Consider the following 106,052-nt stretch of genomic DNA (forward strand, 5'->3'; position numbering starts at 1 on the left):
AAGCATTTGGGACAACGTACAACTTCTTCTTATTATTATTTCATTTGTCATATTTTATTGTATCTTCTTTGAAAGATTATATTTTATGACTTCTATCTTAAAAGTTTTAAGTCTGTTTTTGTATTGCTTATTGTTTTTAGACGTTCATGCTGTTATTAAAACTGCCTTTTCTTTGCCTCGTGCTGACTTGTGTTTGTAGTTTTGTGCGGTTTATTTTCAAAGCTTTCAGTCTTAATTACAATTTGCATGTTGACATAACCGGTAATTACAGGAAGTCATGTGACATGAACGTTGCATAAAGTCGTGTCTCAGGGACACGCAGATGTTTTGCGTCGTAGTTAATCGCTGGAGCGACCAGGTCAAATGTAGCTTCATGTGTTTATTTGAACAGTGGGCAGATACACGTGTGCAGAAACTGCTCTTGGTGTTAAAGGGCTGCTGCAAAGTAACAGTGTACTTCAAGTAAAAAATAAGACATTTACTCATCCGGAGGGGCCAACAGGACACAGTTCACTTGCTCATGAACCATTTAGCAGATCTTAGTTGTTCTTTTCAGCAAAATGAGCCACGATGCTCGGTGGTAACTCGACATCAAGTGCCTCAACGTTTGGTTGTGTCTCATTCCCTTCAGAGGAGGAAGAGGCTGTAAAGACTCCAATAAATAGTTGCATATGATTTCTATTTGTGATACAGCATTAGTAAACCTTTTCAAACGGAAAAAAGAATGTCATCCATATCCGACGCTGAAATGGAGACTTTTACAGGCAGACAAATGACAGGAGCTAGAAAATGCTTATCTAACACAATCTAAAGCATACGATCAAACCTATTAAAGGTTCTATAAAAAAACACTGAAGCCAACACACAGAAAACCCCACATTGAAAAAATATTAATTTATAATATTTTCTTCCTGTTCCTCTTCCTGTTTATCTGTAAAAGGTCTGAAACACCAGAGGGCAACACAACACTGACCGCTGCGCTCTCAGTTATGAGTCTTTTTAAATAGTTTCCATTCAGAGCTCGTTGTTTTCATGTCACAGCACATAGCTCTGCCTTTCGCGACACGTCGCGGGTGTGAACCCGACCGATCGGAAGATAAGGTGCGTTATTTACAGGTGTGTTGCAACACATTCCTTTTGTGAGAATCACCTCACAGCGTTCGCCCTCCAGGTGAGACTAACTAATGAGGAGGAAGTGACATCACTCACCCCATCCTTCAGGAAGTAGAGGAGCGTGCCGGCTGTGATCTGAGCGATGAGGATCAGCACGAGGCAGGTGAAGTACTGAGGAGAGAGGAGACAGATGTTAGGCTGGTCAGACCTGCAAACATCTGCGGTGAATCATGAGGAACACCAGTAAGTTAAGGGTAAAGACCTCAACAAACCGACAATGAGTGCATCTCCTAACATATGTACACGTACAGTACGCTTTTTCAGAGGTAAAAATAATTTCCACAGTAAATCCTCCTCTTGTACCACAGCTGCATTATTCATCATCATGTTTAAATGAGCAGGTCGAACGTCACCGACGTGTGTTCAGACAAACAGACGGTCACTCACCAGCCCGAGCAGACAGCGGATCTCATAAATGGCCCCCAAGCAGCCGAGGAAGCCCATGAGCATGGAGAACGCCCCGACTCCAATCAGGACGTAGCATGCCACCTTCACAGTCGTGGAGTTACCTGCATGGAGAGCACGGGTCACAAACCACACGCCATCACAGCTGGTGAGCGATACAAACGAGATCTCTTAGTTTTTGCTAACTTGAGTCTTGACAAACACCATCACAATATATTTATGTTTCAGCGCTACTGAACCTTTGTCACGAGCGCTTTACGGCCACTCTTACATTGATCTTGAACAGATAACGCTTCGCCCGCTGAGCGCGCACACAAGGGTGGGACACTTATTCTGCTGTAGTTGCGCAATAATCTACAGCGAAATGTGTCCAAATACAAGAAAAAGCTCATCGCGACAGTTGACGGTAGTTTCATGTTGTGTTGATTTTGGCGGCCCCTGTGGACGAAGGTGGTCGTCTTTCCAAGCACCAGAGTCCCTTTAGGAAACATCTCAGGGTCTGACATAAGAGCGCAGCCACAACTCAAGGCCCCGGCTGGGATTCAGGGAGTTCACTTGGTGGACGGATCGTGACTCAGCAAGAACTGAGAGACCGCTTCATTTGGACCGAGACAGAAACACAGAACCTGATACAGCTGTGGTGAACGTTCAGAGTCACACAAAAAGATTGTGAACAAGCAGCGGGTTCGTGTCGCCCCCCCCCCCCCCCCCATCTCGCTGAGTCCTCATGGCCTCAAGGAATCATGGGATACCCCGGGGATCAGTGAACCAGGGCACGCAGCCAAACCAAGAGAAAGACAAACGAGGGGAGTTTATGATGGAAAATTAGGCTACGGAGGAGTGTGTGTGTGTGTGTGTGTGCGTGTGTGTGCGTGTGCGTGTGTGTGTACGTTTTAGAGCCAACCTGCAGAGTTACTTTCAGAATCAGATTTCTTAAACAAATTCAACATTTAATTGGAGTTTGAAGATTTCATTTCATGAGTGTTTATTCATTCTGCAGGTGCGATGAAATGAACATGATGAACAAATGTGGAGTTCAATGGAACGACTGATATACTGCTGGGCAGGTTAAGCAATAAAAATACACCATGATTTATTACTCGACTTGTATTTTGTATCAATAATGTAAATCTCTAAAGTAATTTTAATCTTCAAAACCAATACTGTGGTGTAAAAAAGTCAATATATCCCTCCGAGTAGCAAAACATGGAAACACTCAAGTAGAGTACAAGTACCCCAAAACTGCACTGAAGTAAATGTGCGTATGGTTATGGGATTATGGGATGGCTCCAGTCAGCTACGTGTTTTTGTCGACGTGAAGGTTTTGTTTCCAACCCGTCTGATCGTCTGAGTTGTAATAAACCAGATGGAAACTGTGATGTTGGATGAAATGAGACGGAGCAACGAGGTCTGGCTCCGAGCCAGCGGTGTCTTCTGTACAATCAGGTTACAGCAGCACCAGGCAGCTCATTGAGTCGCCCTCCAAACCCTCTGTGATCATCGGTGACGGGCTCCGTCCACAGAATGTTCCATTGAGCATCAATACGTCTCATTTATGCGCAGACACAAAGCTAAACTGTCCACTGTACTTTAACCCTCTGGTTCCAGTCGCATGACCGCATTCCCGTCCTCCATGAAGTCCCCGGACTCACGCTATCCGTCCGCCGCTGCTCGGACAGACTGGTGATGTAGTGTGTGTGTGGGTGTGTGTGTGATTGAGTGAGTGTGTGTAGTGATGAGTAAGGCGGTGAGCGCACTGGGCTGATGTGATGCATGTTGATGCTGGACGGAGCAGAAAGAGCCCAGTGTCTGAGGGGAGGACACCTGCAGAGCGGCCACGGACGAGGGACAAATGTCCTCAGTGACGCTGGCTGGTCTGAGAGAGCGCACACACGCACACGCACACACACACACACACACACACACACACACACACACACACACACACACACACACACACACACACACACACACACACACACACACACACACACACACACACACACACACACACACACACACACCTCTCTCTCGCTCTCTCTTACACCAGCTCAATGTCTGTCTCTATATTTCTGCATCAACACTTCTTCAGTCGTCTTGAAGACTTTCTGTCTCTTTCTTCTTCTCTCTCTCGCTGATAAACTTACTGTTACTTTATTTAACAGGAATAGTTTAAAAAAAATGAGAGAAGTTGTCGTTCAGAACAGAGCTGGAGTCTGTGTGTGTGTTTAGCCTAGCTTAGCATAAAGACTGGAAGAGGTGGGAAACAGCTGGCTTGGACTTCAAATAAATCTATACCAACAATGGTGGACTGCAACCACGTACATTTACTTGGACGGAACCTTTAACTGGTCCTGAACCAGTCTCAGTGTAGTCCTGGTCCTCTATCAGACCTCCATCAGTACAGAGACCGTCAGAGAGAAGATGGTCTGTTTCTATAGAGTTGTTCGTAAAGCTCGTCATCGGAGCCACCGGGTCAGAGTCCAGAGAGACCGGTCCACCGTGGACAGACCCAGATCCTCCAGCAGAGACCGGTCCACCGTGGACAGACCCAGGTCCTCCAGCAGAGACCGGTCCACCGTGGAAAGACCCAGATCCTCCAGCAGAGACCGGTCCACCGTGGACAGACCCAGATCCTCCAGCAGAGACCGGTTCACCGTGGACAGACCCAGATCCTCCAGCAGAGACCGGCCCACCATGGACAGACCCAGATCCTCCAACAGAGACCGGTCCACCGTGGACAGACCCAGATCCTCCAGCAGAGACCGGTCCACCGTGGACAGACCCAGATCCTCCAACAGAGACCGGTCCACCGTGGACAGAGCCAGATCCTCCAACAGAGACCGGCCCACCATGGACAGACCCAGATCCTCCAGCAGAGACCGGTTCACCGTGGACAGACCCAGATCCTCCAGCAGAGACCGGCCCACCATGGACAGACCCAGATCCTCCAACAGAGACCGGTCCACCGTGGACAGACCCAGATCCTCCAGCAGAGACCGGTCCACCGTGGACAGACCCAGATCCTCCAACAGAGACCGGTCCACCGTGGACAGAGCCAGATCCTCCAACAGAGACCGGCCCACCATGGACAGACCCAGATCCTCCAACAGAGACCGGTCCACCGTGGACAGAGCCAGATCCTCCAACAGAGACCGGCCCACCATGGACTTCCACCACTGCCTTCCAACACCTTTCTCAGCGATTCAGCAATTAAGCGTATTTCCTATTTGTCAATTGATCTCTTTAATCTTACACTGTTTAACACCGTCAGCAGCAGGAGAGCAAACGGAGCCATGATGAGAATGACATATGGAGGATGAAAGGGAGGGAGAGAGGGAGGGAGAGAGGGAGGGGGGGAGAGGGAGGGGGAGACAGAGAGAGAGATTTGTGGACTGAAGGAATTTCTTTTTTTAAAACTCAGCCGAGAAAAGCAGACAGTGAAACACAAGTGTCCAGCAGATTTCTGAGCAGTCTCAACAGACCAGTGAAAACACGAGGACCTCAACTCATTCAAGGTAACACCATCACATGCTGGCCTTCACCGGGGTCACAAACAAGACGAAGGAATGTCTGTTATCAGAGGAGTGATGCAGCTCAAAGCTGGAGAAACCAAATGCACCAGTTAATGCAGATTAAATAATGACATTAAGAAAAACACCGTTACTGCAGCTGCAGACATTCACACCGACGGGAGCGGAGATGTTTGGGTTCATCACAGCCTCCGACAGATGAAGGAAGGTCGTCTGTCTGATCGGGATGTTAATCAGCCGCCGAGCTCGAGTCTGAAGCTGTATATTAATCTGTCACAACCGGTTTCTGTCCTGTGAAAAGTGTGAAAGAGCCACTGAAACCCAGCAGGAATCACTTAGTCGCCATCGATTTGAATCATCCATGATCTCTCATACCGTAAGTCAGAAGACGTGCAGAATTAAATATACATTTAAATATTCAGACCAGGAAACGTAGCATCAAGGTAGCAAGAGATATGCGGAGTGGCAGCACATGCATGATCGTCCCCGTGTCACCACAGCACTCCGTCTTTATCTCATGTGATCGAAACAGAGATTTTAGATAAGGAAAACTGGTTTCATAGAGCAGACTTTTACTTCCGCACCAACAGTCTCATCTGTCAAACACAAACTGAAACGTTCTGCAGATTAAGACTTCATTTTAAAGCTATTTGATGGAAAGCAAGCGCCGCATTAGAAAAGCTGTTTGGAAATGGCAAAGATTGTATACAACTTCCATAATTGTGTAAAAAAAAAAAGCTTTTACGCTCGCAAAACAGGCAATATTGAGGTCAATAATTATCATGTTCAAATATTAAACGATAAGTAAATTATATAATTATTGCTACCTTGTAGTGGATATTTACCACTATATATATATATATATATATATATATATATATATATATATATATATATATATATATATATATATATATATATATATATATATATATATATATATATATATATATATCTATATATATATTTTCTCTTTAGACATCTTGGAACATGGCCAATACTAGCTGACATGAGAGAACTATTAAAACATATTCCTGAAGATGGAAACATGACTGTGTTTCCAAAAAACACGACGCTTAGAAAGTGGAATCCTTTTTATACATCAGTCATCAGCCTACAACCCGGATATATTTAAAGTTGATCATATTTGAACAGCTCAGACAAACATAATTAAATCTTTGCGTTGAATGTCTGCTGTCTGTTTTCTCCCTTTGTCTCACACTCAAACACACACAAATGCATTTAAAGACACAAATGACTGTTTGGCCAGTGGGATTCATATTTAAGCATGTAAACTGATCAACGATCACCAGGAGCCAGTCGGTTTTGTTCAGTCCTCAGATTCACTGAAAGGAAAATTACGTAAAATCTGACTCAGGAACTCACTCAGCACGACGATGAAGCTCTGATTGTCCAGCAGGAGCCACAGTCCGAAGCCCATGATGACAACCCCGCACAGCTGGAGGACAGAAACAGAAACACACACACACACACACACGCACACACAGGTCAGCCATAAAAAATGCTTCAGACATGCTGTGAATGAGCACATTTCAACCATAGTCTGTATATAAGACACCCATTGGTTCGTAGACTGATGTTTTGAAGCCTATAATTTGGCAGTTTGGTTGTCGCAATGCTGGAATTTTGCAGTCATCGAACGGAAGTGACCATATTTGGACTGTGGAGTGACATCAGAGACGGCATACGGCAGAGACCTGTCAATCACCGTGTAGCCCCGCCCTAAAGCATCCCCTGCTTTATGGTCTGTTTGACTCTAAATGGACCATAATGTACTAAATGAACATCATGCTGTATTGAAGAAGACTTGAAACTAGAGATTGAGACATGAACTCATGTTTACAATGTTTACTGAGGGAATAAATCAAGAGAGAAGTAGGAAGTTGGTGGTAAATTAGTAAATCCCGCCTCTTGCTCGATTTGATTGGCTGCTTGGACTAAGTGTGACATTGACGAGCAGTGAAACGCTAAAACGTAAGGACTGTTCCAACTTTAATACGCGTCTAAAAATGCAATTAAAACGCGGCCTAGGTGGATAAAGGCGTTCAACAGAACAGCTAGAGCGGTCTGGAAAGTTACATCACTTTACTGTAATGCAGCCTGTAAAACCAGGAAAAGACGACACTTATGCCATATGAGGATATTATCATATCAGTTGGATATGACGATATTCACTACAAAACATCTTCAGCGAAATTTGAGTTGCCGACCAACTCTGATGGGAAGCAAAACTAAAATGTATCTTGACCACAAATCGCTCTGTAAAGCACAGCGGAGGGTAACACACACTCTGTGTTCATCTGTTGCTCAGGAGCGCTTAACCTCAGATCTCATTTCCACAGAAGAAGAGCGGAAACGAGAAAGTGAGTATCACCGTGGTAACTGGGCCACAGACTGTATTCAACACTCAGAGAGAGAAGATCAATGAACGGCTGACATTTTGTCTCCTCAAGCTGTGTGACTTTCGACACTCCTAAGATGTTTCTCCAATGTGTGTATGCTTGAGGGCGGGGCTACACAGTGATTGACAGCTCGCTGCCGCTACCAGAGACGTATACGGCGTCTCTACGTCGCGCCTCCACAGTCCAAATATGGTCATTTCCTGTTCACTGGCTGCCAAAAACATGACTTGCATTGAGAACCGCTCCAGTTTTTAAAAAAAGCAACATTTCTCCTTTAAGTCACATTGTTATTATTAGTGGAGGCGAGATACTCACAAAGAAGATGAGGTTGAAGAGGAACAGGAAGTACTTGGTCGCTGTCAGGCAGCCTTTCCCCATGATGCTGGATCTGTAAACATGCAACAGCCACAATATTATACAAATATACACATAAATATATCGACAATATAATAATATTATTCAAAAGAGCGTGATGTGAACAGGTGGTGACAGATGCTTATGGAAGCACAGACCTCCGAGGTTAAGCTGCCCGGGCTGATCATGATCAGGGACTGTGGGGGGGGGGGGGGGGGGGGCGCTCAAATCCTCCAGGATTACACTCGCAAAAACCAGTACAATCACAACATCAATCTGTGAGCACAGGAGGAGGAGAGGCCTGCAGTCCTCTTTGAGCCAGAGAGTCTTAGCTCTAGATCCATACACATTTACAGCAACACATCAACACATCAACACCAGGGCAGATGAGAGTATTTACATCCACCCAGCTGCAGATTAATGCTTCTTGAAGATTCAACACGTCAATTTGACATCAAAGTATTTTTCTTTTTATAAATCTGCAGATTAGACGCGACGTAAATACTCTCCTCACATTCTCTTCAGCAGAATAAAAGCTAAATAAGAACATGATGGTCGTTCGCTCATTGTGAGAGAAGCAGACCTACTTACAAATAAAATACATTATTATTATTATTATTACTTTAGGAAGCGTTTCACTGGACGAGCCAATATTTCTGACAGTACTTCTGTTTCTTACATTATGAGGGGAACACAGTGCCTTTAAGAATCATATCGGCTGAGATCTTGTGGAGTTATTTGATGCATTATGTACACCTTGTTAGACTGTGCCTTGATGTTGACTTCTTGTTTCCACCTTTTGATTTCTTTATTTGTAGAAATATAAAACCAGAAGAACAAAACAGTTAAAATACTCATTTTCTTTGTGATAAATATTTACTCTAAATAATTAATTTGACGGACAGAATTTAGTAATAAAACATAAATATATAACAATATAATTGCATCCCTGTTGGCAAATGTGTTTTGAAAGGCTTGAACACCAAACAACATGGATTAAAGCAGAACATTTCGTCAGATAAGAACATCTGTATCACAAATGTTGACTTTACAACGATCCGGAGTTATTTGGGTCACACAAGTCGGAAACGAGCCACCGCTGGAATGTAATTCTACAAACAGTATTATTTTAATAATATTAGTGTAGCATGATCTTCATCTGCAACTGTGCGGAAATAACGTGTTTAAACAGAATGAAACAGACTTGGTTTAGAATTTGAGCGTAAACATTATCAATGAAGCTTGGAAGTTTCCAACTATTGGGTAGAGTCCTAAAATCAAGAAACAACATGGAAAGATCGCCCGGCCGCTCCCATTTATACATGTTGGTTGTTTATATATGTTCGACGTCTCTTTCTATCTGGTTAGTACATTGAGAACCTCATAGAACCAGATGTGTTCATATACGTGGCCAAGTAAAGCAGATTGTGATTTATACGTCACTCTCACAGCCATGCTTCACCTCGTCTCCACAGGAAGTAACGTGGGAAACAGATTAATGGAAATGAATTTTTAAAGTTAAACTCCTGTCAGTCTTTGTTTGCAGAAGATTTTGAATTGTGTGTCTGATTGTTTTAGTTCCACCAATAACTGATACATTGGATTATTATTATCATCATCATCATCACTGAGTTTATGCGCTTCTATATTTGTTCACAGAAATAATGCAAAGTGGAAGTTAAATATTGCATCCAGCTGGTGTTCACCACCAGCTGGTCCGTTGACCTTTCCCCGTCTGTGTGGTGGCCGATATTTACAGAAAAATCCCGCCCGACATGAATGCAGCATCACTCTCTCTGGTTTTTCCACCTTGTCTTCACATTCACTGCCCCCCCCCCCCCCCAGTACATTAATGGCCTCTTACTGTCCAATAAATCTTTGAACATCTGGGTGAAATATGGCAGCCCGACTCAACGTTTCCTCCTGGCAGTGAAGCCCTGTAGCGTGAGCACAGAGCCCGTGTATCCGACCCATATTCCCATCACTGTAAATGGGTTACTGTTACATGGCTGCCTCTGCGCCAGTTTGGGGGGGGGGGGGGGTGTGAAGAGAATATGCAATGGGAAAGACATTTTGCCAAATAGTCGCAGCGAAGCCAGATGGAAGGCATTACAGACTATAAACGGAGCAGAGCTGGAACAAAGACCAGGTCAGCATCTGAGAACACCCAAAACAACTGTTAGGTCTGTTTTTATACCCAAAACTTGGGGGGAAATTCCTGAGCAAAGATGTTACAACAGAAAAAGGATTAAAAACCCAAAAGACACATTTATCAAATTCTCCAGTTGGAAAACCATTCCACCGACGCAGAAGACGACGTGAAGCGCGCCAGTCGAAGCTTCAACCTTTAATCTGTTTCCACTTCACCAACCCATGAACTGTTCCCACCTCAGCCAAGTGTAGAAACTATTTTCACAATGATTTTCTTAAAGTTTAGTATTTAATTACGAATATAATTCGAGCCCAGCGAGTACAGTCACCATTTTAAATGAGTGTTAGCGTGTTCTGGGCTAGCTAGTGTGTTAGCCGTTAGCTCGCCTGCTACAGTAGTTCACTAGTCATTTTATTGGATTTCTTGACTTCACCTTGAAATCACTGGATCTTTAAGGTTTCCCCAGAGGTCTGAATTCTGGAGGTTGTGAACATGATGATGAACGTTTTTATGCACTTCTGGTAACTTCCTCAAACAAATGCTTTGTTAGATTCAGAAGTGCCACGGAGCCACAGCTGCTGACTGACTAGAAACATGGCTGCTTCAGGAATGCACACATGTTTCAATTCATTTATCAGCTTAAAAGTTGTTGAATACGGCAAGTTTTAAAATAAAACCAGAGGGAGGGTTCTATACATGTTCTATAAAACATGCTGTCTTAATTAATCCCTGCAGAGAGCTTTCGACGCGGTCTGGAGCACATCACGAAGGCATGAACAGAGACAGAGTCGTAAGAATGATCCTCGGACACAAACAGAAGCACCTCAGGTCAAACGTGTGCCGTCCGAGGCTTTGACCCAGTTCTCTCACACACTCACACACACACACACACACACACACACACACACACACACACACACACACACACACACACACACACACACACACACACACACACACACACACACACACACACACACACACACACACACACACACACACACACACACGGTCGTCCGTCCACTCGGACTTTCCCCGGTGGTGCCAGTTACAACACAGAGGTCACCACTGACCGCTGTGCGTTGGAAGTGATGCAGACAAACACACAAACAGCTGGCTCACAATGACCAGAAAATAGTTCAACAGAAGAGCGAGACTGAGCTCTTCTTTCCTGAGAGAGTCTCTTCTTTCTGAATTGGAATCACTCAAAGCCAAAGACCACATTCACACTGACGCACTTCATGCGTGTCAATCTGGTCAAATTGCACTGAACCTTCTTGGTGGTGAAACACTTTAAAAACATCTGGTGGAATATGACACAAGAACTTCGACGTACTAGACCAGGGGTGTCCAAACTACGGCCAAAAGGGGTGTCCAAAAAAATGGACCGCGGGCCGTACTTGGCCCGCGGTCCATTTTTAATTGGCCCGCAGCAACTTCTAAAAATATAATGTAATATGGCCCACACTTCAAACTTGCGCTTGACTGTATTGTACTTCTTAGTTTCACCACTAGGTGGAGATACTGTGTTGAACAAGGCAGCTTCTCCACAAAATAAGAGCAATCAAAGAAACGTTTAGCCCCGGATGATGACACGTCCTACACTGGTGCCGAGCGAGAACAGAAAGTTAAATGGCAGTTAGCTCAATAAGAGTGTTTTTTTCCGTGGAAACAAAACACAAGAAAAAGTCACAATAGCAGCCACGAGGTAGCTCAACTCATTGCCCGCCACGGGAAGCCTTTCTCAGATGGTGACTTCATAAAACAGTGCCTCACTAAAGTCGCAAGTGCCCGGAATAAATGCAGGAATTCAACAACGTTAGCGTGTCCAGAAACACAGTTGTGCAGCGAATCGAAGACTTGTCAGCTAACCTAAACCATCAAGTGTCAGATAAAGCTCGTGCTTTTGCGTTTTACTCCATTGCATATGATGAGAGCACAGATGCCACAGACACCGCACAGCTGTTAATTTGTTTGCGGGGAGTTGACGATCATTTCTGCATTAGGAGCTGCTTGATTTTAGGAGTCTAAAGAGCACAACAACAGGTAAGGACATGTTTGAAGCTGTGTCAGATGCAATCCGACAGGTCTCTACACAAGTCTCTACAGGCGGGCGCGAGCTCCAGCGCGAGCACTACTCCTCCAAGACCCGTTTGAGAGGAGAACTTTGAGGAGAAACTGCAGAGCTGATATCAGATCAGCCTGACCTCACAATCAGACAGCAGACTAGCAGGAAAGGGAAGCAGTACATGCGAAGCTACCAGCTGTAAATAAGATGTCCTGACGTGTTTGTCAATGTGTTATTTTCTGCCTTTTTTCATGTTGGAATAAATGTTAAATATTTATCTGCAAAGTAGCAATACGTGTTTGATACCTTAATTTATTTAGCATTAAATCATACTGGGATGTTTGCTGAAATTGATTGGATGTGGCACAGCCCAACCTAGAACATGTTCCACCAGCTGCCATGGCTTTCAATATGTTTCTTTCATTGAGAGAGACATCGAGCTGTTCTCAACTGCCTTCTATTTGAATAATGAGTCTGTTCGGCTCAACATACGTGAGCAAACATCTCTGTTAAATCTGAACAAAAGCACATTGAGAACCAAATTTGATTGATTTTGCTCACTTTAACACACTAGGGGTGAGGCGATCGGACCTGAGTGGCCCAGCCCTTGGTATATTTTTCTGTATGTGGCCCTCAGTGAAAAAAGTTTGGACACCCCTGTACTAGACACTTCCCTTAACTCTGAACTCACTTACTTCATTAAAAAGTAGCAATACAAGTAAAAGTATGAAAGTATTAACATTATAATATAATTAAATAACCAAGAGTAAAAGTGCTCATGAACAACGGCCCATTTCAGAATATATATGATTGAATTATTGTGATTGATGCATTCATGTTCATCACTTAGCAGCTGGTAACGGTGGAGCTAATTTTAATTACTTTATAACTACTTCATAGCTCTCTGAGACGTAGTGTAGTAGAACTATAAAGTAACCTAAAGTGAAAATACTTGAGTAAAGTACAAGTATAAAGACGTTGCGATACTATTTGTCCTTCTTGATACCGATACCTGAACTTGTATGTCGGTCAATACCGAGTAAAGATCCGATACCAGTGCGTTATAACGTTATAAATGAACCCCCCAAAGATCTTTTTCACTGAATGGAGTTTGAACGCGTCATAGCGGTCCCGAGTGCAACCTCCGTTAGCGTTAGCCGTTAGCTTCGATCAGCTAACGGCTAACGAGCGCTCCTGCAGATTTAAACACAGATTTGTTTTCTACAATGTAGCATTATCAGGAAACAGGTGTGCAGTACTGTAGTAGTTTGCACATGTGCAGTAGCCATCGAGGATGTTCAGATCGGGGAGCGAGTGACACGTGTTGTTGTTCCTGTGTCGCATAACGAGCTGTTAGATAATATGATAATGTGATATCAGATCCGTGCATAGACTCCACCGATACACAATCCAGTATTTTAGGGTGTATCAAAGGTATTTCTGATACCAGTATCTAACCAAGGCCAAGTCCCACATAATTGCTTTTAAGTGCAGTACTTAAGTAAATGAACTTCCACTGCTGCGTTTCTCTTCTATTTAATAGCTGGTGTTTCGGTTCATGGCCAGAAATATGTGATATTTTCCATCCTCGTCTCCATTTAGTATTTCTGTAAGGAACTGTTTTATGATCGTTAGTTTCATGATGTGTCATAAGTCTGAGTTGTATGTTTGTATCTTTATGCAGGTTTCTGTTGGAGAGAAAATGCAGTCGAGTCGTGACGAGGTCTGCCGAAAACATCTTTGTGCAGCTGCAGATATGAAACTATCAGACATTCCGCCAGAAATAAACATGAAGAAACTTTCAGCTTCATTTGTTCTGAGCTGTGTTTTCATATCAGCTGCTTCTGCTTCATGTTACGCATCGACTCAGCCTCCCAGTGTTGGAGATAATCCCTCGTAAACTCTTTTCTTGGCAAACATCTTCACATCTTTTTGTTCACAGTGACTTCATAATCCACGGCAGCAATTCAAACCACAACAACTTTAGTTTGCCAACAAAGAAAACGTGTGAATACAACAAAACTACATATATGGATGCATTGCAAAATAATCTAAAAAATGTTAAAACTTTAAATGACAACAAATGCTCCACTAGAACATTTAACGTGAAAATAATCAAACTGTTAATATCTATTGTCTGGTTTAGTATATCATATAAATGATTTTTAATTTGTCCAGGTTGGCAAATTTAAAAGAAATAAAAAATTCTGACCAACAGTCCAAAATCCAAAAGTATTGTCATATCAGACAAATAAAACCACCAAATATTCACATTTGAGAAACTGGAAACAATGCATTTTCAGTATTTTTGCTTTAAAAAAAAGGGGACAAATGATACATTTATAATCAAAAAAAGATCAGAATAAAGTCTCTTAAAGTCTATGAAGAGAACTGATTCATCGATAAAGAATATAATCGTTTGTTGCAGCGCTACTGTAATGTGTGAGGGGTCTGAACGTGTGCATGGTGCTGATATTGAAACATTTTTAGCTCGTTCTGCTGATAATTTGACAGTTTGGACTGAAAACAAGGCAGTTTCCCGGCATTAATGACGTGATTTTCATCTGAAAGAGACAACACTGAAGGCGTCAGTTGGACATCTCGTCCACGTTGCTTACACTCTCTGACACATGCAGAAATGTGCAACAACAACAACAACAATAAACTCTTTTGTCGTCTTCCCATCGCTGTTCTTTTCAGCAGAATCTATTTGTAGCCTGAAATTTAAATGTCATATTAGGAGACCAGAGATGAACAAAGGAGGCGTTTATCCGACTCTGGTGTCCATCATTTAAAGCTTAATGTTGACCAACTTCTTCCTCACACAGACGTTTTCTCCGTTAAACAAAGAGTCACATTGGAATTAGCTTATCTTAGCATGACGACTGGAAGTAAGGGGAACAGCTAGCCAACGTTAAACAAATACACAAAGCAACATCTCTGGAGCTCAGTGATTATCACGATAAATCTTGTTTAATATTCAGACAAACAAAAACATTAAAAACAACGAGTCATGGTTTTTGGGAGAGAATGCACAGAAAGCGTGTTTTGGGGAAACAGCGACCGTTTCATGTCATCATCGTACCAGTTCCATCCAGACCAGTGTTGAGTCTCAGTCTGACTAGACTCCTCAACAATGGCAGCTTTCACACACAATTTTCTCGCCGGCAACAAAAGGAGAAACTCGACACACGGCTCGGCTGCTCCGGCTTTACATTTCATCTGCACAATAAAGAAGAAAAGAAACAGCAGACGCCCATTTTTCTCTCGGCGTGAGACTTTGTTCAGAGACACCGGACACCGACGTAAAGACGTTCTACACCTCAAGCCGACAACAACATGTGAAGACAAAAATACAACCGACACGGCCGACTGCTAAATAAATCCACCAATGTTACAACTTTAAATGACGACAAAATGCTCAATTTAAAAAGCTAAGACTTTAGGCTAAGACTAAGGCTTAACAAAGAGGAGAGAGGAGAGGAAGATGCACATCGTAAGAATTCAGGCCAGACTCTGACCCAGAAACCTCGACTTCAGCAGCTCTTACACACCAGACGGTACACTTTCATTCCTCTCTACTCTGAAGGTTAACACAGAGCGGTGTGTAAAGATATCACTCGTAGCCTGATTTAAACATGCTTAAAACATGGAAGTATTTATTTTATATTGCTATATTTTCTGATTCAAAGAGATATCCAAACGTTCCCTCCTGTAAAAACCTTTGACTCCAATAAGTCAACAAAATGAAACAATCATTTTGAATTTCTGTTCTGGAAATGTATGCAAATGAGCACATATTTAATAAGATAATGCCTAATTTGCACGTTTAAACAGACATTTCTCCAAAGATTTGCAACACAAAAAATAACTGTCCTAATAAAAGTAATCAACTTGGGACAACTTTTAGTTGTTGTTTTTTTACCTGCAGTTTCCCCTTTAATCTGACAGCCGCAGTGACCGCAGCTCCCCGCCACCAGAATTAATTCATCACATGACCACTCAGCGGTGGAGAACCAGTTTGCCCCCCCGACGTCATCTTTATTCCCAGTCAACTGAAAGGAGCAAGCAGGTTTCCATGGCGACACTGCAGTGTGTGCGTGTCTGCTTCGTTTCTACAACATTTACTGAGCCGGAACAAGTCTCAGTCTTTCCTCTTGCACTCAAACTCATCACGAGGATCAGTAACGCACTCGTCTCCTGACTAAGCTGCGTCTGTTTCACTTCTTTCAGCGTCGACCGTTCTGTGGATTCGTTTCTAGAATAATCAAGTAATCATCGATCCAGAAAATGTCAGAAAATAGTGGAGAAAATAAGAAGCACATTAAATATTTCCACAGAGTCCAAGTTGGCACATTCAAATGACACAAAATCTTCTGTTTACTGTCACAAAAGAAAAACAGAAACTAAAAGTGTGAAATTGAACATTTCCTTTGAATGAACCAAAAAACTAAATCCTGTATATTGTTGATCTTATCATTAATAAAGCGAGTACGAGTGACAGTCTGTCTCTGGCTCCTAAACTCAAAGCCCATTGGTTCCTACTGAAGAAAAATATATTGATTCATGTTTATTTATTATTTTTAAAGGCTCAGAAATGTCCTAAAACAGCGGGTCATTGTAGTATCTATTCGACAAAAAGGTGGGGAATTTGTTGGGGACTATTTTCAGCGGCGGATTAATCCACATTTGGTGGATGAGTAGTGAGTATTTGTGGCAGTAGGGCGGTGTGTGTTGGATTTAGTCAAAACAAACTACGAGTAAGAAAATAGATATTTTGGGGTAGTGCATCTACTCTCAAAAACAATGTCTTGTTTTTTACTCCGTTTTGAAGCCTCAAGTTCAGCATTTTGACCGTCGCCATCTTGTTTTCAGCCGTCGCTATCTTGTTTCACTGCAACCAGAAGTGACGCGAGAGGGTGAAGTCAAGTACAAATAAGGGAGCCCCGCCCGACAGCACACCCTGCGTTATGGTCTATTCGGTCTAAATGGACCATCATGTACGAAGTCAACATCACGCTGTGTTGACCACCATGTTGCATTTGTTTTGTGTGTGGAGGAGAAATGGGAGCAGCTCGAGTGACTCGACTAATCACCCTTCAGGGTATTCCAGTAAGCAGGGTGAACAGGTTATGAGCTCACTGTGGGTGATGTCTCGACTTCAGAAGACATGCGGCGCTCACTTTAGTGAGACTCATTGGACATAAAGAGCTGCGTTTCCCTACATTTAACATGAAAAAACTAAACGGGCGCGGCGTCTGGTGAAAGTCATCGAGTCAAAGATTTCAGAATGAAGACAATGGGCTTCTCCAATGGGAGGATTTATTATTCGTCCCCATTAGCCTCTACAAAGCGGTCACTGGTTTTGCTGGCGGCCGTGCCGTATCTCGCAGTGTTAACAAAAGGTAAAACAGAATGTGTGTGTGTGTGTTAATGGCTTCTTCCGTTGCCCATGCTACACAGTTCCAGACAGAAGACCTTCTCTGTGGAATCATTCACGCGGTATGAGTAGAAAAAGGTAAAACAAGCCAACGCGAAGGTTAGAAGATAAATGAAATGACTCCACATACGACACAACAACCAGGGCTACACCTCCTCACGTCTGTCCAAAATGTCACCTCATCATTCTACCATTTTGCATATTCATGTGAAATTGTCATAATTCTCGAGTTGTGGCCAAACACAGTGACCTTTGACCACCGAATCTAAATCAGTTCAACCTCGAGTGCAAGATGACGTTTGTGACAAATTTTAAGAAATTCGCTCACTGCGTTCCCTGAGATACGACGATCACGAGAACGAGACGGACGGAGAACCCAAAATCCTCTTTAGCCACGGCACGGACAACACGTGTTCTTCCGTTTCATTCGATTGTTCAAACATGTTTCTAGCTTTTTAACTCCAGTTCTGAGTTTTTTAATGAAGTTTAGAGGGTTTCACTGACATCAATCAGTCGTTCCCACAACAGGAACCATGTCTGCTCCTCAACATTGTGTTCTTCTTTCCAGACTTCACTCGGTCTGTTCTCGTGAAATGTGGGATTGTTTTACCTCTTTGTAAACTCTAAAATTGAAATAAAGGAAAATAATATACTGTGGTTGAACTGGTAACAACCATGAGACACAAGCAGATCCTGGAATATGTTGTAAGCACACAAAACAAAGGTTGGTTCCCTAAAACTACATGAGATCAATAAATCCTTTGAACCTTTGGTCAGATAATGTCTTCAGATATTGGATTACTGTCTGTATCAGCTAGAAAGAACTGACACTATCAAACTGTTCTGTTTTAAAAGGTACAAAATCCAGTTGGGGTCAAAGTCTGGCAGAGTTAATCAACTTTAGATTCAGTTTCTGTTTGCACCAAACTACAGGCTACAAACAGGCGTGTTCAGTAGCGTTTGACTTACAACACTTTAAGTCAGAACATTTCTGACCAATAACATTTGTGTTTTTTCCTACAACAACTTGAACAGATCGACTGATACTAAAAAGCAGCATACTTTAACACACAGTTGGGTTCAGTCCAATTTAAACTTTAAACTCGTGTTTCCGTCTCAAAAGTAACAAGTGGTCCGATCGAGAAAAGCGCCTCATTCCGTCAAATCCATAACTCATGCTCACAGGCGGCACATCGTCAGCAAACAGCTCCACACAGCTCCACACTGTGCCGGTTTATCCCACAAAACCACCGACGAATCAACCCGAGGATCGATCCGAAAGACCGTCACACGAGCAGCCACGCACGCCTCGTGTTCTCTCGCTCACACACACACACACGCGCGTATGAATTAAGAGAAGCAGCTTCCGTTCACAACAAAAAGAACAAGTCGCGGATGTTGGTTTACTTACGTTGTTTGTTTTTGTTGCGTTAAACTGCGGAGAGAAGTGGAGAGCAGTGCGGGTCTTGTGCGGGTCCTGTGCGCGCTGTGAGCGGACTGAGTGACCTCCGGCTCGACACAAAGCTGCAGCAGTGAAGTCTGAAGTGAAGCAGGAGCCGGACGGGCAGCCGGAGAGCCTCCTCTGGTCCCCACCACGTGGCAGCTATGGGAACAACAATGCCCTCCTTCAACCCCCAACGCAGCTACTGCTCAGGTACTTGTACTTCCTACTTCTCTTTAACTCAGAAGGGAAGAAGTGTATTTTTACTCCACATTTATCGGACAGCTTTAGTTACTTTACTGTATTAACATTTTTGCAAACAAAACACGTTTATAAAATAAGTTGTTACAAATTAAACAGTTTATATGAGTAAAGCTGAAATGAGTGGATTGACAGAAAATAAATGGCTGAAGAGTTTATTTCTTGTAAATCCATTTTTATGTAGAAACACGTGATGGTTAGACTCGATGCTTTACTTCAGCATTTATTTATGTACACTTTTCTGATTATACTGAAGTATTTTCAATTCTGGACTTTCATTCTTAGTGAGGCTGTAGACTACCGTAGTCTAATAAATTAGTTTTCAAAGTCCACTTTGCGAGGAATAAGGTACAGTTGGGAAATATCAGTTTTTCATTAAAGTTATTGGTCTAAAAGTAGTTACATTTAATGAATTTAAACTAAAGACAATAAACTGATTTCTTTTTAAACTATAAAAACCCTTAACATTTGAAGAAATATATATTTAATTTTAAAGTGTGCCAATATCTTCTGTTCAGCAGATTACAGGCCTGTGCTGCAGCTCCTTCAGTGTGTGAGGAGGATGAAGTCAGGGTGACGAAAACAATGCTCCTCCACACACACACACCGAGTCAGTGCTGCTCAGCGTGAGGAACACGAGCCGATAAATGGCGTTATTCTGCACGGACGTACAGTTGTGACGGCAGAGAGCAGACACAGCTTCAGTCTGTGTGGCGGAGAGGACAGAAGAGTTTCTCTCGTTGGGACCTTGAGATGAGTGCCGGTCAGGATTAATGACGCCGTGATCTCAGACTCTTCTCTCACACTGAGGGTTACGGCGCGTCACAGTGGCCTCCATTTATGTCTCCTCAGCCACTAAAACAGACGTCACAGTCAGCACTCGGATCATTGAGTGCTACGGGGGGGGGGGGGGGGGGGGGGGTGGGAATGACTCCACAGCCAATGGAGGAAGAAGTATTCAGATACACATTGAAAATACTTCCAAGTATTATCAGCAAAATTAGTATCTCAAGGTTTAGACGTTATGGTAACATGCACCAAGGCTCAATATGTCAGAGTTCTGGCTGCTGCATTAATACGCTGAATATTGAATTTAGCACCGTTTATTAAAGTCCAGCATCATGTTTAAAATACATCTCATCCAGAAAGTCATTTTAAACAACTAGTTTAAATCTAGTTCATTTCTTATCACCGAGACCCGAGAAGCAGTAAAGAAGGAGTAAAATCTGGAACAAAGCATTAACATCAATGAATAAAATCAGTTTGAATCTCTGAACAAACTACAAATCATGGATGAAAAATTTAAAACATTTTATTTAAAAACTTTTCTAGAATCTCCACAGATTGTAATCAATCTAAAAATAAAGTGCAAGTGAAATGTCCACTGACAGAGGGGGGGGGGGGGGGGGGGGGGGCGTTCGGCTCAAGCGGTGATCACAGCGGCCGCCATCGTCGTGACGATGGCCGACTTCAGCTGAGGGACGAGGCTGATCTTCATCAGCTTGCTGCTCGAGTACTTGTTCTTCACGGCCTGCAGGACAACAAAGCAACACATTTTATTTGTGTTGACACAGGATCACAGCGTAAAGCACTTTTAAATAGCTGAGTTTTTAAAGTGGCGAGTGCGGGGGCAGCAGTAGAGAAGTTTATTTAACATAAATCAAACGCTCGTGTGCTTTGTCGGCAACTCACCTGGAATTTGGTTTTCCCCTCATTCACCATCACAACGTTGTGGGCGATGTGCTGCATGATCGGCTTCAGGTGGGCCTCGTCATAAGTGGAGTAGTGCTGCTGTGTGGAAGACTGACAAGATGGACAAAGTCAAAAATAAGACACTGAAAGGTTGTTGAAGCGCAGACGTTTCTTCAAGCAAACTCACCCACGGCAGCCCCTCGAGCAGCAGCTGGGCGAGACCCAGCGCCGCAGCCGCAATCTCAGAGGGCCGGTAGTGAACCATGTCGTAGTCGAGCAGCGTCAACTCCATCAGATACTTGGCCAGCATGTGTCTCTCTACATCAGACTGAGACACAAGACATCAGCCCACTTTACAGACCCATACCCCGTTTATGAGTGCACGTTCACATTAATCTGTCCAGCAAATTAAGGATTAAAGTCTCTGAATTTATTGATAATTTAGTAAAAGATAATTACCTCTTGATTATTCTTATTTGGTCATAAAAATGTTTTTTCTGCCACTTAAACTAGCTGCTCTTGCTCTGTTGGTATTCAAACTACTGAGTAAAGTCACAACGAAATGAGCGCTCAGCCTGCGTTTTGTTCACACGACAGGTTGGTGGCCTACTCTCGTCGGATCCCCGGAAGAAATAAAATCCTGCTTTTTATTTAAAGCAATGAACACGCGTACGCAGCCAGAGGAGAGTGAACTGAAAACACTGGACCCAATGTTACCGTACAGGAAAATCAGCTGAACTCTCAACACTCGTTCAACGACATTGTTTTTGTAAAGTTAGATAATTTAACTCACACTGGCCACCTTGGAGGCCCGTCTGAGGAAGTGCAACGGAAGAGGACGTCCAAGTTCAAAGTTGAGAGTCCTGAGAACCAGCTGCTCCATCTCCAGGATCTGAGCCGCGGTAAAGGCGTTGTCCGTGATGTAGGCGAAGTCCCCGACCTCCGGAGCGTACATCTCCTCGTACTTACAGGCCACCAGCATGGCCGTCACGCCAACAAGCTGCAGCTTTCTGCGAGACACCGGCTGGACCTGCAGCACAGCAACGCTTTCGTTACACGGTTCATTAAACACGAAGAGAAACGACTTGAGCCGGTTCTTACCTGGAGAAACCGATCCAGGACGGCGACCGTGAGGTACAGAGTCTCCTGCAGCAGCTGGAACCTGGCGTGAACCTGGACCAGCCAGTCCACCAGAAGAGCCCTCATGCGTCCAGAGATTCCATAACCCTGCATGTAGTTGGCGCGTACAGCTTGCTCCACCTGTGGAGACGGACAGTGATGAAACAATACAGAAAGGTGAGAGCAGAGAGCTCGGCTGATTGTTGAGGGAACGACAAACACCTCCAGGACGTGTAGATAATTGTAGATGTCTTTGACGTATTCCGAGCAGAGCTGCGGCAGTTCTGAATCCTCCTCGTCGACGTCCTGCACGGTGAGCAGCGCCTCAGAGAAAGCCTGGCAGAGCTCGTCCTCCTCCTTCATGGACACGTCTGCCGACTCCTCTGAGACCGAGGGCAGAGGATCTGCAGGTGCCGAGCCCCAGACCACTGGATGCACCACCTGGACCACCGGTTTCTCCTTCTGGGCTGGTTTGCCCGATGCTTTGGCTGGTCCGGTCCTCTGGGGAAACAAGTGAAACGCAGCTTTATTTAGAAACAGAGTAGATGTTTGTGTGGAAGGCTTGTTTCAGAGACATTTAAATGGATCGCATTTTTAAAAATACTTAAGTTGGGAGTTACTTAAGGAGGTGAGGTTGTAACTACATGGTGGCAAGTTGCCTTGGTTGAAAGTGTCAACTAAATAAACTGCATATTTTCCTTAAAAGAGAGATAGATATCCTCCACCATTTTGGAAAGCTTGCCACGTGATTTTGTGACCGGTGTGTCCATACTTTAAGACAATTATTGTAGCTCGTGCCCAGGTGTGTTTTGGAGTAATTATTTGATTAAATTACAAAAACCCGGAATACAGAAGAGACAAAACGAAGCCCGGTTATTGAGCTAAACGGTGCTACTCCTCCAGGATAACGTTACCTTTGTGTTTACTGCTGCAGCCGTAGTGAAGTTGGTGATCTCTCCGAGAGCAGCTCTCCTCACACCGGCCGTGGCTTTGCTCATCTTCACCGGGTTCTCTGCGGCTGGGAGCGGCTAAAAACAGGGGGAAAAAGGACAAAAAACAACTCGTATACCACAAGCTTAAGAAATGCTGCATGGTGTAAAGTGTCAGGGAGCAAAAACGCCAAAGATAACGCGAAGCGAACAGCAGCTAGCATCTAAAACAAACTGTTTAAACATCGACATAACTTCCGGTTACTCACCCCAGCACGAAGTTCAACAGAAGACATGTTTATCGTCGGTAGACAACAGGATGCACTTCAAGTTAAAGCAGCGACACGGTGGTTTCTTTAGCTGTTTAGAAGCGAGCAGCACGAATTACCGACAAGATCCGTGAACAGCGAACTCTGCAGGTAAACAACACTAGCACGAGCCTCTTTCAAATAGAGCTCCGTCAAATCTGATTGGACGCTGCTTCAGTAGAGCGCGCTCCTGATTGGCTGACAGACAAACGAGATTAGAAGGTACAATTCTGGTGATATTTAAAAATTTGAGAAATAATAGATTTAAAGATGCTGTTGTTAAGTGGTTGAATAAATACAACTCAGATCCTTTACTGAGGTAAAAGTAGAAATATCACATTGTAAAAAAATAATCCTGAATTCAAAATGTCACAAGTATAAGTTTAAAAGCAGCACAATGTACTGAAAGTACCAAAACTATATAAGATTAATATGTATTAAATTACTGAATGACTGATTATTGATGCATTGTTGATTCAGAATGACTTTGGCATCTTTGCTCCACATTTTAATCCACTATTTCCAAGTGTTGAAGAACTAAGTACATTTACTAAAATACTATTGTGTGGTACTTGTACTTTAACTATTTCCATTTTATGCTAATTAATACTTTTACTTCACTACATTTTGGAAGCTACTTGTTGAGTTACTCAGTTACTTTGCAGATTTTAATACAATAAATCAACTAATACATTATGTACTATTATACATTAAGCTACCCAGCAGTATATAAAGTAAATTTAAATCTATTTACCACCTGCAATATTAAAGTGATGAACACTGTGATGTAATAATACACATCAATTTTAAATGAGGCATTCTGTACAATGGGTACTTTTGCTACTTTTAGAATACTTTGATCAGATTTATAAAATATTAAATGTTCCACCTTCATCACCAGCGAGTCTCTCACTGTGTCGGTCTGCTGTTTGGTGTTTATTCATCAGAGCTCTGTTTGGTGAGTGAATGTGCAGCTCATTCGATCCAAAAATATTGATTTGAGCAGCTTTAATAAGTCTGCTGTGTTCAAATCAAAGACATGTCACTCACACGCTTGCTTACCGTGAGAGCTGTTGCAAAGAGAAGTTTTATATAAAACATATATTTAAAGCATAATTTGCAACTTTAAAATGGTCATGTCTGATTTACTGACTGTTTCTGAACTGAAGTTATTGGTGAGGCTCAACTTTTCCCCACAAACTGTCTGATGGTATTTTATAGTTTTCTTGTTGTCAAAAAATCTCATGAAAAGAAAAACCAACAGTGAAGGTATTGACAAACATATGTTATGTATCAAAGCCACAGAGCTCTATTGTTGTTAAAAACTATTAAAAAACATGAGGAGCCACACTGTCACTGGCTGACATGCTCCTTCATCTTCATCACACACGCACGCAATTGTATATATTTATAATTACATATATATTTATATATACATGTATTCATAATTATGTATATGTACATATATATTTATAATTACATATATATATTTAAATTATACATCTTCAGTAGGAACCAATGGTCTTGGCGCTGAGCGCCACAAACAGGAAGTCTAACCCTTATGGTTGGTTTTGCTCTTTTCATCGGGTTCGTTGACAATAATAAAAACATGGATTGTAACTAATATCTGCGACAGGAAACAATATGAACAGAAAATACAGAAACATTTGAACATCATCCAGTGGACCCCAGAAGAGGCTCGAGAAACAAGAGTCACAAAGAAACTTTATATAGTTTTCAAGTATTCAAAACTGTTAAATAAGTACAAGATGTGTTCACATGATTTACATATCGGACAATATATGCACTGTCCATTCTTAATTCTCTTTACGTTTCCCACTACCGACGTAAACACGCTAAAATGTCCGCAAACTATTCACATTTGTTTTGCTTTTTTTGAAGTTAAAAAAACAACAACTTTTTGGATCAATTGTAAATGTTGACAGCCGTCTATCGGACAAAGAGCACACAGACGAACACCTGGAACAGTTTACAGTGTAGGATGAAGACGTCCGACGAGGGGAAGGACAGACTGAGCCAGGATCAGAACGGTGATGAGCTGCTGGTGATATGAACAGTACACATTAACACAAGGAGAAGTGGGTTAACATTCAATCTCAGTTGATCCCTTGATCTGTTGGACAGTTCATTTATAATAAAATAATATACAGAAGGACTGACGGCAGACTTGTGTTGAAGTGTTTCAACAGTTCAAAGGGGAAGCAGATGGCTGAGCATTGTCACTCATTGATTAGTTACAAATTTGGTCTAAATGTGTCAAAAAGCTCTTCGTTAAGGCACCTAATGCTGTTGGATAGACGGGTTTCTACATGCTTTTGCAAACTAAAAAAAAATGAAGAAATAAAAGCAGCTGTAAATAAAAACAAACAACTTAAAGAGGCTACAAACACAACTGATAAAGATGTGTATTTCTAGAGAATTTGACATTAATGCAGCCACCATCTACCAGTGAAGAGTCACACAGGACAGAAACAGTGAGGAAATAAAAGTAGCACCATAGAGGAAAATAATACATGACTCTACGCTAGTTAAGAACAGTTCATATGTGATTTTTCCTCCTTAAACTCTAGTGTCAGTTGGACATCTTAACTTCCCAAAAGAATGTCATTAGGTAAATAAAAAGTGAGGAAACAGATGATCAGTTAAGGGACGTGAGCCGGTCTTTCTGTACATTACTTTTCTTGATTAGAGGTTTAAAAAGCAATTAGGTAGCCTTTATGTTTGGATTTGGTTTGATTCACCTTTTGAACTACTAACGCGTGCCATGTCTCCATTACACAGTAATACACCGTGTGTGCTTTTATTTCTAGGAACTCTGCAGCTTAATTAACATAATCTATTCACAGCGTTCTGGGGAAAGTTGTGCGACTCCGTTACATCATTCATGTCATGAAGGTGTAACGACTGCAGGCAGAAAGCAAGCGCTGCATCGCTCCACATGCGTATTAATGCAAACGCTTCAGGGTGTCGACATTGTGTCAGTGGTCTACAGGACATTAATGTTTGGTGCATGATAAACACATAACATATACACAAATATATATAAAACTGTCTTTCTAAGGTGAATAAGATGATTTGCTTCAAGGATTACGTTGCCTGACGGGACTCAACAGGGTGATTAAACTTACACAGTAAATAATGTTGATAGTTAATGAATTCGTGAAATTCAAAGTGGTTCTTTTAGCAGGAGAACTACTGAGATAATGACGACATGGCAGCTGGATCCAAATGAACCGACTGATGTTGGAATGCCTCTGGACCAACCACACCGCACCGTACGCTCTGCGTGGTTCGCCACGCAAGAAAAACAAAAAAGGTACAAACTAGAGACAGAAATCAAAAGTTCATTAAAAACCTGCCTATGAGACAGAGGGGATAGTCACCATACTGTACACTTTCTACAATATCCATGTCCATTATGAATATAACAAGTGCATTCACTTAAAGGAAGCGCTGAACTAAAAACAAATACTCGTCCTTCACTTACGGTCACATTATTCAGAAACTATAAAGAGGGCAACTTTCTGCAGTTTAAATTTTGAATAGTGTGCAGATTAAATGGGTAAAAGTAAGCTTTTGTTTTTGTAAGACCTCCATGATTAACATAAGTGAAGAACAGAGATTTGTTTTAGGTCAACAGCACCTTCAGTCAGAATTTTTCAGCATTTTTTTTGTTTTTAAATTACTGTACTTCTTTTACATCAACACAACAGTTGATTAGCGAGTCATCATTATTTACAGGTGGGGGGGGGGAGTGATGAGCTCCACAGCTTATGCATTGAGCCTCAGAGACTGATCCTCTCTCCTCCTGGAGGAGATATCGATGTCTATGGAGTCTTTACCCACGATGAGTCGGAGGCGCTTTGCTGGAGGAAGTGGAATGAAATCGTCTTCGAACTCATTGTCGAAGTAGTCATCGTCGTCGTCCTCGTCATCGTCGTCTTCGTCCTCTTCCTCGTCCGACGACGGCTCTGCCAGGACCTTTTGGGTCCGATGTCCACCATTCCTGGCCTCCAGACTCTGGCCCATGTCCCCATTATAGGACATCTGGTCCTTAGACTGCGATATCCTGTGTGCGTCGTCGTCCCTCTTCAGCTGGATCTTCAGCTTGGTGGAGTTACTGTGGACCACGGGGGAAAAGCCGTTATTCAGTTTGGCGATGTACGAGCCGCCTTTGTCCTTGTCGTGGTCCTTGCTGAACTTGATGCTGATTTTGCTGGAAGAGGCCGAGCTGACCGTGGAGGCAGAAAGGTTGGAGGAGCCAATGGGGTCGTTGGCGTCGTTGGTCTTGCTACTGCTGCTGTCCCTCCGCCGGCGGAGCGTCAGTTTGGGGATGCCCGTGTTGTTCTCCAGGATCAGCTGGGCGTCGTATCGCGTGATCTGACGCTTCTTCTTCCCCTTGTCCTGTGACCGGCAGCTACTCTTACCCTTGTCCCTGCGGAGGGATTTGCTGCCGTTGGAAACCCCGTTGTAGTCCCTGTGCCGGTCGGCAAAGCTCAGCAGCATGTTACCGCAGTCTGAGAAGTTAGCGGCGTGGCCAGCCGCCACCGGCATGAACGGCTCGCCGTACGAGTCCTCGCATTTAATCGTCCGCTCGGTCCGGAGCCGCGACGGCCGTTTCCGCCTCGAGCACGAGCCTCTTCTGGCGTAGCTGGCGTCCAACGCCGGCTGCTCTAGACCGACTCCGTGGTGGAGGTACTCCTCCATGTCAGCCGGCTCTGTTTTAATGACCACTCCGCCAGGGACTGGGCTCAAGCCGTCCATGGCGCTAGGCTCCAGCTTAACGCCTGCTGCCGTTTCCTGGGCCTTTATGAGGGTCCGTGTGGACCTGCGAGTCCTGTACGTCGAACACTGGCTGCCCTCACTGCCCTGCACGTGCGGTAGATTGCTGTTTTCCTTGGCAGCGTGACGGGTGAGGCAGCCCCGCTGGCCTAACGTCTGCTGCATCAGCTCCTGTCCATCCTTCTCCTTCTTCACGGTGACACCTTTACACAGCGACGACACCTTTGAGTCCCTGAGACCCAGCTGGCAAGTCTCTCCTTTGGCCAAGGCCTTGGGCTCTGCACCCCTCCTGCGACTCCGCAACTGGACTTTACTTAGTGAAGGCTTGGATTGGGATTTTAGTCTCTTTGGTACCCTGTTATTGTTTACACGACCTTGTTTTGAACATGAGGTAGTAAGGGCTCGTGACAAAGTCTGTCTGGATTGAGTCCTGTTTTTATACTTCAGGCCAGAAGATGTTCTTTTTCTGGCAGCTGGTGGGAAAAGATAAAATGCTGCATGTTACGTATTGATAACATTGTCAGAAACCCGCCTACACATGTTGGCTGGGTGATATTTACACATGTAATGCAAGTAAACTGATAGACAGACTAGTCTCGTATGATTGGAGACTCATCTGTAGCAACAGAGCCTTTTATATCTTACATTGATGTGTTTTTGGCATTTCCTGAGAGTCGACGTCGGTATGGGAGCCTACAGAGTGACTATCCGAGCTCCTGTTTCCTTCCCCCAGCTTCTTCAGCCTGTTGAGACGCTTGTCCGTCTCCCGCAACCCGTACTTGCTGTTGATCACCGGCACTTCCACTGGCAGCCCAGCTTTGGATTTGAACGCACCAGTGCCCCGTCTGCACAACAATAACTCGATGAGTGAAAAGATTCAACTGAAGAAATTGCAAAAATGTAGCTTTACTTGTGAGTGAATAATAATGTGTAACGTTCATATTTTTATGCGTTGGCTCAACACACCATATTTTGATGACATTTTTACCAATTAAAGAAAACAGTCATCTTAATTAACGGCACATATATAAAGTCATACTGTACATTAACACATTAAAGACATGCTGTACAGTGTTACACTTACCGTTCACATGTATAGCATTCACAAAATTCATTGTTTTCCCCAAAAAACCCGTCTCCGTAATAACATGAGATTTCTTCTCCTGGTTCAATGTCCCTCAAAACCTTCACACAGGCCGTGTCCCGTCCCGTCGACACAAACTACACAAAACAATGAAAACTGTTAATCTACAAAGCCTCCACACGGATCGTCAGAGGATTGTCTTCGGTTTTTCTTCAGGGGATATTGTGAGGTGGGGTTGTGTGAGGTACTTATTCATAGAGTATTTATTTCAGAGTAAACGGAGAACCAACACGGGATCAATGTTCTGCTGTGGACGTATTTGAGATACCTAAAAGAATCAATATCAGTTTAAGTTCACGCGACATTTAGAATATTACAGTTTGCCTTGCTGTCAGACAGCCCCGAGGACCTGAAGTCATTTATGCTCTCTTCAAAGACTCCATTGAAAACAAACGGTAATTTAAACCTCGCTGAACACGAGAGTTTCAGTTCTACCGCTGCCTTGGTTGGTTAGTATGTTTGTGTGACTTTGTTGAATCCAAACAAACCCTTTAAAACACACAATAACACAAACAAACTTACCAATCGGGCAGCGGTAGGCTAACCAAACCTGTGTTCTGCGAGGGAACATTACCGTTTTTGTAAAGCCGTGAAAACGTTATAAATATAACGTACATTTAAACTGATCCGTTTTGCTGCTGCCCCCCGTCCACAGCAGTACATTGCTTTGCCCTCATGCTGGTACTCGTGTCTGTTCTCCAAATTGCCGGCTGCCATCTACCGACTATGGATCAGTACCTCATAGAACCACACCTCAAAGCACCCGTACTATCCCTTTAAGAGACCTTTCAAAGAACCTACCTTGCAGTTTGGTCGACAATCTGAAAAAAAGAAGAAACAACAAAATTAGTATCGTTATGGCTATGAAGAATGTTTGAGATTCATGATTCTCACAAGATTCAGGCATCTCATCATGTTGTTACAGTACCAATAACTCCCGGTCATTCGCGGGGCTTGACTGGGACAAAGACAATAATCTGGCGTGGCATTTTTGGCACAGACAGACAGCCCAATACAATTATTCTTTTCTTTTTAATAAAAGGGCCTTTAACCTGATTAACCCTCTGAATCCCAGAACCCGCAGGAGGGATTTAAAAGAATGTTTTCTTCAAACAATTGGCGAAACTACACCGTTTATCACAGCTAGAAGCTGAAGCTGTAAAAAGAAATAAATTCTGAGCTCCTCAGTGCAACTATGAAGCCATGACTGACTCGGCTGAGACCAACAGTCACGTTAGAAAACTTCAGTGACACTTCGACTGAACTGCAGGCTGCTGAACACAGAGCATCGGGGAGAGGAAGAGGTTGTAAAAATGTAACAATGTCTGTTATTGTTTGCACATTTAGCTGCATCCGTCTGTAGAGTTGGTTTCTCCCATTGCACTTTCAGCGATACATTTTGACGTCCTTATCCATCCATTAAAAATGCCCAGACTACAACGACTAATACCGTGATTGATGAACGCAGCTGGTCCCAGCCAGAGCTGCGCACAGTTCTTGCGGGTCGAGTACATGACGCTGAAGTCATTCTCCCCGTGCCGCAGCAGCATATTTTCTTCACTCTCTGAAAGCTCAGCAATGCATCCCACCAGGTACTCGATCTTGTCATTTCTTTTCCTGTAAAACAGCACACGGTAGAAAGGCTTGTTACACACTGCAGAGCAGGCTGCAGTTCCTTGTGTCAAAGTGCTTTTACGCACAGAGTCATATAGCTGCCGTGTTCCATGAACTTCCTATATATGTGCAGGCTGTTTGTGACGTTTGTGTATTCGTGGCGACCCATCACTTCCCGGTGCACGAAGCTGCATGCAGATTACTTAGTATGTAGATTGATGCATGTTATGCAAAAGCCAAGTGCACAAATCTAAGTCACATCCAGAAACTTTAAGCCGTACACCATGAGCTGAAGTTAGCATAGCACACTGACTCGCGTGACTCAGTCGCACGATGGCGAGTGCAAATTAAACGCAGGAGCTGAAAGACCCGCTTGAGGGTTACAACAGCAACGGAGAGAGTTTATAAAACCAGGATGTCAGTATCGCTCCACCATTGTAGGAGAAAAAAAGAAAACAAGATTTTGTATTAGATAGATTAATAGATGATTTTCAGTTGTATAGCCTATTGTGACCTGTAGTCTTTTAAAAAGAAAAGTGTTTGTTCAGTGTTATACACAAGTGTTTGAAATATGACTCATTTTACAATTTAAAAATTCTTCATCAGTCCCCAGCAGGAGAACGTTAACACCTGAACTACTGTCTGTTCAAAATGAATGAAAACAAACGATCTTTACCCATTTGGGTTGTTTTTCCTTTGTCGTAGCGAACCGTGACTATGTGTACCGTTACATCCTAATGCAGTTAATATTGATGCATCGAACCACTGGTGGACACAAAAGAGTCGTTCAAACAAAGATGAATTAGAACAGTTAAATGCATTTCGAGGGTGGGGGCTAATGGGAGTAGATAGTTCACTAGTGGTGCTGTCATAGTCAGAAATAACAACAGGTGGCAGCATGTCCTCACCATTCCTTTGTTGCCACAATTTTAGCTCCATTTTGCTCTGATGAATAGCGATTACAAGGGAGAATCTCAAACCCGCTGTCTGTGGCAAACATCCGCAGATACACAAATACCTGTGCAGAACATAGAGTTAGTCATCTGGTTGTTTGTGATGCTGGAAGACATGAAGGCAAGATCTCAGAGAACGTTTTTTACATGTTGCTTGAAGAGCTTTTCTTGAGCTTTCGTCTTGTGGAGAAAAAGATTTCGGGACCAGTCTCCGGTCGTCAAAGCTCTGAAAGCTTTCTCCAAGTTGTCGTGTTTCTTGAAGCGCTCGATGATCTCCTTCAGCTCTTCTTGTCGTCCCTTAATCGGTCGAAATCTGTGAGGACGCATTCGTGGCACAATGGGAAATACAAATGTGAAAATCAGAAACAAAATACAACTTTTTGCAAGGAGAAGACATATGTCCACATCAATAGGACCACTTTTATGTGCGACTGCAAAGAGGCTGCACGACCATCAATTCCACTGTGGTGAATCTGCTGACCTGGTGTTCATTTTGTGAGTTTGAAAGCCCAGATATTGATCCAGGATGAGGCCCGTGGTCAGGTCATCATTCTCACACAACTCCTTGGCAGTCATTCCTGAAGTGGGCACATAGCGCTTCTCTGCCTCCAGACTGGCTGCACTAAACCCTGTAAACACCAAACCCAGACTGGTGTTAGTGTATGTGTCTGATGAAGAATCTACACGTTTTTTAACAAACGCGTTTGACTCACTGTGGCTACATCTTCGACTTCTGTTTTTGCAGTGGCGCAGGGATGCCCGCTGTGAGTGCTGAGAGCGAGTCTGGCTCACATGTTGCTCGCTGGTCAACTTGTTTCCGTGTCGTCTGCCATTTAATACCATGTTCTTGGATTCGCCCAGCCACTTCATGCCCGCAAGCCCCCTGATCCAGTTGCATTTAGTCTCCGAGATGAACAAACACTCTTGAGTGGGGAAGACTGGGGTCTAGAGTTTGAAACCTGGAGGCAGAGCAAAAAATAAACACAACAAACATTACTCAATGCCAAGAAATCGAGTTAGTTTACACAGACTGAAGAAATACAAAACGGGATGAAAATGAGTAGGTGGATGTGCTACCAACTCAAATACTGCCAAGAAAGAAAAAAAGTTAATGCATTACTAATTTATTTGTTTTATTCCATTTGTCCCATTTACCCTTACTAAATTGCATATTGGCTGTGCTTTTATGTGGCAGCTGTACACACACATCAATATATATATATATATATATATATATATATATATATATATATGCAACACAATGCAAGGACGACGCTTCGGGATACAATGTCCTGGACTATTATCTGTGTACATTGCACATCTTCTCTATACTTCTGTGAACTTTTACACATTACCTGGGCAATATTGTACACATTCTGCAGAAAACTGTGCCACACGAATATATTGTTTATATGTTTCACGACATTTTCTCATATTATATTTATGTTTCTTGCAGTATTTTCTTTTGTCTTTTCATTTCTCTTACTATGTTTATTGTTATGCACCAAAACACCCTGGCAAATTCCTTCCACGTGTAAACCTGCTTGACAATAAACCTGATTCTGAACTCTGCCAAACAACAAGTCTACCCGAGGTGAGGTCCCCGTCTGTCACAGCTATCACCCAGTAAAACCAGTAAATAATCAGTCAACTCACCCAGTGCTGAGTACTAATGTTTACACGTTGGTGGAATGCAACCAAGTTTACTCAAGTACAATATTTAGGTGATTGTACTTAACTCGAGTTTTTCTGCTACTTTATACTTTTTTTTTTTACTCCAATACATGTCAGGGGGAAATATTGTTACATTAATTTTAAGGCTTAAATTACTTTGCAAATTTAGAATATTGTTTAAAAATATTAAATCGGCGAATAAACTGTGATAAAGCCGTATAAAGTATTTTAAACTAGCTCCACTTCTGATGTTTTGCACAGTGGTATTACTACTTTTGCTTATTAAGTGAAAGCACAGAATACTTCTTTCCACCACTGGTTTGTAGACACACAGGAAGTGTGAAGTTTTAAATAACCCTGCAGCGCCGCTCAGTGGTAACCCCAAGCAATGCACTGGCTTGCTGTCAAGTGCAAAACTAACGTCTTTTGGTGCCACCACACATAAAGTATCGCTTTGTTAATTTAAGGACCAAATATATCCACAGAAATCACGATCATGGTTTAGAGTCACACCAACAACAGTATACAGTATTTTCACACGTAAGAAATGTGGTTTCCAAATGCGCAATTCCGTCGCAAGGAGCATCATCTCATTTATAATCGATGCATTAAAAAAGGCTTCGCAATTTTAGCTCAGAAGCTAACGTTAGCCACAACAAAAACCACAACACGCCACGGGAATGAGGAAAGGCAGTAACACACACACACATATATACATACATACATATACATATATATATATATATATACATACATATACATATATATATATATATACATACATATACATACATATATACATATACATACATATATACATATACATATATATATATATATATATATATACACATACACATATATACATATATACATATATACATATACATATACATATATACATATACATACATATATACACATACATACACACATATATACACACATACATATATATATATATATACACATATATATATATACATATTTATATACACATATATACACATACACATATACATATATATATATATATATATATATATATACACATACATACACATACACATATACACACATACATACATACATACATACATATACATACACACACACACACACACACAGACATGACAGCTGTATCAGAGTTATCAATCAAGCTTTGCATTGTTTGCCAACTGTCGTATCTCCGCCCATACACACTCCGTTAGCATGGAGCTAATCACCAAAACGGCCGTGGTTGTGCGTTAGCTTGCAGCAGCAAACACCGGCAATAGTTAACGTCTCTCACCAACATTAAACACACCACCTGTTCACCTGTACTTCAACACAAAGAGACCGGAACAGAATATCGCACAACGGTGGTGATATTTAACGATATTTAGTTACATCATAATACATTCAACTCCACTCCTCAAACATCGATATCGAAATGGTTCCACGAAGCATGCTAACATTACACTAATACAACCATAAAAAGCCAACTTAAACTTTTCCCACCTGTATTAAGAGTACAAACATTTGGTTAATTATACTAATATTCCGTATATTTACTTCTTAGTTTGCGTTAGCTAGCGTCAAACTTAACTTCAGTAGGCTAACTTAGCTCCCGTCAGCTAGCAGTCAACAACAAGAGAGTCGGTGATAACACAACGCCGTTATCGTTACTCTAATTAATATACTATGCATTAAATATTCGACAGTAATACCCGATGGTTAGCTGCACACGTGTCCCAGTACGTTACCTGCAGCCAACAGCAGGCTAACAGCGACAGCTTGGCTTGTTTGATGTGGAAGCCATTGCCTAGTTAGCTTGTTAAGCTAACAGCTAACAGGCTAACTATGTCGTTTGTGAGCGAATTAAAAGTTAGTTTAATGTGCTGGTAGACTTGTAGACAGTGCACGCGATCCTCGGTAGTCATCACATCAAGCAGTTATGACCCAATGCTCGATACAGGCGTTATTTATCACGATAGATAGTTAAATAGCTGAAAGCTTTTACACGCGTTGGGAGCGTTTAAATGTCTCGAGCAACACGGAAGCAGAGCAAACACAAATACTCACAACGGTGATTTTGTTGAAAAACAATCACGAAATAAAAACTCCTTCAAACTAATCCAAATTTGGCACGACCAACCTAAACCTAAACGAAAAAATATCACAGGAAACACATTTTTTATTTATTTTTTTTAAAGAAACTAACATTAAAATTCAAGATGGCGGAGAGAGCGAGAGAGAAAGGCCGCATCACAGCCACATCCCCGAGAGAAGATAGATCCAGCAAAATAAATAACCCAGCTGTTTTTGTCGACCGTCGGGAAAGAAATGAGAAACAATAATCGGAAGATTTTAGTCTGAAACTATGAAAGTGAACGTTGTTGTCGACTTCTCGTGGCTTTCTGATGTCAAAAAATGGTTATCTTAGTTTGAGCCAGTACTTGTCGGATGTACACAAAAGTAGTGCTGCATAAACAAACCTCTTTGCGCTTCCTAAAGAATCTTACGGTAGTTCGAAGACAACAGTGAGGTTCTGCCTGCTCCGTTCCCCGCAGAACCTCACCAGAACAAGTGAACTTAGAACCACATATAGACCTTATGACTTCTGCGTTTTTGCAACATTAGTACTGAGATGCACCTCTTCACTCTTCTCTTGTTAGTGTGTAAATAGACTGTTCACCAGTTATTTCTCTGCAGAACCAGACGAGGTTCCAGCTGGATGGACATTGTTAATTGTTCCACATCACTGATTTATTCTTTGACATTCACTTAATGAGTTCAATTGTTTACTTACTTTTTCTTTTAAGATAAATACCCACACAATGTTAATTAAAAATAATAACAATATTAAAGTTTTAGTTTATGAACGTCGTTCTTGCTGTTAAACTATTATTGTAATTATTATGATTGTTATGATTATTGCTATTATTATTACTGTTACTTCAATAAAAGTACATAAGTATTAGTCTCAAATTATACTTAAAATACCAAACTTAGTCATTGTGCAGAATGGAAAGACTCTAGTAAAGTACGTCAAACATTTGATTAACACAATACTTAACTAAATGTGAATGACATTCCATCCTATTATTGTGTGACATTTATATATATATATATATATATATATATATATATATATATAGATCACAGTTTAAAATTGAAGCTTTTATCTTTCCTTTTTTCAGTCCTAAGTTCAGAGGCAAATATTGAACGTTGTACGCTGATCAACAACTCTATCATATTGTTATTTAACATGCTGATTTGAGTATTTGAGTGTGTGAAGTTTTCTTTTTTTCTTCTTTTTTCTTTGCAGAAATGTATAGTATGGTATACAAAATATAAAAGTCCAGCACTTCCATTTTCTGTTTTTATGGAAAAGAGAAAAAACTAAACTTAAAAGCAACAAAAACAAACTAGGTTACAGAAAGCCTTTTTAAGTCAAATGATATAGTAATTCAATAAACTGTTGAATGAGTTATTGTTGTTGATGTTGTAGTTTTTCCCATTTTTTTCCCTTTCTGTCACTTGATATGTGATTATATTTCAAACTATTAAGAAACTAGTGCATTTGTGGAGGGCTGTTGAGTTGATAAAATGCAATATTTACTTCTCCTTGACTTTAAACACGTACTTTAAACAATCATATCTTGTACAGTTGGACATTTTGGGGGAATTAGTTTCATATCTGACGGTCGACCCGTCGAGGTGAACACAAGGAAAGCGATTGTTTCCAACAACACAGATAACTGAGCTGAGGAGACTTTAGTGTCCTGGAGCGCTGCCCAGAAGCGTGAACCTGGTGGGCGTAGACTCTCCTTTCTTTGCATATATACTCTGCAGAGCGCTTTACAATGTGTGGGCGGCTGCATGTGTGAGGAAGACAGGCACCATGGAAACCACCTAAATACCTCAGACCTTCTCCTCTCCGTCAGCGATGAAGGTGTGAGTCTGCCCAGTTGGGGTTTTTAATATATTCATCAATACACGGCAAATAATGTGTGACGAGGCCAGTGGGAGTATTATCACTCCAGCTGTAACATCATCTTTAATAACAAATATTTTACGATTTAATTTAACTCTCAGTCTCACTTCTAGCAGGTCAGCTGGTCACTTTAATGAGCGTTTATGTACTTTATATATTTATAGATAATTAACAACAAAATATACATTATAATATGTGGAATATCTTCGGGGTTTTTGCATGTTGGTCCGACAAAACAATAGTTTGAAGATGTTACTTAAGTCAAATTTTGATGGGGTTTTTATTATTTTGTGAGCATGTTTGTGACATTTTATAGACATAATGATTAATCATTAGAGTTAAGATAAATAATCCTTCTTCACACCCCTATAGTCCTGAGTCATTTTCATTGTGATCGCTTCTAATTAAAGGATAAGACTGGCGATATTCTAAAGTCCCATTAAAACACCAAAACCAACAACGTGTTGGTCCATCGCTCAAAACCTCCCCCTTCATTGGTTCCTACTGAAAACAATTGATTAATGGAGAAAACAGCAGTAGAATCCAACTTTTACATGAATGCAAAAGTAATAATAATCTAATGATATAATATATAACAGTATAACAGTCACAGGGGCCATCTCTCTGCTTTAAGTATTTCCTAATTATACTTAGGCCTACATACCTTTTCGACTTTTCCATGTTGTAAGATTATTTTTATAGTTGTAGTACTTTTATTTGATGAAAGGATCTGAATACTTCCTCCACCACTAAATAAAAACGATGTACGAGTTATTTTATTACCATTTTTCAGTGTCTTTTTGTTTGTTTAGTAGCGTTCAATGTTTACGTAATGACGTAACAGCCGAGCCACGCTACGCTGACGTCAGGGGGTCGGAGTTGAAAGCTTGACGGAGGAGGGCTCGTGCTTGGACGGTTCGCGGGAAAACGTCCCAAAACAAATCGGTTTCTGGTGGACACGCGACCAACTTCGGACACCGTTTTGAACTAATCGATGCGTCAAACTAATCGATCTGACTAATCGGAGCGTCGTCTTCAAAGCGCGGTACTATAGCAACCAAATAGCTACTTTAGGTAGCTCCCAGCTAACACAACAGTGCTAATCTGTTAGCACGGCTGTGCACGAGAGGTGACGGTTAAGGACTGGCTGAAATGGCGGAAAGACCCGAAGACCTGAACCTGCCTAACGCGGTGATCACGCGCATCATCAAGGAGGCGGTGAGTGTAACGCCACGAAAAATAACTCACAATCTTTAACTGAAGTAAAAGTATCAATACTACAGTGTAAAAAAATACTACTATTACGAAGTAAAAGTATTATTCATAATGTCTCCTATGACAGAGATAATATATAATAATAAATATAGTGTGTATATATATATATATATATATATATATATATATATATATATATATATATATATATATATATATATATATATATATATATATACTGCTGCAGCAGCAGCTTTGAGTCAACTCCTCCGCTCCGTTTCTTTTCCTAACAGCTCCCAGATGGGGTGAACGTGTCTAAAGAAGCCAGGAGAGCCATATCTCAAGCTGCCAGTGTGTTCGTGTTGTATGCGACGTCCTGGTGAGAACAAAAACCCTCCGACTGAAACCGAGCACTCGACTTTTGATTCACAAAATCCGTTCAGGAGGCGTTAACAATCTCCGGAGTGCTTCAGTCATCAAGTTTGAGACCTGAATATTATTAGTGAAATGTTGTCATTACACCGCTCATTCACTAAACGTTCAATAATGTATTTCTTCTTCTCTGTTGGTCTTATTGCAGTGCCAACAACTTTGCCATGAAAGCCAAACGTAAAACTCTGAACGCAGGAGACGTGTTGGCTGCGATGGAGGAGATGGAGTTCGAGAGATTCCTGGAGCCGCTCAGAGAAGCTCTGGAAGGTCAGTGCTTCAGTTATGAAGAAGTATGATAAACAATAAGTGTTCAACCGTCACAGACTTTCACTAGAATTAAAAAAATAAACAACTCTGTGACTGCATTCATAAATGTTCCAGGTACCATGTACCTTGTTTCTGTCGTTACTTTAATGTAAAAGTAATTAGGAGTTCAGTTTTGACCCCAGAACGCTGCCTACTTGCAGTCTGAACTGAAGAAAAGTGCGCCTGTGCTGCTGCTGTAAAACACATCTGTATCACTAAACACAATACTGATGGTTATACAGATGTTAATGTTCGTTTGTGTTCTTTTTCTGCTGTTGGTGATCTTGTGCACGACTGTTTTGTTTATTTTTATTTTTTCCTACTTAGTTAATTTAATACAATTCTATTCAGTGTATATACTGTGCATTTTTATTACTTTGTTTCTTAAATTTAATAGGTCCTGCTCTGTTATTTTATTGTATTGTATATAGTGTGCATTTTCCATACCCAATATTTTATTTCATTGTGTAACCCTGTTTGCTCTTGCCACAGACAAATTTCCCCTTGGGACTGAATAAAGTACATTTCTATTCTATTCTATTCCAGTGTACAAGAAGGGCCAGAAGGGAAAGAAGGAAGTGTCCGAGCAGAAACGTAAAGACAAAGAGAAGAAGACCGACTCCGAGAACGATAAGAGCAGGGAGGAGGAGGAGGAGGAAGAGGAGGAGGAGCGCATGGAGGAGGAGCCTGAAGCTGAGAACAACGCTGAGGAGGAGGAGGAAGAGGAGGTGGAGAACTGACGAAGAGCGGACGATGAAATGGGACGCGGTGCGTTTGGTGCCGCTCGGTCATCACAGAGCCACCGTGAATCAAAACATCCTGGTTCACAGAGCAGCAGGATGAGCTCAGAGGAGAGATGGGGTTACATTCATAACTTCTTTGTGCAGCTGCTGTCTTCAGCACAATCAAACTACATCATGCACTTCCTGATCTCTGGTCCATGTTATCTTCTCCTTTTGTACATATCTGCGTCACCTTTTGATACCAACACTGTTCCTGACAGTAAACGACGTACAGTAGTCGGCAGAGAGTTAAACAACTGATCACACTTTGGTAAATACGCTTGTCAATCAATTTAAAGGAAGGAGTGAGAACGTAGAGTAGTTGGACCGGTGTCCAGTCAGTTGAAATGTTTTGACAGTAGTGTTGTTCCACCTTTAAAAAGTAAGAAATATGAACGCAAAAGTTCCTAAAACCGGCCCCGTTAACACCGCGCATTAACATGCGTGTTGTGTGATCCGATCACGAGCGGACAGCTTGAGGAACGTCGGTTCACAGCTTCATTGAGATGCGTCTCCAATGATCACACGTCTCCGCTCTGTTCACATATCAACATGAACATCGTTTCCCCTTTTGCAAAGACCAGATGTGTCGTTTTAATCTGGAGGGAGGCAGCGATGCCGCGAATCAAAGCAATACAGACACAGTGGTAAAATATCTCCATGAGACAAAGAGCAGCGGAGGCTTTGAGGATGCATCTTCTGTTACGTCCTCAGCGTGGACTCATCAGCGTTCAGGTGAAATGTGTCCCAGACGTCAGGAAGAGGTTTGAAGGATCAGATCTCAGAGTCTCGCTGTCCACTTGTGATCCAGGACTTCAATAGATACCAGACGTAAACAGGGCTACACCGTCTAATCTAGATGTTAAGTCGGGGGAAACTTCTTTGTCGAAGAAAAATAAATTAAAACGTGACTTGAAATTAGTTTCTAGCTTTTGGTGCAAAATTTAAACACTAGTTCTGAATTAAGCACCGTTTGTTTTTTTGTATTGTACTGTAATAAGGTGTTTTCTCCAGTGTACTTACACGTACTGTTTGACAAAATACTCGACACAAATACCAAGAGTACAAGTACAGCAGCTAAATGTGAGAGTGTTGGAAGATTCACGGCTGAAGTGTTCAGTATAAAAAGTCCTTTTTGTTCCTGATCTGCTGAGTTTCTGAACCATTTATACTTTTGTAGAATTGTAAATGACTGGCTGAGGTTTTCAATAAATATTTTGTATAAAATGTAAAATTGACTCACGACTGACTGTATAAACTGTTCACTCACAACAGTTCTCTGACTGAAAATAGACAATTTAAACAGCATTTTAGAGTTTAAAGGACAAATTACCAATTATTGTTTGATGAGTGTCCCAACAACTAAATAACTTCAATATTAAAATACAAACTTTAGTAAAAACTTGTTCATATTGTACTATGAGAACATGTAGTTAAGGCCATAATGTAATGAAACATGTCTGATTCCTTTCACTGGGCTCAATGTGGTTTAAGGGTTTACCTTTAGGGACATTTTGTTCAGAAGAGGATCAGGGCCAGGTATATAAAATGTGACTTTTACTCAGAACTTAATGCACATTTTTCATGTGACCCTAAACTGAGCATAACCATACGTGGCAAAGATCCTTTGTAAAAGCAGCGAAACCATAAATGTACAATTTAACATCCTGCATTGAAAATGCAAACTGTTCCTCAAAAGTAACTACTCTGCAGAAGCCAGTCAGTATGCTGAAGTTGCATGACTAAGGCTTACTGCAAGCAGTATTTTAACTTAAGAATTAGACATGGAGCCAAGTTCAACAATTTTGCCCGTCCAACAATATATTTTTAAAAAGTGCTCATTCCCCAAATTCAGAGCAGTAATTGAGGGATCGCCTCCACACAGGTCATCATGGCAGCCGAAAGGTAACTGTGGCCCTAAACCCTGAACCCTCAAGGACTCTGTCACCTGGTCAGAGGTTGAGTGAGACTGAGGGCGTGAAATGTGAAGTCGAACGGGACAGCACTTTGCTGCAACACATGTACAATTGTGGGTATTTTATACTTTGTACTCTAAGTTGAACGTCTTCCAGGCTCTTTCCTCATAAAATGGTCATTTCAAATAACTTGTCAAAACAGCTTCAATGACAAACCTGCAATAAGTTCTGGTTCCGCAAGTTTGTGTAAATGTAGTACACAGGCTGAAGGTGCCGTGCTGTTTACATCTCCATGACTCCACTGGTTACAGTGTTTAACACCACGATGCAATGAATTGTGGGAAATTCCCTCACACAAAGTCTGCACCTAACGCTGACTTACATAAAGAGCTCAAAATGTCTGCGCACGTAAACACCGATTTGACAGAACTAAACCCTGGAGGACTTTGCTGAAGCCTCAAAGTCTGAGCAAGATGAGGCTTTGCTTATATTTCAGAATATCAAATCACCGTAAAGTTGTTTTTTGGACAGAAAACAAGATGTTAAAGTAACAGACTTTCAGATCACATCAGAGCAGCACAAATATATTGAAATTGTACTTTGTTGTAATACTTAAACATCATTTTGTTTATTAGAATTTTCGTAATCTCAGTAGCCAAAACTAGTTTATATTGCGAGCAAACTAGGATAAAAAGAAGAAAGTGTAACACGAGGAGTTCAGTTTGCAAACATTTTATTTGCGTTCCTTTACTCGGATGGACACTCGACTTTGCCGCTGTTGATGTCATCGATGACATCATGGGGAGGACGCCCATCGACGGTGCAGCCGACAGACTGAGCGGTACCCAGAATCTCTTTGATGGTTCCTGAGAGCGGCGACGGAAACAACAGTCAGTGATCACGTCCGTCTTGTTTTAAAGGATCACGAGACGCAGATTTTTGTTCTACGTTTCTTATTGCAGATTACCATCTCATTTATATTTGTACACAAAATAAATACATGAACACAAATTGTCGCGTGAAAGGCCGAACACTTAAAAGCAAAACGGACAAAATCCAGGTGAACAGTTTAAACTGATGCGAGATAAATACATTAATAAACTTGTTAAAGGTGATTTGTTCCAGTCTTTTGGCACAAAGTTGTCCATGAGTTTGGGGCAGACCTGTTTCCTAAAGCCGGGTCACTCTGAGCCTCCACTGGATTATACTCAGTCACTGACAGACGGGCATAGTGGCGGGAGGCTGAACAGAAACCTTTACAGACTGATTATAGAGGAACGTTTGGTCTACTGCGATAGCGACCAAAAGACTAAGTCACACCCAGAAGCTTCCGGTGTCGTTCTTACCAGAGAGCTCTCTGGCGATGGAGCGAGCCCTCATGGTGCGAGCAACGGTCACAATCTCGTCAAAGGTCACACTTCCACTGTGCTTGACTGGAAAAATAAATTAAAAAGAATGGCGGGGTTAGAAACGCAGTCAATCCACTTCTTTTGATGAGTGTTTCTGCAGAAGGCCACAGTGAACTTACTGTTCTTGACCTTCTTCCTGTCGCGAGGAGGCTCCTTGAGAGCCTTGATGATCAGAGCAGACGCAGAGGGAACGACGTCCACCTTAGAGGAAGAAGCGCAAAACAGGAAAGTCATTATCACAGCGAGGCGTCCTGCTGCCTCCACAAAGCCGAGGGGGTTAATGAAGGTAATGAGGTCAGGGTCGTACCACTGCCTGTCTGTTCTGGATGGTCAGCCTCACGGTGATCCTCAGGCCCTTCCAGTCACCGGTGGCCTTGGCGATGTCATCACCAACTTTCTTGGGAGACTGAGGAGAAAACAGAGTGGCTCAGCAGATGGAATAAAACCGATTTACTCACAACAGAGTGGAGGTGCAACAGATATTAAATGCGGTCCGTTTCGCCACTACAACAAAACTACATGATGAAAATAAGAGTTTTCATTTCAGACATAATCCGGGATACAAAGGGCGTCTCGCTTCTTGTTCCAGTCTTTTGGCACAAAGTTGTCCATAAGTTTGGGGCAGACCTGTTTCCTAAAGCCGGGTCACTCTGAGCCTCCACTGGATTATACTCAGTCACTGACAGACGGGCATAGTGGCGGGAGGCTGGTGGTTTGTTTGCAAGTTTGAACGACGACATTTTCATTTCACTCACCAAACCCAGAGGTCCGATTTTCGGGGCCAGGGCTGAGGTCGCTCCAACTTCTCCTCCTGTGCATCGCATGTACACTGCAAGACAAAGAAGAGACACGTGAGCACCAACTGGTTGAGGGCTTCAGTTGATGCAGCAATGAGTTTCATTCACAAGAGTGTCACATGGAGCACTGCAGACATTTTAATATATTCTACTCCTGTAGTCTGCAGAGACTCACCATGATTAGGAATTATTCCAGGATCATGACTTTTATTTTAAAACTTAAGGGCTCAGTCATGAACACAAGCAATTTAACTCTCAACACCTCCATCACTGCAACAAAAACTTGATATCAAGTTGAATTAGTCCTGTAAAATGAAATACTTTGACTGGAGCACATCCAGGTTTTACACTGCTCATTAGAAATTAAATGATTGTGTACCAAGACCATCTGCATTCAGATCATTTAGCCGTTTGAAATCAAACATGTTTCTTAGTTAACGAGTTTAAGAAACAAGTCAACATGACACTTAACATGAATCATAATTATGTTGAGGCTTTAAGAGATAAACTATACATTTCTTATGCAGACTCTCACATTTGTACACTATACATAAACACAAAGTACTTTAACAGACATGTCGCGTGTGAAAGGCCGACCACTACAAACAAAATCCATGTGAACAGTTTAAACTGATGCACGATAAATAGATCGATAAACTTAGTTAACGGTGATTTGTTCCAGTCTTTTGGCACAAAGTTGTCCATGAGTTTGGGGCAGACCTGTTTCCTAAAGCCGGGTCACTCTGAGCCTCCACTGGATTATACTCAGTCACTGACAGACGGGCATAGTGGCGGGAGGCTGAACAGAAACCTTTACAGAGATACAAGAACGTCTCAGAAGAATAACCTACCAGATTTATATGAAACACCCTTTAACTAATACTCTCCGATAGTGATATTAAATATTTGAGGGCCTCAGAGGCAGGGTTGATAACCAATGAGTCTATGAAAAGTTATAGAAAGCTGCTTAACATTTACACTGAACAATAAAGATCAATAGCTGAGCAGATCGCAGTTAGATTAACATTCCACCAAAAAACAAACATCTTACGAACATTCATCTGCTTTGTTGGCTCATTTATAATTAGATTTATTATAAAGTATTCATAATTTATTTCAATAACTTTCATGCTGCTTCACAGCATCCACCAACTTTCTTGTTTATATATTAACGGTACCATTTATCATATTATTGAGAGGAATCTATAAAGTGTCAAAAAACACATTTCCCAGTGCTGAATGTGATTTGTTACTTGCAACCGACCATATTTAAAGAGAGAACCTGAAAATATATCAGGCATTTTAATATTTACACATCAGAAATGTTTTAACACAGTCCGAGTATTGATACACTTTAACATATTAATCCACATAACAATCCAAAATGTTTACACATTTACACAACCTAAATTAATATAATTTAACAAAATGATTTAAAGACTCCATCATTAGATATTCATAAGTTCAATGAGGTTAAAAATATTAAATCAAACAGAACCTAAATTGCCACATCTAACGTTACGAGGCTAACGTTAGCCGAACTAGCTAACGTTAGCCTAACGTTACGAGGCTAACGTTAGCCGAACTAGTTAACGTTAGCTAAGCTAGCTAGCTACTCATCCCACGTGGAATCCGAGTCACCACATTCCCCATCAAACCAGTCAAAATCACCCAAAATGTCTCCTGATTAAAACATTTAAACATGCAGAAATTAATTCAGACATTATTTTCCCCATTTTCCTTCGTCGCGTCTCGTGTCCCGTTTCTTTACCGTTTTCTCTACGCCGTTCACAGTCCGGCAGACACGGAACGACTCCATCTTGGATCTGAACAAGCGTCTGCTTTTATAACACAGTAGACACTGAAAACATACCGATCTTAATCTCGTTGGGGTCGAATTTGGGAGGCATGTTGCCGCTGTGGAGGTTGAGCTGAGTTCAGCTTGGTTGGTGAGGGTGTCGGATGAACCCGGGTTCGGGACGACCGATTTACTGTTGCACCTTCACCGCTAACGGGAGAAAAGAAAGACAGAGAGGCGGTCGCGGAGGTATTTATAGCTCCACCAAGTATCGCGAGATGTTGGGATGCCGGTCACATGACGCTAGTCCAATACATGGGTGGTTTAAAATACAAAATGTAGTAGTAGTACAAAATGTGAGGTACATGTACTTTACTTGAGTATTTTCTTTTCATGCGACTTTATACTTCTACTCCACTAACTCTTAGAGGGAAATATTACTCCACTATGTTTATCTGAGAGTTTTAGTTATTTTACAAATCAAGATCTTTTTCACACACAACAAATGACAAGTTTATAGAATATTAGTGTTTTGTTATAAATTAAAGTTCATCTGAATCAATTAGTCGATTAATCATTTAGATTGACAGAAAATAAATTATTGGAAACTACTTCGACTTTTGAGTTATTTCAACGTTTCATGGTTCCAGCTACGCTTTACATTTTTCATACATTTAAAGAATGAGTCAAAAAAATATGTATTGAGAACAAATACAATATATTAATAACAATATAGTGGTAATATAGTATATAGTACACATTATATAGTGTTGTATATTATACAGCGATATAAGTAACATAATGCATACTATTACGAGGGATTTTGCTTGTGTTTTGAGAGTTTTGTCAGTTATTTTCTGAACTGGTTGATGAACTCAGAAGAAACCAAAGTGCTGCATGTGGGAGCTGAGTGGATGGACAGGATAATAGGACTGAAGCTGGTGCAATGTAACTAAGTACATTTCCTCAAGTACTGGACTTTAGTACTTGAGTACCGGTATTTCTATTTTCTGCTTATACTTCAATTTTTGCATACAAAACACATGAAGAGTTGATAAAATATGTTTTTTTCGTAAATTAAACTATACCCAACAGTTTATACAAGTACAGCTGAATTCATGATTCGATTAATCAACTCGACGATCAACTAAAAATGAATTGGAAAACTATTTTGATCGTTTTTCTTGGCAAACATTTCATGGGTCCAGCTTCTGAAATGTGAAGATTTGCTGCTGCTATCGTGAATACTTCCTCCACCACTGATATCACTGCAGGTGTTTGCCATGTTTCACGGCCGCTTTCAGCTGAATCATCTCGCCTGTAGTGCGGTTGCATGTAAAACCAGTGTTTTCCTGCTTGATTCCTGCAGGACTTTCTTCTTTTCTTTTTTTTTTGACTCAGAGCTGCTCTACAGGAATAGCAACAGAACACAAGAGGGAGTAAGTGGGTGAGAAGCAGAGATCATCACTGTTGTGCTGTTTAATATGCATCATGAAAATCTGTCAGAAGATAGTCAGAAATTCACAGCTCACATTATGAAAGGAAACATTTATCTGTATCTTCAGAACATCCTCAACATTTCGTGGAAATGTCACATCTGAATCAGCTTTTGCAGGAAATGTTACTCTCTTTTAAAGCTCTTGTTTTATTTAAACCACCCTTTTTATGTTGGAAATAGACATGACCTGTTTTCATATTTCATCTTAATCTATGTTTACTTCCTTCATCTCGCCGGCTTTATGTTTTTGTTTCTGGGTTCAATAGGAATAATGCCAACGATGGCGAGAATGAGGAAAATGGAAGATAATAAGTTTTGTCTGTCAGCCAAAAGAACGCAATGAATAACAATGATTTATTGTGTGGTAGCTGACTATTTCTATTTCTAACAGTGATCATACATTACATCAGTGGCAGCAGTAATGGATCATGGACGTTACAATCATGAATAATCACTCAAATGCTAATTATTTAGTGTATTTTAATGTGTGAACGGCCTGGTTTCAAACATGTTTTAGTTCAGTTCAGTTCAGTTAATGTAACGTTACACCAACACGAGACAAGGCGGAGTCCAGTTTCATTCTTGCAGCTATAATGCTCTTACATTTCTATTGTCCTGTATTTGTGTGCGTGTGTATGTGTGTGCAGGTGTATTTGTCTGCATGTGAGTGTGTGTTTGTGCAGGCATAACACAATGTGGAGGGTTGCATAAACAAACTGTGAGCCCTGAAGCAAGAACCATGGAAGCCGATCGCGCACACACATTCACACGCACGCTCACATGCACGCGCACACTCACACGCACACAGAGTCCGACAGCTCATTTGTTAAACTCGAGGGAATGATTTGATTTCAGCAGAGTAGCTCTCTCTCCATCGCTTCCTGCTACTTGACCTTTACCTTGTGTTTTCCAATCAGCAGCTCCTCTCATTCTTCTTCTCCGCAGAACAATTTCCTCCATTGATTTCTTTTCATATCAGGGGAGTGAAGGCTAAATACTAAACACGCAGCTTATCTCTCTTAAATGGATTCAAAAGAAGGGGGGGGGGAATTGAGTTTTGGATTCCTGTCCTGTTCATCAAGTATTGATAAATAAGTACGTTGAAAGTTCATCGACAGCAGCGAGTTCAGACTCATGATTGGATTTTAAAGAAGTACGTCGATGAGGCAACTTTAATCTTCTCTTCATTTAGTGCACAATCCAGCGGTGGTGGAAGAAGCAATCTGATCTTTAACAATACGGCACAAAAGGATTAGCAACAAAATATCGCTCAGCCACAGCCCGTTCAGCCTGCTGCCGTCTGGGAAGAGGGAGAGAAGTATCAGCTGCCGAACCACCAGACTTTTGTTATTTGGACTTTTGTTATGTGGCAAAATGAGAGTACAATCTGCATGTTGTACAATAACATATAATAACCTCATAACCTTGTAAAGTCTTACCTTTATCCATCATAATGCATCATATTTATTTGATAATTATATATGAATGTTATTAATCTGAATCTGCAAATGAAGTTATTAAATGAATGTCGTGGAGTAAAGAGAGTGTGCAAAGTGTCTTCCATCTGCAAGACCAGAAAAACATGTCCGTCCTTCAGGGCTTAAGTTCTACCAAGAACCATTTGCTTCTGAAGAACCCTTTGTTGGAGTTCTCAAGAGTTCTTTGTGCTACTGAGGGTTCGATTAAAAACCCCTTTTCATCCAAAGGACCCTTTTTGGTTGAAAGACTTCTTCCAGGATTGTTGAAAGCGTTGATGTTAAAAGGGAACGCACACAATCCAGCCCACAGCCCCCCGCAGACTGTGACTTTGAGCCGTAGTGGTTGGGTGGTAGTGGGTTGCACTGCACCACATCAGCGCCGGCCATTCAGAGTTTTAGATAAAACCCTTGGAATATAAAAGGCCACGCCAGCTGTGCTTTCATTAGAGGCCCCCATACCGGCCAGGGGGCCAGTTAAGGGTAGTGAGAGAGGACACAGCAAGCAGTCAATGGCAGAATGAAAGGTGCTTCGAGACAATCTGAGTCACCATGAAGCCATAACCAACCAATGGATTATGCAGTTTGCTGCACAAGAATGAGAGATTAGCCGTTGACAGACTCAGAAGGATGTCAGTCTGGAAGAGTGAGATCCTTCTCCTCCAAGCTCCCTTAAATATGGGGGGCATATATATACAATCATGTATATATTATATATATATATATATATATATATATATATATGCACACACAAATATTGTATGTATAAAAACTGGGATGGTGGAAAGGTAAACAGTACCTTTCTGATGCTTTAGCTTTCGATGGGAGCTGTATTGTCCTTTAAAACATGGTGTCCTTGTTCTTGTGAACCTTCAATGACTCGGCTCGATTTATCTCTGACAGCTCGGGGGAATTTTAAATCCCTGCTCTCCCAGAAGATGACCTTCATCCCATCATGCATGTCCTCCCCAAAGATAACAGCGTGGCCCAGTGCAGTGGTTCTTAACAGTAAATCCCATCTAATGCTTCGAACATCTTCATGGAATGAATGTAGAATATAATATATACCTGGTGGATGACTTTGTGCAGTCATGTACTCGGAAGAAGAAGTACTCATGTGGTTTACTTAAAGTACCCGTGCACAATGTAAAAAGTAAAAGTCTTCCAGTCATAATCTTATTGATATAATATCTCAATGTGCTATTGAAGAATCCATTAGTTAGTTTAGTCTAGTGGTTCCCAAACGTAGGAGTTCGGTCTCTCCAAAGGGTCACCAGATACATCTGATGGAATTTGAGATGATTAATGAGAGAGAAGAAGAAATTAAGTTCTTGTACAAATATGAGTGTTCATTTTCATCGTAAGAGGTAAAAATGGTGAATTTAATTTTTACAAAAGGTTTTTATTTAACTTTATCTTTACAGCTTCGTAACACCAAATGGCTGAATTATAACATGCCAATTCCTTAAGTTGTTCCGCATGCCATCAATCAGCAGTTTGTTTGCGTTCATTTGAAGCCACGGCAACATTAGACGCTCAGAGCGACTGCTCTGAAAGTCAGGTGATGTCGTATAAAGACAAGAAGGTCCCGGACAGAAGAGGTAGATGGGTCACGCAAACACAACTTTCACCCAGGACACCGCTGTTTGTGTCTCGCGTGAAGCCGAAGCTGCGCCGGCTCTCTTACCGGTGAGCTGCGACCGCACTTTAACTTCACGGCCCCCACTGACTATCAACGATTGCCATTTTCTTTTGACTGTGAAATAACTACGGGAAGACAGTTCAATGTTCTTTTAAAATGGAAATACTCAAGTAAACAGTTACCTCAAATTGTGAGTAACTGTACTTAGTTTGACAAATAAAACCAAAACTACCTGCAGGAAGGGAAAGCACAAGACATAACTGAGAAAATATGTTTGCTTTTTAAGTGTGAACAACATTTAAGGAGCAGCCGCTGTGGCGCTGTTTTCTCGGTTTAGACGCTGTCCATCCAGGATCTGTCAGGCAGCTTGTAAGTTGAGTCGGGCAGCTTGTCGATAACTGTAAAAGGACACTTGGCCTTTATAATCTGATTCGTTCCTGAGGGTTTCCTCCTCATCTATGCGCTCCACAGACTTCCTAACTGTCTTCTTTTCGTTATGAGAAACTGGAGACAGAGGGGAACAGCTCAAACAATGCCTGGATTCTTAATGAAGGTTTGCTAGAGACCTGATTTGAGTTTGGGGGTAATTACCGAGTGTTTTTGCTGAGTTAAAGCAATGACAGTCTTAACTACATTCTTTACTTTGGTTTTTCCCACTGCACGGGTCCCCTGGTGGTTCGGCACAAATTGAGAGAGTAGAGCAATTCCCCAGGAGTTTGGTTTAATTTCTTCTGTGGGAGCACTGAACCATGTTAACCCCACAGCACCATCAGGAAGTTAAGTTGCAAGAAGAGGCTTAAGGTTTCCAATCAAAATGAAATGAAGGACTGCAGCTGTAGTCTTCATCGGCCGGCCGCTCAGAAACTCTGTGACGAAAAGAACGATATTTTAAATGTGAAGCACAAAAACAAGAATAATGTGTTTATATACCGGTATATAGTTATATATATATATATATATATATAACTATATATATATATATATATATATAACTATATATATATATATATATATATATATATATATATATATATATATATATATAGTTATATATATATATATATATATATATAACTATATATATATATATATAGTTATATATATATAGTTATATATATATATATATATATATAACTATATATATATATATATATATATATATATATATATATAGTTATATATATATATATATATATATATATATATATATATATATATATATATATATATATATATATATATATATATATATATATATAGTACAAGTGTCTAACTGTATTTTCTGACATTGTGGTTTCACGCTATAAATATCATTAAATATTTAGTCAGTATTTTTTTTCAATTGTATTCATCAGAATCAGCTTTTAAGGGGGTCTCAAGGGTCAATGTATTTTGCACACTGATTGTGTCAGTGTCTCCTGACTTGAGCAGGCTAACCTGCTAGCCTCGGCAGAAACCTCATGAGCCACCTGGCTCTGCAACTCCCCCTGAGCTCTACGGAGCTTCATCGTCTGAGTCATAGACTGTATGTAGGAAGTGGACGTACTCATAGTGACCTCACGCATTTGTTTAGAATTTGGCAATTTGGCCGTCGCCATCTTGGCTTTTTGCAACCGGTGAACAGAAGTGACCATATTTGGAAGGCTGAGGAGCAACGTCTCTAAATGAATGATCGTGTTGCTCTGTAACTGCTGGATGTGGGAATAACCAAATCCTCTGTTTTGATTTATTCTTTTTTATATGCAGAGAGGGAGGAATCTAGCAGAATTTGAGGGTGTATTTACATATTCAAAGTGAGATCACAACTTGTTTCCACTGCAAAATAAATCAGATACTTGAGGTTTAAATTGCTCAGAAAAAATGGAAATTTAAACATCTACTCCATGAGAACTATGGAAAACTCCATCTACTGATGAAGATCATGTGATCTCATTGAAAGCTCCAGAACAGCCACTAAAGGGCCCTTGAAGGGAGTTTTTTCTCTCTTGAGGTCAATAATGAACTTTGAAGCTTCACATTCACTTTGAAATGCAAACTTTGTGTTAAAAGAAAAGACTCCCCAGCATGCTCCTGCAGCCTCCTGGCATCCCAGCATGCTCTCTGGTTTCCATCGTCTCCCTCCTGCTCGTGGATTATCATGTAATCCCTGATATTCATCAACTCGAGGGGTCAGAGGTCGTGTTATTACAGCATTGCTCTCGTTTTGGTGTAGATTAACTGGATTGTTTGTGGGGTTAAAGAGGAGCACAGATACAATTCAACATGAAGGACTCGGACAATCTTCCTCCTCGAACATCAAACAAACGCATCAGCACTCAAATTAACTTTAGTAAGTGAACGCATCACAGCTCAAATTAACTTCAGTAAGTGAACGCATCACGGCACAAATGCACTGCAGTATGTTTGTCAGTTATTGAATGCATCACAGTTCAAATGCACTTTAGTTTATAATACTTTTATACTTTTACTTTAGTCGGATTTTGAATGCAGGATAAAGAGAATCTATATTTTTAAAGCTTAAAAGAGCCTTTGTGAGGCAGAGACATGAGGTTTTCTTCTCTTGAAACACCAGTAATACATTCTCTGAAGGTTACCTACAGTACTCGTAATCATCTGAATCTGAAGCTCTAGTCTTGAGGCACTCTCGGCGAGGCCCAATCAGTTACCACGGCAACGCCACCACGATTAGTCAAACAATACAGACACAACAGCCAAACACCAAAAAACAAACGTGTAGTTAAAGAAAACGTCCACAGAAGAAGAAACCGACCAAACATTTATTTAACAGAGGTCAAAGTCAGCAGAGCGAGGATGTCACAGCGGCTGCAGCGGAGCGGTTGTTAGACCTGCACCGGAGAAACCACCTGCTTCTTGTAAAGCAGCAATGCAAATCATGCATGACATAATACTGTGTGTGTGTGTGTGTGCGTGCGTGCGTGTGTGTAGGTGTGTGTGAGAGGCTCTGTGTTTTATCTTCTGTCCTTTTTCATTAATCCTCTCTGCGTTTGGACGTCTGCCTGCACAAACTTTGTCAATCAGGCTTTAGCTGCGTTTAAACAAAGGCTTTACAGCAGAGTCCAGTTCATACTGAAGATTCATGATCAAGCACAGACCAGCAGCTCTGCACTGTAAAACAAATACAAAAAAACAACTACACCATCAATTATTTGTTTGTTTGGGTCCATGGTCACTATATGTGACAGGGCGTCTTTTCTTTTTGTACATTTTATTAAATAAATTAAAATGTCAAAGTAACTCATGGCGTAACATTTACTAAACGTGGACTTGCGGTAAGCGAAAGTAGTAATACCACAAAGAAGAAACACTCTGTTACAATTAAAAGTCCTGTGGTTAAGAAAAAAAAGTACATAAAAGTAAGAATACAAAGGTTTTAGCATCAAAATAAACATAAATTGCAATACTTGAGTGAATGTACTTAGTTACTTTCCAACACAATTGAAAGATTATTTATTTCAAGAACATGTTGATTTGTTTGTGAAGTATTTGAAGTCCTTCAAATTGAAACACAGAATATGTTTTCGGTCTATCATTACATGGTATTATGCTGAGCAAATCTTTGCAGTATTTTTACACGTTGGTACTGCTACCTGTGCTTGGACTAAATAAAAGATCAGAGTACTTCTTCATCAGTATTCTGAGTGACTTTTACTACTACTTAATACACAGTGGTACTGGTATTACAAAGATCTAGAAGTACTTAATCTACCAAATTCTAAGGGATTTACACTGGAGTATTATTACACAGTGGTACTATCGTACCATAACTTATCTAAGTAAAGTATCTCATTCTGCGTGACGTGTACTAATTTACACACAATGTTACTGCGAGTAAAATATCGTATAAGTATACTTTATCCGCCATACTGCGAGTCAAATTGCCTTAGCGTCGTTTTTTACAGTGTAGAAGAAGCGAGCTGGCGATGAGAGGGAGGTGGAGGGAGGGGAGGAGGGTGAGAAGAGGAGGAGGAGGAGGAGGAGGAGGAGGAGGAGGAGGAGGAGGAGGAGGAGGAGGAGGATGGTCCTGCTGTCAGACACAGATGAGAATACAGCGGCAGGTTTCAGCAGGGCACCGCAGATTAGATAATCACATTTATTCTCTCCTTGGGGAGCGGCGGGGACCAATGGAAGCGGAGCGATGAGTTGAGGACGAAAGAAAAAATAATAATTGTATTGTAATTTAATCCAACTCCAGAGCTGCCGGACGGACGACGTGTGCAGACCAGCGATGCTGAACGGACACACGGCGAGCCTGCAAACTTCAGAGTGGATTTATGAACTGTGACAATACTCCTGCTGGCTTCTGAGCTTCAGTTGATTCATAACAATAATATTGACTACTATGGCTTAATTAGTGGGGAGCGTCTTCATTATAGCAATAGATTAGAAAATGCACGGGACAAATCACAGAGACATTAAAGAGCTGAGGCAGCACACCTGCGCCCTTTAAGGTGAGTGAATAAACGACCTGCATTTAAATCACACAGCGGCCATTATTTAAATAACAGGGCTTTGTCTTTATCTGATTTCTGATTCCAATTAAGTCAAACCTCAGAGTGTAAAGACTTCACGCTCTACTGCTGATAGGTTTTACATTGACTCTATGAAACAGTTCAGTTTAATGAAGATTATTTCTCTTTTAACAATGTTGTTTATTTGTAACAATGTTTTTGTCACGGGAGTTCACAGATAGGACCCAAACGCAAGACCACAGGAGACAGAAGTGAATGTTAATCAGCTTTTATTTATAGACAGGTGGGTGCAGGTGTGGAGCCCGTGGTCCGACACCCGAGTGGCAGATCGACGGTGTGAGTCCCGTGGCTCGACACCGGAGGCCTGGCAGCTTGACGGCGATTGTAGTCCGTTTAACCCCAGGCGGGTAGAGCGACAGTGTGAGGCCCGTGGCTCGACACTGGAGGGCTGGTGAGTTGACGGCGTGAAGTCCCGTGGCTCGATACTGGAGTCGACAGAGTGTAATCCGTAGACCACAACGAGAGCAGAGCGGCGGAGCGCATCCACAAACACAAGGAGGGCAGAGCCGTGGAGTGTAATCCACAGGGTTTCAGCGGGTTGAAGACGGTACGACCTGACACTCCCAGACTGCAGGACCAGAGTTTATATAGTGGCAGGCTACTCATTAAGGGGCCCTGAGTCTGGTGTGTCAGGCTGCAGGAGGTGATCAGCTTGAGTGTCCTCAGCCGTGCACGATTAAGGGTGCGGCCCTGGGAGGTGTCTGAAGGCAGAGGACAAACAGAGCACATGGCACACCACAACAGACAGGGGAATCCTGGATCCTGACAGTACCCCCCCCTTAAGGCACGGATTCCAGACGTAACACAAGACCCAACACAGGGCGGGTGGAGGGGGTCCGGAGGAGGGATGTCCCCACAGCTATAAGGCCGACTAGGGTGGGCGGCGGGGGTCCGGAGGAGGGGTGACAGGATCTGACCCGCCACGGGGCCGCCGAAGAGCGTCGGCCCCCGGTGCTCCGGCGGCCGGCCGGGAGGGCAGAAGGGCTCCGGACACGGGTGCTCCGGCGGACGGCCGGGAGGGCAGAAGGGCTCCGGCCACGGGTGCTCCGGCGGACGGCCGGGCGGGCGGAAGGGCTCCGGCCCCGGGTGCTCCGGCGGGCGGCCGGGCGGGCGGAAGGGCTCTGGAGAATAGGATGCTGGTGCCGCAGTGGCAGGTACTGGAGGTCTCTGCTGCTCCGCGACGGCAGCGGGCACTGGAGGCCGCTGCTGCTCAGAGACGGCAGCGGGCACTGGAGGTCGCTGCTGCTCAGAGACGGCAGCGGGCACTGGAGGTCGCTGCCGCTCAGAGACGGCAACTGGAGGTCGTTGCGCCTCTGGGACGGCGGCCGGGTGTGGGAGAGGCTGCGGCACGGAGGCGGCGACAGGAACTGGAGCGGACTGCGGCGCTGAGGCGGCAGGAACTGGAGCGGGCTGCGGCGCTGAGGCGGCAGGAACTGAAGCGGGCTCCGGCGTAGAGGTGGCAGCGGCAGGAACTAGAGCTGGCGCTGCGGCGGCAGGAACTGGAGCGGGCTGCGGCGTAGAGGCGGCAGCAACTGGAGCTGGCGCTGCGGCGGCAGGAACTGGCATAGAGGCGGCCGCGGCAGGAACTGGAGCTGGCGCTGCGGCGGGAACTGGGACTGCGGCGGCAGGAACTGGAGCTGCGGCGGCAGGAACTGGCGCTGCGGCGGCAGGAACTGGAGCTGGCCCTGCGGCGGCAGGAACTGGAGCTGCGGCGGCAGGAACTGGAGCTGCGGCGGCAGGAACTGGAGCTGGCCCTGCGGCGGCAGGAACTGGAGCTGCGGCGGCAGGAACTGGAGCTGCGGCGGCAGGAACTGGCGCTGGCCCTGCGGCGGCAGGAACTGGAGCGGCAGGAACTGGAGCTGCGGCGGCAGGAACTGGAGCTGCGGTGGCAGGACCAGCGAGCGGCTCTGGCTCCGCGGCCGCGAGGTCCGGGGATAGCTGCGGCTCCGAGACCACAGCTGGGACTGGAGGTCGCTGCTGCTCCGGGACGGCAGCGGCAGGGCCTGGAGGTCGCTGCTGCTCCGGGATGACAGCGGCGGGAACTGGAGGTCGCTGCTGCTCCGGGATGACAGCGGCGGGAACTGGAGGTCGCTGCTGATCTGGGACGGCAGCGGCGGGAGCTGGAGGTCGCTGCTGCACTGCGACGGCAGCGGCGGGACCGGGAGGTTGCTGCTGCTCCGGGACGGCAGCGGCGGAAACTGGAGGTCGCTGCTGCTCCGGGACGGCAGCGGCGGGACCTGGCGGTTGCTGCTGCTCCGGGACGGTGGCGGCGGGAACTGGAGGTCGCTGCTGCACTGCGACTGCGACGGCCGGGACTGGAGGTCGCTGCTGCTCTGGGATGACAGCGGCGGGAACTGGAGGTTGCTGCTGCTCCGGGATGACAGCGGCGGGAACTGGAGGTCGCTGCTGCTCCGGGACGGCAGCGGCGGGAACTGGCGGTCGCTGCTCTGGGACGGCAGCGGCGGGAACTGGAGGTCGCTGCTGCACTGCGACGGCGGCGGCCGGGACTGGAGGTCGCTGCGGTACGGAGACGGCGGCGGCCGGGACTGGCGCAAGCTGTGCCGCAGAGGCGGTAGGAACCGGAGCTGGCTGTGGTGAAGAGGTGACAGGAACAGGAGCTGGCTGCAATGCAGTCTGACTACGGGGAGCCGGAGTCGACCGGGCCACCGAGTGTTCCGCTACCCTTGCATGGCTCCGTCTCCGGCTGAGAAGGTGCTTGACCCTATACTCAGAGTTCCCCAGAGGGTCAAAAACTCTCATCAGAGCAGTCACAAAGTCCACATACCCCACAGTATTAGGCTGGTCGCTGCTCACTGTGTACATGGCCCAGTCCAAAGCCCTTCCCCGCAGTAAGCAGACCACGTAAGACACCTTGGACCTGTCTGAGGCGAAAGTCAGGGGCTGTCGGTCAAACACCCGTTGGCATAGCACCAGGAAGCCTTGACACTTCCCCAGTGTTCCATCATAGGGACTCGGAGCCGGCACGGGGGATTCCCAGACCGGCGGAGCGAGGACAGGCGGGAATAGTGCGGGTGCTGGAACTGGTGGAGACTTGACTGTCCGGGCTAGTTCCTGCCCGCACCAGCCAACCCGAGAAACCTCAGCAGCGAAACGTCTCATCTTCGCCAGGGAACGTCTCGTCTCCTCCAGCAGCCTGGTAGTGCTGTACAGCGCAGCTGCTCCTGTGGTTGCTGGGTCCCCCTCAAAGACCTCAGCTTCCATGGATTGCAGGGCTTGACGCATCTCCATGAGCCTCTGCTGGTGTGCCTCCAGCTGCGTGCTATATCCGGCCAGCGTAGCTGCTCCTGTGGTTGCTGGGTCCATTATGGTCAGGTCGTTCTGTCACGGGAGTTCACAGATAGGACCCAAACGCAAGACCACAGGAGACAGAAGTGAATGTTAATCAGCTTTTATTTATAGACAGGTGGGTGCAGGTGTGGAGCCCGTGGTCCGACACCCGAGTGGCAGATCGACGGTGTGAGTCCCGTGGCTCGACACCGGAGGCCTGGCAGCTTGACGGCGATTGTAGTCCGTTTAACCCCAGGCGGGTAGAGCGACAGTGTGAGGCCCGTGGCTCGACACTGGAGGGCTGGTGAGTTGACGGCGTGAAGTCCCGTGGCTCGATACTGGAGTCGACAGAGTGTAATCCGTAGACCACAACGAGAGCAGAGCGGCGGAGCGCATCCACAAACACAAGGAGGGCAGAGCCGTGGAGTGTAATCCACAGGGTTTCAGCGGGTTGAAGACGGTACGACCTGACACTCCCAGACTGCAGGACCAGAGTTTATATAGTGGCAGGCTACTCATTAAGGGGCCCTGAGTCTGGTGTGTCAGGCTGCAGGAGGTGATCAGCTTGAGTGTCCTCAGCCGTGCACGATTAAGGGTGAGGCCCTGGGAGGTGTCTGAAGGCAGAGGACAAACAGAGCACATGGCACACCACAACAGACAGGGGAATCCTGGATCCTGACAGTTTTAGGTTTGGACAAAGCCAACAGGTGTCCCTTTGGGCTCTGGCATTTCTCAATCGATTCATGTAGAAAGTATGAAGATGAATCCATAATGAAAATGATCAGAATGAGCTCCTCAACCAGCTACAGCAGTACAATCCTGCCTTTACATTAATAAAGCATGAGTAATAATAATTTAATGATATAGTAATTAATAGTACAACAGACACAGAAGTATATTTGACTGATAACATACTTTTACTAGCAGGACTTGTAACAGAGTATTTTCACAGTGTGGTATTTTTACTTAAAGAATCTGAATACTTCCTCCACCATCTTGATAATATAATTATTCAAAAGTTGGTATTGGGACAGATAGTTGTATCTGTTTAAATCTGGAGTATATGTGGAATCATTTTGAAAGTCTATACATTTGGAAAGAATAATTTTGCTTGTTATTATTTTTACTTAATGTTGGAAGTCCTGCATTCATAGTTTTATTCAAATATAAGTACAGAAGTAATGCAAAATGTACTTAAAAGCATCAAAAGCAGAAGTATTAGGCCTCTTTCAGAGTGTCTTATATTATTATTGTTATTATTAACACCGGTACATTGATGTGTAAGCAGCAGTTTACTAGTGCAGCTCAGGTGAGGCTCATTTTAACTACATATACTGTTGGGTTCTTCTATTTTATTCACTTAAATCTGCCATGTCATTTGTAACTATGGCTGTCAAATACATTTAGGGGAGTAAAAATTACAATATTTACCTCTGAAATCTAGTGGAGTAGCAGCAAAATACTTCACAATGAATCTCAAGTACTTGACTTGAGTAAATGCACTTGGTTCATTTCCACCACTGACCTTCAGCATCTTACCAGGAAGCTTTCAAGGATCCACCTGCTGGAGAAAATATGGCAGAACAATGTTCTTGAGAATGTGAAGATTACATATCATTCCATTTGAATTAAAGAAACATGTGATAATCATTACGTCATTACAGTAGTAATAAAGCAGGACTAATAACCGAAGCACGGTTGATGATGGTAAACACCACATGGTGGCATTGCGGTGAAATGAAAAATACATCAATATTCATATATAACATAAAATACATAATAATAATAATAATAATATAATAATAATATATAATAATATTAATATTAATGTATTAATGTAAAATGAAAAATTGATTCGTCCTCTGTGTGTAAAATGTTCAATATTATCAATATAATTCCAAAGGCTTCTTGAAAATATATAAAATATAAATGTGCAAGCCGCACAATAGAGGACAACGATATGTCCTCAATGCACCTGCAGATCAAGTTAAAACATAAAAGAATTGACAGTATTAATAGGTATCAAAATCATTTACTCTTTGGTGCTCACAGCATTTAAACATTGCATTCAAAAGAATTCAACAGCAACATTCATTTCTGGGCCCAATTTCTGGCCTCCGTGCAGAGGAGCTGGAAACCGTGAAGAGTGTTTATTATCAGTTTTACTGTTTGTAAAGCTGGTTTGATGTCAATTTATCCCCAAATTATAGCTGACATTTTTACAAAATATATATTTTCTATCTTTAAAGGACAATATATGTACAAACACTGGTAATCAGTCAAAAAACATTCATAGAATTAATGTTACACTTTTGACAGTTTTCATGGGAATATTTCTTTGGAGTCCCAATGAAAACTGTTGACACTAAGGTCTATCAGTAGGTCAGTGAGGAAATGTGTTTTTATATAAAGGCATCTGCCCTTGAAGCTCAGGTAGATATCTCTTTCCATTAAACACCTTTTTAAGGATGTTAGCTTGAAACAGAAGTTGTAGTTTCAGGAGCTTTTTCAGTTATGCCGGCTTGTCGTCCCCAGACATCGTAACCTCTCCGGCTCGTTCGCACCCCGATGTCACACCGGAGTCTGTGAGACTGTCACAAGAATCCAGACATGAATTGTGAAGTCCGCTCAGAAGGGTGTCAGGGCTAAAAGTGGGGGGCTACGATATTTTCTTCTTTTTTTGAACAAACTAAATTACATTACTGTTACATTATTGAACATTTACAAAAGCCCATTACATGTAGTGTGCTGATTCTCAGTTCTTAATTAGTCAATAATTCAATGAGTGTTAAGAGCTGGAAACAATGTGGCGAACATAGATTGTACAACATGTGGACGTATTCTCCGTGACGTCACCCATCGGTTTCTTAAGGCTCCAGCCGAACCTTAACAAATGGGTAAAGAGGTGGATTGTCGTTGGAGGTGAGACAGCACCTGTAACTCAAAGCGACCACTCCATCAATTATGCCTCACTTTTAGCCTTAATATAATTTAAACAAGTGCGTTCTATAAAAATGTACTCCCCCTACAGTTGTTATGAACAGGGAAATTAGCCACAGAGACCAAAACCGGGCTTTTTTGCAGACTGTAAACCTGTTTATTTCTGCTCTAAAGTTTGGCGTTTTAACATAGAGGTCTATGATTGACGCGCTTTTGGAGCTGCTGCCAATCTGCCTCCAAAAAAAAGAAAGAAACTTGAGCAGCATACACTCCATCGACACCTATTCTAAAAGAAACTTCTGTAAAACTTCACATCAAACTGCAAAAAGTGTCAATTATTACTCTTTATATTGTGAATTTTAAATGCAATTATGCTTTGTCCTGAATTAGCTTGTGCACATTTTGGATCAAAGATAAATTGAAGAATCAGGATCAGCAGTTGGATAGAAATGGGTGTCATCTGCATAGTAATGAAAGTCAATGAATGTTGATCCATACTGGTACTACACCAAAAAGTAGGGGACCCAGGACAGAGCCTTGTGGTACTATATGAAATGCCGGTTTGCAATGAGGTATTAAACTGAGACAAATTCAAAGGTAGTATTAATAGAAAAATAGTTTCATCAGGACTTGACATACAAAAGATTGACCTATTATTGTAATTTGTCATTACAGCTTCTCCAAGGCTCCTCCTTCTAACTTCCCGTGAACTGGATATATAAGAACCTATTCCATCCCGTCACACACACTGAAGCCAGCATGCCCATCATCAGCAATGCCAACCACGACTTCAGCACCTACTCAATCAGCAGTGACGACAGCAGCCTCGACCAATTCTTCACCGAGATCCCGGAGACTGAGACCATCAAGGGCGTTTACTTCCAGCGTGCCCAGCTCCTTCGAGACCACAAGGCGTCATACGTTGTCGACCACACCCTGCAGGTTCTCATCAATGTCGGGGGCAACCGCTACACCTTCCCCTGGAGCACCTTGGAGCAGTTCCCCCAGAGTCGTCTGGGACGTCTACGTTTCTGCACCACCCCAGAGGAGATCGCACGACTCTGCGACGACTACGACGAGACGTGCCAGGAGTACTTTTTTGACCGAAACCCGACGGCCTTCAGGGTCATCCTCAACTTCTTGGCCGCGGGGAAACTGCGTCTGCTTCGGGAACTGTGTGCCGTGTCACTACACGATGAGCTTGACTACTGGGGCGTGGACCCGAGCCACATGGAGCGCTGTTGCCGCCGTCGCATGAACACCCGTGTGGAGGAGGTGGCCGAGCGAGAGCGTAAGGAACATGAGTGGAGGCAGAAGAGGGTGATGCTGAAGAAAAGCACCACAGAGACCAAAAAGGGCTATCACAAACTGACCTGGATGCTTCGAGAGGTGGTGGAAAACCCTCAGTCGGGGTTGGCTGCGAAGATGTTCGCCTGCCTCTCGGTGGTCATGGTACTGGTCACCGTCATCAGCTTGTGCATCAGCACCATGCCAGACCTCAGAGACGAAGAGACCAGGGTGCGTATGAAGCTGACGAAAGTCTGACATAACATCCTGTTAAACCTGTTTGACACAAATTAATAATTTTCTCTGTTAACAGGAAAATACATATTACAGTGAAAACAGGTATATAGTGACTCTAAATAAGTCAATTAACCAAACCATCATTATATTATGTGCTAATTATATTTTCTAAAGCTGCACTAATCAACATCTATATATAGTATAGTGATGAATTCTGCAGGTTCTCTTTCAGCTCCTTATCTTCATTGTCCGGCATGCACCTTTCCTGTTTTGTTTTTTTCACTCCACACACACTCTTCAGCGTCATTTTAAGCCAAAAACCACTGATGAGCACCAAACGACAGACACCGTTAGCAACAAGCTGGTGATGACAGTGGAGCAGCTAAAGAGTCAGATATTATTCTCAGGTGTTGCTGGAAATTCAAAGCTAAAAGGAGAATGCATGAAAATGCAACTACAAATGAATGCTCTGTGACACATTTAATCATTGTAATTCTTTAACAATACAATTTACCTTACCTGAACAACAATATATATTTTTAGTTTTTACAGCTTTTTCAAGTCAACAGTGAATAATCACAGGCAAGAATGAAATGAAATATGTCCTGTGTGAAATGCAATTAACAAATGAACCCATAATAAAACATTTTAAAGGTCAATTCAATAAAAATAGATAAATATGTCACTGCAGTAAGAAGACAGGTAACGTCTCAAAAATAAAAGCCAAAGTCTGGGTTGTTTGTAAAGCTTAAAGGTTTTTAATAAAGTATAAGTATATTAATAATTCCTCTCAATCAACGCAGGCAGGCATCCAAGAGGAAGCTACAAAAATGGTGGACTACTAAAAAAAACTCAGATAGAAGAAGGCGAAAGGCCAAGTGGACTCATTTAATTCCAACACGAGAGTGAATCTGTGGCTGGCTTTCACTTTCCCTGCAGTATGTGATGCCGAGTGTTACACTGAGCCGTGCTCTAGCAACGTGGTCAGGTGCACTTCTAGTGTCATTGAGCCGGGGGAAGACGGGCCAGTGTTTCATGAGTTTACAAACAGTAAGCGACAATTGCATAGCATGCCTTCAGGGGTGGAGAGAGGATATGAAATGACTTTTGCCAATGCACATGTCAAATCACAGATTGCTGCTGTTGTCTGAGTCAATAGAAGCAGACAGGCTGTAGAAATGATTGTTTAAATAACTGTCAGTGCAAAGAAGCATGGTGATTATGTTTCTAAGCCGGAGACGGTTGATTGATTTCTCCCTGATGTGTGCGCAGTCAATCGCACAAATCAAGACACGAGAAAATCAAAGCGTGAACGTGTTCAGTTCACAAGCTGAAAAGCACAACACTGTTGTTCAAACTGTGTCCAGATTGATGAGTAGTTGAACTGGAGTTGTGTTTCTAAAGGAAAACCAATTTCCATTTTAATTTCTGGAAGCCAGTGTTGTTTTTAGTTTGAAGTCTGGCAGACATCTACAGTTGAATGTTGGCCAGCTGGTTTAACTTTGACAGAAGAATAATGCTGATAAAAAATTAGATGGGAGGTGAACGTTGGCTTGTCAAAGAAAGAAAATGAGCACGAAATTGTGGCAATTTAGGAATCAATGGCTCCTTGACTTCAGACTGAAGTAGATATAATTGTTCCACTTTTTCAGCTGTTGTTAACGGGCATGTGGCTGCTCGCTCATGTGAAAATGGAAAACCTACAAAAGAGTCTGAAATATGCATTTGACAACATTATGTGTTTCATTTTGTTACTCTGCTAATGTTAGCTCCATAGGTTTTTAAGCACAAACGTTATAGAAACGTATATCTCTGACGTTACACCACGGTCACATGAGCGCAAGCATAAACAACGAGCTGTGAAGGCGGACCAGTGATGACTTTTATTCGTCTCATTTAGCCACTTGTTAGCAACTGCCTTTTTAGAGACACTCAAAAAATCGCAAAATTCATATTCATGTCGTAGAACAAAGTGTTAAAATATATTGTTAACCACAGACATTATTTCAGGCGTCTAACTAAAATAGCATAGACTTCAAGACGAGGAACTGGAAATGCAAAAATGTGGACACATGACTATACTGTATATCAGAAGTGGACGTAGTCATTGTGACATCGCTCATTGGTTTGTGGAGTGATGTTTTGAAGCCTTGATTTCGTCTCCATCTTGGATTACGACCGTCGCCATGTTGTTTTTCTTGCAACCGATAAACAGAAGTGACCATATTTGGACTGAGGAGGAGTGAAGTAGAGACGCCGTATACGATTCTGGTAGCAGCAGCGACCTGTCAATCACAGTAAGCCCCGCTTTATGTCCTGCTTTATGGTCTGCGTGACTCTAAATGGACCATAATGTACTAAATGAACATCATGCTGTATTGAAGAAGACTTGAAACTAGAGACTGAGACCATAACCTCATGTTTACAATGTTTACTGAGGTAATAAATCAAGAGAGAAGTAGAGTCATTTTCTATAGACTTCTATACAACCAGAGGAGTCGCCCCCTGGTGGACACTAGAGAGAATGCAGGTTTTAAGACTCGCGCATCGGCTTCATTTAGCAGCGTCGGAGGTTGCTGCCTGGACTTTATCCTGCAGCACTCTATTAAAACTACTTCAGCACCACGGACAGCGCCATGGATTCATCGACACACTGCACAGTTAGGCTACCGACGTTTCATAGCCGTGGTCGGGGCCACAGAGTCTAACTTGTAAAGACCTCAGTCAGATAAAGGATCAATGATGCAGGTAGACGAGATTAAGATATTGAACTTAACAACCCCTCTGTCCCTGTTCTCTCTCTGCTAATGAAGAATGGAGAGGAGGGATGGCAGGATAACAAGGGCCGTGTGTTTTGGTTGTTTTCTTCACGAAGGGTTTAGCTTCTGGACATGTTGTGGGGTGACGTCGCTGTGACTACGTGCACTTCTTACATACAGTCTACAGCTGGACCTAGCGACAGGTACCGACAGGTAATGCTAGGCTATGGTTCATCTCTGTTTGGTGGGTGAGGTTAACACACCGTCAATATTCAAGTGAAAGTGTAATATCCTACAAAATGGAAATAAAAGTGATAGAAAAGCCAAGTGCAACATTACATTGTACGGTTGATTAAATGTACTTATAATGTTCCACCAGCTTTTCTTGAGCTGCGTGGATGTTGAGACGTTAGCTTTATGAGCTAACAGCCAGACAAAGATGTGGAAAGTTCAGATAAAGTTCACCCTCATTTCCTTAATATTACTTCCTATAAACAAATAATTCACTTATTTCTAGGAGTTATGTGCCCTTTGGTAAGACAGCATACATATCTCTGGATTAAAAGTATTGATTGATACACTCAATGAAACCTGCCCCTCAGGCTTCTATTGGCAGTAAATAGATGATGATGTGCTGGAAAAGTGTTGCAGAAGGTCATAATTTCAGCTTTAGTAATTGTTACGAACATTTCTCATCTCTTGTTTTTTGCCGTCATTCAGTCGGCTTCCAAAGTCAAATGGAAATTGATTTTTTTTCCTACTTTGTTGTGACATCCTGTGCCTAAGAAATGTCGTACTAGCTTGGGTAAAAAACAAAAATCAATAAAAGTGCCGTGCAGTTAGAAAGAAGCTTTTTACTTTATGGAGGCACATCAAGTTGAAACGAAAGTGGGCACAATTAGCCATACAATACTATGTGGAGGGCACATTGTTTTTTCAGAGACAAGGTTGTTTATCTGTTGTTTTTCTGCCATTTAAATGCATTTAAAGCTGCAGGGTATTTCTTGTCCAAGGTTCATTGATTTTGCTGTGAAAATATCAGCTGCAACCAAAATCTGTTGTTCTCAAGGGCATAGTTATACGGCATAATGCATTTCAATGAAAATCAAGAACAAGAAAGAGCAACATTTTATCTTTAAATTCAAATGATTTAGTAAAGGGACACATTTAAATGGTTAAATGGAGCAAAACGAAAGTATCTTCTTTAAACTTAAATTGATTGTAGAAAAGTTGTCAAATTAGTTTGACGACAAAAATGTGACAGTAAGACTTAAAGGGACAGTTCACCCCAAAATCAAACATACATATTTATCAACCTAGATTGTTTTGGTATGAGTTGTCTAGTTTTGCAAACATCTGCTATCGGTTATTTGAGGGAACTGTCCCTTTAACTCCACAATCTTCAATTTAGTCACTTTAAAAACAATTATATTGATAGTTTCCTCTTGTATTCATTTTACAATTTTTTTTCTTTGAGGGGAGTTATGTGTATGCATATATATATGTATATATACTGTATGTGTTTACATCTGTACTGTATTTGTGTATATCCTATTACCGGTAGGTTTCATATACATTTTATCATGAAAACTTTACTTTATATAAATCTACTATTCAGTGCTTAATGGAAATTTGACTAAAAAGAACATGGAGAAGAACTGTTGTTCTGAGATATTCTGTCTTTTACTGTTGTCCCTCTGGGTCCTAAATTTCCCACAATGCAGTCTGCTCGAGGACTATAACAACAGATAATTATGCAGAGTTTTTATCATAAATTCGAGGGCTCAAGACCAGGGTCGAGTTATTTTCTCCAGCTAGTCCTCCAGCTCCACAGACGATGTTAAATAATTGCTTTCACAGGCTGAGTAACAAGTAACCTGATCGTGTATGTGTGAAAATGGCGAAGTGACCCTTTAAAGTGTCTTCTCGTCACAGTGCGTCTCTGTGTGTCTGCAGGGCGAGTGCTCCCAGAAGTGTCAGAGCATGTTTGTGGTGGAGTCCATCTGTGTGGCGTGGTTCACTTTGGAGTTTCTGCTGCGATTCGTCAATGCTCAGAGCAAGCTGGCCTTCGCTCGCGGCCCCCTCAACATCATCGACGCCATCGCCATCCTGCCGTACTACGTGTCCCTGGTCGTGGATGTCAGAGATGCGTCGCAGGAGGATGTCTTCATCGTGGGCGCCGGCAGAGGCTATCTGGACAAACTGAGTCTGATCCTGCGCCTGCTGCGGGCCCTGCGGATCCTGTACGTGATGCGGCTCGCCCGCCACTCTCTGGGCCTGCAGACGTTGGGGATGACCATGCAGCGCAGCATGAGGGAGTTTGGCCTGCTGCTGCTGTTCGTCTGCGTGGCCGTGACCCTCTTCTCGCCTCTGGTCCACCTGGCGGAGAGCGAGCTGGCGCCGTTTGCCGCCACGCACCCCCAACACAGCTTCAGCAGCATCCCGGCCTCCTACTGGTGGGCCATCATCTCCATGACCACGGTGGGATACGGCGACATGGTGCCGCGCAGCATCCCCGGACAGATAGTGGCGCTGACCAGCATCCTGAGTGGCATCCTCATCATGGCGTTCCCCGCCACGTCCATCTTCCACACCTTCTCCCGCTCTTACCAGGAGCTGAAGCAGGAGTACGAGCAGCTGTGGAAGGAGGAGAGAGGCGAGGAAATAGCCGCCGATTCGGAGGAGAGTTGGTCCAAAATCAATTTGTCACCAAACAAGTTCACGTCTGTGTCCAACGAAAATAATGACGGGCTGATTTCAAGCAAGAGACATCAATCCACAGTTCCATCGACAGCGTTCTAATGGACCGTGAAGAGAGCAGTGAGACACTTTCATTCTGTTATTATGTGTTAGAAATGGTGACAACATACTCTATCCTATATAAGCACATTTAGACCGTTAAGGACTGTTATATTATGGACAGTGTGTAACACTTAAAAGTTATTGTCTCTTCACGTCCAAACTGTATAATATCAGGTTATATTAAGCTTTTATCAGCAAATAAATTACACACAAACCTTTACTGAAAGTAGTACAGAAATCTGAATTATTTTATTTGTGTAGGAAAATATATAATATAAAATCTTACTGAAACTATGTGCACATTTTTACAAAGAAGTATACATTCACATATATGTTAAATACGATTTAATATTTACCAGCGTTGGTAGAGACACTCGTGCTGTATGAACATCGGACGTTGATACATTAAGGCTTTTTTCATTTGGCGTTAGCCAACATTTCTCTAAGTTTGATGCTTTTATGTTGTTGTTCCGGTCAGAAAGAAGACGCTTGTTAGCCTAGCTTGCTAACAAGCACAAACAAAACAAGTCACTTTATCCATTACTTTGTTTAATGTTTGTATTTCAATCACACGTCTAATGAACATGTTGCTTTCACGCCACCAACTCTCAAATGTTTGATGTTGGGATTGTCCTTAAATGCACCATCATGCTGCATTATCAATGATTTATGCGCAAGCGATGGTGACAAAATCTTCCCTGTGAAAGATTTCACAGAATATGTGTCCCGTCTCTGTTCATTTTCGAGTGGATATCAGTTTGCTGTCTGGAAGGTATGAAAGTAATTTCAACACCTTCGGTTTGCTGTGGAAAATGACGAGCAGCCGTGTTTAAGACGTGTATGTAATGTGTAGATTAATGTCATAATCTTGTTGCTCTTCTTGTCTCGCTGTCTGTCCAACCAGGCACTTTTAAAATTGACAATAAATTGTATTGCTGTTATTTTTAACTGCCTTAGTGTATGAATGGTTTGTTCACTCTGCTTGAAAGTCATGAAAGTAGTTCTCGACAAAGGAACCTCATACTGTAGCTCCTGACCTTAAAGCACGAGCAACTATTTAAAGTTACAACAAGCAACTTTCTCTAGCGGGTCCAGCAATACGTCCTGGGTCTCCAGCACGTGGTGTCGGTGTTGGCTCCCAGAGAGGAGGAGCTCTGCTCCTGGAGGAGGAGGAGGAGAAGGAGAAGGAGCAGGAGGAGGAGAAGGAGGAGGAGAAGGAGAAGGAGGAGGAGGAGGAGGAGAAGGAGAAGGAGGAGGAGGAGGAGGAGGAGGAGGAGGAGACACTGCTGCTGCCGGGCGCTGAGCTCTCCTCCTCCCTCCGGAACATCCTCCTCTCTCCTCCTCCCTCCGGAACATCCTCCTCTCTCCTCCTCCCTCCGGAGCTCCGACTGCAGAGCCTCAGACTAACTTTAAAGAACCCCACAGAACCCCACAGAACCCCACAGAACCCCCCGCTGACTTCAAGATTGAAAGAGACTGTGGGTGAGATCGTGTAATGTCATTTCTTATCTTTACCTAATAAATGAAAGCACAATACTACCTGTTTACTGAGATGAGTTGATTGAGTTGAACATTAATAGCTATAAACTCTGTGCAGCACATCTGTTTCATGCCCTGCATTGGAGCCACTGCATCATTCCTATCGAATAAAATAAATCTAATTTAATGCAAACGAACAGAAATCATCTTTACATTCAGTGTTACTCACCATTGTGTGTATCCTTGAGGTCCAACAAATGTCTTTCATTTGCATTAAACATTTGCAAAGCTGATTTTTTTATTAAAAGTTTCAACACTGAATTGTTTGCAACCATGTTTATAAGCTCTTCTTCTTCACTTCTTCACTGTCTTTGCCGGCACATTGCTGCGTTTCTTGTCACAGTACCACCACCACCGTGGTGGTAATGTGACAAGGTGGTATAGGTGGTGCCACCACCTATAGATCAGCGGGTTAGAGAGAAACCATTTGCAGGAGTGTGTATTATGTCATTCATGTACCCACTTTTAACAATACTGCTCCGTAGCACTACTAAAAGCATTTAATGCATACTGTATATGTGAGGATTAGATGTATTTTGATATATAACTTCAGCTTTAACAATCAAAGAGGAACATTATAATGGCTATAATGATAAAAAATACAACATTGTGAAAATACTACAAAAGTGAAGTAATCAGCAAAATGCATCTGAAGTAAAATACCGATTCAATAAAATGTTAAAATGTAGTGAAGTAGAAAGTACAATATATACCTCTGAGATGTAGTACACTAAAAAATACAATATATACCTCTGATATGTAAGTAAATAGTACAATATCTAGCTCTAAAATGTAGTGGGGTAGAAGTACAAAGTAACATAAAAAGGAAATAGGAACTGCAAAGTACCTTGAAGTTGTAATTAAATACATTACTTGAGTGAATGTACTTAGTTACATTCCACCTGTCATGATGTGACTTATTTGATAGCATAGTATTTCATCATTCTGACATTTGACAATTGACGACAGCATTTATCATTTTTCCCTCGGACAGAATTATTATTTAAATGAATGCTGAAGTGAACATTTACCAGTTTGTGTGCCCGGTTTGTCCTCTGATGCATTTGAAACCAAGCAAACTCTCCTCACGCTGACATCTGCTGTTGGTGTTTGTGGAGACAGATGGAGTGTTTTTGAAGGGCCTCTTTCTGTCGCCGGAGAACTTCTTCAAACACTGTTGCTGGCATGGTTACTTTCACTCAAACCACAAACAATGGAGACATTGTAATTCACCAACAGTCACTTGTTCTTGTCCGCCACCACCTCTTCTTTTTCCCTCCAACCTGCACCCCCGCTGTCCTCACGGAGGAGGACAAAAACCTCAAACGAAGGAAAGGAATTACGGGATTGATTTGCAATGTGTCCTTCATAACCTCATCAATAAATACAGCCATCAGCGAAGGAGAACTGTGAGTAAATCAGCATCAAATCACACATTTTTAACATCATAAAGAGAATTAAGTTGACATCTCTTGTTGAAAACCCCGTCTACTCGTCATCAGATGTCAAATGATACTCAACATCAGAGGTAGAAAGTAACTAAGTACACTTACTGAAGACTTGCTCTTCCCTTGTCGAAGGGAAATATATTGAATTTTGTCTCTGCTCCATTTATGTGAGAACTTACTTTTGCAGATTGAGATTGAAAATACAAAATATAATCAACAAATACATTATGATGTATTATTTTGAATATTCTCCATATTCTTCGTAACTTGAATAGGAATGTGTCTTCAACTTCTATTCTATTTGTATGGGTAGCACGCTAACACGCCAAACTAAGATGGGGACCATAGACATGCTGCACATCAGTAAGCATTGTCACTGTGAGCACGTTAGCAGCGCGCTGACGTTAGCAGCGCGCTGGCGTTAGCAGCGCGCTGACGCTGACGTTAGCAGCACGCTGACGTTAGCAGCGCGCTGACGTTAGCAGCGCGCTGGCGTTAGCAGCGCGCTGACGTTAGCAGCACGCTGACGTTAGCAGCACGCTGACGTTAGCACGCTGACGTTAGCACGCTGACGTTAGCACGCTGACGTTAGCCTTTAGCTCATACCGCTCAGTCTCACAGGGCTGATAAGTGCATATTTAAAGGTGCAATGTGATGGACGCAGAGGTGCACACTGACTCACAGGCAAATGCAGCATGATCTCCTGGGATAATAATAATACATATCATTTATTTGTTGATTATATTTTATATCAATAATCAGAATCAGCAAAGATAGTGAATTAATGTAATGGAGTAAAAAGTAAGATATATTTTATCGATGTAATAGAGTAAAAAGTATCAAGTAGCAACAAAATAGAAATACTCAAGGAAAGTACCTCAATATTGTACATAATAACTTTCCACCAGTTGCAGTGGCCATTTACCTTTAAAATTACATATATATGGTTTTGTATGAACTTTAAACAGCTTTAGTGAGCAGACGGAAGTCACTCCGTGTTTGGCCTCTAAAATAAAGAGAGCAGAACAATCAATAAAAAAATAAAGCTTTTATTCAGAAATGGCCTTCACCTGATGTAGCAACAATACATCTTCCTGTTATCTCTGAAACACAGCTGTCATTCGTACAGGGATGCATATTTGATTCAGGCATGTGCAGCACTTATTATTATTACATGTCATTATGATACACAAAGGAACAGCGTTCTCGCAGTCCTTACATCTTCTTTGAACACTTGGGCTCTGCAGTGGTAGACGCCGGCTTCTTAAATTCTTTCAACAGTTTCTTCGCCCAGTCCCAATCAGGATCGATACAAAACTTCTTCTTGCATACCGTTGTGATTCTGTCAGAAACACACACATGTTGTACATTGTTAGAAACACAGCGGTAAAACAAGTATTCAGGTCATGTACTTGTACAGAAGTGGTGTAATCGATACTTTTACAGCATGGTGAGGTTGTTCTGTTATTCTGCCTCCCCTCATTGATTTAAATGGGGTGGACAAAATAATAGAAACACAATACAGGTCAACATCCTTATAATAATTGTAATCAAAACAAACTGGACATTATAACCTTCGTGAATGAGGATTTGTTGCAGGACTGTATTATTAGACTGCTGTACCTAATACAATTATAACTGAGTGTATAATAAATGATCAGCTTATGATCACAATAGCAACTATTGTTAAACAGCTGTAGCTTGTCAAGGTAGAGCTCTCTTTTGTATACGTAGTTTAATCTGTCATAGAGCTTCATCGTTTGTTTAAGTCACATGTAAAATAGAAATCTCCAAAGCTACCAGAGTAGCTGTAAATGTAATGAAGCAAAAAGTACAATATTATCCTTTGAATTGTAGTTCTGGAAATATAAAGTAGCAGAATTAGAAATAATTGAGTTTAAGTACATAAGGGGAGACACTACAGGTGAACAGGGTAAAATATGAACTAATAGATATCATCATGAAACTTCACCAGTTCATTACTGACATTAAGAGGATTCTTTTTTGTATTACAAGTTTTATGAAATGTTCTGTTTAAATCTGCAAATGAGGCATTATCTGATCAAATATGTGCTAATCTGCATCAATTTCCAGAGCAGAAATGTGAATATTGAATATCTCTTTGTATTATTCCTTAAATCATAAAATACTGTCAAGAGTTATTTAAAATAATCAATGTTCTCCATGTTTTTATTAATACATGTAGTATAAATGAGTCTCTCAATGATGAACAAACCCCTCAGTGTGAACCTTCAGAGCACAGAGAGGAATGAAAGTGTAAAGTTTGGTGAATGTAAGAGCTGCTGAAGTGGAGATTTCTGGATCAGAGTCTGAGAACAAACTCATTGAGAGGAAACGTCCTTTAAAGAGACGTTTAGTTCCATTACATTTTAACATTTTGAATCTTTTCTCATTTGCCAGATCTCCAATGCAAAACACACCAGCAGTGCAACATAACATACGGTCAGATGTGCTGAGCATGAACAGGTGTGTACACTGACATGATGGATTTGGATCTGCAGTCACGCGGGGTCACCCCCACGTGTGCCACCCTTCCTTTGGGAATGGGTTTTCGATCGTGGCCTCGACAGCATCCGTCCTCCTGCACTGACGGTGCGACCGGTGCTGTGAACACAGACGCATACATTTAATACCTAACGCGGTTGAGACTGACGGCTCAAAGAGAAACCAAGCACGAGTTACTGACCGGCAGAAATGTGACCCAGGAAGCAGATCAGAAGAACGAGAGGCACCAGCGTCTTCATGGTTCAGAGTCAGAGGAGCTTCTGTTTGGATGAAAAGCCTTTAATCTTCTGTGTTAGAAACCTGCTCTGTGACCCCTTTATACACACAGCTCATGTCCCCATGGCCTTCCAGTCACCTTCTTAGAAAACAGCTGGTGCTTTCCCTCCTCTGTTTCCTCTTATTCTCTTTCCTCTTATACTAACATGTAGAACAATTCTGCAAAAAGCCATACACAGAATTCAATGTGGGGTTTCTACTGTCGCTTTCTTTGTTGGATCACGCAGGATATAACTGCTGAGATTAAGAAACGACTTTTAGCTGCAAAAAAACATTATAATATAAGTCTATCAGTCAATATGTGTTTGTAGCCAACATGGCTTTACTTAGAATAAAATCACGAATAACAGAACTGTGTAGTGATAATTAAACATGTGCTCATACTTAATTTAACCCTTGTGCATCTCTTTTAAAAAGTAGCTCTGATGGAGGACGAACATGTCTGTGTCAAAAATGCTCATAAAATGTAGAAATATTATTTGACACTTAATCTCTTAAGTAACATCTGTCCTGAACATAACTACCATGTATTCATTCATTGTCAGTATTTTCAGCCTTTAATGTTGTTTTTTATGTAAATAAATAATAACACATCAATTGAATTATTTTCTGTCTACTAAATGCTACGGGGATTTATTCTTCACAGTCTGAGCTACGTCAATTATCAGGAAGAACATCGATGTTGATGTGTTGCAATAAACACTGCAGAGCTCCATTGATATGAGAAATACTCCTGTACAGTATTTACAGGGCAAAGAACACTCAATCTGGTGGAAAATGTTTAAAATTACATTTTGAAGCCAGAGGGCTCCAGATTGAAAGCCTGTTCCAACAGAACACATGAATTTATATTGTTTTTAATGGGAAAATGTTTGTCCTTAAGTGTCTGAGTGTCTGTTTTTTAATATGTATTCTTAGATTTTATTATCTCAGATCATTCTAAATTATTTTGCGCTTTGCATTGTGTACACTCAATCAAGTATTTTCCAGTATGTGTACTTCGTGTACTTGTTTTGATTGTACTTAATTGTGTCACTTTACAAGCGTAAACGTGCCACATAATCAAAAGCTGCTCAGAGTTAGTGTGCTGCACAAAACTGTGACTCAGATTCAGAGTTTTCTGTTTCAGTGATTTAGTTGACTGAAGTAGAAGTTAGAGTAGTAGTAGAAGTTATAGTACAATTATTAGTATGAAGAGGTAGTATAGGTTTATAGACTAACAATAGCAGTATTAAATAACTACTAGGTATAGTAGTAATCGTGGAAGTGTATCTGAAGTAGTAATCCCAGTTGTGGAAAGTAACTAAGTACATATCTTGAAGTATTGTACTTCAGTACAATTTTGAGATACTTGTACATTACTTGAGTATTTCCATTTACTTGTACTTCCATGTATTTTTTATTCTATTTCCATGTACTTTTTCACTACATTCATGAAAGAGATATAGTTACTTTTAAATCAAGATTAATTACAAAATCAAAGTACATGTCAATGTATCACCACTAATGATCCAGGAGCCGTTCTGTATCATGAGTACTTTCACTTTTGATACTTTCAGCGTGATTTGTTGCTAAAACTTCTGTACTTATACTTAACTTAAAATTTGATTGCAGTATTGCTACTTTTACTTATGTAAGTCGATCAGAATACTTCCTCCGCCACTGAGTAGTGCTAGCCATGGCATCACAATAGTACAGTGTACATGATAGTATTTTGGTAGCAGTAGTTGTAACTTATGTTATTATCATGTTTATATTTCCTTTTGATATGAAGTGGCATCGCCGTAAAAAGCAGCACAAAATACTTTAGTAAAGTACAAGAACCTCAAGATTGTACTTAAGTACTTAAGTAATAAATGTACGTTTAGTTTCTCATTCAGGCGACACCATAAATATAACAGCAGACTGTGTTTAAAAACTTTGACTTGTTTAATTAAATGTTTTAGTCAATCATTGATTTTTATGACAATATTTTGTAATGAAGTTCCCACAACAACACAAGTCTTTGATATCATGATGTCCTGTAGCAACAGGAGAGATATAACAATCACATTTAATCATTATATTCATTTAGACTTCTGAGTTTTAACAAACTCACATTAGTCCCATTTCAGTTAAACACCTGCAGACGTAGAACAACTGACCCTGATTCTGTTTCAACACATTCATGACTCATTACCGCCACCTGGTGGATCTCAACATGTATAGACGCCCGACTCTGTGAGTTCCTCAAAATAAAGCCAGTAAGTTGTATTTAGATAGAATCAATACTTAGTGACATGTTATTTAAATCAAACAATACCCGAGACATTTCAAATGTACCCAAATGACCAATTTGAAGATTTCTCCGAAACATGCTTCGAGTACAAACCTTGATCTGCTTCACCTTCTCAGCATCAGTGTGTTCACAGGTCATAAACAGATGTTGTGATGTTTACTAGAAGCTTCTGACTGAAACTACGTCATTCCAGGGGGATGTTCACTCAAAACGTTCACCTATGTGAGGCGGAAATTAAATCTTGTATTTATACTTTGTTACATCTTCATTTACTCTGATCCAGTAACATAAATATATATATATATATATATATATATATATATATATATACTGATGCTTACGCCTCTGCAGAAAATTAATATACCAAGATTATTCTAATAGACTTTGCAGCCACAGAGACACTCTATTCATTTTGGAAATATCATTTTCGAGTCAGAGGAAAATAAGAGATTTCGTTTTTGATTAAATTATGATTCACTGAAGTCTGCAGAATAAAGAAAAAGGACAAAAGGAAATGATTTGAAAATGTTAGTATATTATTTCTAAATATATCTAAAATGAAATATATTTCTAAACTACATATTTATATTACACACAGATGTACAGTGTACATGTATCACCTATTGTTATTTTGGAAAAACAACAACAATATCTGTATTTCATTTCAAGCTTTTTATTGGTTAGGTCATCCTAATTTAAGTTCAAATATTTAAATTAAATGTTCTTTTTAAATATTGTCATCAAAGAGGAAAGCATAACTAAAAGCATTCATTCATCATTTAAAATGTGAAAAAAATAAAATAAAAACACTCAAATCACATCAACAACAAACAATAATAATAATAATAATAATTGAAATGTAACACACTATACACAACTCAATCTATGAATCTTTTAAGAACTGGTGCAACTTGGGCCAGAACAAACACACCGGTGCTCTCGTCTACGTTCATCCAGTCAGGTGAGCAGTCGGTCCGTGTCTCAGGTACCTTCATGTCTCTGAATCTCTCTGGGGTTTCCCTGCGGTTTCTCCAGGGGGCCGAGTGAGGGCTGTGATTAGATGAGGGGAGGGTGGCGCGCCGGTTACGGTCGTGGCGTCTCGTCGTTATCTTTTCTTTTAAAAACCAAAGGTGTTCTCCCCGCTGTAAGCCACGTATAAAAAGCCGTCCTCGTCCTTCTCTTTCTCGTACAGCTGCCCCATCGTGATGCTGGAACAGGAAGCAGACGCAGCGTCGTTATTGATCGGAACAGCTGATCAGCGACTACGTCCACATGCACCAAACATTACCGTCTGTGGTCTTATTCTGAATAAGACAATATTCCTAATAAGCGGTTTACATTTCTAATGAAGATGAATATTCCACTAATATTCACGTTTACATGCAGCCGTCCATTGATGTTAGTATTTAGCTATTGTATTCATAAGTAGTATTGTTTAATTATTCCAGATTTTTGCTTACTTAGTTTCGATTTTTTGATATATTAAGATTGCTTTTTCTTTTGCTCGTCATTCTTTTATTGTTGTTGTTACTTCTTTTTTGGTTTGTTTGTTTATGAATTGGGTAACACTGTGGGTCACCGGCAGTTATCCAGTAATCTGAGGAGACTGGTACAGGACCAGCATGCACCGGGTGGGCCTGTGGTGTTCTTGACCAGAGCAGGAGAGGCAGCGAATAAAATCCTGTATGGCCGATGCATTCTGTTGCCTGCGTAAACCACAAACCCATGATGCAACAGTGGCCCTTTGATTTATGTTTGTTTTTGATTTATCGGATAAATGGCCACTACAATGTCATTTATCACGTCAAAATATGGAAAAGTGGAACAGCAGAAGCCATTTTGCTTCTTCGCATCAAAATATGTTTTTTCATTCCTTCAAACTCCTTCTTTAAAAGGTCGGCGTTGAGATATTTGTGCATATCCAAAAGCCTGTTGCTATCCAAGTCCTTCATAACCCTTAAAGGCAGCTGTGTTTCTCCTTTTTTTGTTTTGGGCATGCATCTCTCCTTCAGCTTTGCAAACTGTCGGATGGCTGGTTTGTGTTCAACTCACAGAGCTGCTCGTAAACAGGAAAGAGGTTGTGTGTCGCAAAGCGCCGCAAAACTAAAACCTGTTGAGACGCATATTCCTAATGCGACGTGTACGTCCAAAGAATGCTCATGAAACCAGAAGAACGTCGGCATATCACACACGTCTTAGTCGGAAAATGCTCCATTCGGAATAAGACCTGATTAGGAATAGCCAAACGGAATATGATGTTTACATGAATCATATCCAACTCTGAATATTGTCTTATTCTGAATAATAGTGGAATATTAGTGTGTAAACGTAGTTACTGTTGTTCCTTCATCACCATGAACAAACACAGTTTATTCTGACTCAATCTCACACACACACTAGAGCACCAAATGTGGATTAATCCGCCGCTGAAAATAGTCCCCAACAAAAGCACTGTTTCCTCCTGTTTGTTTGATTTGAACCTACAGTGACCAGCTGATTTAGGAAATGACTGACTTTTTAAAAATTTAACCGATGTATTGGTGTTGTTAAAGTTGCGTCTCTTCAGTATGAACCAATGGGGTTGGAGCTGAAAGCCACAGAGAGGGTAGGTGGAAAAAAAAAGTCTCGATTGAACGCAACTATCTATTTTCCAAACTATCACAAGATTAACTGCTCATAAGTAGCAACCAAAATAAATCAGAGTAGAAACTGAAGACTACAAGCTCAGATAGTTAAGTGTGAGGCGGCTGTTTCTCCACCAGATCTCTACATTTAGAAACAAGTCTAAAAGGTGAAAAGCTGCTGGCCTCAGAGGCCTTATTCCTCTCTCTGACGGGGCAAAGAATACAGACAGAAAGTGCCGAGTCACGGCTGGTCTGAGAGGGGTGATGGGTGTAACCACTGCTCTCTCCGTCTCAGTGTTGAATCAGCCCGAATATGAACTCCGAACAGCACATGAACTCATGACGTTTCACTTTCATATCTTTCTCCAGGTCTTTACTCCCTCTACTCCACCTGCACCTTCTTACTTTGAATCAATTTATTTCAACAAACATTCTTTTCTTAAATTGGCGTTATAATAAGAGGAGCAGTGACTCGTGTAATAAATGAGATAAAAAGCCACACGGGAAATTTAAAAAAGAGACGCTTCATCCCGACGGTGACAGCGTCTGGAATTAAACAGAGTTCCTGTTGATAAAAGCGATAAAAGTGATTTGACTCAAGTTTTATCTCGACTACCGTTTATGAGCATGAAGGAGTCTCTGTACTGTCGTGATGATCACGGAATCATTTACTTACTTAAAAATGCCAAATATTTGCTGATCGAAGCTTCTCAAATGTGAATTCTTACAGGTTCTCTTTGTCATTTATGATTTCAAATAAAAATATATTTGGGTTTTGGACGAATTATGCACTTTTTGACATTTAAAAATATATAAAAAACGAATAAAAAAAGAGTTGTTAATTGATTTACTGCCGATCGATCGCCGTCTATTCGCTCGTTCACATGCACGTTTCTGTTCTGGCGCGATCTCTTTTTATTTATGCTCTCAACACACATAATTATCATTCAGAATCACATCATCTTCTCTTGCAAACGTTCTGAGGCCCGGTACCGGTAACCGACCCGGGAATTGTGAACCTCTGAAAATAACCCCAAACCCAAACCCAGCGCCCCGGCCCTGCCTGACCTGGACTGAGGCACCGTCTTGTCCACGAACAGGAAGATGGCCTTCTCTGAGGGCAGCTGGATGCGTTTCCTGATGATCCACATGAACTGAGCCACCGTGATGTCGGAGGGGACCAGGTACTTCCTCTTGTCGATGTCCACGATCTGCGACCCAGACACCTTCTCCACGATCACCTGACACAACGCACACAGACGCCTCGATTACAGACGTGAAGCGCAGCACAACACAAAGCAGCGTCTCAGAGGCGTCACTCACCGGGACCCGGTCAGGGTACTTGTTGCGGATTTTGGCTGATTCTACGCATCGATGTTCTGGTGGACAAAAAGCAGCGTTAATGAACTACGTGATGGTTTCACACGAGAGACGAACCGGTGACGGCCAGAGATCAATATTTAACAGCCGAGGTGAGAGATTCAAAAGGCAGCGGCAGAGGATCGAGACGACAAAATCTCATCAATCCAGTCTGTTCATCAATAAAACATCAGCTCATCAACTCTGAGAGTAATCGTTGTAGAGGCGACTCTAGAACTGCAGAACGACATTTTCAAATATTATTAAAGTTTCACTTTATTTCTATTGTATTATCTGAATTATGAAGGAAACGCTGAGTCATTGATTTTGAGGAATAACTTGAGGAATCGTTAACTGGAGAAAACTTAACTTCTTGCAAAATGCAGTTCAGCTTCTTAAAAATCTTTTAAAGACTTAATTACATTCATATGCACACCTTACTCCAACTGGAACAAAAGTTATACTTCTATAATAGTACTTGTGTATGATGTATTTGTTTTTCATCTATCCACTAAAAAATATGATTTTTAATTCCCCTGAATTTACTTTCTGATAATTAGAAAATTATCATAAAATCTTCTAATTTATATCACTTAGATTTATTTATGTTGTATCTCATTCTTTATTTTAACTTGTTATTATGATTATTACACTATCTTGTGTTTAGACTCATGTATTTTATTGTAATTGTTATATTATTTCTGTTTGTGCAGACATACTTGGCAATAAACTGTTTTTTGATTCTGATACATTTTCTTTTTATACACGTTTAATGATGATTGCTAGACTTTAGATCGCATCTCTGTAATTGTTGTGCATGTGATAAATAAATAACTTGATCTGAATGAAGAACACCCTCCTCTTCACATGAAGCAGAGGGGCTTCTGGGTAACGTAGTCTGAACACTGACACCAACAATAACACGTGGTGGAGATGCCAAATGCCAGTTTTTACACCTTTAACATTTAAAGCTGCTGCGTTTTAAAGCCCACATTAGTTCTCAGCAGCAGCATGTAACCTGTGCTCATCAATCAACATGTAAACGAGCATTTAAGCTTCTTTTTATAGTCTGATCAACACTGTCTGCTACCAGCAGCTAGCCTGTCAACAGGAAGCAAATGTAGATTATGAATGTTGAGCAATAACAATACCAGATAGTAACGATTTAGTGTTCAGATCAACAAATGCAAAGAATTGCTTTCTTTCCGAGTCTCAAATGTTTCATCATCATTAATGTTAGCATGTGTTCTACTTTAGACAAACTATGCTGTTTTAAGGAATCCTTTTAGGCATTGTAAAGCTAAGCAGGACATTTGTCTTCACTTCCGTGTGAACAATTAGTCGATTCATTGATTTAAAATAAGAAAAAACTCTGAATTAATTCTATAAAATACTGAAATGTGAGATAAAACCAGCCTGCAGGCCTGCACTTCTCCTGCCAAAACAACGTTTGCTTCCTTCCTGTCAGGCCTCCAGTTTATAAAACATTGGCAGTAAAGTAAAAACTAATATGTATCTGTATAAAACAGACACATCGCATCGTTGTATCCCAGCTGCTGACTGTTACCCAACCATAATGGAGGCTTTAGCAGCTTAACGTGTCAACATCCACCATCAGCCCGAGAACGGGTCGTCGTGTTGGGCTTGAAACACGGACAAAGACGCGATGGTTTTATATCTGCACGGACCCAACGCATCAGATATAAAGTGCAGATAGAATGACTGACTTTTGCATTCGCTGACATTCATATTTAACGGCTATTTAAAGGCTATATTTAAAAAGCAAAGCCTCCTCTCTTAACAAAAGCCTGCAGGAAAGGCCAGTCTGTGTCACCGACGTTATTGTGAATTATTATTATTACTCAACTTTAAACCCGGATATATTCACCCCATGCACCTAAAGTAAGGATTTAACTAAACAAATATTTAACTGCGTGGACATTTATATATTTTTGTTGTCCCATCAAAAGCTGGCACCTCCCTTACCCAAGGAGTGATCCTCTTTGAACATCCATTTCATGTTTCCGGGCTCTATGTCGCTCGATGCAGCTGCAGATTATAAATAAATAATATATTTCTAAATGTACTTCTTTAAAGTTATCCTCTTTTAAATTGTGACTGGACACACAGCACAGCTGGTCGACACTAAAACAACAAACAACAATATCCGACTGCTGCCCAGGCGGTGACGTCACACCCGGACTGTGCCATTCCGCCGCAGACGCGAGGGGGAGGGGGGGGGTGGCAGGAGAGAAAATGGGACACTCACTGTTGTTACACTTAAATCATTCAAATCAAATACGAATATTTATTGTGTTCGGGAGCTTTGATGTTTACTGTTTGATGTTAAAAATACACGTAGTTTAAGTGGCTTTTACACTGCGGCTTTCTAACTTGGTTACCCTGATAGTTATATTTGGTCCTACCCACTGTGGAGAACATAAACACAACCATATCCGACAGTATCATGTAGCCAAAAGCTGCAAATAATTTATAAATACATTCGTTTTATCAGCGATTAATCCGTTGATTATTTTGCTGATCATTCAGTTACATTATTTTTATATAAAATAACAGGAAATGGGAGAAAACGGCCATCACAACATCCCAGAGAGCCCAACCATAAAGATCTTCAGTTTTCAGAGATATAAAAACATAAAACGCTGGATATAGCCGGTGGTCAGTCAAAGTCTGCTCCCCCGTTGAAAGTGTTTTCAACACCAAAGTCCAATATCATCTTGCAGCGAGTCCCTGTGTTAAAATCTAGTTTTTGTTGTAGCTTACATTGTGCTAATGTAACCTCTGTGAAGATGTTTCCTGGCTAAATGAATCTCTCGGGGCTGGTCAGGCTTGTGGTAACAGCAGGTTTATTCCACATCTGCATTTATGACAAAGGACAACATGGAAGAATGGGTCATCTTGCGGACAACTGCGCATGCTCTGTCTTCAGTAAATCCTCCGTTACGTTCAGGATTACCCATAGTTGACATTGATACAGTGATCGTATAGTGGGTTTAATTTCATTTAAATAAAATAGCCGAAATAGAACATAAATTGTCTCTTAAATGTATGAGGAGAATTACAAACGTATATATAACCAAAAATATATTTATACAGATTTCTCACACTGAACTGTTACCTTTTTCATTTTATAATAACAATTGTATAACTGAGTAAACATGTAGACGATAGAACATACTGTAACATACCTGCATTTATGACAAAGGACAACATGGAAGAATGGGTCATCTTGCCGACAACTGCGCATGCTCTGTCTAGAAAGACGGCATCAAGTTAGTATTAGCTAACGTTAGCTGTATTGGCGACATTTTTACTGGCAATAAAACACATAAAAAACGTATAGTAGAAATAGAATAGAAGTTCCAGTTATTTAAATTGTTTTTATTTCAGTTTTTATTTCCCATATATTGGTATAAACATGAGAACAGAGAAGTTCTAGTTCCTGCAGTCTGGTCTGGCACTTCCTTCATCAGCAGGCTGAGCTTTGATCTGGTTGTCAGGCGGCAGCGGTTTCCCCAGATGGTGTCCTGTAGTGATGCCGTACGGCAGCGACTCTCGCTCCTCCCTCACTTTGGGCCAAAGCAGAAACCCCCCCTGAAAGCTGAGGTCAAACAGCTCACAGGGGGCAAAGGTCAAAGGCTTTTCCGCCAACAGTCCTTTTACTCGGGCTCGCCACCCGTCCAGCATCATGGTTCTCACCGCATGGGGACAGTGAGCCGGACTCCAGAATATCTGAGGGGCAAGAACCTGAAACCCACAGAAGTGCAAAGTGCCGTTCTGAAAAAAAACAAGAGACAAATAAAAAAGAGAGCGCGAGAGAGACAATTAATAACTGTTCACCAACACAGAACACATTCTGATCCTTGTTGTTATATCATTGTATTTTGCCAAACAAATTAGTTTACAGCTGAGATGCAGACAAGAGCTGCTGGAATCAGACCAGGAATGTTGTGATCATGTGGTATTTACCACACGTTCACTATACGCCCTTATGATTCATTTATAAGTACTATCAATTACAGTCGTATGTTCAACACAACTTCTAAACCCCTTTTGTCTTAAAGGTGCAGTGTGTAGTCTTTGGCGTCATCTGGTGGTGAGGTTGCAGATTGCAACCAACTGAAGCTTCTCCCGTGTAAGCTCGTAGGAAGACTACGTTGACCGGCGTAAAACCACGAATGTCCCGATCTGAGCCAGTGTTTGGTTTGTCCAATGTGGGCTACTGTAGAAACATGGCGGCCGGCTTCGTGAAAATGACGTGTCCCAGAAGTGAACGGCTCATTCTGAGGTCATAAAAATGCAACAATTCTTATTTTAAGGTTATTAAACACTGAAGAAAACATTAATATTGCATTTCTGCTAATAGATCCCCTAAAATGCTTTTAGAAATATGCTAGGAAATGAAAATATTAACATCCGCACTGATGTGTTCTCATACTAGCAGTACAGTCATGAGGGCCCCCTCTTCATCGCTCTAATAGTTTAGCCTATTATCGGTGCTGATGAAATGATGAAATGCTTCTCTGATATCGTTGCTCGCTAAAGACTCAAATCAAAGTGTACCATCTCAAATGTACTGTATGCTATATATCGATTCTGGCACCCAACAACAGACTCTGATGTGGTTCGTGTTTGCCTTCAGTCCTTCCTTTGTCTTTTCCTCCAGCTAACACGTGAGGTAATAATAAAGTCTATAAATGACCAGTTGTGTTTATGACGCTCACCTGTAGAGGCCAGAGTGCGATGTTGATGTCTCCATTGATCCCATCAGGCTGGAACATCGTCTGTGTTGCTCCAGTAGTGAAAGACAACATCGCTTTCTTATCCTTCAAGGAAACACAAAAACACATGTTTTATTAATACTATTAAACAGTTTTAATGATACATAATAGGTATTCATATGAGAAGTTTTAAGTGTTACCAAATGGCAATGTGTTTGTTTTAAGACATCATTTTGTACATCTTGATTTGTTCATCAATTAAATAAATCAGAATATAATAGTTGTTGTCGATACATTATATCATTTATAAACAAATTATTTCATATTAAACAAACTAATGATAAAACAACATAATTCATAGCATTACTCATAATTGTTTTAAACAAATATGAATATCATTTCATTGTTTTTTTGCAGTAAAATAACTACAAACTAAAGTATGATTTAGTGTTAATTTATCATTTCTTAATGCTGGTTCATATAAAGTGATATCCTGTGTATTGATTAAAGAGATGTGTGATGATGAGAGACGCTGACCTTAAATACCCCGTTATCATACATGTTCTCCAGGGAGAAAGCGAAGCCTTGTGTGAGAACTCGGTCCATCCAGCCCTTCATGATGGCCGGCACACTGAACCAATACAAAGGAAACTGGGAGAAGAGACAGAACAATATTTATCTCTTCATACTGTATTGTTTTATTCTTTCTTTGCATGTTTTCTCAATTAAATCTGTGTTTTCAACACTGTAAAAAGGTTGAAGTTATAAACAAAAACACGGACAACTCCCAGATCGGACAGCACTCTGGTAGAGACCTGTCAATCACAGTAGCCCCGCCCTAAAGCATCCCCTGCTTTATGGTCTGTGTGACTCTAAATGGACCATAATGTACTAAATGAACATCATGCTGTATTGAAGAAGACTTGAAACTAGAGATTGAGACATAAACTCATGTTTACAATGTTTACTGAGGTAATAAATCAAGAGAGAAGTAGAGTCATTTTCTCATAGACTTCTATACAACCAGAGGAGTCGCCCCCTGGTGGACACTAGAGAGAATGCAGCTTTAAGGCATTTCAGCATTGGCATCACTTTTCGGAATCCGAGTTTGCTGCCTGGTAGAAACTACAGCGATGTGGGTGACCTCTGACCTGGAAGATGATGAGCTCGGCCTCCTCTACTTTGCGCTGCTCGGCCACGATGTCGTCGCTGAGGCGGTCTTCCATCCAGGCGTGCATGGTCTCCTCTCCATACTGGAAAAGCGCCGGATTCTTCAGGTCACCTGAACACAACACATTCTGTCAGAACTGAAAGGATACGTTTTTCTTTCTGTCAACAAATCCCATGAAAATACCAAACAGTGAATGTATCTAACACTTAGTGTGTGTGCGCATCAAAGACTGATTTTTTTCTCTGCACTAAATATTCACTCGAGCGCCAAATGTGGATTAATCCGCCACTGAAAATAATCCCCAACAAATGCTCTATTTCCTTTTGTTTGATTCATAGAAACTTAAAACACAACTGAGCTTTTTTGTAAAAAGTACTATTATCGATTTGACAGTAAGAAAACAACAGAATAACACCAGCATCAGACAACAGCATGACCCCTGAGATCCAGAAGGGATCATATACATATGACCTCTTGAAGCTCATTAGCATAAAGAAACAGTGACAGTGAGGTCACCGATGATGTCGCCCTGCGTGGAGCTGGCTCTGAAGTTCATGGCGTACAGGTCGGACACGAGGACCCTGTAGCCCTGCGCCGCCAGCTCCTGCATCACCACATCACGCACCGCCGCGTTGAACGAACCCGGACTCTGGTGGGCGTACACGATCAGGGCCGTCTTCTGAGCTGTGTCACACACACACACACACACACACACACACATATATATATTGACGACTTATGTGTTGATGCTCCACCTGAGCTGAACACCTGATGACACGTATAGATCAGAATAATCTGTTGATGATGTAAACTAAAGGTGTAATCATTCTGTGAGCTGCTTTATTTAACATAGATTAGACTATAATATTTACGTTTTATATGATATGTTCTATTGCTGTGCTATCCCTCATTTTATGTATATGTTACTATGTATATGTTACTATTTCACCTTATATTAAATGTATATTCCATACTATATTACACTCTGTGGTAAAATATAGCCGAGTACATTTACACAAGTACTGTACTAAATTTAAATTTCGACATACTTGTACTTTTCATTTTCTGTTACTTTATATACTTCTACCCCTTTACATCTCAGAGGTAAATGTTGTTAACTTCACTACATTTATTCTCCACTTAAAGTTACTTTTTACATAAATATACTGACATGATATGATGCAGTACTATGCTGATGACATACCTTGTAGTTTGCAAAGTATCTCAAACATTAAACATTAAAATAATCTAACATGTGTGATAAAAACAAAATATATATTCTGTAACAATTATCTTTGAAACAACTTTTTTTATATTTGTTAGCGAAACTTGATTTGAGTGTCAGAGAACCAGCAGAGAAACAGATTTATGACTATGATAGATTTTGAGTTATTAACCTACATTTTGAATTGATTAATTGTCATCACACTGATGATCGAACCACGGTGATTGGCTCCCGATTCATTTGACCAACTTTGTTCACTTACAAGGCTCCGAAAAAACACAACAAATGTTGACCAGAGTTTGGTTTGTGCAGAGACAACTTTTACATTAATAAAAATGAAAAACTGCAAATTGTGATCTGTTGTTATAAACAGCAATTTTACAGTTTAAAAAACCTGATGCAACATTGACGCATAAAAGAAAGAACGGTAGATCTGCACAATCTAAATTTGTGCAATTTGTTGACAGTTCACGTGAACTTATTACAAAAATGTACGAACATTTGTCCAGAACTTGGTTTGAGTGTCAGAACAGCAGCAGAGAAACAGATAGATCAAATTATGAATGGATCAATTGGTCTCACACTTATGATCTAACATGTGTTTTCTGCTATTTGATTGCCAACTATGTTCACTTTCTCCAAAAAACAGAGCACATTTTGTCCAGAGTTTGCAGTGGTGTATAAAGTACTCAAAAGCCATACTTGAGTAAAAGTAAAGATACCGGAAAACTACTCAAGTAAAAGTAAAAAGTCACCTATTAGAATACTACTTGAGTAAAAGTCTTAAAGTATCTGATATTTATTGTACTTAACTTGCTGCTAGGACCACTGATTCACCAAACCTGCTTGCTTGCAGTCTGTGTTCCATCACAGTCCCCGACGCTGCTCTCGTGATTCATTTTGTTTCTAAAGATAGATTTGATTTTGTAGCGAGTAACGAAGGTTTCAGGGGAAATGTATCAGAGTAAAAGTATCAGTTTTCTTTGCAAAATGTAGTGAAGTAAAAGTAAAAGTCAACAGAAATATAAGTAGTAAAGTAAAGTACAGATACCCAAAAAAAAGTACAGTAACGAAGTATTTCTACTTCGTTACTGTACACCACTGAGAGTTTGGTTTGTCTGGAGAAAGAGTTGTGTGTCAGAGCAGCAGATTTACAAGAAGTGAAAAGAGTGGCTGAGTAGAGCCTTACCCATGCTGAGTGTCTGCTGGATCCGTCTGCACTGTAGACCTGGTTCCAGGCGGCTCTTACAGACTCCGTGGGCTTCTTTCCGTGAGAAACATGGTTCGATAACAGATGGAGCAAAGGTCTTTCAGAGTCATGACTAACACACCGGACGGGAAGAAAAAAATGTTTGCTGTCAAACTGTCAAACCGGTTTAGTTGCTGGTTGTGAAAGGGAGGAGTGTGTGTGTGTGTGTGTGTGCGCGCGCGTGCATGTGTGTTTGTGTGTGCGAGGACTCACTGGTGATAAGATTGGCTTCATGTGACCTGGAAAAGAATGTTTGGGTCACTTTCAAGGGATTACCCGGCGAGGTCATGTGCCTTAATAAACTCTTTAATCCGACTTAATTTCACCTCGTCAGAAGAAAAGTGGAGGAAGGCTTATTTTCTGTGCTTATTGTGCTTATTGTTTTTCTCAATGATGTTATGTAAATTATGCTTAGTTTGAAGTAATTCTTGATCTTGGCAACAGATCCGAGGTGCCATATATATTCAGTGTCAATGCTCTTCTCTATTTATCTGACACAATTATAAAATTCTATTCATATACAATTATAGAATAAAAAAAAAAATATGGGATTGTATATTGATGTTGGAAAAGTATAAAACAATAAGCAAATAAAAGATAAAAATAAATAAATATAGAGAAAGGAACATTTTCAAAATCTTTTTTTTTAAATGGCAAAGATAAAATATATGTTTGTATACCAAACAAAAGAGACATCAAATAAATTAAAATCTAAAGAACAGGAATATAACTCAATAAAAATCAGTCTATTGATTATCTTTATTTTATACCTTTTGAGGTCCGTTTAGTAGCTGCGCTGGAGCTTTTGATTGTGTCTCGTGATCTTCCTCAACAGACAACGTGTGTCCTGTTGCAGATCTTCAAATGTCCATTTTATTTAACTTGTTAAGCCCACGTGGAGGCTCAGAAAAATTTAAATCTCGACTAATCATCTGCAATTCCAAGACAACATGAGCAAACCACATCTGCAGAGGAAGAGCATGTGATACGATGGAAAGCGCCAGACTTTGTGGTGAGATTGTTTGATCAATCAGCCAAAAAACAGTCTTAATGTTCCTGGAATTCAAAGAACTTAGTCCAACTTGAGAGAGTCGAGAACAAGAACATGGCTCCAGATGAATTCAGAGGTCCGATTTAATTAGATCTAAGCTGCAGTCAAAGTCTGTCTTTGTGAAACCGGACAGTTATTCTTTTTCACTCTATCTTAATCTCTCTTAATCTCTCTCTGTTTTAATCTCTTCATCATGTTCATGTGTTTCAGGCTTTCTGACATGAGGGGGAGGGAATGTGAAGTGCATTTAGGTCTCTGATATATATTTTATTTATTCACAGGGACAACGGGCTGAGGGTAAAACATTACCCTAAATCATTGCTCGTCACCGGAGCCTGCTTTAAGATGTTTATATGGAAAATATTGTTTTTTTAAACAAATAGTTGAGTGACTCCAGAATATTTTAGTGCCATTTTAAGCATATTTTGATGATTATCTAGATGATATTGAGAATGTCAGATGCCAAAGACATTCATCAAACAGTTAAAGGAGACATATTATGCTCATTTCAGCTTCAGGTTCATACTTGTTTGGGGGAGGGTTGCTACTTGAACGTTTGTACGTGCTTTAATGTTAAACACATTATTTTTCTCACACAGTCTGAATATTTGTGTATTCGCCATCTGTCTGAAACGCTCCGCTTAAGCGCCTGTCTCTTTAAGAGCCTCCTGCTGAAAAAAGCCAAGTCTGCTCTGATTGGCTTGTGGGATAAATATGGAGCATGCACCTTTGTAAAGGTAGATCTCAAACTGTGGGTGGGGATGCTCAGACTGTGGAGGTATATCCTAACGAGCCTGAATATGACGACATAAAAGGTGGGGGGGGGGGGGGGGATCTGATTGGCTTGTTGAATCACATGTTTCACAAAAAACAGACTGGGTTTTCTTATTTCACAGTTTGTGAATTGGTAGGAACTCTAGATACCCAAATGTTTGTACATTCTAAAACATGACAAGTTAAAATCACATTGCATTGCAGAAGACGGGTAACTAGATAGTGACCCTGTATGATGGCAGGTCATGAAGCTATTGTCAGTTATCCTGCGCTGGATCAGACACGCCTGCAGCTCGATGCTTTCCAGACTCGGCGGGGCTGAAATGTGACAGGAATGTGACCCGGACACTTTCTGTCACCTGCTGATCACCTGGATGAGCCTCAGACCTGCTCAGATTACCTGAAGGGAAAAGTTTCAGATACATCGGCTGGTGGAAAATGTTCTAGGTAGGGCCGTCCTATCAATTTCAGCAAACATCCCAGTATGATTTAATGCAAACAAATTAAAGTATCAAACACGCATTACTACTTTGCAGTTAAATATGTAACATTTATTCCAACACGAAAAAAAGCAGTAAATAACACGTATATAATATCATATAACATGTTCATTTATTGAGATGCCCTATGGACCTTGTTATAGGAGGTAAAGATCAGGAGAAGTAAACATGAAGTGTAATGATGAATACTGATGTTAAATTAAGCTATGATGAGTTTTCACTGTTAATTTAACATCTCTATTACATGTTGATGCCTCCATGACCAAGTTAAGCAGATGAGACTGAGGACAGCTATGTAGAAGAAAAGATGTTCACTTTGCCCAATATGTAGCTTGACAGAGTTCTCATGTGTGTCCTGGTGTTCTCATGTTTCCTTACCTCATCATCCCTCACTCTCTACCCTGGTGTTCTCATGTTTCCTTACCTCCTCATCCCTCACTCCAGTAACTATCGGTGCTGGATCTGTCCCCGTTGTTTAAAAAAGCTAAATAAGTTATTAGCATGACATCATCCAGGCTGATCAGGCTGGTCAGGCTGATCTGATATCAGCTCTTTGGCTGCAGAATCTCCGCCAAAGTTCTCCTCTGAAACGGGTCTTGGAGGAGGAGTGCTCGCGCTGTTGCTCGCGCGTAGAGACTTCTCCTGACGAGAACGCGCAGCTAGGGGGGCAAAATATTTTTGGCCCAACACTGAATCTATTTGAGGGCGCTGATTGGCTGAATTGTATGTCACTCATTTATATCTTCAATCAGCAATTGGCTAAACTGCTTCATAGACCCGCCTCTTTTGGGCAAAAATGATTTGGCCCCCCTATGCGCGTTCTCAGACGTGCCGTGCACACAGACACGACACGTCTGTCGAGACCGGTCTGTCCATGGTGGACCGGTCTCTGCTGGAGGATCTGGGTCTGTCCACGGTGGGCCGGTCTCTGCTGGAGGATCTGGGTCTGTCCACGGTGGGCCGGTCTCTGCTAGAGGATCTGGGTCTGTCCACAGTGGACCGGTCTCTGCTGGAGGATCTGGGTCTGTCCATGGTGGGCCGGTCTCTGCTGGAGGATCTGGGTCTGTCCATGGTGGGCCGGTCTCTGCTGGAGGATCTGGGTCTGTCCACGGTGGGCCGGTCTCTGTTGGAGGATCTGGGTCTGTCCACGGTGGACCGGTCTCTGCTGGAGTCTGAGCTGAAGGCGTTTCTGCTGAACCTGCATGAGTTCATCTGGTTTCACCAGAATCCGACCCGGTGGCTCCGATGACGAGCATTAGGAATAACTCTATAGAAACAGACCATCTTCTCATATATATATTATATTGTAGTTTTTTTATATTGTGTTGTATATATACTGTTGGCTAGTTTAATCTACTAAATGTTGTCCTCTTACTGGCCCTCAACTCCTCTGTATTTTCTGGTTAGAAAAACTATATAATAATATATATATTATATAATAATTCTCGTAAAAATACAAAAATAATGCAGTAAAATCTCATTGATCTGTGTAGTTAAGTTTAAAGGTTCATTTTCGATTATAGAAAAAGTAGTTAAAAAAATGATTTGTAACTTGAAAACATTTATCAACATGTCTCTGCAGCAATTCAAAATTATATTAAATATATTATACATTACGAACGTTTTCCTATGAAAGCCAGCAACATGTGTCAATTTATGTTTGTTAAATGCATACAGTCTTTTTTAAATAAACTTCTGTCTTTACAGGAAACAACTTGGTTAGGTTCAGACAACAAAACAACTTGGTTAGGTTTAGACAACAAAGCAACTTGGTTAGGTTCAGACAACAAAACAACTTGGTTAGGTTTAGACAACAAAACAACTTGGTTAGGTTTAGACAACAAAACAACTTGGTTAGGTTCAGACAACAAAACAACTTGGTTAGGTTCAGACAACAAAACAACTTGGTTAGGTTCAGACAACAAAACAACTTGGTTAGGTTCAGACAACAAAACAACTTGGTTAGGTTTAGACAACAAAACAACTTGGTTAGGTTCAGACAACAAAACAACTTGGTTAGGTTCAGACAACAAAACAACTTGGTTAGGTTTAGACAACAAAACAACTTGGTTAGGTTCAGACAACAAAACAACTTGGTTAGGTTCAGACAACAAAACAACTTGGTTAGGTTCAGACAACAAAACAACTTGGTTAGGTTCAGACAACAAAACAACTTGGTTAGGTTTAGACAACAAAACAACTTGGTTAGGTTCAGACAACAAAACAACTTGGTTAGGTTTAGACAACAAAACAACTTGGTTAGGTTCAGACAACAAAACAACTTGGTTAGGTTTAAACAACAAAATAACTTGGTTAGGGTTAGACAACAAAACAACTTGGTTAGGTTTAGCCAACAATGCTGAGTCACTCCTGATGGCAGCCGTAGAAAAAGCTTGACCGACAGTACAAGATGATGTCACTGTGGAAAACCCCTCTAACAAGCAACATTTATCTGACAGGCTTCCTGATGTGAAGGTGCTAGAAGATTCCTTTTTCTCTCGAAATAGCCATGTCAGCAGGTGGTGTGATTTAAAGAAGCAGAGTCAGCAAGTCTATGTGTTCACTGATGACATATTCATTGTAAATGTTGTATAATGCAAACACATGCAACTTCACTTGATATTCTTTGTGCTCTGTGGTTGTTTTTGACTTTAGTGATATTCAGAAGTTTGATCGAAACTCGAGGAAATGAAGGAGCCCGTGTGTGACAGAGCTGCTCTCTGTGTGTCTAAATACAGGTGGCAGAACATTTATATCTGCCAGGTTCAGAGGGGGAGGAGCCGTTGAAGTCAACTCTACACAGAGGAAATGTGTCGTCACGCATGTGGGAGCTGTTCTTCCCCTGAAGCAAAGTCCACCAGGTTTATGTTTTCTCTTCCCCTGGATCTGTGCACTAAACTGTGTAACTACTGGATGTCTTATTAGTGTGGGAATGTTGCATGTTTTGCATTGGAGTTGCATTCGAGTCAGCATGTTTAAATACACGAGATAATTAAATATAGATAAAAGTAAAAGCAGCAGCAGCAGTGGAAGAACACAGTTACAAAAATACCAACAAAACTAATGAAATAGATAATTTAACTACAAACTGAACCCATTTGATATTACACAAGGGTAGTACATGTTTACATGTCATTCATTTAATTTGTATTATTATAATAATAATTAAAGGTGATGCATAATGACTAATGTGGGATTAATCTCCCTTATTTCATGGGCTTTTTGGGATTGTTGGCATAACATATTTTAACAATACATACTCCCGGAGAGTGTGTGTATGAATATATGTATTTAGACATACTTTACAGCTGGTAAAGGTGGAACTCATGAGTAATAAATAATTGTATGTCATCATCAGACAATCATTGTGTGTTTTTTATGGTATAATGAGACGTTTATATCTACATACGGGGCAGGTTGTATTCACAGAGCCGGCCGCCATGTTTCTACAGAAGCCCAGGATGGACAAACCAAACACTAGCTCTAGAAAGGGACAGTCGCCTTTTCACCTCAGCCACCGTAGATCTCCTACAAGCTTAGCGCACGGGAGAAGTTTCAGTTGATTGTAATCTTCAACCTGACCACTAGATGATGCCAAATCCTACATGCTGCACCTTTAAAGTAAAGATATGTTAGTGAGAATAAATGTGTTTATTGGTCGTAAGAAAAATGTTGTGTAAATCATCTTCTGAATGCTGTGTGAACAAACCCCTCTGTGTGAACCTTCAGCACACAGAGAGGAATGAACGAGTGAAGTTTGGTGAATGTAAGAGCTGCTGAAGTGGAGATTTATCATCAGAGTCTGAGAACAAACTCATTGAGAGGAAACGTCCTTTAAAGAGACGTTTAGTTCCATTACAGACATTTACAGACTCTGCAGGTGAATAGGGTCAAAACATGAACTCATAGATATCACCATGAAACTTCACCACTTCATCACTCACATTAAGACTATAAGTTTCTGTATTCATTTACAAGTTATGTCTAAATATGCAAATGAGGCAGTATGTAATGGTAACTTTTGGCGAATTTAGAAGATATCTACAGAAGATCTACAGAACTAAATTTTTTTCCTTCCACTAGTCTGACAGAAGACTATTATGGATCACAAAATCTCAGAATGGATCAGTAAATGAAACACAATGATGGTCTCTTTACTGATGGAGGTCACATAGAGCAGGGGTTCTTAACCTTTTTGACCTCGGGGCCCAACTTTTCAAGGACAAAGTGTCCCGGGGCCCACTCTGACTATATGCATCAAAAGTGTCAGACAACCTGTAGGTCATACAGAAACAGAGCAGTGGGCCTTTGGAGTCAGTAAAAATTTAAGATTTTTGTCCGCATAAAATAAAAAAGTATCTTTCAGTATAAATAACTGCCGGTGGCTGTATCTGTACAGGTAAAGGACAGTGTAGGGCTGTAACTACACTATCAGTGAACAACTGCCTCAAATTTGAAGAAGATTGGACAACGTATGACCATTCTACAGAGTTTCTTCATGAAGAGATCCAGGCGGAGCTCTAAAAGGACATTTGGAGACCCAAATGGACACATGGTAACCACATGATATTCTGACACACTAAAGGTGTTTCTCCCTTTATACTGTGATTTTATATTATTTTCCTTTTATTTTTAGCCTTTGCAAATTGCAAAAGCTATGTATATATGGCCGAAGACATGGTGTGTGAGTAGCGGACTTGCTGTGCGTAATGGCTGCGACCGAGCGCACGATCGAGAATGAGAATAGCTCAGTTACGCAAACGTTGGTTGACGGCTAATGGAAGAGGAGGATAAGGTTTGTACTATAAGTACCAGCGTTTTCTGAAGGCAGGAGCTCCATGGTAACATCCACTAGCACGTTGTCGGGTCTGTAATGTGTCTTTTTCCGTCGAAATGCTGCACGATACGACTTGCAGCGGTTATGGCGACTTTGGACAGTGTGTGTGGGCTCCTTTTGTGGAGAAACTATAAGAAATGAAAGAAAATCAATGATTTCTTTGCAAAGATGAGGATTTTGGGCATGCTGGGATACCAAACACGGACATGTTTTGTGACGTATTTGCGCAAACAAGCCGTAGGAACGGAAGGGGAGGGGATCGAGGATGCCGGTGTTGAACAGGCAAAACCCTTGTTAAATAAATGAGATGATACAATGTGATGATCACAAAGACATTTATTATCATGTGTATGTAAACCTGCATACACAACAAGAAGCCCAACAGGCTTTCCCACGAGCGTTGGATGTTTCGTCGCTTGGTGTCGCTTTATTTCTGAAGGCTCCAGTGCTTCGTTTGATAGCATTAGCTCACATTCCACACACTGAGCCCTCGGCTCTGCCTCGTTGCCTCCGTTCACAAAGCCGTACTGAAGAAAGTCAGGGTTCTACTTGCGCACACATTTAGACTTTTGGGGGGTATGGCACCACTGTCGTCTTCATTTTTTCTTTTTAATAACTTATCCATAACTTTCGCTACAGGCTAGCGGCTAGCTGAGTGTCTTCTTCTGCTTATTGCAGCTTGTTAAACAACTGACTGACGCATTACCGCCACCAGTTGGTGGGAAGCTGTATTGTAACTGAGCGTCTCATGGATAACAGTAATATCTCTGGTGTCTTCAATTGATAACCTATGCGGTCCCGCGGCCCTCGCGGCCCACAGGTGCAAAACTGAAAGTTTTTCGCGGCCCTCTAGGTGGCGCTCGCGGCCCAATGATGGGCCGCGGCCCTATGGTTAAGAATCACTGACATAGAGGACCAGGACTAAACTGAGACGGGTTCAGGACCAGTTAAAAGCTCCTCACTGTAACTTTATAGTACTCATTATGCAGAAGGCTCATTTCAGAATAATATATATTATATTGTAGTTTTTTTATATTGCGTTGTATATATACTGTTGGCTAGTTTAATCTACAGCAGTGCATCATATTAAGATCATTTAGCTTAAAAATAGGAGAATTTTCTCAACACATAAAGAAACACTACATTCTTCATATAATAACAAATGTTATTTGTACAGCGCTTTAAAAAGATAAGGCACTTTACATTGTTTACAAAACAAAAACACTTAAAGCAATAACAATAAAAACAAAAGCAAATGAATGACATTATAACAGTAAAACAAACAATGGATCACTGGTAAAACCAGATTAAAAAAGTTGGGTTGAGGAAGAATGTCTGAGGTGTTTGGGGTAAAACGAAAATACTCAAGTGAAGTACAAAAACCTTGAATTGTGCACTTATTACAGTCCTTGAATAAATGTACATGGTTACATTCCACCTCTGCTTTTAGCACAGACAACCCTTGGTCCGTCTAATACTGTAGGTGTTACACATGCAGCTGGTTCACTACAAGCACGGCCTGAGGTTCAGTTAAAAGCACTCTTTGACCTCCGTTACCGAGCTCATCCTGTGAGTCTAAATACAGGCGACACACATTTATACAGAGGAGGAGGAGATTGCACTGACGTTGCATCACCCCACTGATGTCACTAAAGTGTGTGACACTGAGGAATGTCTGTTATGTGAGCTCGATCGCCACCCAGGTAGTGAGGATTGACCGACAGTACAAGATGATGTCACTGTGGAAAACCCCTCTAACAAGCAACATTTATCTGACAGGCTTCCTGATGTGAAGGTGCTAGAAGATTCCTTTTTCTCTCGAAATAGCCATGTCAGCAGGTGGTGTGATTTAAAGAAGCAGAGTCAGCAAGTCTATGTGTTCACTGATGACATATTCATTGTAAATGTTGTATAATGCAAACACATGCAACGTCACTTGATATTCTTTGTGCTCTGTGGTTGTTTTTGACTTTAGTGATATTCAGAAGTTTGATCGAAACTCGAGGAAATGAAGGAGCCCGTGTGTGACAGAGCTGCTCTCTGTGTGTCTAAATACAGGTGGCAGAACATTTATATCTGCCAGGTTCAGAGGGGGAGGAGCCGTTGAAGTCAACTCTACACAGAGGAAATGTGTCGTCACGCATGTGGGAGCTGTTCTTCCCCTGAAGCAAAGTCCACCGGGTTTTATGTTTTCTCTTCCCCTGGATCTGTGCACTAAACTGTGTAACTACTGGATGTCTTATTAGTGTGGGAATGTTGCATGTTTTGCATTGGAGTTGCATTCGAGTCAGCATGTTTAAATACACGAGATAATTAAATATAGATAAAAGTAAAAGCAGCAGCAGCAGTGGAAGAACACAGTTACAAAAATACCAACAAAACTAATGAAATAGATCATTTAACTACAAACTGAACCCATTTGATATTACACAAGGGTAGTACATGTTTACATGTCATTCATTTCATTTGTATTATTATAATAATAATTAAAGATGATGCATAATGACTAATTATGGATCATTTATGGATCAGTGGAGATTTATCATCAGTCTGAGAACAAACTCATTGAGAGGAAACGTCCTTTAAAGAGACGTTTAGTTACATCACAGACATTTACAGACTCTGCAGGTGAATAGGGTCAAAACATGAACTCATAGATATCACCATGAAACTTCACCACTTCATCACTCACATTAAGACTATAAGTTTCTGTATTCATTTACAAGTTATGTCTAAATATGCAAATGAGGCAGTATGTAATGGTAACTTTTGGCGAATTTAGAAGACATCTACAGAAGATCTACAGAACTAAATTTTTTTCCTTCCACTAGTCTGACAGAAGACTATTATGGATCACAAAATCTCAGAATGGATCAGTAAATGAAACACAATGATGGTCTCTTTACTGATGGAGGTCACATAGAGGACCAGGACTAAACTGAGACGGGTTCAGGACCAGTTAAAAGCTCCTCACTGTAACTTTATAGTACTCATTATGCAGAAGGCTCATTTCAGAATAATATATATTATATTGTAGTTTTTTTATATTGTGTTGTATATATACTGTTGGCTAGTTTAATCTACAGCAGTGCATCATATTAAGATCATTTAGCTTAAAAATAGGAGAATTTTCTCAACACATAAAGAAACACTACATTCTTCATATAATAACAAATGTTATTTGTACAGCGCTTTAAAAAGATAAGGCACTTTACATTGTTTACAAAACAAAAACACTTAAAGCAATAACAATAAAAACAAAAGCAAATGAATGACATTATAACAGTAAAACAAACAATGGATCACTGGTAAAACCAGATTAAAAAAGTTGGGTTGAGGAAGAATGTCTGAGGTGTTTGGGGTAAAACTAAAATACTCAAGTGAAGTACAAAAACCTTGAATTTTGCACTTATTACAGTCCTTGAGTAAATGTACATGGTTACATTCCACCTCTGCTTTTAGCACAGACAACCCTTGGTCCGTCTAATACTGTAGGTGTTACACATGCAGCTGGTTCACTACAAGCACGGCCTGAGGTTCAGTCAAAAGCACTCTTTGACCTCCGTTACCGAGCTCATCCTGTGAGTCTAAATACAGGCGACACACATTTATACCGAGGAGGAGGAGATTGCACTGACGTTGCATCACCCCACTGATGTCACTAAAGCGTGTGACACTGAGGAATGTCTGTTATGTGAGCTCGATCGCCACCCAGGTAGTGAGGATTGACCGACAGTACAAGATGATGTCACTGTGGAAAACCCCTCTAACAAGCAACATTTATCTGACAGGCTTCCTGATGTGAAGGTGCTAGAAGATTCCTTTTTCTCTCGAAATAGCCATGTCAGCAGGTGGTGTGATTTAAAGAAGCAGAGTCAGCAAGTCTATGTGTTCACTGATGACATATTCATTGTAAATGTTGTATAATGCAAACACATGCAACGTCACTTGATATTCTTTGTGCTCTGTGGTTGTTTTTGACTTTAGTGATATTCAGAAGTTTGATCGAAACTCGAGGAAATGAAGGAGCCCGTGTGTGACAGAGCTGCTCTCTGTGTGTCTAAATACAGGTTGCAGAACATTTATATCTGCCAGGTTCAGAGGGGGAGGAGACGTTGAAGTCAACTCTACACAGAGGAAATGTGTCGTCACGCATGTGGGAGCTGTTCTTCCCCTGAAGCAAAGTCCACCGGGTTTTATGTTTTCTCTTCCCCTGGATCTGTGCACTAAACTGTGTAACTACTGGATGTCTTATTAGTGTGGGAATGTTGCATGTTTTGCATTGGAGTTGCATTCGAGTCAGCATGTTTAAATACACGAGATAATTAAATATAGATAAAAGTAAAAGCAGCAGCAGCAGTGGAAGAACACAGTTACAAAAATACCAACAAAACTAATGAAATAGATCATTTAACTACAAACTGAACCCATTTGATATTACACAAGGGTAGTACATGTTTACATGTCATTCATTTAATTTGTATTATTATAATAATAATTAAAGATGATGCATAATGACTAATTATGGATCATTTATGGATCAGTGGAGATTTATCATCAGTCTGAGAACAAACTCATTGAGAGGAAACGTCCTTTAAAGAGACGTTTAGTTACATTACAGACATTTACAGACTCTGCAGGTGAATAGGGTCAAAACATGAACTCATAGATATCACCATGAAACTTCACCACTTCATCACTCACATTAAGACTATAAGTTTCTGTATTCATTTACAAGTTATGTCTAAATATGCAAATGAGGCAGTATGTAATGGTAACTTTTGGCGAATTTAGAAGATATCTACAGAAGATCTACAGAACTACATTTTTTCCCTTCCACTAGTCTGACAGAAGACTATTATGGATCACAAAATCTCAGAATGGATCAGTAAATGAAACACAATGTTTTGCCTGTATTGTCTCACATTAACATCTGTTTCACTGGGACTTTCAAGGTTTTGTTGAAGTCAAGAACGTTAATAAATATTATGAATAAATAATTGGTTTCTTTACGGTATCTTTATTTCCTTTATTGCATTTGGGGCAGATTATTAATACTTGTAGTCTATATGTATTTTAATTTAATTTGAGTTAATTCTTAAAATCTTAATTGATTTAATTGTGTTGTTGATGCATTTCTTTGCCTGTGTTGTAAAGAAGCTGACCTTGCCGAATAAATTAAATGAAAACAATAAATAATGTTCCATTTATATATTTCATATGCACAATGCGGCATTTACAGAGGAACAAACTGACTTATTGCAATCATTAAAATCAGAGCTCAAAGATGAAAGACATGATGCTGATCTGATGTTTCTCTTTCTTTGAGGCAGGGATTCAGTAAAAGGAAATACTCCGATTTAAAAGGATTCTCCCATTCAAACCACAGCAGCCTTCATATATAGGTACGCAGTGGCGGCTGGTCAATAGAGGGCAATGGGGCATGGCCCCACCTTGAGCCAGACAAAAAAAATAAAAAATTATAATAACAATAAATTATACAAATTAGCAATATTTGTGTTTTTGAACTTTGGAATGTACCCAGTAATATGTGTAAAATGTGATATCTGCGCAAAATATATGCTTTTCCTGCTCGTCCTCTCCGCCAAATCGTTTTTGCCCAAAAGAGGCGGGTCTATGAAGCAGTTTAGCCAATTGCTGATTGAAGATATAAATGAGTGACATACAATTCAGCCAATCAGCGCCCTCAAATAGATTCAGAGTGGGGCCAAAAATATTTTGCCCCCCTAGCTGCGCATTCTCGTCAGGAGAAGTCTACGCGCGAGCAACAGCGCAAGCACTCCTCCTCCAAGACCCGTTTCAGAGGAGAACTTTGGCGGAGATTCTGCAGCCAAATAACTGATATCAGATCAGCCTGATCAGGCTGATCAGGCTGATCAGCCTGATCAGCCTGATCAGGCTGGATGATGTCATGCTAATAACTTATTTAGCTTTTTTAAACAACGGGGACAGATCCAGCACGGACAGTTACTGGAGTGAGGGATGAGGAGGTAAGGAAACATGAGAACACCAGGGTAGAGAGTGAGGGATGATGAGGTAAGGAAACATGAGAACACCAGGACACACATAGAACTCTGTCAAGCTACATATTAGGCAAAGTGAACATCTTTTCTTCTACATAGCTGTCCTCAGTCTCATCTGCTTAACTTGGTCATGGAGGCATCAACATGTAATAGAGATGTTAAATTAACAGTGAAAACTCATCATAGCTTCATTTAACATCAGTATTCATAATTACACTTCATGTTTACTTCTCCTGATCTTTACCTCCTATAACAAGGTCCATAGGGGCATCTCAATAAATGAACATGTTATATTATATTATATAAGTGTTATTTACTGATTGTTTTCGTGTTGGAATACATGTTAAATATTTAACTGCCAAGTAATAATGCGTGTTTGATACTTACATTTTTTTTGCATTAAATCATACTGGGATGTTTGCTGAAATTGATAGGATGGCCCTACCTAGAACATGTTCCACCAGCCGCCACTGAGTACATATATATACATACATACATATACATATATATATGTACATATATATATATACATATATATATATATATACATATATATATATATATATATATATATATATATATATATATACGTATACATATATATATACGTACATATATATATACATAAATATATATATATATATATATATGTATATATATATGTATATATACATATATATATACATATATATATATATATATATATGTATATATGTATATATATATATATATATATATATATATATATATATATATATATATACATATATACATATAAGATCGACGTGAATCACACTTCGGCTTGCGATGTTGTAGGGAGCCTGAGTTTGCTGGTTCTATCACGCATAACTTATGCCGTGATAAGCCACGACCCTCAGCTCACTCACAGAGTCGAGTTAATGAAGAGGGAATGTTATTTACTGCTTTTTTTCGTGTTGGAATAAATGTTAAATATTTAACTGCAAAGTAGTAATGCGTGTTTGATCATTTTTTTTTGCATGAAATCATACTGGGATGTTTGCTGGAATTGATAGGATTGCCCTACCTAGAACATGCCCCACCAGCCGCCACTGATAGGTATAAATACTGCGTCCAATGGAGCGGACTGGCTCAGTCAAACATCTTCGGATTCATGATGACACGACTTGTCAGTCTGCAAATGGTAATTCCGACTGTGAACCAGAGGGAGCACACTTTCCTTCAGAGACACTGTTGCAGTTCATACTTTGAGCTGTGAGTGTTTACACATATTTGTGTTTTTAAATGTTTATAGATCTTGCTGCTGATCTTCAACGACCAACTTTCTTCTCCTTCTGCTGCTGCTGCCGGGAGGTCCTCCAGGTGCGTCGGCGTGGAACAGGTGAATAACACTGTGGGCAGGTTTCAGCGGAGATGGGGCAGACTGAGGTTTTTCCAAAACACGCAGGACAAGCGGACGTGCGCGCAGACGGTCGCAGAAATGCGCGGAGACCTGAGCAACCGCGCCCTGTCCCCGTGGAAGTACAGGTAAGTGACAACATGCTGCTACGGGCACCGCGGTGGGACAAAGACGCGCACTGTTATCATTATTGGGCAGTCATCATCACAACAGGGGTGGAAGAAGTACTCAGATATTTACTGAACTATGAGTAACAATTCTGCAGAGCTGGAATAAATACTCATATTTACTGAACTGAGTCACACTACTGCAGAGGTGGAAGAAGTATTCGCATATGTACTGCAGAGGAATTCTGCTAAAATACAAAAAAATGAAAGCATATTATTTCTAATTTCCTTTATTGAAGAAATTTAAGACACACAACTGAAAACAAAAGGCACAGAGTTAAAAAAAAGAAAAAAGATCGATGGTTTCGTTTTATAGTGCAGCTTTACCGATACTCCCTCAGTGCAATAATGCAGTCTTTGTTGATGTTGTGATGTTGATTAAAATAAATAATATATTGTGCAGCCCGACGTTGAACCTGTCCTTTAAATAGTCTTTTCCTGGGTTCACCTCTGACTTCACAATCGCATAAAGGACACTTGGCTTGAAATGAGAAGAGTAAACAATTCACAATACAGAACAAATGCAAGCATAAATAAATCCGACTGTTGATGTCTGTTTTGTGTGATTGTCTCCTATCAGCCTAAACAAAGAAGACAACAGGATCCCTTACGAGATCCCCTTTGCCGAGTGTCTTTGTGACGGCTGCATCATCAACCAGCGTGAAGACATGCGCTACAACTCTGTGCCCGTGTTTGCGTCGCTGATGGTCATGAGGAAGACTCCGTGCCCGCGAGACCCAAGTAAATTCGCGGTCAGCAAAGATGTGATCAAAGTCCCTGTGGGCTGCACTTGTGCTGTGCCCAAGTACACGACATCATCAAAGAAACTACCGAGCAAAATAATCCGTCTTGGGAGATCTTTTCCAGACGGGGTTTGTGTGCGAGTAATTGCAGAACTGCGGCAGTGTGCGGTTGATTGCGTGCAGCGTAATGTCTCAGGGAGACATCGATTAAATCTCCTTTACTTTTGCCTTTATGCTGTTAATGGTTTCATGTGACGAAAAGAACTGCACAATATGTCGCCATTTCCTTCGGGACCGAGTTCGTGCAAGGCGTACACTATAAAACGCAGATCGGCAGAGATCTTTTCCAGACGTGGTTTGTGTGCGAGTAGTTGCAGAATTGCGGCAGTGTATGGTTGATTGAGTGCAGCGTAATGTAAATCTCCTTTACTTTTGCCTTTATGCTTTTAATGGTTTCATGTGAAGCACTTTGAATTACCTTGTTGTTGAAATGTGCTATACAAATAAACTTGCCTTGTAGCTTGCGGTTGAATTAATATGTTTCTACGTGATATATAAAGGTGTCATTAGTTACAGTTATTTATTACAGTTTTATGTTTTTGTCTTTGTTTGGAGGATTTTCAAATGATTTTTTATACTACCGTATTTAAAAAAAAGTATATATTTATTTTATTTTATTTTTCTATTGTGATCAAAAGTGATGTATTTGATCACTGTGAAGTGGCCGGTGAATTAAATTGCCTTTGTTTTAAAACTGTGAATGTCGGCCTCTGCTGGATTAAATGTGTAAAACACTTCTGGAGGATAAAATGTGACCGTTAATCAGAGTTATTTGTTAATTGTCTTACACTTAAAGACATTTCGTGATGTATTCAGTAGGGAATCGGCCAATAAGATCCCTCTTCCCCGGTCCAGTGAAGTTAAATTTAGGTTTGTTTGTTATTTGTCTTTTATAAATTGTGAAAGCACAAACAAGCCCCATAGACACCGGTGCTGCTGCTCGTCTCGTCTGAAACATTAAAAGGGTTTCTTTGTGTCATTTGTCTTGTTTCTCCTCATTTGCATCTGAATCACAGCCAGACAATTTCATTTCATTACCTTCATGTAAACATGTGTCACATAGATTATTTCACTAATGCTCTAAGGCAGAGGTCTTCAACAGGGGGCCCGCGACCCCTAGGGGGTCCGTGGAGGTACTGCAGGGAGTCCGTGAAATCTCTGGTTGATTTTTCTTCTTTTTTTCTGTCCATTATTTTAATAGTTCAGTATTGTATGCAAGATAACAGGTATGTTTATGAATGGCAGTGGCACGGCCACCTTACTACTTCCACATGTTTAAAATAAAAACATGAATATATGAACCTGTGTATTATTTGAATAGCTTAGTGAATGCACAATAAAGAGGTATGTTTATACATGGTACTGGGCCCAGTTTAATATAAAACACAATTTTATACAATATATATATAGTCGGGGGTCCCTGCTCCATCTCTCTATCAGTTTGGGGGTCCTTGGCTTGAAAA

General features: G+C 41.2%; 9 protein-coding genes across 10 annotated transcripts in view; 3 read left to right on the top strand and 6 right to left on the bottom strand.

The window, feature by feature from the left end:
* LOC306796550 (CD82 antigen-like) overlaps nucleotides 1-19,101 on the bottom strand; it is a 24,199-nt gene extending 5,098 nt beyond the window's left edge. The window contains exons 1-5 of the mRNA XM_079295547.1: nucleotides 18,960-19,101; nucleotides 7,850-7,922; nucleotides 6,498-6,570; nucleotides 1,561-1,682; nucleotides 1,210-1,284 (exon numbers count right to left, since the gene is read on the bottom strand). Of these exons, the coding sequence (XP_079151673.1) occupies nucleotides 1,210-1,284; nucleotides 1,561-1,682; nucleotides 6,498-6,570; nucleotides 7,850-7,912 (333 nt within the window). The 5' untranslated portion in view covers nucleotides 7,913-7,922; nucleotides 18,960-19,101. The remainder of the gene's footprint in view (nucleotides 1-1,209; nucleotides 1,285-1,560; nucleotides 1,683-6,497; nucleotides 6,571-7,849; nucleotides 7,923-18,959) is intronic.
* A 1,450-nt stretch (nucleotides 19,102-20,551) lies between these two features.
* On the bottom strand, nucleotides 20,552-23,389 carry ccnb2 (cyclin B2). Its single transcript, XM_079294077.1, has 8 exons — nucleotides 23,260-23,389; nucleotides 22,976-23,089; nucleotides 22,284-22,562; nucleotides 22,044-22,202; nucleotides 21,736-21,972; nucleotides 21,130-21,270; nucleotides 20,943-21,053; nucleotides 20,552-20,781 (listed from the first exon to the last, which is right to left on the bottom strand). The coding sequence occupies exons 1-8, from the start codon at nucleotides 23,284-23,286 to the stop codon at nucleotides 20,674-20,676; spliced, it is 1,176 nt and encodes a 391-aa protein (XP_079150203.1). The 5' UTR covers nucleotides 23,287-23,389; the 3' UTR covers nucleotides 20,552-20,673.
* Nucleotides 23,390-25,006: 1,617 nt separating this feature from the next.
* kmt5b (lysine methyltransferase 5B) lies at nucleotides 25,007-35,292 on the bottom strand. The gene is made up of 10 exons (XM_079294386.1): nucleotides 35,232-35,292; nucleotides 32,526-32,771; nucleotides 32,294-32,441; nucleotides 31,960-32,125; nucleotides 31,768-31,877; nucleotides 30,696-30,862; nucleotides 30,047-30,066; nucleotides 29,186-29,322; nucleotides 28,747-28,946; nucleotides 25,007-28,574 (listed from the first exon to the last, which is right to left on the bottom strand). The coding sequence occupies exons 2-10, from the start codon at nucleotides 32,680-32,682 to the stop codon at nucleotides 27,091-27,093; spliced, it is 2,589 nt and encodes an 862-aa protein (XP_079150512.1). The 5' UTR covers nucleotides 32,683-32,771; nucleotides 35,232-35,292; the 3' UTR covers nucleotides 25,007-27,090.
* A 3,070-nt stretch (nucleotides 35,293-38,362) lies between these two features.
* Nucleotides 38,363-41,391, top strand: pole3 (polymerase (DNA directed), epsilon 3 (p17 subunit)). The gene is made up of 4 exons (XM_079295702.1): nucleotides 38,363-38,683; nucleotides 38,974-39,059; nucleotides 39,261-39,379; nucleotides 39,965-41,391. The coding sequence occupies exons 1-4, from the start codon at nucleotides 38,618-38,620 to the stop codon at nucleotides 40,156-40,158; spliced, it is 465 nt and encodes a 154-aa protein (XP_079151828.1). The 5' UTR covers nucleotides 38,363-38,617; the 3' UTR covers nucleotides 40,159-41,391.
* Nucleotides 41,392-42,832: 1,441 nt separating this feature from the next.
* Nucleotides 42,833-46,342, bottom strand: rpl12 (ribosomal protein L12). Its single transcript, XM_079282815.1, has 6 exons — nucleotides 46,196-46,342; nucleotides 44,281-44,354; nucleotides 43,833-43,931; nucleotides 43,645-43,726; nucleotides 43,463-43,549; nucleotides 42,833-42,982 (listed from the first exon to the last, which is right to left on the bottom strand). Exons 1-6 carry the CDS (start codon nucleotides 46,230-46,232, stop codon nucleotides 42,864-42,866), a joined length of 498 nt encoding a protein of 165 aa, XP_079138941.1. The 5' UTR covers nucleotides 46,233-46,342; the 3' UTR covers nucleotides 42,833-42,863.
* Nucleotides 46,343-62,272: 15,930 nt separating this feature from the next.
* On the top strand, nucleotides 62,273-68,598 carry LOC306794011 (voltage-gated potassium channel regulatory subunit KCNG4-like; the record flags this gene model as incomplete). Its single annotated transcript, XM_079291868.1, has 2 exons — nucleotides 62,273-63,031; nucleotides 67,753-68,598. The coding sequence occupies 2 exons, from the start codon at nucleotides 62,273-62,275 to the stop codon at nucleotides 68,596-68,598; spliced, it is 1,605 nt and encodes a 534-aa protein (XP_079147994.1).
* Nucleotides 68,599-77,328: 8,730 nt separating this feature from the next.
* On the bottom strand, nucleotides 77,329-82,805 carry LOC306795627 (gamma-aminobutyric acid receptor-associated protein-like 2). The gene is made up of 4 exons (XM_079294191.1): nucleotides 82,635-82,805; nucleotides 80,613-80,668; nucleotides 80,358-80,530; nucleotides 77,329-77,873 (listed from the first exon to the last, which is right to left on the bottom strand). The coding sequence occupies exons 1-4, from the start codon at nucleotides 82,666-82,668 to the stop codon at nucleotides 77,783-77,785; spliced, it is 354 nt and encodes a 117-aa protein (XP_079150317.1). The 5' UTR covers nucleotides 82,669-82,805; the 3' UTR covers nucleotides 77,329-77,782.
* A 1,299-nt stretch (nucleotides 82,806-84,104) lies between these two features.
* On the bottom strand, nucleotides 84,105-89,144 carry nqo1 (NAD(P)H dehydrogenase, quinone 1; the record flags this gene model as incomplete). Its single annotated transcript, XM_079291880.1, has 6 exons — nucleotides 88,976-89,144; nucleotides 87,078-87,245; nucleotides 86,542-86,672; nucleotides 85,928-86,041; nucleotides 85,394-85,495; nucleotides 84,105-84,446 (listed from the first exon to the last, which is right to left on the bottom strand). Exons 1-6 carry the CDS (start codon nucleotides 88,977-88,979, stop codon nucleotides 84,105-84,107), a joined length of 861 nt encoding a protein of 286 aa, XP_079148006.1. The 5' UTR covers nucleotides 88,980-89,144.
* A 14,297-nt stretch (nucleotides 89,145-103,441) lies between these two features.
* LOC306790436 (interleukin-17C-like) lies at nucleotides 103,442-105,501 on the top strand. 2 transcript variants are annotated; one of them, XM_079286695.1, is made up of 3 exons: nucleotides 103,442-103,474; nucleotides 103,583-103,747; nucleotides 104,367-105,501. In XM_079286695.1, the coding sequence occupies exons 2-3, from the start codon at nucleotides 103,701-103,703 to the stop codon at nucleotides 104,782-104,784; spliced, it is 465 nt and encodes a 154-aa protein (XP_079142821.1). In that variant the 5' UTR covers nucleotides 103,442-103,474; nucleotides 103,583-103,700; the 3' UTR covers nucleotides 104,785-105,501. The 2 variants fall into 2 exon arrangements, with proteins under 2 accessions (XP_079142821.1, XP_079142820.1); XM_079286694.1 differs by lacking the exon at nucleotides 103,442-103,474 and having other exon boundaries at nucleotides 103,485-103,747.
* The last annotated feature ends 551 nt before the right edge of the window (nucleotides 105,502-106,052 follow it).

Source organism: Melanostigma gelatinosum, assembly GCF_949748355.1.
Source record: "Melanostigma gelatinosum genome assembly, chromosome: 2".
NCBI classification, from domain to species: Eukaryota; Metazoa; Chordata; class Actinopteri; order Perciformes; family Zoarcidae; genus Melanostigma; species Melanostigma gelatinosum.

Excerpts from the sequence above, each read along its gene's own strand:
- ccnb2 (XM_079294077.1), bottom strand. The coding sequence starts at position 23,286 with ATGTCTTCTGTTGAACTTCGTGCTGGG. Across the intron at positions 21,973-22,043 it reads TCCTGGATCGGTTTCTCCAG|GTCCAGCCGGTGTCTCGCAG; the intron begins GTAAGAACCGGC and ends GCTGTGCTGCAG. Across the intron at positions 20,782-20,942 it reads AGGGGAAAACCAAATTCCAG|GCCGTGAAGAACAAGTACTC; the intron begins GTGAGTTGCCGA and ends GTTGTCCTGCAG.
- kmt5b (XM_079294386.1), bottom strand. The coding sequence starts at position 32,682 with ATGAAGTGGCTGGGCGAATCCAAGAACATGGTATTAAATGGCAGACGA. Across the intron at positions 29,323-30,046 it reads ATTGTCGACCAAACTGCAAG|TTTGTGTCGACGGGACGGGA; the intron begins GTAGGTTCTTTG and ends TGTTTTGTGTAG. Across the intron at positions 28,947-29,185 it reads GAATGCTATACATGTGAACG|ACGGGGCACTGGTGCGTTCA; the intron begins GTAAGTGTAACA and ends ATTGTTGTGCAG.
- pole3 (XM_079295702.1), top strand. The coding sequence starts at position 38,618 with ATGGCGGAAAGACCCGAAGACCTGAACCTGCCTAACGCGGTGATCACG. Across the intron at positions 38,684-38,973 it reads CGCGCATCATCAAGGAGGCG|CTCCCAGATGGGGTGAACGT; the intron begins GTGAGTGTAACG and ends TTTTCCTAACAG. Across the intron at positions 39,060-39,260 it reads GTGTTGTATGCGACGTCCTG|TGCCAACAACTTTGCCATGA; the intron begins GTGAGAACAAAA and ends GTCTTATTGCAG.
- rpl12 (XM_079282815.1), bottom strand. The coding sequence starts at position 46,232 with ATGCCTCCCAAATTCGACCCCAACGAGATTAAGATCG. Across the intron at positions 43,932-44,280 it reads AAATCGGACCTCTGGGTTTG|TCTCCCAAGAAAGTTGGTGA; the intron begins GTGAGTGAAATG and ends TTTTCTCCTCAG. Across the intron at positions 43,550-43,644 it reads CAGGAAGAAGGTCAAGAACA|TCAAGCACAGTGGAAGTGTG; the intron begins GTAAGTTCACTG and ends TTATTTTTCCAG.
- LOC306795627 (XM_079294191.1), bottom strand. The coding sequence starts at position 82,668 with ATGAAATGGATGTTCAAAGAGGATCACTCCTTGG. Across the intron at positions 80,531-80,612 it reads AGTACCCTGACCGGGTCCCG|GTGATCGTGGAGAAGGTGTC; the intron begins GTGAGTGACGCC and ends GCGTTGTGTCAG. Across the intron at positions 77,874-80,357 it reads AAGACGGTGCCTCAGTCCAG|CATCACGATGGGGCAGCTGT; the intron begins GTCAGGCAGGGC and ends TTCCTGTTCCAG.
- LOC306790436 (XM_079286695.1), top strand. The coding sequence starts at position 103,701 with ATGCGCGGAGACCTGAGCAACCGCGCCCTGTCCCCGTGGAAGTACAG. Across the intron at positions 103,748-104,366 it reads CTGTCCCCGTGGAAGTACAG|CCTAAACAAAGAAGACAACA; the intron begins GTAAGTGACAAC and ends GTCTCCTATCAG.